General features: G+C 44.3%; 2 protein-coding genes across 2 annotated transcripts in view; both read right to left on the bottom strand.

Moving 5' to 3' along the window:
- The window catches only part of MAB21L3 (mab-21 like 3), a 20,356-nt gene extending 10,562 nt beyond the window's left edge, over positions 1 to 9,794 (bottom strand). Inside the window, exons 1-2 of the mRNA XM_036273216.1 lie at positions 9,621 to 9,794; positions 1,407 to 1,547 (exon numbers count right to left, since the gene is read on the bottom strand). Of these exons, the coding sequence (XP_036129109.1) occupies positions 1,407 to 1,547; positions 9,621 to 9,794 (315 nt within the window). The remainder of the gene's footprint in view (positions 1 to 1,406; positions 1,548 to 9,620) is intronic.
- Positions 9,795 to 45,859: 36,065 nt separating this feature from the next.
- On the bottom strand, positions 45,860 to 126,821 carry SLC22A15 (solute carrier family 22 member 15). Its single transcript, XM_036273412.1, has 12 exons — positions 126,716 to 126,821; positions 112,306 to 112,518; positions 89,783 to 89,915; positions 88,983 to 89,147; positions 80,895 to 81,024; positions 76,779 to 76,994; positions 72,114 to 72,254; positions 70,176 to 70,261; positions 53,489 to 53,609; positions 50,296 to 50,368; positions 48,156 to 48,344; positions 45,860 to 47,844 (listed from the first exon to the last, which is right to left on the bottom strand). The coding sequence occupies exons 1-12, from the start codon at positions 126,800 to 126,802 to the stop codon at positions 47,758 to 47,760; spliced, it is 1,641 nt and encodes a 546-aa protein (XP_036129305.1). The 5' UTR covers positions 126,803 to 126,821; the 3' UTR covers positions 45,860 to 47,757.
- Between the last annotated feature and the right edge of the window lie 17,358 nt (positions 126,822 to 144,179).

Raw genomic sequence — 144,179 nt, 5'->3', positions numbered from 1 at the left:
TGTTAAATAAGGGTGGCGAAAGTGGGCATCCCTGTCTTGTTCCTCTTCTTAATGGAAATGTTTTTAGCTTCTGACCATTGAGTATGATGTTGGCTGTAGGTCTTTCATATATAGCCTTTATTATGTCGAGATATGATCCCTCTATTCCCACATTGCTGAGCATTTTTATCAGAAATGGATGCTGGATTTTGTCGAATGCTTTTTCAGCATCTATTGATATGATTATGTGGTTTGTATTCTTCATTTTGTTTATGTGGTGTATCACATTTATTGATTTGCAAATATTGTACCAGCCTTGCATCTCTGAAATTAATCCCACTTGGTCATGGTGAATAATTTTTTTGATGTAGTGCTGGATCCGATTTGCTAGTATTTTGTTCAGGATTTTGGCGTCTATGTTCATCAGGGATATTGGCCTGTAGTTTTCTTTCTTTGTAGTGTCTTTTTCTGGCTTTGGAAATAGAATTATGCTGGTCTCATAGAACGTGTTTGGAAGTCTTCCTTCTTGAATTTTTTGAAATATTTTGTGAAGAATGGGTGTTAGTTCTTTTTTGAATGTTCGGTAAAACTCCCCCATCTAGGCCTGGGCTTTTGTTTGCTGGGAGAGTCTTGATTACCTCTTCAATTTCCTTCGTTGTTCTTGGTCTGTTCACGTTTTTTATCTCTTCCCGGTCCAGTTTTGGGAGACTGTGTGTTTTGAGAAATTTGTCCATTTCGCTTAGATTGTCGAATTTGTTGCCATATAGTTGTTCATAGTAGTTGTTAACGATGAAAGGGGTTCTTATGTCGTAAGAAAAATCGAGGTAAAGGTGCATGGGGATGCAGAATCCAGAGCCTCACTTCTCTCCTCCCTAAAAGGGAGAGAACATGAATGTCTGTCCTGCAGACTGTCTGCGGGTTTGAGTGGGATCATTTCTGCTGTGTGAGTGTGGGCCGTTACACGTTGGCCCTGGTGGCGTACAGCTCTGTGGGGTTCCTCAGCAGGGGTGGGGTCCAAGGCTGCTCCTGTAGTTTCTAAAGGCCACCGCTTCCACCTCCTTTCCTCCATGCCTCCTGGAAACCCACAGACCACCACGTTCCACTACTTTCTCAGCAATGCCCTCTGCCCGGCCCCGACCTGGAAGCAGTTGCTTGATAAGCGAAGGCGCCAGCTTTGGGATCAGGGCCCCGGGGTGTGTTCTGGCTTCAGTGCCCAATAGGACTGATCCAGTCATTTTATTTCCCTAAGTCTCAATTTTTATCATCTGGAAAGCAGGAATGCAAGTGTTCAAATGAGTCTGTAAATGGTAGATGCTAAGAGTACCCCTGGAAACAGGAAGCACTCTTAGTGTCTTAGTGGTGCCAGTCCCGCCCGCCCAGTTGCCAGGTTCTGTGGGGGGCACCCAGGGACAAGTAGTCTTGCTCACCTTAATGTTCCCATTGTACGTCGAGGAGTAAGGGATGGCTTGGAAGCGGATGTCCTGGTTGCTGATTTCCGTGGTCAGGTGGTAGATGACTTTCTGCACCTCCTCCACAGTCTGCGAGAGCTGCTGGCGCCTCAGGGTCACCTGGGCGGGCAGGAAGCAGCACAAGGTTATTTCCGGTGCTGGCGCCCAGGCACTGGCAGAAGGAAGTGACGGAATAGGACACGGTGACCAAAGCAGCGGGGCTCAGAAGTTCCCGCCTTCCCAGAACTCCAGGAGAAGGGACTCGGGTCTGATGGCGCTCCTCACGGCCTCAGCGTTCGCTTCTAGGACAGAAGCATTCATTGCCCTGGCAGGGTTGGCTCAGCGGTCAGAGTGTCGGCCCATGGACTGAGGGTCTCAGGTTCGACTCCAGGTCAAGGGCATGTACCTGGGTTGCAGGTTCGATCCCTGGCCTGGTCAAGGTGGTGCAGGAGACAACCAATCAATGTGTCTCTCTCACATCAATATTTCTCTCCCTGTCTCTCTTCCTTTCTTCCACTATCTAAAAATCAATAGAAAAATATTCTCAGGTGAGGATTAACAAACAAACAAACAAAAAAGCTTAAGAAAAAAAGGCCTTGCCAGTGTGGCTCAGTGGGTTGAGTGTCATCCCATAGACTGAGACGTCCTGGTTTGATTCCTGGTCAGGGCACATGCTGGGTTGTGGAGTTGATCTCCAGTAGGGGGCGTGCAGGAGGCAGCCGATCTGTTTCTCTCTTACATCCATGTTTCCATCTCTCTACTCCTTCCTCTCTAGAGAATCAATAAAAACATATTTAAAAAAATAAAGTAAAATAGGAGCATTCACTCAATTTTATCTAGTACCTGCCATGTGGTAGGTGCCCATCCACATGCTGAGGCAGAACAGTGAACAAGACAGAGAGACTTGCCTCTAGATGAAAATAAAGGGCCTAGGTATATATATACACACACCACACATACAGGGTGTGGCAAAAGTAGGTTTACAGTTGTTTGTCTGGGAAAATTATACAATAATTAATAAATCATAATGCAGGGATAAACTTTGTTCTGCATGCCCACAACTGTACACCTACTTTGCCTCACCCTGGATATGTGTTTACACACATCGTGTGTGCATAGTGTGATACCAGGTATGATAGTCCCACAAAGAAAAATACAATAGGATAAGGGATTAGAGGGTAAGAAGGCCAGGGGAGTCATCTCCAAGGAGGTGACACTTGAGTGAGCCCAGCTGACCGCAGGGAAAGCAGTGCCAAGGCCCCCGAAGCAGGAGCATGCTTGGCAAAGCTGGGGGCCAGCAAGGATGCAACTGGGCTGGAGCCTGGAACAGGAGGACAGGAGATGAGTTTGGAAAGGTTGGCTGGGCCAGACCATTATGCAGGGTTTGGGAGCTATGGTGAGCCTATAATGTAATGGGATGATGACGCCTGCGGTCCAGTATGAAACAGTTCAGTACGTGCGGACATGAGCAGTGCGGTACGTGCGGACATGAGCAGTGCGGTACGTGCGGACATGAGCAGTTCGGTAAGTGTGCATATGAGCAGTTCGGTACGTGTGGACATGAGCAGTTCGGTAAGTGTGCATATGAGCAGTTCGGTACGTGTGGACATGAGCAGTTCGGTACATGCGGACATGAGCAGTGCGGTACGTGCGGACATGAGCAGTTCGGTACGTGCGGATATGAGCAGTTCAGCACGTGCAGAAAAGAGCAGTTTAATGGTGGAAACGTGCAGCGACTGCTTCCCGCTTTGCCAGTAAAGGGTGGCCCCCTTCTCCTCGGGACGCACCCCCATGGACCTGGAAGAGAGGGCTGCAGGCGCTTCTTCTGACTCCTCACAGCAAGTCTCCGAAAACTGGGGGAACCCACAGAAAATTGAACACCAGAAATATATACCTTAAGAGTTAGGTAAGAAATCGATTTTTGTGGGAACTACAAAGGAACTTTTAGTCAACTCCAGGAGAGGCAGAACACTCCAGATGACGTTTGGATGGGAAGAGCCTGTAAGTGTTTCGAAGCAGGGGAGCTCTTCGCTGTGGGCTCGGAGGCCCCCGCAGCTGGTACCGTCACAACAGCCAGGAGCTGATTTGGAGCATCGAATGCAATATCTAAATACATCTCAATGTATCACAAAATTTTGCGTTTCTTCTGAGCTTTGTACAGTTGCTGTTTCTATACATTCTAGAGTAGTTTCAGACACCCACAAACTGGTCAAGAAAAACAGCGTCAAGGAGATTTGTGTTTTTCTAAACTAGGTCATCAATTTGTCCAGTCTCCTGAGACCTCACACCGCCCATCAACCAACAAGTCAACTCCGTACGGACACAGCACACAAATGTGGGTGTGCATTGATTTGCACACGTGCTGTATGCCACATGCAGAGTCAGTGCATTGATAAGCCTTTGTTTAGCTATGTGCCAGGCACTCTGTTACCCGCCAGGGCACAGCAGCACTGACCCAGACATGGCCGTGAACTTAAAGCGAGGCAGGGGGGCTGGGCAGACACAGCACAGACCTAAGGGAAGGGGAGGTGCCATCGGGTACGATGAGGCAGCTTGAACCCATTTTATACGTACATATCCCCACACACACAGGACTGCCTTAAAAAACTAATTACTAACACACTCCAGATTCCTAGACATGAAGTTGTCTTTTCAAAATTCATGTGTCTTGTCTGACCTTAAATATGACGATCACATCTATACTAGCTTTTCACAACATTTTTGCCATCAGTAGCCACCTCCCCCACCCCATATGTTCATCCCACTATATTCATTGTGAGAAAAGGGACCAAAGGAAACTTTCTTAAACATCTGTAATGATCAAGACTGTATCTTCCAGATCGTGCAAGTGGAAGAGAGCAGGTGGTCACAGAGGGCAAGGTCTCTGCCCCAGCCAAGGACAACGCCTTTAGAAGCCTGCGAGGAAGGGCCCTCTCCAGTGTAGGACTTCTGTGTGTGGGGATTCCACTCCATCTGGCCGATTTTTGTTGCATATCCACTTCACGCCAGGTTCTGGGCACACAGGTTGTTAAGAGGTTTACAGATGAGATGGCAAAACAAGACAAACTGGGGGCTAAAATCACAGCCATGCAGTGCCAGGTACATGTGGGCACAGGGTGCTCCGCGTACAGAAACGGAAACGCCACTGGTATGCAGACTGACGGGCCCTTCCTGGAGGCACTGTGTATCCGAGTTGTATCTTGAAAGATTAGTAGCTAGAAAGAGAAGGGCAGGAAGGTTCTAGGCAGAGAGCATGAGGAGCACAGGGGAGAACTGGAACTGTTCCCACATCGCTGGAGCAGAGATCGCCTTGGGGGGAGAGTAAACAGTGAGACGTCTTGAAAATAAAGGAAGAAGAACTTCGAGAACACAGTGGACAATGAATGGCTGAGGGAGACAAGCCTGGACAATGCCCACAGAGTTGGCAGCTAGGACAGGACAGGATCGAAGTGTCCGGGAAATGGCTGGGCATTCAGCCAGACTGCAGTGGACAGGTGCTGAGGGGACAGGAGACAAGCCAGTGAAGACAGGTGAGCAGCTCCTCCAGGAAGCTGGCGAGGGAGGAAAAACAAGCCAACCAGGACACCAATAAGTTTCCATCAAAATGACACAGGTTCAAACATGTTTAAAGGCTGATGGAAAAGAGCCAGTGGAGAAGGAGGGGACAGCAGGGGACAAAGCCACTGAGTAAGGATTTCCCAGCCAGGAAGAGCTATGCACATGCAGAAACCTGGAAAGAGTCCACCTCAGGTGCCAGGGAGACAAAAAGATGGGTGCAAATACAGAGAAAAGGGTAGGGGGTGGGGGGAATCGGAGAGAGTTCCTGTCTGATATCTACCTTACAGAGCAGGAGGTGAGGCGATGGGCTGAGGGCAAGGTCGAGAGGAGGAAGGGAGGGGACTTCAGGGTGACAGACTGGAAATAGCTCCTCTGAGGAATGGGGGGCTGTCTGGGCACATGTGTAAGATTGCCAGGCTGTGACCAAGACAGCTGTGGGTGCCCCCATGAAGTTGCGGGTACCAGTGGGCCCAGATGTAAGCAGTTCTGCAGCACCAAGGTAACAGCCGGGTGCTGAGACTGGAGTTCTCTGGTCAAGCTCTGGAGACAGTGACAGAGCAAGGCAGGCTGTCAGTGGCAGGTCATGTTCGGCCCCTGGGCAGAGAATGGACAAAGCCGGTTTAGTGGTAGATTAGGGGCCCGGAATAAGTTCGGGAACCGGAAGTCGGGTCGGGAATATCAGGGGAAAGAATGCTAAGGGCCAATGGACAGCACGTTGCAGTCAGAGGTTGGGAAATACTGTTCTCAAGTAGTAAAGTTCTCAGAGTGTTTTGAGGACTAAGGCTCACCCAAGCCTTCCCCTGCACTGGCTGTGGGTAAATTATGCTCCACGTGTTAGCAGGCAGATTCGGTTACTCTAACTAAGCAGAGATTATGCAAAAATAGTCAAGAGAGCACCCATTCAGTCGGGTGCCATCCATTTTGGTGGCCTCCCTCTCTCCAGGGCCCATGCACATGCACATGTCCCCGTCCTGGGCTACTCCCCCCGCCCCCCAAATCACAGCGTCAGGCCCACTGCTGTCCCACAGATCACTTGCTACTATTAATAGCTCGAGTTTGTGGACAATTTTTACTGTTGCAAATATAAATTATTGATATATCCAGGTTGCTCCCTACGACACTCTGACTCATTTTCATTACAACATGCTTCCTTGAGAAAGAGATGGAATGAAATAGCATTCCAGGAAAGAAATGTCACACAGGCCTGGTCACACCCCCAAGCATGTAGCCTGTGCAAATTTCATCCATGATGAACACCACTGGGGAAAACGGCTGAGAACTTCCTTCATGACAACAGGAAGTCAGACATTTAATTCTGGATTGCATTAAATCCAATAATCAGTTAAAAATAAAAGGGACAGATACCAGCTCTGTCTTCCAGGGGTTAACAATGGAAAGTCTAATTCAGTGATACATATAGAGGAGACGGGTTTCCACCATCCTATCCCCATCTTTCCCTCCATGGACTAAATGCTGGGGCCCCACGGGGCGCCTGCAGCTCCCGGCTGCAGCAGAAGCCTCAGCCACAGTGGCACTGAGGAGCTAAGCCTGGAGAGTCCTTGCGACGTGCAGGGCACTTTTAGGGGTTGGCTCCCTTGAGCCTCCCAGTAATCTTTGAAGGTGGATGCAATGGTTGTCCCTACTTTACAGATGAGGAAAGTGAAGTCCAGAAAGTGTAAGTCATTTGTCCAGGGTCCCAGAGTCAGTAAGTCACAGAACAGGGAGCCATACTCAGGCGGTATCATTCTGAAGCCCAGGTCAGAACCACTGCCCTGCTCTGCCTCCCGAGGACAAGGAGGCTGGGAGAGAAACCCACGCCCGCTGCCTGGCCGGCCTCTCCTGCGATCGTCCACTACTCGAATCCTGCGCATGCTCGAAGGCTTTGTCTCCACTCTGAGACACTTCTCGCGCGAGAGCCAACGCTCCCCTCCTCTCCTCCAGCGCCGGCTAAATCCTCTGCTGCCCTGTGGTCAGCCACGTATGGTCTTAGGCATTTGCCTGTCTGCACAGTTATTCCTTTTGCCTTTGGAGTTCTGGGCAAAATCTGTAGGTGGGATAGGGCCACTCCTCAAGACATCCAGAGCACAGAATTTCCCTCTCACCCAGCAGGCCCCTCCTGCACCTGTGTTTAGGGCACAGTGTCTCGTACAGAGCAGGAGCTCAGTATGTATTTGTGGAGATACGTACAGAGGGGTTTAGCAGAAGAAATACGGCTTTGGAGTAAAAAAAGTTGGCTAGTCTGGCCGGTGTGGCTCAGTGGTTGAGCGTCAATCCATGCACCAGGAGGTCACTGGTTCGATTCCCAGTCGGGGCACATGCCCAGGTTGTGGGCCACCCCCCAGTGGGGGGCGTGCAGGAGGCGGCCAGTTGATGTTCTCTCTCATCAATGTTTCTATCTCTCTCCCTTTCCCTTCCTCTCTCTCTAACATCAATAAAGGGAAAAAAATGATTTTTTTAAAAGGAGTAGGTTAAAACCTCATTATTTTCTCCACCTAGCTGTGTGACTTGGGACAAGCTATTTAATCCATATGAGCCTGTTCCTCTTCTGTGAACATGGAGGTGACACGCATGCGTCACATCAATGCTGGTCAGATTAAATGAGATACTGTGTGGGCCTCGATCTGTCAGCACCTTTTACACTATTCTTGCATTGTCCTCAGTGAACCCTGAAGATAATTCTGACCACATATGTGCAAAGACACTACATAAATTTCAAGGGGAATAAAGCTATCCAAGACTCTCTTCTTCTTTCTAGAAACTTAGCAACAATAAAACAATCTAATATTTCAGTTGCCACCCAAGATAATAACAGAAAAGGTGTCAGGAGTCAATATACAATTGATGATCAAATAACCAGTATCACTAATAATTACGAAGAAAGTTCACAGGAAGGTGAAACTGTTTTGTGCTGTGGTGTTGGGAAATTTGGTTGAGAAAGGGGACTCTCAGCTTAGTTTGATGGGTGACCATGAGCCAGAAAAGTGGGGAGGAGATGCTGTCTTCTCTGGTGGAGGAGTGGGGAGGGGAAGCTCAGGCCGGAGGCTGCAGAACACAGTCCTTGTGGGAGGCGTGGAGACGGGCAACACGCTGCAGGAGGGGTAGGGGCACACGTGGGCGGGGCAGGTGTCTGACTCAGGAGGGCTGCAGCCCCGAGGCCTAGCCAGCCTGGGTCCGTTGGATGGACACGTAGCTCCCGCCCACAGTTGCCAGATATCTTGATTTCTTTTTCCCAGAGAAGATGGAAATCTGGGTTTCTATTTAAAAATCTCACTATTTTGAAATACAGGGTGGGCAAACGTAGGTTTACAGTCACTCACATGGAAAATAATACAATAATTAATAAATAATAATACAAGAACAAACTGTTTCCCATATTCATGACTGTAAACCTACGTTTGCCCACCCTGTATTTGTAACAAATTTGCAAATTTAAGAAAATACTCCGATAGGTCAAGAGCACAGGCCACCGGCTGGACTGCCGTGCGAGCACGGCCTGAAGTTCTGGCGGAGACGTAGGCACTGGAGCGGAAGGATACACGCGTGACCAGAAGGCCAGGCTGAAACGTTTGGACTTTCAAGAAACAGGACCGACCCTGGGCATGGAAATGCCAGCCGACGCTCCTTCCGTCCGTAGCCCCCAGAGGAGAAGTGATGGAAGACCACTTGGGTTGCTAAAATTTTATCAGCGTAAGTTTTCCATATATCTCTCTCTAACGGTTTTGCCTAAGAAATCAACATATTGCTATGATAATGAACTCTGATCAATGTTGGTGGGGTGGGAAGGGGTAAAGGGGCGAGGAAGGGTAGAGGGGTGAGGAGGGGTGAGGGGTGAGGAGGGGTAGAGGGATGAGGAGGGGTGAGGAGGGGTGAGGGGTAGAGGGGTGAGAAGGGGTGAGGGGTGAGGGGTGAAGAGGGATGAGGAGGGGTAGAGGAATGAGGGGTGAGGAGGGGTGAGGAGGGGTAGAAGGGTGAGGAGGGGTGAGGGGTAGAGAGGTGAGAAGGGGTAGAGGGGTGAGGGGTGTGAAGAGGGATGAGGAGGGGTAGAGGAATGAGGGGTAAGGGATGAGGGGTGAGGAGGGGTGAGGAGGGGTGAGGAGGGGTGAGGGGTGAGGAGGGGTAGAAGGGTGAGAAGAGGTAGAGGGGTAGAAGGGTGAGGAGGGGTGAGGGGTGAGGAGGGGTAGAAGGGTGAGGAGGGGTGAGGAGGGGTAGAAGGGTGAGGAGGGGTGAGGAGGGGTAGAAGGGTGAGGAGGGGTGAGGGGTGAGGAGGGGTAGAAGGGTGAGGAGGGGTGAGGGGTGAGGAGGGATGAGGAGGGGGTAGAAGGGTGAGGAGGGGTGAGGGGTGAGGAGAGGTAGAGGGGTGAGGGGTGAGGAGGGGTAGAAGGGTGAGGAGGGGTAAGGGGTGAGAAGAGGTAGAGGGGTGAGGGGTGAGGATAGGTAGAGGGGTGAGGGGTGAGGAGGGGTAGAAGGGTGAGGAGGGGTGAGGGGTGAGAAGAGGTAGAGGGGTGAGGGGTGAGGAGAGGTAGAGGGGTGAGGGGTGAGGAGGGGTAGAAGGGTGAGGAGGGGTGAGGGATGAGGAGGGATGAGGGGTAGAGGGGTGAGGAGGGGTGTGTGGAAGAGACCAGGGTCTGTCCTCACCTTATCCAGCAGGCAGTCGTCTAAGGTTTCCATGATCAGGGGTGTCATGGCTTCCCGCTGGGTCCTGAGGAAGCAGCAGTGTCTGAGTGGCTTCTCTCGCAGGACAGCACTGTGGGGTGGCTCTCCCAAGAGAGTCAGTCTCCCTGTGCTGAATTTCTCTGGAGACGTGTCCATGGACCAGAGACTTGTCTTCTCAATTCTCCAATGAAGCTCTCATTTGCAAATTGTGAACATCCATCTGTTATCTTTGGGAGAATTAAAAAAATAATTTAAAAAGGAGAGTTGATGAAATGGAATTTGCGCCCAACCTAATTTTGTTCTATGTAGCTCCGGTGTCGTGGCCGAAGTGCAGTTTCCCAAGCTGTCTCCACTCACACAGTCGGGACAGAAGTGCCTACAGCGGCTTCTCCCCACCCTTTCAAGCTCCTGTCCTACAACTAGATGCGCCTTGAGCTCAGTGTCTTATATCCCCGGGTCCTCCTGTTGACAGTAAATATCTCTTGCCCTCTAACCCAGAAAATCCTGCTGATTAATTTTCCTTCTTTACAATAAACAGAATAGGAAACTGCCCGACAACTAGCCTGACACCCATCATTGTGCCTGCAAACAAGTGATCAGGTCTTGTCAACCAGATCAGGGCACAGCAATTCGTGTGCGGAAAAGTCACACGAGCACACGAATGCACACCCACACACATGCACGCACACAGAGGCACACCCACCAATGGCAAGACAGGGATCCCTCTGCTCACCTGCTGACCTTTAACTGTAGTGTCCCTCTTTCCACTTGAAAGCTGGCAGTGAAAATTAAGTCAGTGTAAACAGACCTCTTGAGAGTCGAGGAAACAAATCACGTCTGGTTTTGCCAGCAAAACCATGTTGGGAAACAGCTCATGCAGTAAATTCCCAGTCTGGCTGGCTGGAACTAGTTTCATTACAGGAAAAAAAAAAATCACAGTGGTCTGATCTGATCTCCCTGAAGCTGGTAAACATTCATCTGCTATCCGATGATCTACAGAAATGACAGCGCTCCGGGAGCCAGCGCGCTTCCGAGCAGTGATCCGAACCCACCGAGGGCTGAGCCAGCGCTGGCTGCCAGGGTTCCGCTTTCTGTGGCCTCAGAATTTGCATATCTCACCGAAGGGACAGGTGACAGGACAGCAACAGCTCCAGGCTGCTCAGCGCTCCACCTACCTCATTAATCCCAAGGTTCAGTCCAGCTCCTTCTCCAGAGCCCTTCTCTGTCTGAACCTGCATTCTGATAAGAACAGGGCAAGCCACCCACCCACCTCAATCCTGCCATTTTCTTCCATTTCTCGGTCTTTTTTTTTTTTTTTAATCTTTATTGGTGAATGTATTACAGATGTTCCTCATTTTTTCCCCATTGACCCCCACCTTCCCACTCCCAACCCCCTCCTGCCTTTTCCCACACTGTTGTCTGTGGCCATTGGTTATGCATATAAGTTCTTTGGTTTATTTCTTCCTACCCCCCAACCCCCTTCTCTTTGAAGTTTGTCAGTCTAGCAGCCAATTTGTTCTTCTTAATCCCTTCACCTCTTTCACCCATTCCCCCAAACCCCCTCCCATCTGGCAACCAACAAAATGTTCTCTGTATCTATGACAATGTTTCTGTTCTGCCTGTTCATTTTGTTTGTAGATTCCATTGTCGATAGATATGTATTCATTGCCATTTTGTTTGTTCATATATTTAATCTTTTTCTTCAAAAAGGCCCTTCAACATTTCATATAATAACGGTTTGGTAGTGATGAACTCCTTTAACTTTTTCTTGTCTGGGAAATGCTTATATGGCCATTGATTCTAAATGACAGCTTTGTAGGATAGAGTAATCTTGGTTGTAGGTTCTTGCTTTTCATCACTCTGAATATTTCTTGCCACCCCCTTCTGGCCTGCAAAGTTTCTTTTGAGAAATCAGCTGACAGTCTTATGGGAACTCCCTTGTAGGTAACTAACTGCTTTTCCCTTGCTGCTTTTAAGATTCTCTCTTTGACTTGAACCTTTTGCATTTTCATGATGATGTGTCTTGGTGTGGGCATCTTGGGGTTCATCTTGTTTGGGACTCTCTGTGCTTCCTGGACTTGTATGTCTGTTTCCTTCACCAAGTTAGGGAAGTTTTCTGCCATTATTGTTTCAAATAGGTTTTTGATTTCTTGTTCTCGCTCTTCTCCTTCTGGCAGCCCCAAGATGCGAATGTTGGCACGCTTGAAGTTGTCCCAGAGGCTCCTTACACTGTCCTCATTTTTGGATTCTTTTTTTTTTTGCTGTTCTGATTGGGTGTTCTTTTGCTTCCTTATATTCCAAATCGATGGTTTGCTTCTTGGCTTTACCTACTCTACTATTGAATCTCTGTAAATTATTCTTTATTTCAGTTAGTGCCTCCTTCATTTCTGACTGCTTCTTTTTTATGCTCTGAGGCCCTCACTAAGTTTGCTGAGGTTCTCACTAAGTTCATTGAGCATTTTATAAGCAGTATTTTGAACTCAGCATCTGTTAGGTTGCTTATCTCCCTTTTGCTTAGTTCTTTTCCTGGAGATTTTTTCTATTCTTTTATTTGGGACCTGTTTCTTTGTCTCCTCATTTTGGTTGCCTCCCTGTGTTTGTTTCAGTGTATTACTTAATGAGAGGTATGTGGCTAGCTGAGACCAGATGCTGCTTGTTTGAAAGGATTTAGGAAAACCTGAAGCAGGATCCAAGACAGGCCAATCCTATGGTAAAGCAACTGGCAACAGCTTGGGTGGGCCTGAAAGTTGGGTGGGGCGGGGCCTCAGGGGGTCACCAGGGCGGGGCCACCAGTGTGAGCCAGGTTGCTGGAGTCCCAGATATGGCGACTGTCTGTCGTCCCAGGGAAGGGCTCACCAAAGGAACAAAGGCCTCTTACAGCACGTCTGCCCCAGAGAAAACCCCCTCTCCAGCCCTCGCTCCAGTGCCAAACAGCTCAGTTCTTTCCTGTATGTCTCTGGTGCCCCTCGAGCTGCCTCCCCTCCAAGCTTAGAGGAAGAGAGTCTGACAACTTCATGCGCGGGCCTTTTAAGGAGCTGCCTGGGGCTCCAGCCACCTCAGCCTCCCTGAGCCTCAGTTCCTGTTGGTTTTTCCAGCCAGAAGTAATGGGGATTCTCTTCCTGGCACTGGAACCCTGAGCAGGGTGCCTGGTGTGGGATGGGGACCCCTCAGTCCTCAGGGAGGACCTTACCAGCTGAGGTGTCCTCCTGATTTTTATCCGCCACACGTGGGTGTGGGACCAGCCTGTCCACCTCCGCCCCTCCTAGCAGTCTGGATGTGGCTGCTGCTTTAATTCCGTAGTTGTAGGACTTCCATTCAACTTGATTTCAGCCGGTTCTGAATGATGGTTGTTCTGTAGTTTAGTTGTAACTTTGATGTGGTTGTGGGAGGACGCAATACCATGTTTACCTACGCTGCCACCTTGACCAGAAGTCCCATTCGTCATTCTAAGTGTCCTTTGCTATCCATTGCGCCTGAATATTTCTCAGTCTTCTTCCCTTGGCTTCTCTTACCCGGGGCCAGGTGTCCAAACAATCGGTTTTTCACAGAGGGGACAAGAGCCGTGCCCTCTGAGCTTCCTGCACTTCAGAATCCTGTCCCCACCTTGTTTGCAACTCAGCTGTTATTCCCACGTGCTTGTTTCGTCCTGGCTTCTGCTTCATCGTGATCCTTGACTGGGCGCCCCTTCCCCAGGCGGGGCCTTTCCTCCCATTCTGAGATTACCCCAGGTGCTCGTCGTCAGATGTGCAAACTTTCGTCACTGTGCCGGTGGCTCTCCCACCAGGACTGCTTCAGAACCGCAGCTGATCGAAATGGTGACACTGTAATCTTCACTGGAGCTGGGGCCTGTGGTGCCTGCCAGACGTGAGCAGAGACAACAACAAACAGGGCCAATGGAGGAGACAAAGAAGGAGGCAGGTGCTCTGGGAGGCTTACTAGAATCTACTTTTACCTGGATGTCAGACCCGGGAAACAGTGGTGTTGTATAAACACAACCCATTCCTTACTCCATGACATGGTTCCTTCCCGACAGAGGTTCCAACCGGTCTGCCGCTGGCAGGTTGGAAAAGACACACTTTCTTTGCAGATACAGATCTCCAGTTAATTGGATCTTGGGTCAGCAAATATGTATTGAGCAAGTCTGCCTAAGGCACTATGCTGGGCCACGGAGAGGGATTCAAAGTTAACTCAGATTCTTCTCCTTCTTCAGGAAATATGTCTCCTCGTTTCTCATGACTCACACCAATGCAAGTATGCACAGGCACACCAGCTGACTCAGCTTCTGTTGTGAGGACCAAGAAGTTATGTTTTAAGGCAATTTAACAAGGTATCCACAACCCTAACCCGTCAAAGTGAGCAGTCCTGGGAAGACGTCACCCTGGCCCACCAGCAGAAGTTTCTGTTACTGATTTACCTAGTGACCCAGATTTTCATTCCAAGAAGGTGAAGGGTTGGCTTGATCCAGATCAATCTTAAATATACACATTTGTTAAAGTTCTCCAAGGTTACAAACTCTGACTTATTCTTTCAAAGTCTGACTTTAATCCTGGGATGACTCAACTCTAACAGCTCAGGGGCCCAGACAGAGATGACTGTCCATGCTGTGAGGTAGCCCCCAGCGGGACCAGTGTAGCTGAGCGCCTAACACTTAACTGACCCTCAGTTAATAGTGGTGAGTATTTGATTGCAGTAAATATTAAGTGACATTCTTATAAATAAAATATTTGAAATGCATAAAATCACTTTATAAATTATCAATTTAATTTTATACATGAATATATTATTTCTTTAAATTACTATCATCTTTTATAGAAAGGCCTGATATAAAAAAACTTAGCATAGTATCTGGCATATGATAGGACCTCAAAAAATATTTGTCTTCATACTTCATTTTCTTCTTCGAGAAAAAAGACCCTTCTTTTAATGTGTTGACTAATTCTCCCGGTCTTATCTCATGGGTAAGATCTTTCATTGGGTTGGTCTTCACGGTTCCATCAAAAAGCTCGTCTCCTTTCCTCTCATACCAAAAACGGCCACTGAGATCGTGTGGACTTGGTCTTCTGTCTAGGTTCATAGGTGGAGGACCCCAAATTCAGATGCCTACATGGGCCAGGTAGGTAATAAGATAAACAGGATAGAGCAGAGCAATGAAAAGGGTTGGGGCCTGCAGTGGATTTGAGAATCTATTCCCTCTCTAGGAAATGCTAGGGTGTGTGTGTGTGTGTGTGTGTGTGTGTGTGTGTGTGTGTGTGTTAAAGCAATACCAGATGATACAAAACCCGCCCCTGTGGCGGTTTTCTCAAAAAGCCTTGACCCCTTCCTGGGGCTCTCAGGCCATGTTCTCTGCTGGGACACTTACCCTCCCCCCACAATCTCTGGGACTACTTCTGTTTGTCCTCCAAGATTCAGCTCAGCTGCCACCTGCTTCAGGGACCTTCCCTGATGCTCAAAGCTGAGTAGGAGACTCTTTGTGTGTTCCTAGACCACTTGCTGATTTTTTTGTTGTTGCTTTTCTTTTATTTATTTGAAATAAGTATCTCTTTTCTAGCAGTTCCTTTATCTCTTTAGATTTATCTTTATTTTTGAAAGTATTACAGATGTCCATTCTTTTTTCCCCCGTTGACACCCTCTTCCCCACTCCCCCCCAACCCCCGAGGTTAGTCAGTCTGTTCCCTACTTCCACATCTCTGGATCTACTTTGTTTATCAGCTTATTTTGTTCATTATGTTCCACAAATAACTGAGACAATGTAGTACTTGTCTTTCTCTGACTGGCTTATTTCATTTAGAAGAATACTCTCCAGATCCCTCCATGTCATCTCAAAGGATAAGAGATCTTTCTTTCTTACAGCTGCATAGTATTCCATTGTGTAAATAAATGTACCACAGCTTTTTGATACATTCATCTACTGATGGACACTTGGGCTGTTTCCAGATCTTAGCTATTGTAAATAGCGTTGGTATGAACATAGGGGTGCATATATTCTTTCGGATTGGTGTTTCAGGCTTCTCAGGATATATTCCTAGAAATGGGATCACTGGGTCAAATGGGCATTCCATTAAAAAAATTTTTTTCTTTATTAATTTTAGAGAAAGAGGAAGGGAGAGGGAGAGAAACAGAAACATCGATGAGAGAGAACATCGATTGGCCACCTCCTGCATGCCCCACACTGGGGATTTGGCCCACAACCTGGGCATGTACCCTGACCAGGAATCAAACCAGTGATCTCTTGGTGAATGGGTCAACACTCAACCACTGAGCCACACCAGCTGTGCTGGGCATTCCATTTTTAATTTTTTGAGGAAACACTATATTATTTTCCATAGTGGCTGCACCAGTCTGCAATCCCACCAGCGACCACTTGCTAATTTACTGGTATCCATCAAGGATATGTCAAGCATACACTCCTTAAATGCAAAGGTTTACCTTATTGATCACAGTACTTAACATAGAGTAGGTGCTCAATAAATATCTCTAGAATGAATGAATGAATGAATGAATGAACACATGAATACAGGAGAGTGACGCCTTTTCTCATTCTACAATCCAATCCCATTCTACCTGCAGGCGTCAGATACAGTGAGAGAAGTAAATGGTAGGTAATGAGTGAGTGCTCACTGCTTTACGTAGGAACGCAATCACAAGCTGGAAATGCTGACTTCAATGAACAGAGCACAGCAACAGGATACGATGTGCTTGCAGCCTAACACTGTCAGGACTGTTGGAAAACTGCCCAACAATTAGAACATGCCATGTGGATCCAAACACTCATGTGTCTTAGTAAAAGTCATGGCTCCATCTGGCCATTTCAATAAAAAGTACATCATTTCTCAGCAGCAATTATTACCCTAATACGTGCAGAAAAAGGGAATAGTCTTTCAACATCAGCCTGAAGGGAGAAAACATATGCTTACTTAACACTGATTCTACCATCGTATAGCCCTTGATCAAAAGAAATAATGGGAAGTAATTAGTGCTGTGTACTCCAGCCTTCTATGCAGCAAACATGACCTGTTTTAGTTGCAAAATAGTATATATGAGTCCAGTTTGTGCTGGGAAAAGAAAAGGAGACGACCTAGGTCTGCTTCCACCTGTCCCTGGGTCCGTCCATCTATCTATACTCCAAGCCATTCTGGATCTTTCTCATTCAAATGGCCCATGCTGAAAAGCAGCCCAGAGACCTATTTTTAACAGAGACTTGTTGATGTAATATAACTCCTGCTATGCACTTTATTTTCAAAAATTAAATTGTAACAGGTGCTTCCATGTTCGTATCTCCCTACCAGGTAAAAAGACTTGGATTTTTCATCTGAAACTTTTCTTTAAATCAGAAGGCAACACCCTTCCTTCTGCTCTGACTCATGTGAGGCTGGCAACTTTGCAGCTCACACCGCTGAGAGGAAAGGAGACTTTTAAGGAAGAAGACACTGGTTTTATTCATTTGTTATGCCATGAAGCGAACTGGTACTTTATTGAGCTAGTCACCCCAGTTTCTGTGATATCCGAGTTAGAAAATGTCGGGAACTCGGTGATGGGAAGAATGAACTGCTGCTAGTTCTAGGACACACAGGTGACTGCTCCTCCCCGCCCCACTGCTCATGACGCATGACAAATTTGTGTTTTGTTTTGTTTTGTTTTTTAGTTAAAAGAGACCCAGAGAGAAGATACAGACACAGAGATCAATGGAACAAAATGGAAAGTGCGGAAATGGGCTCACACAATTTGATCTTTGACAAAATGTAAACACAATTCAGTGGAGGAAAGATAATATTTTCAACTAATGGATATTGGAACAGTTGGTCATCCATAAGAAAAGAGGTAGACTTTGACATAAAGCTTAAACCTTACATAAAGATGAACTCAAAATGGATCCTGACCTAAATGCAAACACTAACCAGCTGGTGTGGCTCAGTGGTTGAGCGTCGACCATGCACCAAGAGGTCGCCAATTTGATTCCCGGTCAGGGCACATGCCCAGGCTGTGGGCCCAATCCCCAGTGGGGGTGTGCAGGAGACGGCCAGTTGATGTTCTCTCTCATGGATGTTTCTCTCTCTCTCTCAAATCAATAAAGAAAAATAAATGCAAACACGTTACAGCTTTTTAAACTAGAAAGTGTTTAGAAAAAAATAGGATAAATCCTTGTGACCCAGGATTAGGGTTGCAAAAGATGCATAAAAGAAAAGAAAATTAATAAATTGGGCTTCATCAGGTTTAAAAATTTTTAACTTTTGTTCTGCCAAAGATACTGTCATAAGAATGAAAAGACAATATATGGATTATAGGAGACTATATTTGAAAACTACATATCCAATAAAGGACTTGTATCCAGGATATGCAAAGAACTCTCAAACTCAGCAATAAGAAAACAAATAACACAATTAAAAAATGGTTACAGGACTTGAACAGACACTTCACCAAAGAGGATATGAGGATGACAAATAAGCACATGAGAAGATAGTCAATATCATTAGCCATTAGGGAAATGCAAATTAAAAACATGGTAAAATACAATTATTTGCATATTTATTTGAATGGCTAAAATAAAACATTTGAAAGTTGGAAAATATTAGTACAACTTTAAAGTGTGTGTGTGTGTGTTGTTTTCTTTATCAAGATGTATCATGCTGAGACAGGAAAGATACAAGCAGAAAAAGAAACAGAAGTATATGTAGGTCAGAGGCAGTAAGAGAACATTCATAAATCATTTTGTAGTATATCTTTTCAAGGTAGCTACACAATTTCAAGGGCAAGCATTTAACAGAAATATCTGAAAGTACACTGGGAAATTTTAAAAGACTCTTCAGACTATACAAGCAAACCCATTGCCCTCCTGCTTGATACAAGTCTTATGTTAGGTGCTCAAAAGGCAAAGATCCTATTGATTCCGTAGGTTCCTGTTAGGTCAATTTAGAGCCAAGGCCAAAGCACATTGACTGGTATCATCAGCCTGCACTGAGGGGGTCACCCCGCTGCTAGCCCGGACAGGCCACAATGGGAGGGAAGGCCAAGTTCTCACTGAGAAGGAGAGTACTAGAGGGGGAGGGGGAGCCCCCAAGCCAGGGATCACAGCTGGGCACAGGCACAGAGACCCAGCAGGGGCTGGGCAGAGCAGTCCACCCATAGCGGACAGGCTCCAGTTTCTTCTGTTCCCATTCAATGGGCTTGAGCGTGGGCGCTTACCCAAGGAAGCCTGGTTTTGTGTGTGGTTTTTCCCTTTGTTTTGTTTTGTTTTTATGAGTTACTAGTACTTATAAATGCCTGTCCTCGGGCTGTCTTAGAAAGAGGCTGTGAAGGATGTTGAATAACGGTTGGCAATGATATTCTTGTGGTGCAAAGGATGAGGAGTTCTCAACCCACGCTACACACAGATCATCTGGGGAGCTTTCAAACACAGAGGCTTGGGGGCCACCCCAAACCAATGAAATCAGTGTCTGGGGTCAGGTAGGGCACATGTCATCAAGTTACTCATCTGGCAGTTAACTTGGAGGGATGTCCATCACAAGTTACTAAAGATGCCAAGAAGGACACACACACTACAATGCCATTTTTATTTATTTATTTATTTTTAATCCTCACCAGAGGATATTTTTCCATTTTTTGTACAGATAGAGTGGGAGGGAGAGAGAGGAAGGGAGAGAGAGAGAGAAACATCGATGTGAAGGGACACATCGAGTGGCTGCCACCCGCACGACCAACCAGGGCCGGGGACAAACTGCAACCGAGGTACATGCCCTTAGCGGGAACCGAACCCGGGTCTCTCTGGACTGCAGGCCAACGCTCTAACCGCTGAGCCAAACTGGCCAGGGCTACAATGCCATTTTTAAAACAATGACACAGGAAAAAAAATCTGTGTGTATCTATATATTTATACTATATTTATATATAGTGTATAGATATACACAATATAGATATACTCTATATATGTGAAAATATATATAATATGGAAAAGCATAATATATATAGTAACATCAAAAAAGTACAAAGATACATAGACATGGTGGCTATTGCTTCAGAAATGGGGTGCAAATGCCTCATGAGTTGGGGACAGAGACAGAGGAGACAGAGGGAAATGGGAAGAAACAACAAAACAAAAAGACTTTAAGCTGCTGTTCACCATATAATTAGCAGATATTCTCATAGTAGTTACCTCAAGGAAGTGAGCTTTCAGGTAAATTTTTAATGTTTTTCTGTGTAAAAAACATTTTTTATAAGCATGCTTCATTTACATAACCAGAAAGATGTGCATCATCTATTTTTCAAGCTGCGTTTTGCTTACGGCTCTAGCACACCAGGTAATCCCTGCTGCAACCATGCCCTGCTTCTTGGCCCGCTGACTCTTCCTCATCGTTCCTCAGAGTCGAGATGGGTTTGCTCTCTGTCCCACTCAATCCTGTCCCACTGTCCTTTGCTTTCAGAGTACGCATCACAGTTTGAAAGTATTTGTGTGGCTGTTAGACCAAGGCCTGTGCCCTGTCTCTAGCATAGAAGCCGCCAGAGTTCAGGGACCAGGTTTCTTTGGCCCGCCGCTGAATCCCCAGTGCTGGACATGGAGAGGACTCCAAAACTCCTGGGCAACTTCTTGGACCATTTCTCTGTATTGAGTAACTGTCCGTGTGTTCCTCCCTGCGCTTGAGTGAGGTTCTTTGCCCGCCGGTGCCTGGGTGTATGCCTTACCCCCCAGTGCCAACAGCTCGCCGCTGGTTTAGTATGTGGATAACCTTGGTTTCCCCAGGACGCTAGCATTTTCCTTATAGTATTCCCTTCGCTGTCACCTCTCCTGCCGCCCTGGGAGAAAGACAAATTGGGATAAAGGTCTCAGTTGTCCCAAACGTTTTAGTTCTTTTGACTACCCTTCAGCCCTTCTGAGTACACTTAAATGGTCATGAGTGAACTGCAGGTCGTTTTTTGGTAGCCTCCCCCTAGTGGTGGAGTTGACTGTCCCCTCTTCCTAGGAACTGAACTATGTCATCACCACCCCAATTCACACATTACATTCCTAAACCCCAGCACTTCAGGGTGTCAGTGTATCTGGAGTCAGGATCTTGAAAGAGGCGATGAAGTTACAAGAATGCCATTCGAGTGGGGTCCTAATCCAACCTGACTGGTGTCCTGAGAAGAAGAGGAAGGGACACCAGGGATGTGTGGGCACAGAGCAAAGGCCACGTGAGGACACCATGAGCAAGTGACACCTGCAAGCCAAGGAGAGAAGCTTCAGGAGACACCAAACCTGATGCCCTGATGACACCTTGACCTTGGACTTCTAACCTCCAGAACTATGAGAAAATGAACTTCATTAAAAAAAAAATTTTGTTTTCATTATTGATTTATTGAAAGAGAGAGAAAGGGAGAGGTAGAGAGAGATATAGACATCGATGTGAGAGAGCGTCGACTGGCCGCCTCCTGCGTGCCCCACTGGGGATCGGGCCCACAGCCTGGGCATGTGCCCTGACTGGGAATCAAACCGGCGACCTCTTGGTGCATGGGTCGATGCTCAAGCACTGAGTCACACTGGCCGGGCACAGAATGAACTTCATTTTCCAAACCTCCCAGTCTGTGGTATTTTATCAGCTCACAGCAGACTACCACATCTCTGTGAAGGACTCACTTGGGATTCCCAGGGCTGGGCAGAGACATCAAGACAGCGAACTCGCAGGGACACCAGCTTTGTGGCACTGCCTGCTACCAGATGACCAGCTGCCCCAGGAAGGTGACAACTTCCAGCTGCTGTCTTCTGAAGGGTGAGTTTCTTGCTTTTCTGGGACACATTTCTGCTACTCTTCTCACCCGCGCCACAAGTTGGGCCAGCTTTCTCTTTCTCCCTTACTCAGGAGTTGCAATCCCAGAACCACAGAAAGCTCACTGTGGCCTCCGTCCCAGCTCCCCCTTCACCATTTTCTTCAGCAGGCCCAGCAGGTACTCTTCACATGAGTTCCCTGATGATCCGTCTTGACGACAAGGGTTCTTGATGTAGGCCTCTTCTGAGCTTTCCCTGAGGACTTCAGGAAACCAAGAAAGCCCACAGAGGCACACCGGGCACCACCCTGCCCTTCCTCGTACAGAGAAAACCTCTCCAACAGCTCGCATCGCCCAGGGAAACACCTAGACCCACTTCTCTCTTCACTGCTCGGAAACCACAGTATTTGTTCTTTTTTTTTTTTAGAGCGGGAGGGAGAGAGAGGAAGAGAGAGCGAGAGAAACATCGATGTGAAGGGACACATTGAGTGGCTGCCACCCACACGACCAACCAGGGCTGGGGACTAACTGCAACCGAGGTACGTGCCCTTAGCGGGAACCGAACCCGGGTCTCTCTGTACCGCAGGCCGACGCTCCAACCGCTGAGCCAAACTGGCCAGGGCACAGTATTTGTTCTTGAAACATGATTAAGGAACCCAAATGCCAGGGGAAATGTGGCTTTTTACCATAGGTTTATGGCAGTTTGCTATCTAGAATCAACGTTGAGAAAATGAAATTTGACCTTTTGGGCAGGAGCTCATTGAATAAAAGTGATCAAGGTCAAACCATCCAGACGAAACAATAACAACAATAAGAAAGAACAGGAAAGAAGTAAATAAAGTTTGATACCTAAACATCAATGAGTATTTTTATTATCAGCATTTCAATAAACACACACACACACACACACACACACACACACACCAAAACAAAACAAAAAACTACAACTACTTGGTGGGAAAAAGTGCCAAATCACTGGTACCAATTGAAATAACTCTTATACATTTGGCTTTAGTTCCTAAACTTATCACATGAACGCTAACATTTTTTTGCTACCAAGTCTTTGACTCAGTATCTAAATCTCTTTGGGGTCATGGGATAATGGAGCGTGGACAGAAACAAGTCAGACTTGCAGAATTCTAGGATATGTTTACTGTCTTCATTTTGCACTCTAGCACCAGGAAAGGCAACATGGTATTTCAAGCCCTAGTCAGAGGAAGGATGCAGCAAAGAATGTGTAGGTTAAGTCCCCATCTTTTACTCTGCAATCCCTGCAATGCCTAGCACAGCCACGCCCCAACTCATGCTCTCCCATCGCCATGACAACCAGTCACAAGCAGCCAGAACACTATTAACCAAGAAGTAAAGAGTAAGCCTTGATCCCCTGCTCATGGGGCTTTATTTCAAATAATAAAGTTGTTTCTTGGTAAATTCTTGCCTTATTACAACATTGAGTCATCGGTCATTAGCACTAGAGAGAGCTCAGGGCTCCTGAACTCTTGGAACCGAGGACTACTTGGATTCCAGCTTCCTCTTCAATATCCAATTAAGAGCAAGATTACATAAATCCTCAGCTACCCAGCTGAGTCTAACTATACCTCAGACTAAAATAATCTAAGATAAAAGACAATGTTGAATGATACTGGACAGCGAATTAATCATACAAAGGCCCCACAGAAAGGAAATGAAAGAAATGGCATTCAGACTAACCATGTTTGCAGTTCTATGTACCGCAACTTGGGTGCCCAAAACAGCTCAACATAACCCGTTTTAATTAACTACCTCTAGGAGTTTCCTAAACCAAAATATCTGTTATAAATATTTCAGGTTGAGATGACCCAGTTAAATAAGAAATAACAAACCACAGCTATAATTACTAGTGAATTATAATAGCTTTTCTCCACAAGCTCAGAACACAGTAATTACTCTTCACATAGTTTGTAACCCTGAATTGGGTAAAAGCCAACTACTTCCAGAAAGGCTGCTATGTAAGATAGACAGAAGAACACATAATTGACAAATTTTCTTCCATTCGGAGGTTTATCTATAACTTGGTTTTAGTCTCTTGATCAGTGGATTTTGCACATTCTACTTTAAACCTTAAGAAAAGTTTCCTGGGATAGCTGTGTGTATTTTAGTGAAGCTAAGACTTTTTTAGTTAAGAAAACATTTTTATTTACATTAAACACAGCACCACACCAGAGAATTGCAAACATGGAAGAGAAACTAAAAGGGTCCATTTTTAATATGAGAGAAACACAGACACTTAATTGCAATGCAGGGAGATAAATACAACAAGTGATCAGTGCAAGCAAGACCACTGATGGTGCCACGGCAAATAAAATCAACACTGCCCAATGAGTGAACCTCACTGAAGAAGGGATATTTACTTTGAGTCTTGAAAGGTAGAAAGAATTTGTGAAGGAGTTTAGAAAGGAAAGGGTGCTACAATAGTGTCGACAATAAAAATAAAATAAAATAACATAAAATAACATAAAATAAAATAAAATAAAAAAGAAAGAAAGGGAAGGGTGCTCCAGAAAAAGAAAATGGGTTCCAAAGCATGGAAACAAGTGATATCAGTGAAAATAAAAACCATCAAGGATTCTCTCCTCCATAAAAGTAATGAGAAACCTCAAAAATGGACAGACACAACTTTTTTCAGAAATCAAGAAATTAACCAAAGGCTTGCAACAATCAGGGAGCATTTACTCAAGAAAAACAGATTAACCTTGGTAAGAAGAGAGAGCTCTCACCTCCGTCTGACTTGAGACTCTGTACATGCAGGAAGTGAAGGCCAGGGCAGAGTTGTAACCTGCCTGACTATTGAAGGCATGCCCCAACACACAACAGAGTCCCTTGACAAAAGCTGTTTGCAGATAGTTAAAAACTATATATATTTGTCCAATCATTAGATTACTACTAGCTAAATCAGCAGAGACTTCAGCAATCACACACCACAAAAAACACAGACTACAGAATTGGTTCAGAAGAGTCACTAAACAAACAATAATTATAACAAAGAGAAACAACAATGACAATTCCTGAGGAGGAAAGAAATCTGATTCTCACAGTTGTAATGTTACATATTTAAGATATATAGTTTTCAACAAAAAAATTATGAGATATACAAAGAAATGAGAAATTATGGTGTGTGTGTGTGTGTGTGTGTGTGTGTGTGTGTGTGTATCAATAGAAACTCTCCCTGAAGAAGCCCTACACTTGGATTGGTTAGACAAAGATTTTAAGTTAGCTATTTTAAATATCTTCAAAGAACTAAGGGAAACCATGTCTATATAACTTAAGGAACATGTGAGAACAATGTTTCATCATATAGAGAATATTAATAAAGATGATTTATAAAAAGGAACCAAACAGAAATTCTGGAGTTTACATGTTACAATAACTAAAATGAAAAACTCACTAGAGGAAATCAATATCAGATCTGAGCAGGAAGAAGAATCAGCAAACTTACAGATAGGTCAATTGAGATTATTTAGTCTGATGAATGGAAAGAAAAAAATATATAAAAATTAACAGTGTCAGAGACATGTGGGACATAATCAAGTAAACCAACAAATGCATAATGGAAATCCAACAAGAAGAGAGAGAAAATGGGGAGAAAGAATATTTGAAAACTCCCCAAATTGGATGAAAAATATTATTCTACATAGTGAAGATACTCAATAAACTCCAAGTAGGAAAAACTCAAAGACAGTCATACCTAAACACATCATAATTATAGTGTTGAAAGATAAAGTGAGAATCTTGAAAGCCTTACTAAATACTGGATAAAGAAAATGTGGTACATATATAAATGGAATACTACTCAGCCACAAGAAAGGATTAAAGCAACTGCCATTTGCAACAACACAGATGGATCTTGAGAATATCATGCTAAGCAAAATAAATCAGATGGAAAAGGACAAGAACCATATTATTTCACTCATATGTAGGCTATAAGACAGAAAGCAACAAATGAACAAACTCATAGACACAGATAATAGTATAGTGGTTACCAGAGTGGTAGGGGGGTAGGGGAAGAATGAAGAGAGTAAAGGGAGTTAAATATATGGTGGCAGAAAGAGACCAGAATTTGGGTGGTGAGCACATGATGCAATATACAGATAATATATTTCAGAATGGTACACTTAAAATGTATATAATGTTATTAACCAATGTCACCCAATAAATTTAATAAAAATAGAATAAAATTAAAAAGATATATGATTCATTATGTACAAGGGATTCTCAATAAGATTAACTGTTGGTTTTTTCATAAAAAGCTATGGAGGCCATGGAGCAGTAGAATGGCATATATAAGGTGCTAAAGGGAAAAAAAAATCTGCCAAGAATTCTATGTTAAGCAATGCTATACTTCAAAGTAGAAAAATTAAAGATATTCACAGGTAATCAAAAGCTGAGAGAATTTATCACTAGCAGACTGGCCTATAAGAAATTCTAAAAGAGGTCAAACTAAACTGGAAGTACACTAGACAGTTGCTTGAATCCACACAGAAAACAAAATTATCAGTAAAAATAACTACACAGGTAAATATATAAGGTATAAATGTTTATTTTTTGTTTCTTACTCTTTTTTTCTTTTATATGATTTAGAAGACAACTTCATAAAGCAATAATTACAAATCTGTGTTGATGAGCCCACAAAGTATAAAAATATAACTTGTATGTCAACAACACAAAAGGGAAAGAAATAGAACTATGCAAAAGCAAAGTTTTTTATACTAGTCAAGTTAACTTATCATCAGTCTGAATTAGATTGCTCTGAGTTATGATAATAATTGTAATCCTTAGGGCAACCACAAAGAATTAGTAAAAGAATATATAACAAATGAAATGTAAATAGTATGCTAGAAAATATCTGCTAACTAAAAAAAGAAGGCAGTAGTGGAGGAGCTGAGGAACAAAAGGACAAAAGATAAATAGAAAACAAATAGCAATATGGTAAATCCTAACTTACCTGTAATTACATGAAGCATAAATGGATTAAGCACTCTAATTAAAAGGCAGAGGCTGACAAAACCAATTTTTTAAAAATCATGATCCAACTCCATGCTGTTTACAAGAGACACACTTTAGATTTAAAGACATAAATAGGTTGAAAGTTAAAGAATATAAAAAGGAACAGTAACTAAAAGAGAGCTGAAGTGGATATACCAATATCAGGCAAAATACACTTTAAGATTAAAACTGTTACTAAAGACAAAGAAAGACATTTTAAAATGATTAAAGGGTCAGTTCATTAAGAAGATATTGCAATAATAAACATACACATACCTAACAACAAAGATCCAATGAAATAATAACTTACAGAATTAAAAGAAAAAGACAATTCAACAATAATAGTTGAAAACTCCAATACCCTATTTTCAATAATGGATAGAAGAACTAGATAGAAGATTAATAAGAAAACAGAAGACTTGAACAACACTATAAATCACTATATCTAATAGTCGTCTATAGAACACTCAACTATAGAGACTATACTTCTCAAGTGCACATGGAAAATTCTTCAAAATAGACAATATGCATGTTTCAATAAATTTTAAAAAACAGAAATCATGCAAAGTATGCTTTCTAATCACAGCAGAATTAAATTAGAAATCTATGACATTAAGAAATTTGGGAAATTCACAAATATGTAAAAATTTAGCAACACACTCCTAAATAATACATGGGCCAAAATGAAACAGTTGGTTGTTTCTTAAAGCATCAACAAAATTGACAAACCCTTAGCTAGAATGATCAAGAAAAAAAGAGAGAATACTCAAATACAAAAATCAAGAATAAAAAAGAGGTACATCACCCATGATCTTAAAAAAATACAAAGGGAATGATAAGGAAACACTATGACTAATTGTTTACCAGAGAATTAGATAACCTAAATGGACAAACTTCTATAAAAGATATAAACTACCAAAACTGACTCCAGAAGAAATAAAACATTTGAATAGACCTATAATAGTTTGAATTAGTAATCAAAAAATTTTTCAGAAAAAAAAAAAAGCTCAGGGTCAGATGGCTTCACAGGTGACTTACACAAAACAATTAAAGAAGAACTAACACCAATCGCTTACAAACTCTTCTAAAAATAAAGACAAAGAAACACTTCCCAACTTATTTTATGAGATCAATATTAACCTAATAAAACCAGAAAAAGACATCACAAGCAAAGAAAACTATAGATTCTTATGAATATAGATTCAAAAGTCTTCAAAATTCTAGCAAACCAAATCCAGCAACATATAATAAGGACCATCCACATGACCAAATCAGAATTATCCCAGCAAGTTGTTTCAACATATGAAAATCAAATAATGTATCACACCATTCTAGTATAAAAAACAAAGTCCACATAATCTCAGTAGATGTAAAAAATATATATATTTGACAAAATCCAACACATTTTCATGATAAAAAAATTATCAACAGATTATAAATAGTTTGTTAGGCCATCGATGTATGATAAGGCCATCTATAAAAATCCCACAGCTAACATCATACTCGATGGTAAGAGACTGAATGCTTTCTCCCTAAGATTAGACCAAGCTAACGATGCTCACTCTTACCACTTCTACTCAGCATCGTTCTGGAGGTTCTAGCCAGGGTAATTAGGAAAGAAAGAAACAAAAAGGAGTGGGGAAAGACATTCAGATTGGAAAGGAAGAAGTAAAACAACCTCTCTTTGCAGAAACATGCCTGAAAAACCTCAGGGGAAAATGAACAAGACTGGCCACCAGGCACTTTTAAAAACTGCTAAATAAAGAGGGGAAAGAGTTCTGTTCACTCTCCCTTATCATCAAGAAACCATTTGTTACATATTTTTTTCCTTCCTGAAATTTAATTCCACAATATCTTATTCAATCCTCAACACATAAGTATTAAAAGCCTCCTGTGTGCCAGGCATTCTAGGCCTTAGGATACAATAAGAAATAAGGTAAAAAAGGTTTCAGCTCAATTTTGGAGGGGAAGGAGAAGACAGTAATAAGCAAGTTAACTAAGCAATAAACAAGACAAAGTCAGTTAGTGATGAAAAGAAAATAAAGCAGTATGACATGAAGGAATTGGTTGCTTGAATATCTGATAAAACCTCAGCTACTATACAAGAGAGATTTCAGACTATTTTATGCACCTTATCCCAAATGCCTACAGAAGCACTCAATAAATACTGAATGAATGGATGATGAATGAATAAATACCAAAAAATAGAAATACGTCCCTCTGCTGGCAGAAAGATGGTCGCTGAGTAGACACGTTAAGTTAGAAGATCACTGAACAACAGCGGACTTCCCGTCAAATGGCAAAATAAGCCAACGCTTCCCTACTCTCAACCCCAAGCAACAAAATAACAAATAAAAAACACATGGTTTTTAAAATTCACATTGAAACTAAAGGGTGATACTATAGATATGTCACCAACTGCAGATTGACACAAATTGGAAGGCATGAGAGCCAACTCCCTCTGTGTTTTATATCCTAGGGAGGTATGGGTTCTCCGGAAACCCATTAACATTCCCTAATGTGGAAAGATCCGGATAAGCGGCGCTGCACCCCTGTCACAGCTGTTATGTTGGAAGTCTCTAGATGAAAGGGAGCAAGTGATCCTCCTAGACCTGGGAGAACAGACTAGGAAGAAACCAGATATAGTCACATCGACCATCGGGGCTGGCAGTCAAATCAAATAGAAAATTAAATTCGGCAAATCAGACCTTGGTTCAGAGGCTCTGCCAGCCTGCAGAGACAGAGTCCCCTGCTGGGATGGCCGGCAGCCCAGCTCCACCCCCTGCCTTCCAGGGGCATTAAAGTAGTTAGGTAAACTGTATCAACCATCTTGCAAAGTTCAAATCCAGGGAGTAAAATTCTAATTTTAGGGAATCCAATTTGAACCCCCCAAATTTGCTGGCAAACATCAGGAGTGGATTTATCCTTTTGGTTACAGATCAGTGAATTATTAACATGGAATCATGAAAATATTATATAACCTAAAAACATAAAGGAAAAGAATCATCCAAGACATGGGGCGTGAGGACATTTATGAAAGGATTTACTGCAACAAAGACTGAGGCAGCTTCTGTTTGCATGGTGTAGATAAAACTCAAGAAAACATGGATTGATCGCATGAAAGGTAAATGATGCCATTCTAACGCAATAGGGTTCTGGCTGGACTGAGTAAAGGCAGAGTGTGAGAAATATAACAATAAAAATGAATTTATTTTTTATTTTTTACTTTTTTATCCTCACCGGAGGGCTTTTTATTTTTTATTTTTTGCATTTATGTTCAGATAGAGCAGGAGGGAGGGAGGGAGGGAGGGAGGGAGGGAGGGAGAGAGAGAGAGAGAGAGAGAGAGAAAACATTGATGTGAGAGAGACACATTGAGTGGTCACCACCCACATGACCCCAACCAGGCCAGGGACAAATTGCAACCAAGGTATGTGCCCTTAGCGGGAACCGAACCTGAGACTCTCTGGTCCACAGGGCGACGCTCTAACTGCTGAGCCAAACCGGCCAGGGCAGCAAAATGTATTTAAAACATAATTTTAATCAGTGGGCCAAAATGAACAAGTGAGCAAATGGTGGAAGGAAAATGCTCAGCTGTTCAGAAAAAATAAATAAAGCTGAGTCCTCCAAACACCGAAGCAAATTAAGGCATTAAATATAAAAACGAATCATAGAAGGAACCAGAAGAAAAAGGAAAGAAACATGTATCTATACTAGTATGTATGAGGAACATATGCTGAAAGTCCTGAAAACTTTAACTAAATAAAAATTCAGAACTTTCTAATTAGAAAATGTAATTTCATTAACATAGACTAAGTAGAGAATCTGAATAGGCAATCCACATAAGCAGAAATACAGAGTTAATAAACATAAAAACTCTTACATCTCTAGTTGCCAGAAACATGCAAATTAAACCCTAATCCCTGACACACACCAATTTGATAATTTGGCAAAAATCAGAAAAAGGTAATGGTGCTACAAGTCAGTGGGGAACCTGGCCCTTAAATATTAACAATGACAGTGTAAATTGATAGGACAATTTTCATCAAAAATTTTAAAATCATGCCCATGGACCCAATGGATCTATGTCTTAAAATTTATTTAAAGAAACATGTGAGGTATGCCCACTCTATAAGCCTCATTTATAATATAAATAGCTAACAGTTGGACACTGGCTAATAAATTATAATGCATCCATGCGATGAAAGACTGAACACATTACCCATACATGGAGAAAAGATCAGGAATGTTTTCCTCTGGGTGGTGAGATTGCCTCTAATCTTTCTTTTCCATGTTACTTTTCTTTTACTGTCTTGACTTAAAAAACAAACAAACAAAAAAAAAAACAATAAACATACCGCTATTTTCATAATCAGAAAAATGATATCACACACAAACGGTAACACTCACTATTCAGAGTAGAGGATGTTGGATTGCTTAGGAAGCATAAAAAGTAGAAAGGACAAAAGGCAAAGGATGGAACCCAGGTGAACAGCTACATATCATGAGTCTGGTAATTTATGTCTTTAAAACAATGAGACCCGTCCATCAGCCTTAAGGGTGGTGTACAGGATGTGCAATTGAATTGGCCTCCTGCTTATTTACCTAAGGCTCCTGGATTCCATGATTCCACAGATGACACTGGTCAGGTCCCTCTTCCTGAGCACAGCTGCAGCCAGGAAGCAGCCTCGGGAATCATCCTCTCCGTCAAGGTGCAGAGGATGGCACAGCCAGTCCCCGGCTTCCTCTCCCCACCTCCCCTGCGGAGCTCGAGATGGACACACACCCTCCTCAATCCCCTCTGGCCCACCCTTACCACTCCAAGCTGGCTCCAAAGAGAGAAAACTGTGTCCAGGGTTAGAGGAAGTGCTTCTTTATAATCCTGCCACTCCTCCTACCAGGAGGCCACTGCCCCCCCCCCCCCCCCCCGGATTTCTCAGAGCAGTGGAGGGGAAGGGGAGAGCCAGCTCCCAGGCATCATTCTACAGGAAATGACAAGTCTTCAAGGACAATACAGAGGTGAACATGGTCTCATGAAAGTCATATTTCTCCAGGTGCTTCTTCATTAGTTGGCAAATGAAGTGGATCGGGTGAAATATGTTTTCTTGAAACATTTCATACCAATTTTATGTTTGGAAAAAAACAAGGCATCATGACAATTCACTTTTTTATTTTATTTATTTATTTATTTCATCCTCACCTGAGGATATTTTTCCATTTATCTTCAGACAGAGAGGGAGGGAGGGAGGGAGGGAGAAACATTGATGTGAGAGAGACCCATCCACTCATTGCCTCCCACAGGACCTGGACCACGGCTGGGGAGACAATTCACTTTTTTTTTTTTTTTAATTGCTTTTAAACATAAGCGGATCAAATCCTTGTCCTAAAATCTTTAATGGTCCCTAAGTGGTTCCACTTATGGAAGCCGTCCCACACGGCAGCTGGAATTTTACATACATATGACTTAGTGATCAGCACAACAGCCTTATAATAAGAATAATGTTACCATTTCATGTTAAAGAGGAGAATGAGAATAAGAAATAAGTCTTCCTGATTCTAAAACTATAGTCATGAGATATTGTGAAGACTTCAGAGGATACTTCAAATGTCTTCTGAACTATTCCAAAGCTAAAAGTCATTAAGCATCAAACGAATTAGTTTGATGAGAATGATGGCAGTTGCTCTGGGCTTAAACATGTGGCTAATTGGATAAAGGGAGAGAGTGTTTGTAAGAGGAAATGTCTGTGTCACTTTGCTGATAGCAGCAAGCTCTCCCGCCCGGGTAACAGGGGTTAGCTGTTAACTCATTTTTTTTAAAAAAACAACTCATCTTTATTGTTGAATGTATTACAAATGTTTCTCCCTTTTTTCCCCAATGACCCCCTCCTCCCCATTCCCGCCCCCTCCTGCCTTCCCCACACTATTGTCAGCGTCCATTGGTTGTGCATACACGCAAAGAAGTTCTTTGGTTTATCTCATCCCACCCGCCCTCCCCCTTTTCCTTTGAGGTTCATCAGTCTAACAACCAATTTGTACTTCTTAATTCCTTCATCTTTTTCACCCATCCTCCCAGCCCCCACCCATCTGGCAAGCAACAAGAAGTTCTCTGTATCTATGAGTCTGTTTCTGTTCTGCTTGCTCATTTTGTTTGTGGTTTCAATTGTTGATAGATATGTATTAACTGCCATTTTATTGTTCATAATTTTGTTCTTCTTCACCTTCAAGAACACTCTTCAACATTTCATATAATACTGGTTTGGTGGTGATGAATTCCTTTGGCTTTTTCTTGTTTGGGAGACTCTTGATATGTCCATCAACTCTAAATGATAGCTTTGCAGGACAGAGTAATCTTGGTTGTAAGTCATTGATTTTTATCACCTTGAATATCTCTTGTCACTCCTTTCTGGCCTGCAAAGTATCTTTTGAGAAATCAGCTGACAGTCTTATGGCAGCTCCTTTGTAGGTAACAGACTGCTTTTCTCTTGCTGCTTTTAAGATTCTCTCTTTGTATTTAACCTTTGGCATTTTGATGATGATGTGTCTTGGTGTGGCCCTCTTTGGGTTCAACTTGTTTAGGATTCTCCGTGCTTCCTGAACTTGTATGTCTGTTTCCTTCACCAAGTTAGAGAAGTTTTCTGTCATTATTGTTTCAAATAGCTTTTCAATTTTCTGCTCTCTCTCTTCTCCTTCTGGCACCCCTATGATGCGAATGTTGGCATGCTTGAAGTTGTCCCAGAGGCTCCTTACACTATCCTCATTTTTTTAAATTCTTTTTTCTGTTCTAGTTGGGTGTTTTCTGCTTCCTTATATTCCAAATCGATGGTTTGTTTCTTGGCTTTACCTACTCTACTATTGATTCCCTGTAAATTATTCTTTATTTCAGTTAGTGCGTCCTTAATTTCTGACTGGTCCTTACTTATGTTGTTGATGTTCTCACTAAGTTCTTCAGAGGTCTCCTTAAGTTCCTTGAAGGTCTCACTAAGTCCCTTGGATGTCTCACCAAGTTCCCTGAACAACCTTATAACCTGTGTTCTGAACTCTGCATCTGTTAGGTTGCTTATCTCTATTTTGTTTAGTTATTTTCCTGGAGTTTTGTTCTTTTCTTTCATTTGGGACATATTTCTTTGTCTCCTTATTTTGGCTGATTCCCTGTGATTGTTCTAGGTATTAGGCAGAGCTGCTATGCCTCCTAGGCTTCATAGGGTGGCCTACTGTTGTAGGTGTACTGTAGGATCCAGTGGCACAGTCTCCCTGATCACCACAGCTGGGCCCTCATGGTGCACCCCTAGTGTGGACTGTACACCCTTCTCTTGTAATTGAATCGTGATTGCTGTTGGCACATCAGTAGGAGGGGTTTACTTAGGCTGATCGGCTGCAAGGACTGGCTGTGCCCACTAGCCACTACCTTGGAGGATCAGCTGTGTAGGGGCCTACCACATAGGGCAAGACTTACTTCAGCAGGGCTCTGGTACCCACTGAGTCCACTCATTGAGTGTGTCACTTGTGGAGGTGGTTGGGTGGTGGTGTTTCAATTTGGACTGAAGCTGTCCACCAGGTGTGCTGGCTCTGGGGCAAGGTCAGCCACTGCCTATGTTCTACCCAGGGCCACCAGGCATAAGCTACAAAGTGATCTGCAGATGGCTGTTTCTTGTGCTGGGCGTGGAGGTGTCCAGGAAAAGCCAAGTTGTGAACCAAGGCTGGCTGCTTCTAGTGCCAGGCCTGGGGCCACTTAACGAGAGGTATGGGCTCGCTGAGACTGGTTTCTCTCGAGTCCCGGCTTCGTACCGCTCTTGTGGGCCACTGGGTCGCACAGGGCCCTATGGAGCCCCCGGTCCCACCACTGGTGGCTGGGAAGTGCTGCTGCCCAGTGGGGCTTAGCTCCTGCTCAGCCTTTGCTGTAGGTTTTTTTATTTGGGGGTGGGGGGGAGGTAGTTCTCTGCTGCTGGTCTGTGCTTCTATTGCCTGGGGATGGATGTCTGCTCCCCAGCCTCTGTTGCTGGGGGTATATCTCGACTATAATCGGGCTGCTACTGCAGGGGATGGTGCTGGGCTCCTGGCTGCTTGCAGTTTCTGCAACTGGCATCTTGACAGCTCTATGACTGTGCACTGGTCTGTGCTGACACAGGGTGTCCACTGGCCCAATGGTGCCAGGTGCACTGGTGGGCTCAGGTACCAGATGCTGCTAGTTTGAGATATTTTAGGAAACTGACAGGATCCAAGAGAGGCCAATCCTATGGTGAAGCCTTTGGAAACAGCTTGGGTGGGCCCGAAATTTGAGTGGGGCCGGGCCTCAGGGAATGACCAGGGTGGGGCCAACAGTGTGAGCCAGGTTGCTGGAGTCCCTGGTGTGGCGCCTGTCTCCCTGCCCTGTGGGGGAAGAACTCACCAAAGGAACAATGGCCTCCACCAGCATGTCTGTCCAGGAGAAAGCTGACCCTCTAGCCCTTGTCCAGAGGCCAAAGAGGTCAGTTCTTCCCTGTTCTCTGGTGCCCTTCAAGCTGCCTCCCCTCGGAGCTCAGAGGGAGTGGGTCTGAGTAAGTCTGCGCGCGGGACCTTTAAGAGGAACTGCTGGGGCTTCCGCAGCCGCAGCCTCCCTGAGCCTCAGTTCCCGCTGGTTTTACAGCCAGAAGTTATGGGGACATTTCTCCCTGGCACTGGGACCCTGAGCGGGGTGCCAGGGGTGGGACGGGGACCCCTCAGTCCTCAGGTAGGGCCTTCCCAGCTGAGGTGTCCTCCTGATTTTTATCTGACACACTTGGGTGTGGGACCAGCCCGCCCGCCTCCGCCCCTCCTACCAGTGTCCATGTGGCTGCTGCTTTAATTCCGTAGTTGTAGGACTTCCATTCAGCTTGATTTCAGGCGGTTCTGAATGATGGCTGTGTTGTAGTTTTGTTATAATTTTGATGTGGTTGTGGGAGGACGCAATACTTGTTAGCTCATTTTAATTACAGTCAGCCCTCGTTTATTGTGGTTAATCAGTTCCAGACTCTACCGCGATAAGTGAATTTCCCAAGTAGGATTCTTTATTTATATGCAGCCGTCCCTCAACACTTCGCGCTTCGACTTTTGCGGCTTCTCTTTATCGCAGTTTTTTAAAATGTAGTACAGTATAGATTTGAAAAAACCATGATAGGGTGGAACCGTGAGAGTCGAAGTGCGAAGTGGCGAGGGACGACTGTGTCGACATAGTTAATTAAGAGCACAGAGTGAGGGTAACTCAGAGGCTGTGACGTAGACTCTCTTATCATTAGCAGAGGGCTCAGCCCGAGATCTCACGTCTTAAGAAATTCTTTGAAACAGAAATCCATTTCTGATACTAGCCAGTTTCCCCGAACTTTGATCCCAGAGGGTCTCCCTAACTTCCCCAAGCTCCCTTCTCTCCTTCACAGCTCTCCAACCTCCGCGTGTCCCTTGTAGATCCCAGACCGGAAGGCTCACAGCTCGAGGAGCCACCGCGCTCATCTCCAAGGACAACGGCTTCGCGCAGGAGGCTCTCAGTCAACTTTTCTTGAATGTATTTGATGGAATGGTAGACTAATAGTTGCCCTAAAGTGAATCATGACAGTAAACCCAAGGGCACCCCAGAGATAGAGAATTTTTTTCCATCTTCTCCATGAGATTATAACTGGATTTGGCCCATTAATGAGGAGTCTGAATTTTGACAAGCTTCTCAATTCTTGTTAGTGACTGTCAAATGTATTTCTCCACTGATTTAATTGTGAAGAAAAAAATCTCAGTGGTTCTAAAATACAGACAGGATCATTATCTTAGAACCCTTCTTTAAATGGTCTGCCTCCAGGAGCCTAATCAAAACATCTGAGCCTCGGCTTCACAAGGGTCTGGCAGTGTCTGTCCTTCTCAATCTACTGTCCTTGTCCTGAAAGCCAGGGAGAAGTTGGAACCATTTCTAACGGTCTTTGAAAGAGAAGTGTCGCTCTGACCAGTTTGGCTCAGCGGTTAGAGTGTCGGCTCACGGACCGGAGAGTCCTGGGTTCGGTTCCCGCTAAGGGCACATGCCTCGGTTGGTTTGTCCCCGGCCCTGGTTGGGGTCATGTGGGTGGCAACCGCTCAATGTCTCTCTCTCACGTCGATGTTTCTCTCTCTCCCTCCTGCTGTATCTGAAGATAAATGTAAAAAAAAATGTCTTCGGGTGAGGATAAAAGAAGAGAGAAGTGTCCGCTCTTCTCTTGAATGAACTCTCTTGCAGCAGGCAAGTCGGAAGGGATAATTAAGTGCATGGGCTTTGGCATTAGACAAAATGGGATCTAGACCTCACACTGCCACTTACTGGTGTGACTTTGAGAAAGTCATTTAATGCCCGTAAGCTTCACGGTTTTCACCAGCAGAGTAGAGATTATTAAACTAACAGAGAAGTGTATGACTTAACCATAGAATGAATTTAACATGATGCTTGATACTCAATGCATGGCAGTTACCATCATCATTAACATCGTTATCATCAAACAACCGACAGGAAAATAAGGCCTGGCTGAAAGTCAAGAACCCCTCAAGAATCAGCAGTATAGCACAGTCACTTAAGAAGTGACATCTGAAGTCAGACAATCCAGGCTCTGCCAATTATTAGTTGCTCGACTTGGAAAGTGACTTAATTAGGGCCTCAGTTTTCTCATCCACAAAATGGAATCAACGGTAAAGATTTCAGAGTTTTTTTCTGAGGCCTGGATGTGCCAAGGAGTACACACTGTTTGGAACAATGCTCAATTCGTGTTATCTCCTTTAGCCCAGCACCTAGAACTGAATGCAGCACAGAGCAGGTACTAAAAATATTTGATGAATAAATGTGATTTTTTTTCCTTCCCTGAAACAATCTTTTGACTATGAGAAACTACTTAAGGAAATCTTTGGATGTTTGTGCACATCTCCCTACAGTAAACTTGAAGCTATTTGGGGTGGTCTGAAATGCTTAAAAGGAAAGATGGACAAAGCCTAAGTGGCCACTTCTCACGAATGTCCTTTTATGACACCTATGTCAGCTAAACTTAGTAATGAGTCTGTCCCTCTGCTTAACTCAAATACTTTGTTGCACAAGAGAAAAATAGCACAAACTTTGCTTTTTGACAAAAAAAATTTCCCCCAATTCTGCTATTGCCCCAGGTCTTCACCTGTTCCAGTCATTGTTCTCCTACCAGCTGAGCCCTCACCAAGCCTCATCCCCCCCAGATGGCATGGCTGGGAAGATCATAAACTCTTCCAGAGAGAGATATGCCTGCTATGCTATGTTTCTGCTTGAAGGTGTTTGGGAACCTACTACTCATCAATGAATGAACAGCTTCTTCTGAGCTGCGACAGGACAGAGAAATAAATGCACTACCGTTAAGTGTCCAACCTTCTCCTTGGTGTTACCTTCAGTCATCTTCCGACAAAGCATTCCGCTGATAAATCAAAGGTGACCTACATTTTAGGAAAGCAAACTTCTCAGCTCCCTGGCAAACAAAAAAATCAAGACATTCATCTAATAGGTAATGAGGTTTTCGTTTTGTTTTCTTAATGTGTTGATTCCGCAAGTTCCTGGAGTCAAATTGACAGCATTTCCCAATCCTTTACAGATGACTGGTTTTAAGAGAACTGAATGTTATTTCATTGATGGTCTTGCTACAAATTCCTCTCAAGAATATCTTCATAGGACGGACTGCCTCTATGGGGGTATGGAGGGGTCTCAGTTTAAAAAAATCATCAAATTCATTTATTCTACAACTCAGTATGATGAATGGTACTTTAGTAATGTCTATAAGTACATTGATAAGATTATTATTTAATAATCAATCCTTCTTTGCTCACTTCCATTTTCAAGGTAGAAATCTGAGACCTTGTTGAAAGGGATCATTTCTCTCTTGAATGCATTCTAATCCTAACTCAAATTTTGCACAAAATGGTGAGATTAGGATATAAGAAGGTTAAGCTGGAATGAAGGTTTTTCTTATTATCTATAAGTAGCTTTCCTGGAGCTAAATAATCCATAGGCTCCTTCTCAAGTTGGTTTTGGGGAAGAGTGTCCCTTTTGAGTACATTACTTGATAGACCAGCTAAGCCAATCTTGACTGCCTTGGATCTGGGCATTCATTCTTTTAAAAAGTTAATAAATGCCTACAGTGTACAGATACTATGTTAGTTCTTAGAATTGCTAGGATGAATAAGATACAGTCTTTGTTTGCCTTTGAGTGTGAGATAGTAACAGAGCTCATATGGAGAAATGCTGAAGAATTTATGCATTCCTTCAAAAATATGTGGATGCCTATGACACACTGGGTCAGCACGCAGTAGGAAAAGAGAAAGGCATGTACCTGGTTTTCACAGAGCCTGACCTACCAGGGGGAACATCACGATGTATTAAATCACAACAAGCACTATAATGGAAACCTGAGGATGCTAAGAGCACATAGCAAAGGTAGAAATAATGACAGAACTGATTTTCATTAAAAAAAAACAAAAAACTGCTGGAGCCTGGCTGGTGTGGTTAAGTGGCTGAGAGATGAACCATGCACCAAGAGGTCACCAGTTCAATTCCTGGTCAGGGCACATGCCCACAATGTGGGCTGGGTCCCCAGTGGGGGGCGTGCAGGAGGCGGCCAATCAATGTTCTTTCTCATCAATGTTTCTATCTCTCTCGCTCTTTCCCTTCCTCTCTTTCTAAAATCAATAAAAAATAAAATTTTAAAATAATAACATAAATTGTTAAGATACAGAAAAAAAAACAACACTCAGTAATAAAGGCTTAGTAGGGTTAAAATTCATCCTTTCAAGCAGTAAGTGAGAGGCTTCGGGCTTAGCCTACTGGGTAACAAGATAAAAAATAAATGCAGATTTGAGGTTGTTCCCATGGTCTGGGTCTGGCTTCTCCTGACAATGAGTAGGTGCCTTTATAAAACTTATATACACTGATGACTCCAACAGGTGCCATCTAGTTAGGATCTCTTACTGGTACACCTACGACACCTGTGACAGGCTAAAAATGGCCCCCAAAGATATCTACATTCTAATCCCCATAACCTGGCAAAACTGTGTTTGAGGTAAGGATCGTCAAATGGAAAGACAGGCCTGAGTTATCCAGGTGGGCTGGCGGTAACCCCAAAGGTCCTTACAAGGGAGGCAGGAGACCAGAGTGAGTAGAAGGTTGAACAACCACAGCAGCAGAGACTGAAGCAAAGAGGCCAGGACCTAAGAATGCTGTAGCCTCCAGAAGCTGCAGAGGACAGGAAGGGATTTTTTCCCTGGAGAATTCAGAAGAAACCAGCTCTGCTGAATTATTCTTTTTTTTTTTTTTTTTTTATCCTCACCTCAAGGACATTTTTGCATTTATCTTCAGATAGAGCGGGAGGGAGAGAGGGGGAAGAGGGAGAGAGAAATATTGATGTGAGAGAGACACACCGAGTGGTTGCCACCCACACAACCCTAACTGGGGCCGGGGACAAACTGCAGTCGAGGTACATGCCTTTAGCGGGGACCAAACCCAAGTCTCTCTGGTCCACAGGCTGATGCTCCAACCGCTGAGCCAAACCGGCCAGGGCCTGACATATTCATTTTACCCTCTTCAGACTCATTTTGTGGTCTGGCCTCCAGAACAATAATAAAATAAGTTTGTGTGGTCTGAAGCCACTGCGTGTGTGAGTCTTTGTTACAGCTGGAATAGGAAACTAATATAATCCTCCATTACTTATGTAAACAAAGAAGGTCCTCCGGAGTCTATGGAAAAGTTAGTTTGATTGTCTCTTCCTAACCTCAGTTTTCTGCTGCCATTCTTCCTGTAAAAGAAAAATAGTCGTCATCCTCCTCTTCTTGGTTATAGTATCCATTCAGAGGAAACTATAATGGAAAAAATTATTGACAATAAATGGGAAGAATATTTGAAAGCGAACTGCTACTCTCTGCTTTTCTTCCCTATAAAGTTTAAAATTAAGTTTTCCAGTCTAACTACGTTGCAGTGGAAGCCAGCATCTGATAGACATAATTCATTGTAGGTCATTGTTTTTCTGTTTTGTATTATCAAGGAATAGAAGTGGAGAAGTGAGACTTTAAAATATTTGCTGATAGTCAAGCTTTTTTGTTTGTTTGTTTCCTCAAAGAGGATCATCGGTGTGTTGACATGCTGTTGTTGATGTTGTTTGTATTTACTCTGTACCACTGATCTTGAGAACCACACTAGGCAAAACAAGTCAGATGGAAAAAGTCAAGATTTCACACATATGTGGGATATAAAACAGACAGCAACAAGCAAACAAAGGCACAGACACAGACAACAGTACTGTGATTACCAGAGGAAAGGGCGGGGGGTCGTAAAGGGCAAAGGGGGTCTAATATATGGTGACAGAGGACACTTGACTTTGGGTGGTGAATACACAGTGCAATATACAGATGATGTATCATAGAACTGTACACTTGAAATCTATATAGTCTTATTAACCAATGTCACCCTAATACATTTAATAAAATTAAAAAAAAATAGTTATCAGAATAGTTAAAAAAAAAAAAAAAAGAACTAGAGTGGAGAAGGAAGGCTGTCAGATCACACTCCGGCTGGACTCTCTTCTTTTACATTCATACACATATAACTTGGTCCTGCTACACAATGAGGTGGATTCATGCCATCCGCAACAGCAAATCGGAAAGCAAACTCCTATATATGGTGAAATGCATCCATAATAATTAAAGTGGCTCTAGGAAGCAAATGAATCTGTTATGTTATCACCAGCAAGAATAGCTTAACAACATCACTAATCAGAGAGATGCAAATTAAAACCACAATGAGGTAGCGCCTCACACTTGTCAGAATGGCTATCATCAATAACTCAACAAACAAGCGTTGGCGAGGCTGTGGAGAAAAGGGACCACTTGTGCACTGTTAGTGGGAATGAAGACTGGTGCAGCCACTGTGGAAAACAGATTGGAGTTACCTCAAAAAATTAAAAATGAAACTGTCTTATGACTCATTCTGGGAATATATCTGAAGAAACCCAAAACACGAATCCAAAAGAATATATGCACCTCTACGTTCATAGCTGTGTTATTTACAACAGCCAAGATCTGGAAACAGCCCGAATGCCCATCAGTAGATGAGTGGATTAAAAAGCACTGGTACAGCCCTGGTCAATTTGCTCAGTGGTTGGAGCATCAATGTGCGGACCAGAGAGTCCTGGGTTCAGTTTCCGCTTGGGGCACGTACCAAAGAAAAAAAAAGCACTGGTACATTTATACAACAGAATACTACTCAGCCATAGAAAAAAAGAAATCTTACCTTTTGCAACCATATGGATGAACCTGGACAGTATTATGCTAAGTGAAATAAATCAGTCAGAGAAAGACAAATATTATATGAATTCACTTATATGTGGAATCTAATAAACTAACAAAATAGAAGTGGACTCAGAGATACATAAAACAGAGTGACCGCTGTCAGATGGGTGGGGGGTTGGGAGGTTGAGTGAAAAAGGTAAAGGGATTAAGGCAAAAAAAAGAAAAGAAAAGAAAAGAAACACAGACATAGACAACAATATGGTGATTGCCAGAGGGAACGGGTGGGGGAATTGGGGAGGGGGTGGAAGAGGGCAAAGGGGAGATAAATGGTGGCAGAGCGTTGACTTTGGGTGCTGAGTGTATGATGCAGCGTGCAGATGATGTTGTGCACTTGGAACCTGTATGGTTTTATTAACAAATGTCACCTCAATAAATTTAATTTTAAAAAAGAAAATTTTAAAAATCTGTTATTCTAATGTATAACATCAACCAATGTTCTAATATTAAATATTTTTTATTTTTATTTTTTAAATATGTTTTTATTGATTTTTTAGAGAGAAAGGAAGGGAGAAAGAGATAGAAATATCAATGTGAGAGAGAAACATCGATCAGCTGCCTCCTGCACACCTTCTACTGGAGATAGAGCCTGCAACCTGGGCATGTGCCCTGATTGAGAATCGAACCGAGACCTCTCAGTCCATGGGACAACATTCAATCTACTGAGCCACACTGGCCATATTATTAAATCTTTTTTTAAATTAACAGAAAAAAATTAAATTTGGCTTAAAAACAATAAACAAACAAACCCTAATTTTCTAATGTGATGGATGTTCACCAACTTTCAAGTGACTCTTGGTGCTGAGTATTTCCTGTTTACCTCTCTGGATCCACTCCCAACCCTGTGCTTGCCTCAGGGGGCTGATGTGTGGACTAGAGCAATGGGCTTCCTTCGGCATACTGCCTCTATTGTGGTTTCTGGAAGCTCTCCCCACATATTGGCAAATCATTCATTCATTAAACTCTCCTCCAAGTTGAGTGTACATTTTTTGTCCATTTAACACAATCACTTCATTCAATTTCCTGAAGTTATATTTTGAAGCAAAGCAATTCCACTAGAATTTATTCTATTTGAAATCAATTGCTCTGCAGTTGTAGTATTTATTTGGCTTCGTCTGCCTTTGACATTTCTTCAATAAATAATCCCTCCTAAATTGTATCCTACAGAGCTCTAGGGTCTCAGTTGAGAAGTTTTCTAAATGTTTCCATAGATGCAAAATTCTTTTTCAAGAGACATTTAGCCCTACAAAGAGGAGGGATAACTTCTTTTTGGGTGGGAACAACAGTGAGACTTCTGTATTTTTGCAAGACAATATCAATAGCCTTGACTGTAAAGTATGACATAAAAAGCATTTGAATCTCTTTAATTAGCAAGTACTCCAGGGGCTAGCTAAAGAATTTAACTTTGAATGACTTTGATCTGAAGGTATTTAATTTCATTGTTTTCTACAACTATAGTGGACATCTTTGTACACATCTCCTTGCACACATATGCACTAGGCAAGTAGTGAGGAAAACACTAAGGTACTATGTTTCATTTTTTTCACCTGCATGTTCTGATCTGCTTGTGAATTGTAAAATCACTTTCGTGTTCTCACCAGTATTCTTTTCATTTTAAAATAAAATAGAATAAAAAAGACATTGTAATGCATATAGTAAGGACATTATTTTACAAATTTTTGGATAAACACACACACACACACACACGGACATGTATGTAGGTTTGTGTACTGTGTTTTAATGTAAAACATTTTGTTTGTTAAGCCTCACCCTAGAGAGAGTGAAAGGGAGGGAGAGAGAGAGAGAGAGAGAAAGATCAATGTGAGAGAGACACAGCTATAGGTTACCTCTCACGTGACCCCAACCAGGGCCAGGGATTGAACCTGCAACCCAGGTACGTGCCCTTGACTGGGAATTGAACTCGTGACCCTTCGGTCCATGGGCTGATGCTCCAACCACTGAGCCACACTGGCCAGGACTAAAACATTTTTCTTACAATGGGTTACAGTCAAAATATCTAAAAACTGATCCATGACACATGGAAGCAGATTTTCTGTATCACAGAATATGCACATTTTCAACTGACTGCTATTGATAGTTTGTTGAACATATTTATGCTTCTATCAGGAACACATTCTGTTCTTTCTACCCACAAATTTTGATTTTATGATTTCCCACCCAATCTTATGGATTTTAAATCTTTGTTTCAATGCACATTTCTCTGATCCTCTGGCAAGGCTGACATTTTCATCTGTGAATTGCCTAACAATATTTTTTTGTAAATTTTCCTATTACTTTTCTTTCTGATTTGTACTGATTCTTGATATATTCTAGATATTAATCCTTGTCTCTTACAGAAGTTGCAAATACTTTTTCCTAATCTATTACTTTTATTTTAACTTTGTGGTGTGGTTAGTCATACAGAGGAACTTTTAAATCTAGATATAGTCAATCTATCAATCTTTTTTAAAAAATGATTTGTGATTTTTACTTCTTGTCTGAGAAATCCATCTATCCACAAGGCCATAAAAATATTCTCCTGTATCACTTTTAAATGGTTTTAAACTTTTGCATTTTTTCATTTAGGCCTTCAACTCATTTGGCATTTATTTTTGTTATGGTGAGAAGAACTTAATTTTATATTCTATGATATGGAAACCCAATTGTTCCACATCAATAATTGAATCGTTAGCTTTTTCCCACTGATCTGTCATACCATCTTTAATGGTTTTAAAGCTTAATCTTGTTCTGGGGTCTCTATTATGTTCTATTGATGACTCGTCTATTGGTGCACCAATACTATAGCTTCAGAAGTTTTAACATATGGGAATTCAAATCCCTTTAGCTTATTCTTATTTTCAGAATTTTCTTTACTCTTTTCTTATTTTTATATTTCCATATGAACACTAGAATTATTTTGTTAGGTTCTATGTTGAAATCTCATTCTAGTGATGTTCTATCTTGTTCTTTGTCTACCTAACTCTTGTTAAGGTTTTGATCCATATTGCCCCCGACTGTCAATATCTCTGCTGAAACTGCCTCACAAAGCCGAATGCCCCCACCCCTGCGGACCCCAGCAGACGGAAGCCCACACCTCACACGGACGGCCCCACCTCACTCCCACCTCCCAGGTTCCGTCCGCATCTCGTGGAAACGAAACTGCACCCAGAAGCCTAGTTGCAAAGGACTTTGAAAAACGTGCACTTTAGCTTTAAACCTCTGCAGTACAGAGTAGTGAAGAGTGGATTTCAAACCACGGGCTACATCCTATCAGTGGGTCATAAAATCAATTTAGTGGGTCACAAATGACATTTTAAAAAATGAAATAGAACAGAATATAAAATGTCAGTATGCCTAGCAAAAATAAGAATTTTTCATGAAAGTTTTATAAATACACACACACACGTAAATATATTTTAACATACAACCATGTACCACATAACTGTGTTTCAATCAACGACAGTGATCCCATAAGAGTATAATGGAGCTGAAACATTTCTGTCACCAAGTGACATCATAGCTGTCATTAATAGAGAGGAATGTTCAGTGGGCATTCTTTGCTTACAAGCAAATCTATAATGAAAAACAGAAACAAACCAAGCAAAGCACCATGGACGTATTTCTGGGAAGGACGACACCTGCTCACGAAGAGCCTCAGACGGGCCTTTCAGGAGGTGTTCCCAAGGAAGGCGTTGTTGTCACAGGAGAGCCAGGTCAGGTCTGTCCCCACCCCGAAGACCTTCCAGCGGGACAAGATGTGGCGGTGGAAGACAGTGATGTTGGTGCTCCCGACCCTGGGTAGGCCTAGGCTAACTATGCCACCTATACATTAAAAGCCTTCTAATAATTTACTGAACACAAATAGGCACGTTCTCCACAATCCACTATTCTTTAACAGTTAATATCAAAAGAAAAATCTGTTTTTATAAAAAGCAGTGGAATGAAAAAACAGCCAAGACCATCTAGAAACAAACAAGATATAGTGACATTGTGACGTGAGCAGCCGACAGTCAGCCTCCCCTTGTTAAGCAACATGCATCCTAACTGTGTATCCCTCCCGCCCTCCCTCCACCCCATAGCTGGGAAAAGAGATACCCAGGGGCAGAACTAATGGAGCCCTCCTTCATGTGCCAGGGGCAGAGGGACCTCAGTGCCGCACCGGAGTAGATTCCTACTTGGTCTTCGAGTGGAAGAAAGCCACAGCCCTGGTTGTCTCTGGGTGTTGGGTTTATGCACGATAAATATTTTAAATTCTAGTTTCCAAATTTTCTACAATGGGATGTATTACTCTTACAATGCAAAAAAGGGAGCTCCAAACAACCCCAAATCACATTTTAGTTTATTGTCTTATTTTTAATGCCCCAACCATCGGAGAGCTTCTACGCATCCTTGTAAGTTCTTCCTCCTTTCCTGGTGGTGGACACGGTCTTCATTTCCAGAGAAACACAGGCAGGATCCGAGTTTGGGGTTTGTGTCAGATCTGCTGGGCTTTACAAGAGACACTGGGAGGAGTTCCACAGCTCCCTGGTGGCTAGAAGCAGTGATTCCGACTCGCCCTGTGTTCTGGGCAGAGCAGGGAGCTATGACAAGTAGTGGAGACGGCCCGTACTTACGAAGAGCACAATACATCATCAAGGGCATAAAGAACATAAAAATGCTTTAGCAGATACAAATGCACAGACTGATACAGTGCAAACTAAGAGGTCAACGTGGAAGAAGACAGGAGAGTAGCAGAGCAGTGGGGGCTTTGCCTCCAGGTAGCCACGATGACACTGCCTCTTCACCTCTCATGCGGTTTCTTTTTCTCTAGGAGACTGGGAGAAATGGAAATTCTGAAAGCACACTTTCCTGGTTGGAAAAGGACACACAGCAATGCTGTCCAAGCCTGACTCCAGGTTAATGTTCCGGTTTGAGGTAACATTCCAGTTTCACGGGAAACAGATCTTTCCAGCACACGATTGTAGGAAACTCAGTATGATTTTGATTTACTTGAAAGTTGGTAGTACTTAAGGAAAAACCAACATTGCCTATGAAATCACTATGCCTTCCATTTGACTGAACAGGTAGGGACGGACCTCGGACTAGAAGGGTTCATGTTTTAAATGTTGCCCAAGTCCCTCATTGCACAACTCTAGACAAGGTAAATTTAAAAATTATGGAAGATCATTTTTTCTTTCTTACTAAAAATGACACCTTCTCTCCCACAAGTCCAACATCCAAGTGCTCAACATGTCACTTTTCAGCTGCCCTCCACCTTTGTGAAACCTCATCATTCACTGGGTGTGACTTTAAAGTTACTTCTGGTACCAGCATCTGGGATGGAATTTTCCTAGAGATGCACGCAAGTGGGAACGGAACACATTTCACAATGTGAGTGCCGAAGGGGGCTGACGAGTCGCAGGCACACCTCTGGCTGGGAAAGTGGCTCTGGGACAGCTGGCTTCCCGGGAGAGGTCTGTGGGACCAAAGGCACGCGGAGCTCAGGCCAACAGGAGGCTGCGCACGGGATCGCATCCGGGTGGAGCGGGAGGGCTGAGGCCACACAAATGCAGCGCTTTTCCTCGCTCAGCCCGGCACACCGCGTGGCGCCTGGTGGGGGGACGCGGACAAGGGGAGAGGCCAAATATGATAGAAGGGTGAGTCTGAAGGACCTAACCATTCGATCTTGAGGAAATTTATCTTATCCCACCAAAATGGTGAGAAAAAATGTTTACATATCTACCTTTAGGTCCTGATGAAGGAAAAGCAACCAGATGAAACTTCGAGAAAGAAATCTGCTTGTTACTCCGGCATGTGGATTCGCGCTGTCTCGCCAGAGGTCGTGATGCTGCACTAAATCGGATTTCTGGACAAAGTAACATGGATTTCCTTAATGCAGCGATGGCCTCGCTCATGAAACCTCTTCTCCAGCTCTGTGCCTGACAAGTCCGCCCAGAAGCTGAGCTCCTTCTCCGATGGTCAAGCCCTTCTTCCCGCAGCTCTGTGATCCCCTGGCAGAGCCGGCCTTAGCCAGAGGCACCGAAGGTCACCTTCTGCTTCAGAGGAGGAAGCTGGGGCTCCTCACTTGATCATCTGAGTCTCTTCATCCGCATCATAAAATTCTTCCTCTTCGCTCCCACTCCCTAAAGCACTCTCCTTGTCCACCGACTGAAACAGGAAAGGAGAAACGGGCTGAGAGTGTGTCAGGACATTTCTGGACTGAAAATCACTATCTAGGTTCTAACTAACACATGTATGTCTATGACACCAATTCCCCTAAGAACTAGCCTCTGAGGTATTCTACGAAAGCGAATCCATCAGTCATCTTTGTTTCTCTGAAAACCAGCTGCTACTAGACTCCGCCTTTGTTTTCCGGCAGTTCTGCTCAGATCTGTTCAATCTAACCAGACACACTTTTCCCCTTTAAAACTCCCATCATCCGAGAGGTAATTCTGAAGGATTAAGACAAACAGCCATACCTGTGGAATGTCCAAGGTCTGTAAGGACAGAGCTTCCTCCCCCAGCCTCCGGTATGAATACACCTGGAGGTCAGAAACCGTCTCTAGCAAAGGGGTGTTAAGGGTTTCTGGCAGTAATAAACTCAGAAGGCCCGAGGCCAGGCCCGTGGCTCCGAACACAATGAAAGGTAAAGACCACTGCACATATTTCTGTGGGGGCACAGAGTGGAATGAAAACAAAAACACAGTGTTAGTGTCCTTGGAGATGACATCAGCAGTCAGGACACAGGCCCGCCCCGTTCACGTTCCCGGCCCAGTCATGCCTGCCTGCTAGAACGCACTATAAACCAGTTTCCCCGGAGACAATGGCCAGGGCCTCGGTGCCCCTCGGGCACACAGACGCGGGAGCGGGCAAACACACAGCGGTGGGGTCAGAGCAGCACTGTGCTCTGCCAGCGGAGCCTACTATGGGAGGGGCAGGCCAGCCCCACGCGCAGCGTTCCCGAGGGCCCTGGTGCCCAGCTGCCAGTCCAGGTGGACAGCTTAGGACACAGTGATCTCCATGTACTCTTCGCTTGGGAGACACCCCAAATATTTGCTGATGACAAACTTTAATGTTCTCAACCCTGGAATCAGCCAAACAATGCCATCAACACTCGCGGATTCACTCAGCACCGTAACTGAGGGGCACAGGGCTGGAGGTGTCCACAGCCGGAGAGGAGAGGAGAGGCGGGAGCACCCTGTGGTACACGCCGTGGACACTGCCCGAACTGAACACGGGGGAGGGTCAGAGATATGCTCGGGAGAGTTTCGTGTCTTCACACACAAACCACACGGGAAACAGTCCCGTGGGATGCTGCCCGGGGCCTCTCTGGGCTGGTCCCCGTCTTTCACTCCTGCCCGGGAGCTGCTCAGCTCCGTCTCTGGTTTGGGCTTCCACATTCTGAGGGTAGGTCCACTGCCGGTGAAGATGGCCCTCGGGTTAGAGTTTGCTAACTTTGCAAAAATAAAGAGGCGGTGGAGAAGGAGGAGGAGGAGAGGGGCATGGAGGGATGGAGAGGGCCGGGGACAGGAGCAGGGAGCAGGGGAATCTCTGACCCCTGGACCCCATGGGCGGTGAACGCAGACCCAGCACCACAGGTGTGCTGCTGAATCAAAGGGAGCACAGCACGCTCACCTCTTCTCAGCTCAGCAGGAGTCAGCAGAGACACAGGCTGAGTTTTGCCTGCTTTGGGGTAGGCAGCCAAAGGGGGTATCTTTAACAATAAACCCCAAATGTCAGACACAGAATGGAACTAATATGACTCCTTCGAAAGAAGGATCTTGTAACCGAAAATTAGGCATGAGGCATGGAGAGAGATACTCAGAACAAAGAAGTCTATCAAAACCCAAAAAAAGGAGAAGCTACCGCGGCCTTTCAGAGACACCTGTCCTAGGAAGTAGTGAGTAATGAACAGCGGAGTACAAACAGGTTTGCAGGCACCATGCCAAATCTGCCCCCGCCCGCCCCGCCCCACCGTGAGTCCTGGCTGGGAAAGTGGCAGGCACAGGGCTCCATGCGCTCTGCCACCACACCTGAGCATGTCCTGGCAGGAAGGACTTTCGGGCTGTCATTTAAGTCTAACCCCTTTGTTTGGACTATAAAATTTAGAAAATGGCAAAAGGTATTAATAAGCATATTGCTAGGCATATTTCTCTTCTGACTTTCTTTCCCAAGTGGTGTGCCTTTGGGGAAGGTATTTAACCTCCTTCTGCTGCATCCCCATCTTTGGTACAGCGTCACAACAATGCCCACCACAATGGTCACCTTGGAGACTGCATGAGGTGACACACGTAGAGAGCTTAGCACAGAGCCCAGCACACAGCCAACGCTCAGTAAACATTCACTAGTTGACTAACCTGTGAATGGGGTCAAGAAGGGCCAAGCTGGCATTAGCTGATGTCCAAAGAACACAGATGAACAGAGAAATGAGCCTGGGGGTTGCAAACCTCCTTGGTAGGAGTCATCCTCCCTGACAGATCCTTAATGTAAAAGGCACATGTCTACACGTGTGTCACCTGATCTTAAATGGCAGCTGTCCATCACCTCTTTCTACTCAAAAGCACAAGCATTCCCAAAGCAGAGGATCAAGAAAAACCAAGCGAGGAGGAACAAACCAACCAGTGAGGGGATGAAGGGAGCAATAATCCCACCAACTCGGGAGAACATGGAACACGTTCCAAGCCCAACATTCCTGAAAGACAAGAAAAAGCTTTTTTAAAATCAGTAAGTCCTAGGGGCACAATGTAAAGACCCTGGGGGGCAGCAGGCCCAGAGTAACACATCCCACAGTACGAGCAAAGGATCCCACAGAGCAGTGCTGCCCACTGAACCCTGTGATACTGCCCATGTCCTGTCCATGCACCGTCCAGCGCGGGAGCCACCAGACACATGCCGCTACTGAGCGCTCAGATGGGACTAAGGATGAGGAACTGAAAGTTTAACTTATTTCATTTAAATTAATTTAAGTGTCAAAAGCCACCCGAGGCGGCTAACCACCACACTGGGCAGTGCAGCTCTGGAGGCTGCTGCAGAAACGAGCATGTGACCATTCCTTGTCCAACATTCTCACGGGTGTGGGGTCTTAGGTCTCCTATCAGGTAATACAGCCATAGAGAGCCAGAGCTTTATGATATAAAAAGTCTGCCCACTTAGTTCAACTCAACTAATTAACTATTAAAGCGGCAGGCACACAAATAGGAGCTGATGAGCACGTGTTTCTCCGGACCGCAGGCCGACGCTCTAACCGCTGAGCCAAACTGGCCAGGGCGATGAGCACGTGTTCTCAGGAAACCAGGACATTACCTCCCGGAGGAGCATGCGTGTGGAGGCGGCGGGAGGAAGGAGAATGTTGATCATGGTCATAGGTAGGTGACCATACATCGCCCTGTAATTCCAGACTAATTGTTAACAACATTCCTCTCACATGTGTCCCAGTTGGGAAGGAATGGTCATCCTACTTTATAGCCAGTAGCCAGAGAAAGTAAGGTCAATGAGGAAATGACTAGCCACAGACAATCTGATCTCTTAATCCAAAAGGGCAGCCAAAAACAGGCTCCCTGCATGGATAAGGGAAACAGGAGGATCGCTTTGGAATGAGCCACACAAAATGGGAACGTGCTGATGGAAAAGTTCTGGCCCAGCTCACAGAGGCAGTTCTGTGAAGACTGAGCTACATCCCAGCCCTTCAAATCTGCTCATTTTTTTGTTTTCAGACCTATTTTATGAGGGGAAACAGGGACCTCTCAGTCCATGGGACAATGATCAATCCCCTGAGCCAAACTGGCTGGGCTAGAATATGTTTTTATTAAAAATAAGCATGTCCTACTCATTAAATCTACCTTTAACAGCTAATATGTAAATCTATAATTTATTTACTACTCTATGGAATTATCGTCTTTGAAATGTGTATATTTTATGTTATTAACCAATGTTACCCCAATATATTTAATTTTAAAAATATGCATATTTTGTGCTCAAATGCAGGCTCTGTGAGAACAGGGTCTTTGTCCCCTTGTCAGTCACGTGCCTGACACAGGATGGGTGACTATTAATAGATGAAGTCCACCAGAACAAGATGACATCTTGGCACTACTACTCAGTGACAGGACTTGTTTACAGCAGGTCCCTCTCTCATGATTCACATGAGGGAATTCAGCTCAAGATGAAGCTATGATTCCTTAGCTGAGGAGCAAAGACGGTCCACACAGACAGTCTCTGAGCTCACCGCTGCTTGCTGAACTGCTGCTGGCCCACACTACCTCTGCTGGCCTGCACTACCTCTGCTGGCCCGCACTACCTCTGCTGGCCCACACTACCTCTGCTCACCCGCACTACCTCTGCTGGCCCGCACTACCTCTGCTGGCCGGCACTACCTCTGCTGGCCAACACTACCTCTGCTCGCCCGCACTACCTTTGCTCTCCCGCACTACCCCTGCTCGCCCGCACTACCCCTGCTCGCCCGCACTACCCCTGCTCGCCCGCACTACCTCTGCTCGCCCGCACTACCTCTGCTGGCCGACACTACCTCTGTTCGCCCACCTACCTCTGCTGGCCCGCACTACCTCTGCTGGCCGGCACTACCTCTGCTGGCCGGCACTACCTCTGCTGGCCAACACTACCTTTGCTCGCCGCACTACCCCTGCTCGCCCGCACTACCCCTGCTCGCCCGCACTACCCCTGTTGGCCCGCACTACCCCTGCTCGCCCGCACTACCTCTGCTCGCCCGCACTACCTCTGCTGGCCGACACTACCTCTGCTCGCCCACCTACCTCTGCTGGCCCGCACTACCTCTGCTCGCCCGCACAACCTCTGCTGGCCTGCAATACCTCTGCTGGCCCGCACTACCTCTGCTGTCCCGCACTACCCCTGCTTGCCCGCACTACCCCTGCTCGCCCACACTACCCCTGCTGGCCCGCACTACCCCTGCTCGCCCGCACTACCTCTGCTGGCCGACACTACCTCTGTTCGCCCACCTACCTCTGCTGGCCCGCACTACCTCTGCTGGCCGGCACTACCTCTGCTGGCCAACACTACCTTTGCTCGCCCGCACTACCTTTGCTCTCCCACACTACCCCTGCTCACCCGCACTACCCCTGCTGGCCCGCACTACCCCTGCTCGCCCACACTACCTCTGCTCACCCGCACTACCTCTGCTGGCCGGCACTACCTCTGTTCGCCCACCTACCTCTGCTGGCCCGCACTACCTCTGCTGGCCCGCACTACCTCTGCTGGCCGGCACTACCTCTGCTGGCCAACACTACCTTTGCTCGCCCGCACTACCTTTGCTCTCCCACACTACCCCTGCTCACCCGCACTACCCCTGCTGGCCCGCACTACCCCTGCTCGCCCGCACTACCCCTGCTCGCCCGCACTACCTCTGCTGGCCGGCACTACCTCTGTTCGCCCACCTACCTCTGCTGGCCCGCACTACCTCTGCTGGCCCGCACTACCTCTGCTGGCCGGCACTACCTCTGCTGGCCAACACTACCTTTGCTCGCCCGCACTACCTTTGCTCTCCCACACTACCCCTGCTCACCCGCACTACCCCTGCTGGCCCGCACTACCCCTGCTGGCCCGCACTACCTCTGCTCGCCCGCACTACCTCTGCTGGCCCGCACTACCTCTGCTCGCCCGCACTACCTCTGCTGGCCCGCACTACCTCTGCTCACCGCACTACCTCTGCTCGCCTGCACTACCTCTGCTGGTCTGCACTACCTCTGCTCCGGCACAGTGAGCACCGACTTCTGGGATGCGAGCCTCTTCGCCACAAGGCAGGATGTGTGAGGAGAAGGTGATGGTGTGGGAGGCATACCTGATGACCGTAGGGTACAGCTCAGAGGTGTAGATATACACAATGTTAAAGGCAGCACTGATGGCCAGCTTCCCCAGCAGAGACAAGGAACGGCTGTTCACCACTGCAAACACACCTGTATCTGCGGAGCACAAGGGAACATCCGTGAGGCCCTTGGTGGAACAAAGCTTTTGTAAGTGACACTTTTAGCTCTGAAGGAGTGAGAGGCATTAGTGCTGGTCTCAGACAGCAAGGAGGGAATGTACCACTCGGAGGTCCAATGATCACTCAACACTTATGCACACATTTCCTTAGCTTGGCTATTCCCAGGATATCGCACATGGGGGAGGTCATTCCGTGTGACCAAAGCTGCACTCCCTCCTGGATGACAGAGCTCCCTGAAAACTAACGTACTGTAGTAGAGTCAGCCTCAGGGGAATTCCAAGTTTCATGAACCACAGGGGTTAACTGCGACTCCTGTCTTGCCAGCCTTGGTCAACAATCAACCGTGTAAAGTGGTGGCCAGCATGACAAGCCCTGGCCCGTGCCAGGAGTTCATATGAAAGACAAGAGAGGCAGAGGTGAGGGCCAGAAAAACTCCTGTATTCCATTTGCTATCCTTGGTGTTCCGTTGCAAATATAAGGGATAATCCCATTAAATTACTACCAGAAGACATGAAACATCAATGCTCATGAAAGAACGAGACTTCAATATGGAACCACTTTCAATCCTTGCTTCTCCCCAACTCATTTCAATGACTAATCAATGATATTGGAGTTTCTGAACACAACGCCTTTACATAACACACAAAACTGCATTTTATGTGAGTTCGCGTCCCTATCGAAAATATAATTAATGATCCTGTGGTTCTTTCCTTTATTAACATTACCCCCTCAGGGATCTTACATCTTAATTGTTCCTTTTCAAACATATTTACCCTCTCCCCTTCAATCACCCACCAGCTTCTACCTTCAAAATAACAATTTTCTCCCGAGGAAAGTAAAGTCTCATGGACTCTGTTGTACTTCCCTCCTATCAAGCATCTCCAGTGAGTGACCAGCCCTCCGTTTCCTCAGATGCAGCTGCCCCGTCCCTCCCCACAATCTGGCTCCCAATGCCGTCCTCTCCTGAAACTCCTACTCTTGAAGGTCAACAGCGATGTCGTAATCGCCCAAGTAACTGCCTCACATGCTCCTTGACATTTCCACCAAATAGACTGCGCCATCCCCTTCCTTGGGACTGCAAGCCTGGCTCATAAAAACCACTCTTCCCGTAAATAATTCAAATATGCAATATCCTCTCCTTCCTTTGGCCTTCACTGCCCCTATTCACCCATCCACTCAACTGGCTGCAGACGCTCTCGGGGATGCCTGCTTTCCACCGCCTGCCCCAGCGTTCCGAGCCAGCTCAGGCGGAGGCAGGCGTCTCGCCTGCACCGGGCCCCGCAGCCTCCCCCACAGTGAGACGCACAGTGGTGCTCACTAAATATTTGTTGAACAAAGCTTTATTTTTATTTTTATTTTATTTTTTATCCTCACCCGAGGACATTTTTGCATTTATCTTCAGATAGAATGAGAGGAAGAGAGGGAGGACGAAAGAGAGAAACATCAATGTGAGAGAGACACATCGAGTGGCTGCCACCCACGTGACCCCAACCAGGGCTGGGAACAAACTGCAACCGAGGTACGTGCCCTTAGTGGGAACCGAACCCCGGTCTCTCTGGTCCATGGGCCGACACTCTAACTGCTGAGCCAAACCGGCCAGGGCTATAAAGATTTGATATTTTATTTTATTTTATTTTATTTTATTTTAGTTTCTTTTATTTTATTTTATTTTATTTGATTTTCTTTTATTTTATTTTATTTTATTTTATTTATTTTATGTTATTTATTTTATTTTATTTATTTATTTATTTTATTTATTTTTATTTATTTTATTTTATTTTATTTTATTTTATTTATTTTATTTATTTCTATTTATTTTATTTTATTTTATTTTATTTATTTTATTTTATTTTATTTTTATTTTATTTTATTTATTTTATTTATTTTATTGTTATTTTATTTTATTTATTTTATTTTATTTTATTTTATTTTATTTTTATTTATTTTATTTTATTTATTTTATTTTATTTTATTTATTTTATTTTATTTTATTTTATTTTATTTTATTTTATTTTATTTTATTTTTTATCCTCACCCGAGGACATTTTTCCATTTTTTGTTCAGGTAGAGTAGGAGGGGGAGAGAGGAACAGAGAGAGAGAGAAACATCGACGTGAAGGGACACATCGAGTGGCTGCCACCCGCACGACTGACCAGAGCCGGGGACAAACTGCAACCGAGGTACATGCCCTTAGCGGGAACCGAACCCGGGTCTCTCGGGACCGCAGGCAGACGCTCTAACTGCTGAGCCAAACCGGCCAGGGCTATAAAGCTTTATTTTAAATAAACCTTATACTGCAGAGGTTATTTCTTCTCTTGTAAATGTTTCCTTTAGTGGCCCTTAAAAGGAAGTTCCCTTTGTAGCTCAGTATTTAACAGAATGTAGCAGATACTTTTAGCTGGCACATGAAAGAAAATGTACATCTTACTGCAGAGAAAATCTCTCATGCTCCAAAATTTATAATTTTTTATTTAAATTTTTAAAGAAATATATTTTATATATTGTTTAAATAGCATTTGCTGACAATTGAGTGCAGTTCTTAAAAACATTACTTTTCGTGTCCTATTTAACCCTTATGACAGGATGAATTCAGGGAATAGAACCTGTTCGTGCCCCCTCAGCTTCTGAGGAGGAGGCATGTACTACACTCCATCCCACAATATGTTTCCGCCTCGCTGCTTGACAACGAAATAAATCTTCATCTGCTTGAAAGATGGCGTCCTGAGCACACTGGCCCAGGCACTGCCAAACTCGACCATCTGGGGCCTCTCCTCTCCTGCCAGGCTATTTGGAAGAAGATGTTTGCAATTTTAAGTACCTAATATATTACTTTAAGCCACGAAGTGCTTCTGGAAAAAGATTCCTGCCTTGTAGCATTTACCCCAAGATATGTATCTGGACTCCTAATATCTGACAACTTCAATTAAACCAATGATGAGGGCAAATTAAATCCATTAATTATCTTCAGAAAACTGAGTAAGGAAAAGGTATTGTGTGGCATTAAAGCAAAACAGAAATGTGCACATTTGCTTGATTGCAAATGACCTCTGGGTCTGTTTTAACCTATAAAAGATGGCATCTTTCAGAACTGTATGGAGACACTACATCTTTAACAACAGGTTAGGCGGCTGACATACTGAAAATTGAATTCAAATGGCGCGTCACAGAAAGTTTATAATCTGAACACCCAGGAGATCCAAGTCTGGAAGAAGTCCCCCACGTGAGGCTCCGGACACCCAGCTGTGGCCCATCTGGGGAGCCTGGCTCAGCCACATGCCCACCTCACCTGAGGCTTGAAAACTTCTTTCTGTTTTCCTGCCAATGGAGTCTGCAGTTGCCACTTCAACCTGGGGGAATGCACTTTGTCCCAAGGTAGCCCATGCTAATTTCAGACATCTCTGTTTATTAGAAAAGTATTTCTTATTCCTTTTGGGGCTCCTGCCTGTGGCACTGCTGGGTTCCCTGGATTCCTGACCTTGGTTCTTTATCTAAAAATGAAATCAAAGCCTGGCCGGTGTGATTCAGTGGTTGAGCATAGACCCGTGCAACAAGAGGTCGCCAGTTCGATTCCTGGTCAGGACACATGCCCAGGTTGTGGGGTATGCAGGAGGCGCCAATCGATGTTCTCTCTCATCGATGTTTCGATGTTTCCATCTCTCCCTACTTCTCTTCCCTTCCTCTCTCTCTAAAATCAATAAAGAAAAAAATTTTTTAAATGAAATCAGATATTATTGGCTATTACCAACAATTGAACAACAAGATTGTTTAGAAACAAGAGTGATTTAAAAGGGGAAAGTTAATTATCTCAGAAAAAAAGCAGGGAAGAAGATTCTCAAAATACTTGTCTCCTTCAAAGCACTGAACTCGAGGTTCAACTTTCTTCCAATGATGCAGCTACATTTTCAGAACCAGTTATCTGAAAGTTTCCTCAGAGCCTATTTGGAGTCACCAGAACAAAATGTGTCAGTATGTTATAGTCACATTTCACTGACCCAAAATAGTAAATATTCAACTTATCATCCACTTCACTCACTGGGTGATTATAGCAAATGTGTTGCTGTTTGTGCATACGTATAACACCTCTCAGACCGCTGTAGGCCTCTGCTCTGGTACACAGGTTGGGCACTGAACCACAGCTCGTTCTGTTTCCCTTTGGCTTTTATATTTTAAGAAAAATACCAAAAAAGCACAAGAGTCTGTCACTAGAGTTTTGCCATTTCTAGAATATCATCTGAATGAAATAATTGTGTATAGACTTTCGTCTGGCTTCTTTTAATTAGCATAATGCTCCTGAAATTTATCCCTTGTTGTATATATCAGGTTGTAGTTGATTCCTTTTTTTTTTTTCAATGTGTAATATTTCATTGTATGGATATACCACAATTTGTTAATCTAATTCTTTAGGGGATGGACATTTGGGTTCCTTTCTGTTTGGGGTTATTATTATTATTTTTATTATTATTATTTTAATCCTCATCCAAGGATATGTCTTTTTTTATATATTGACTTTAGAGAGAGAGGAAAGGTAGAGGAAAGAGAGAAAGAAACATCGATGAGAGAGACTGGCCTCCCTGACCAGGGATCAAACTCACAACCTAGTTATGTGCCCTGACCAGGAATTAAAACTGCAACATTCTCAATGTATGAGATGACGCTCCACTCACTGAGTCACCTGGCCAGCCAGGGCAAGGAGCTATTATTAATAAAGCTACTAAGAACATTTATTTCAAAGTCTGTGTGGATCTACGTTTCTGCTTCTCTTGGGAAAAGTTGACTCATATGGTGTGTGTTTCACTTCAAAATAAGTTGCTGACATAGAGCGTCAGTACCATTCTGCATTTCTATCAGCAGTTTACAAGAGTTCCAGTTCCTCCTGTCCTCATTGCCAACATTTGGTATGGTCAGTCTTTTTTCTTTTAGCCATTCTAATAAGTGTGTAGTGGTATATCCATGTGGTTTTAATTTCCAATTTTCTTACGTCTAATGCTATTGAGCATCTTTTCCCATGCTTATTTTCCATTTTTATATCCTTTTGGAGAAATGTCTATTCAAAGCCCATTTTTTTCTCATCTGAATTGTAAGAGTCCATTCTATATTCTGGATATAAATCCTTTGTCAGGTACATGTTTTGCAAATATTCTTTCCAGTCTGTACCTTGCTTTTCATTTCCCTAATAATGTCTTTTAAAAAGCAAAAGTTTTTGCCCTGGCCAACTTGGTTCAGCGGTTGAAGCATCAGCTCTCGAACCGAAGGATCTCAGGTTCAATTCCCAGTCAAGGGCACGTACCCGGACCCGATCGCCAGCCCCAGTTGGAGATCTCTGGGAGGCAATCAGTTAATGTGTCTTTCCCACATCAATGTTTCTGTCTCTCCTGTCCGATGGCCTGGGGACTGGCGCCAGGCAAAGTGCTCGACCACTGTCTCGCTTGCTCAGCCTTGCCTCCCACCCTGAACGGCCTGCCTCGAGCTTGTAGATTAACTCCCATCTTGCTCTTATCGATCCACATTCCAGAGGCTCCATGCATAGCCCCCGCAGGGCCAAACCCTAAGGGACAAATTCCAGCTGCAACAGGCAGATATAAAAGACACAAGCCCCTACATTGAGTGCGGCTTCTAGGACTCAACCCCCGGAGTCTGTGAACCCGCCCGGAGTGCACCCAATAAAGCCTGATCCCTGTTTATTCGGCTGATTGGCTCTCCAGTCTCTTTTCTGTTTTATTCGGCGGCGCCCCCGATTCCTTACAATCAGTTAATGTGTCTTTCCCACATCAATGTTTCTGTCTCTCCCTCCCCTTCCCTTCCACTCTATCTAAAAATCAAAAGAAAAAAAAAAAAAGATATGCTTGGGTGAGGATTAACAAAAATGAATAAATAAAAAGCAAAAGTTTTTAATTTTGATGATTCCTCAAGTTTTGAATTTTTTCCTTTTTGTGTCCTATTTAGGACATCTTCGCCTAACGTAAAATCACTAGGATTGTCTCCAGTGTTCTCTTTTAGAGGTTGTATAGTTTTAGCCTTTACATTTAGGTCTAGCATCCATCTCAAGTTAATTACTGCATGTGACATGACATGCAGGCTGAAGTTAAATTATTTTGCATGTGAACATACAATTGTTCCAGCACCGTTGTTAATAAGCTTATCTTTTTCTCACTGAATTGACTTCTTTGTTAAAAATCAATTGACCAAGTGCATTTTCTCTGCTATAACTAAAGAAAACATTTTTAAAAGGTAAATAAAATCTCAGCCTCCTCCTCAAAAAAAATAAATAAAAATCAAAATAAATTGACCATATATGTGATCTATTTCATACTCAATCCTGTTCCATTATCTATACAACTGTCCCTATGCCAATATACTGTCTTGATTAATGTAACTAGTAGTCGTTTTTTAAATCGAGCAGGGTAAACCCTTCAACTTTGTTATTCTTGCTAAAAATTATTTTGGATATTCTAGATCCTTTGCACTTTCATAATATTTTAGGTATTAACCTGTCACTATCTATCAATAAAAAGAAGCCTTTATTTTATTATGGAAATTTTATTGCGGTTGTGTTGAAGATGGATTGGTTTGGGGAGAATGGACATCTTAAACAGTATTTTCTGATTCTTGAGCATGGTAACCTCTTCATTTATTTTATTATTAGTATCACCAATTCACTTATTTAGTCTTTAATATCTCTTCAGTGTTTTACATTTTATTGTTTTCTATAGGTCTTATACATATTTTATAAAATTTACCCCTAAATATTGTGTATATTTTATTTTATTATAAATGGCATTGTTTAGTTTCAATTAAAAAAATTTTTTTTTCTTTATTGATTTTCAGAGAGAGGAGGGAGAGACAGAAACATCGATGAGAGAGGACATGAACTGGCCACCTCCTGCATGCCCCACACTGGGGATCGGGCCCACAACCTGGGCACGTGCCCTGACCAGGAATCGAACCAGTGACCTTTTGGTGCACGGACTGACACTCAACCACTGAGCCACAGCAGCTGGGCTTGTTTCCATTTTAAATTGTTTGTTGTTAATACATAGAAATAACATTATGTCACATGACTTTGCTATGCTTATTTATTAATTGTAGATTTTTTTGTATATTCCTTAGGATTTTTCCGTGGAGGCAATCATGTGCTCTTGTGAATTAAGAGTTTTGCTTCTTTCCTATTTGAATCCCATTAGTTCCTTTTAATCACCTTATTGAATTCGCTAGTAATTTCAGTACAATGCTCCACAGAAGCGGTAAAATGGACGTCCTTGCCTTTTCCCCTGCTCTTAGGGAGAAAGTCCTTAGTGTTTTTTTTTATCCTCACCCGAGGACATTTTTCCATTTTTTTGTACAGATAGAGTGGGAGGGAGAGAGAGGAAGAGAGAGAGAGGGAAAGAAGGGACACATCGAGTGGCTGCTACCGGCACGACCAACCAGGGCCGGGGACAAACTGCAACCGAGGTACATGCCCTTAGCGGAAACCGAACCCGGGTCTCTCCGGACCGCAGGCGGACACTCTAACCGCTGAGCCAAACCGGTCAGGGCGAAAGTCCTTAGTTTTTCACCATTAAATGTGGTGTTGGCTGTAGGTTTTGCCTTGATGCCCTTTCTCAGGTTAAGGAAACTTCTAGTTGCTGATAGTTTTTGAAATGAATGGGTGTGGAATTATGACAAGTGCTTTTCTATTTATATTGAAAGGATCATGATTTTTTTTTTCCTTTCTGGTTTTTAACATGGTGAATAACACTGACTAGCTTTTGAATGTTAAATCAACCTTGCATTTGAGAGATAAACCCTGCTTAGTCATGAGTATTGCCCCCTTCTATGCATTGCTGGATTAAATTTGCTAATATTCAGTTAAGGGTTTTTGCATCTATATTAATGAGGGATATCGGTCTATGGTTTCCTTGTAATGTCTCTGGTTTTAGAAATGGAGTAATTGCTGGCCTCACAGACTAGGTTGGGAAAGTATTCCCTCCCATTCTGGAAGAAATGTAAAATTGGTGTTCTTATGTGTTTCTTAGAATTACCAGTGAAGCCATCTGGGCCTGTAATTATTTCTGTGGGAATGTTTTTAACTCTAAATTCAATTTCTTTAATAGGTATACTTTGGTAGTTTGTATCTTTCAAAGAATTTATCCATTTTGCCTGTTAAAATTATCGGCATAAACTACTCGTAATGTTCCCTATAACTGTCTACAGGTTGTATAATGATGTCCTTCCTTTCATTCATCTTTCATTCCTATTATTGGTAATTTGTGTCTCCTATCTCTTTCTTTTATTAGCTTGGCTAGAAATCTATTGAGTTTATTGATTTCAAACAATCAGCTTTTGGTTTCATTGATTTTCTCTATTTTCCCATTTAGTTGTTTTTTAAGTATGTTTTTATTGATTTTTTTTTTTTTTTTTTTTTTAGAGAGGAAGGGAAAGAGAGATAGAAACATTGACGTGAGAGAGAAATATCAATTGGCTGCCTTCTGCACACCCTCTACTGGGGATCAATCCTGCAACCTGGGTATGTTCCCTGACCAGGAATTGAACCAGGACCTCTCAGTCCCTGGGACAACACTCAACCCACTGAGCCACACCAGCCAGGCTATTTTCCTCTTTTTATTTCATTGATTTTGCTCTTATAATTATTTCCTTCCCCTGCTTGTTTTAATGTGTTTAATTTGTCTTTTTTTTTTTTATTTTATTTGCCTTCTATTTTCTTAAAGGAGCTTAGGTCACTGATTTGAAAAACTCCCTTTATTTCTGATATATTATAAATTTTATAAATTTCCCTGTCTTACATCCACAAACATTGATATAATGTAATTCTTGCTTAATTAAAAATATTTTCTAGTTTTTTTGTGTGTGTGTTTGATTTCCTCTTTGACCCATGTGTTATTAGAACAGTGTTTTTAAAAATCTAAATATTTGAGGATTTCCTAGATATCTTTCCATTATTGATTTCTATTTTAATTCCATTCTGGTCAAAGAACTTATTTTTGTAAGATTTTAATCCTTTTAACTTTATAGGAACTTATTTTATGGTCCAGAATATGGTCTGTCTGGGCAAATGTTCTGTGTACACACATTCCTGTTTGGGTGGAGTATTTGACAACTGGCAGGAGGTCATGCTGGCTAGTGGCCATATCCTCAATTCTTTGCTGTCTACTTGTTTTGTTGATCACTGAGAGAAGGACACTGAAATACCCCACTACAGTTTTGGGTTTGCCTCTTTCTCCTTTCAGTTGTATCCATTTTTGCTTCACGTACTTTGAAGCTGTTATCAGATGAACGCACACGTAGGATTGTTATGTCTTCTCGATGAACTGACCACTTTCTCATTATGTGTTTATAGATCTCATCAACTTTGGAAAGTACCTGACCACCACTTCTGCAAACACCTTTTCCGTATTCCTTCGTAGGCTCCACTCGCACGTGGTCGGGGTGGTGCTGTCCCCCAGCTTTCCCGTGTCCTTCTGGGGTTCCTGTTCCGGCTTTCTCACTGGTCTCCCGCGGTTAATCTCGCCACTGCATTGTTTCATATAATGCATGTTTCATCTCTAGATGTGACATATGTCTTTTCTGTATCTTCCTTTACTCTGCTCATTATGATCACGCTTTCCTCAACCTTCTTTTTTAAATCCTCACCTGAGGATCTCTTTCCATTGTTTTTTAGAGAGCGTGGAAGGGGGGGGAGAGAGAGACAGACAGACAGACAGACAGACAGACATCGATGTGAGAGAGACACATCGACTGGTTGCTTGCCTCCCACAGGGCCTCAACCTGGGCCAGGGACCGAACCTGCAACCCTGGTCCATGTCCTTGACCAGAACCAAACCCTCGACCCTTTGGTCTCCTGAGCCAAACCAGCCAGGGCTTCCTCAACCTCCTGAAACACAAGGAGTATATTGAGAATAGCTGTATTATTATCATTATTCTCCTCATTCTATCATCTGTGTCATTCTGGGTTTTGTGTTTAATTGATATTTTTCCTGGTTGTGGGAGGTGTTTTCTTGCTTATTTGTACATCTGTTAATATTGACAGATGTACATCTGTACATCTGTTAATATTGACTAGATGCCATATGTTGTGAATGTTACATTGTTAGGGGCTGCAGTAATAACAACAATAATATACCTTTATATATTGTTGCTTTTTTTCTGAGATGCTGTTAAGTTACTTGGAATCACTTGATCATTTTGAGTATTTTTTAAGCACTGTGGGGCAAGCAGAGAACAACAGCCTTTCGTGTGGGGCACTTTAACCCAGGGGGTCTCTACCCACTGCTCCACGTTTGGTTGAAGGGAACACACACTGGGCATGGCCCTAGGTTCCAAGAATCGCTGCCCCGCTCCTTTCTGGTGGTCCTCTCCTGACCTCGGGAGTGTCCGCGAAGGCAGGCACAGACCAGGAAGCAGCCAGACGCGAGGCCCCTCTGCAGGTCTCTGGAATTGTGTATCTTCCAGCGCTCCAGTGTGCTGCCCAGCCGATTCTAGCCATCTCGGCCTTCCTGAGCTTCAATACCTGTCTCCTCACTTCAGTAGGAGCAGCAGGAGAGGCTGGGGGCCTGGCCTGCACTGCGGCCTGGACAGCTGAGCCAGGGCACTGTGAGCGTGCGCTTTGTCTGTCCCCTTCTCTCAGGGACCACATCTGTCCTGTGCAGCCTGTTGTTCGATGTCTGAACAGCAGCATTTCTTACATTTTGTCTGGTGTTTCAGTTGTTTAGAGCTGGAGGATAGCTGGTCACAATTACCATCACGGCCTGAAGTTCAAGTTCTCACTGCGTATTTTGTTGTCAGTTCTCATATGGTAGCACCTGTCTCCCTCTTCGAAGCCAGGAAGTAGGTCTGGTTGAAGAACAGGACCCTGCATGCAGCAGGCACTAGAGAAGGCAATGAGTAAAGAATGGGCAGACCGAGACCAGTATGAGAAATGAGACATAAAGGCTCCACTAGAGCTGAGTCTCAGACACTCCCTTCAACGAGAAACTTATTTATCTAGTCATATGCCGTGACTTCCTAGTACTCAGATTCTCTGGCAGGACCACAACTGCCAGAAACCTCCTTGCCCACCTCCTTGCCGTGTGCTATCCCGACAGCCCAGGTTCTTGAACCCTGGCCAATTTCCATCAGGCATACATACCCACTGAAGAATTAAGAACTGGCCCTTGAGACTTCCGGTCAGGAGGGCGGGTAGGTAAACGCGGTATCGCGTCCTCCCACAACCACATCAAAGTTACAATTAAACTACAGAACAACCGTCATTCAAAACCGCCTGAAATCCAGCTGAGTGGAAGTCGTACAACTATGGAATTAAAGCAGCAGCCACATCCAGACTGGTAGGAGGGGCCGAGGCGGATGTGCTGGTCCCACACCCACGTGTGGCAGATAAAAATCAGGAGGACACCTCGGCTGGGAAGGTCCTTCCTGAGGACTGAGGGGTCCCCATCCCACACCAGGTGCCCCGCTCAGGGTTCCAGTGCCAGGAAGAGAAGTCCCATCACTTCTGGCTAGAAAAACCAGCGGGAACTGAGGCTCAGGGAGGCTGAAGCGGCTGGAGCCCCAGGCAGCTCCCTAAAGGGCCCGCGCACGGACTTATCAGACTTTCCCTCTAAGCTTGGAGGCGAGGCAGCTCGAGGGGCGCCAGGGACATACAGGGAAGAACTGAGTTGTTTGGCACTGGAGCAAGGGCTGAAGAGGGGGCTTTCTCGGGGAGAAACGTGCTGTCAGAGGCCTTTGTTCCTTTGGTGAGCCCTTCCCGGGGGCGGCAGACAGTCTCCATATCTGGGACTCCAGCAACCTGGCTCACACTGGTAGCCCCGCCCTGGTGACTCCCTGAGGCCTCACCCTGCCCCCACCCAACTTTCAGGCCCACCCAAGCTGTTGCCACTTGCTTAACCATAGGATTGGCCTGTCTTGGATCCTGCTTCAGGTTTTTCCTAAATTCTTTCAAACGAGCAGCATCTGGTCTCAGCCCCACACCTCTTGTTAAGTAATGCACTGAAACAAACACAGGGAGGCAGCCAAAATGAGGAGACAAAGAAACAGGTCCCAAATGAAAGAACAGAACAAAACCCCAAGAAAAGAACTAAGCGAAATGGAGATAAGCAACCTAACAGATACTGAGTTCAAAATACTGCTTAGAAGGATGCTCAATGAACTTAGTGAGAACCTCAGTGAACTTAGGGAGGGCCTCAAGAGCATAAAAAAGGACCAGTTAGAAATCATGGATACACAGTTAGAATTGAAGGAGGCATTAACTGAAATAAAGAATAATTTACACAGCTTCAATAATAGAGTACGCAAATCCAAGGAGCAAACCATCGATTTGGAATAAAAGAAAGCAAAAAATGCCCAATCAGAACAGCAAAAAGAAAAAAGAATCCAAAGAAATGAGGATAGTGTAAGGAGCCTCTGGGACAACTTCAAGCGTGCCAACATTCGCATCTTGGGGGTGCCAGAAGGAGAAGAGCGAGAACAAGAAATCGAAAACCTGTTTGAAACAATAATGGCAGAAAACTTCCCTAACTTGGTGAAGGAAACAGACATACAAGTCCAGGAAGCACAGAGAGTCCCAAACAAGATGAACTCCAAGAGGCCCACACCAAGACACATCATCATCAAAATGCAAAAGGTTCAAGACAAAGAGAGAATCTTAAAAGCAGCAAGAGAAAGGCAGCTAGTTACCTACAAGGGAGTTCCCATTAGGCTGTCAGCTGATTTCTCAAAAGAAACTTTACAGGCCAGAAGGGGGTGGCAAGAAATATTCAGAGTGATGAAAAGCAAGAACCTACAACCAAAATTACTCTATCCTGCAAAGCTGTCATTTAGAATCGATGGACATATAAAAACTTTCCCAGACAAGAAAAAGTTAAAGGAGTTCATCACTACCAAACCGTTATTATATGAAATGATGAAGGGTCTTTTTGAAGAAAAAGATAAAATGTATGAACAAACAAAATGGCAATGAATACATATCTATCGACAATGGAATCTAAAACAAAATAAACGGGTAGAACAGAAACATTTTCATAGATACAGAGAACATTTTGTTGGTTGCCAGTTGGGAGGGGGCTTGGGGGAATGGGTGAAAAAGGTGAAGGGATTAAGAAGCACAAATTCATTGTTAGACTGACAAACCTCAAAGGGAAAGGGGTTGGGGGGGGGGAAATAAACCAAAGAACTTATATGCATAACCAATGGACACAGACAATAGTGTGGGAAAAGGTGGGAGGGGGGCGGGAGTGAGGAGGAGGGGGTCAATGGGGGAAAAAATGTGGAACATCTGTAATACATTTTACATCCAACAATAAAGATTTAAAAAAAAAGAACTGGCCCTTATTCAGGCCGTGTTAAGCCTCTAAGGCAACAGGTTCACCATTTGCAATAAATACTGAAATCTGAATCCTGCCTGTGCTGTGTGACCTTAGACAAGTTGACTGACCACTCTGAACTTTAGTTTCCTTATAAAATGGGGATATGTAATACCTTCTGCATTCAGAGAGGACCCAACACATAGTTCTCTTGTCTTTATTACGACACCTAATAAATGATAGCCAGTACTGTAAGCTGAGTTAGGATCCTTCAAGCAAGGATAGAGATCAGGTAAAATGTATGAAGACAAATCTGTGGGGAAATTAGTGGTTCCTGTAACACTACCCTCAGGGTGCAACTATGAACTGCAAAAGGCACTCAGTTTAAAAATGATAAACTACAGGCTAAGAAATAGCAAATAATCTATTTTCTAGCTATCTGGTTGTCTCATATACAGTTACACCTCCATGTCTGTGCCGCAGACACACAGATGCTTAAAAAATAGTTGGTAGGTGGAGGTAGGTGGAGGGCACCTGAGTTGGCAGAAAGAAGAGAATGAATGCATGTTTGGTGAGGAAAAGTGAGCATAAATAGCCGTGAGAAAGTGAGCGGGGCCGGCCAGTGTGGTTCAGTGGATTGAGCATCATCCCATGGACTGAGTGGTCCGGGTTCAATTCCCAGTCAGGGCACATGCCCAGGTTGCAGGCTTGATCCCCAGTGGGGGACATGTAGGAGGCAGCCAATCGATATTTCTCTCTCACATCAATGTTTCTCTCTTTCTCTCACTTCCTTTCCCTAAAAAATCAATTAAAAAAAACATATTTAAAAACAAAAAGAAAGAAAGTGAGTGGTCTCCAAGCTCACACAAGATGCTAATAGAAATTTTCAAACTACTAGATTTCTTTCTTAATATGCACTTATCAAAACTTTCATAACTTGTAGGTCAAAGCAAAGAACTTTGAAAAAATCGGGATTTCAAAGAAAACCATCAAAATATTTTAATGAGTAAATATGAGATTCAAAGACTATTTAAAGAACAAGTATTTTTGAGCTCAAAGAAGAGAAGATTCAGAAATACCTAGATAACTGTCTGCAAATAAAGAATGGAGTATGCGGGGGTGGGGTTTATGACCATCTGTTCTCTTGTCTCCAGGGATGAATAAAATGAAAGGAAATGGACTCAGCTGTAGTGGAAAAGGATCATTCTAACATTCTAATGTTTATCAAAGATAGAAACAATTTGCTAAAGGACATCATACAATTTCTTTCCTTGGAAATCTTCAAAACAGACTAGATGTCCTTTTCCAAGGCTAGCAGAGGCCTGTGCTGAGGCAAGGCCGTGGAGTGTGTGAGACACCGCGATGCTTCTTACACTCTGAGATGCTGTGTGTCCACCAAGCACAGCCAACAAAGGGTGCATGCCGCTCTCTGGACACAGACAGGAAGTGAGCAGACTGAGGACAGTCCAGATGGGCTTCGCTTTGGGTTTTTATATGAAGGGCTGTGTCCCGCCCTGGCTGGTTTGGCTCAGCGGTTAGAGCGTTGGCCTGTGGTCCAGAGAGACCCGGGTTCGGTTCCCGCTAAGGGCATGTACCTCAGTTGCAGTTTGTCCCTGGCCCTGGTTGGGTAGTGCGGGTGGCAGCCACTCGATGTGTCCCTTTCACGTCGATGTTTCTCTCTCTCTCTCTTTTTCTCTCTTCCTCGCTCTCCCTCTAGCTCTATCTGAACAAAAAATGAAAAAAATGTTCTCGGGTGAGGATAAAAAAAAAAACAAAGGGCTGTGTGCAGAGCCCTACGGTGTGGCTTGCCGGGAGGGCACAGACACGTGGGAGGGAGGCGACACTGACTGGCCTAGCTTACAGGGGAGTGACAAGTTACAGGTATGCTTAGAGTAGCAATGAAAAGGTTTTCCCTGCAAGATGACAAAGAAAACTGGACTACTACAGGTGGAAAACATACACAATTCGAATTGCCAAGCTGTCTCTAAAAAACAAAATCTTCCAAACTGAAAGCTACAACGATGTGAAGCCGGTTACTGTGTCCTGGACAGAAAGAATGGGGCACCAGCAGAGGCACCAATTTACTTTGAGAATAAGAAACAGCCAAACATACTGAATTTTCTTATTTCCACGATTTCCTGAAAATCACTACGAGGTTGTCCTATTGGATAAAATCCTGACTCGTCAACAGACTGCGATCTGGATTCACGACACAGAACTTCCGGCCACAAGGGACAGTGCGGCAGGTGTACTGCAGGGTTACAGAACTAGAACCCAGGCCCTGGCGCCATCGGCGAGACACGGGCATGATTGGACCTCAAGAAGCAGTGATGTGCCCTCCTGGGAAGTGAGTTCTTCCAGGACCTACTCAAACTCGATGTTCCACCATCTCACAGTGACCCCCACATGACGTACAAGCTCCATGATGGCGCGCTTATCAAAATTGAAAAGCCCCCAAAACAGGCCTTTCGTTGAACCGTGCACCCCAGAGCAGAGGTCTGTTCTGGTCACTCCTTGTTGCTGAAGCCCCTGCCAAAGCCACAGTCCCCGACGCATCGCCAGCTAGCACGACTCACGTGTGCGCATCCAAAACACAGGTGAGGACCAGCACTGTCCACAGAATTTCTACATGGAGTCACATAAGGTGAAATAAAGATGCCTAACAGGATCTGTTTGAAGCTGTTTGCTCGGCAAAGCTACAAGTATATAAAAATACCAAAGTTTCCTGAAAATATGTCACTCATACTTTCTATGAGACTTGAGATAATGTCCACTGCCACTAACAGTGAATAGTCTCCTTTTCGTTGTGGTTATTATTATTGGGAGTATTGAGGGAGATGCTGAGAGATGCCAAAGCCACTTCTGACAATCAGTGACTCTGATGTCCCCTCTCGGGATTGGCTGGAATGACAGTGTAAAATGGAGCCCTGGACGGAGCTCCTCTGTGCAGAACTAAATGGTCCTCCTCTTCATCAAATTAGCAACTCTAACAGCACAGCACTGCAGCCCAGACACCCCAGATGGTAGCTTAATCGCCTGGAAGACTTAATAGTGCACCTCGAAGCACATTATTCACCCAGAGAACAGTTCAGGCACTGGGAAGAATCTGGCCCATTATACCCCACACAATTGCTAAATAATATGCAATCACAGAAATGAAGCCTGGCATATGGTAATCTCTCTACTATATTGAGATGCACTGTAATAAAAGCGCTGTTCTAAACCCTTCAGCGGGCATTCAGAAGGCATACCTTTCTTTTCGGGAAGAAACATGACAATGAGACAAGCCAGTCCTCCCAGGCACAGAAACGCCGCTAACGTCCGCTTCCGACCAAACCTAAATAATAGAAAGAAATGATATGTTCCTTTGAGGACCTAGCAGATTCATGTGCTGCTTCCCCCAGCCTTCCTTTTTCGTGTCCTCGGTTTCACTGTACATGTTCATCTTTTCTTAAGGAGCGGGCAGCAGATGTGACCACCCAGGGCACAAAATAAAGAACCATCATAATAAGACAAAGCAGTGCTGCTGGACAGCAGGACTAAGTAACGTGTACAGGGGGAAGCATTCGACCTGTGTCTGTACGTCCTATGTTCCAGGCGCTGTTTTGCATGCTTTCTATCGATGATCTTACTTAATCCTAATAATAAAGCATACAGCATGTACTGTGTGCTACAGTCCTCATCTCCCAGAGAACAGAACAAAAACATGGAAAATGGAGTTTTGTAGCTCATTTCAATTTCTGGTCACTTGAATCTTAAGCAGTTAAAATTTTAAACGCTGCCCTTGCTCTTAAAAGTACAAACAGAACATTTGTCTTGTTAGTAGGTCAGAAATGTACTGCACACTTTATGGGGAGAAGTAATTTTTTAATAAGAGCTCTAGACTTGGAGGAAAGATGGAAACATTAATAAGCCTCCCTTTTCTAGGGGCCTGGACTTGCTAGGTCCTCTGTTAGGAGCTTCATTGTTACTTGTCATTTATATGACGATGTTCTGGGGGATTTTATAACCCTAGTTTACGATGAGGACAGGGAGGCTCAGGGAGGTCCCTTGTCAAAGGCTGACCCACTGCGGAGGCAGGACGTGCACTCAGGTGGCTGACCCCGGAGCAGCGTTCCTCCTGTCGTATCGGATTTAACTCTGACGCGTGGTAGTAGCTAGGAGACGGGAAAGGACTTGAGTCTCCAGGTCATTTTGCCTAATTTAACAGTCAGTATAATCAAATGCCTTTTGAGTGACAGGTCCCATGCTAGGCAGGCACTAGGGATGCAAAGACATATCGGATACCTTCATGGCCAGTGTCCTTGTAACACTCTAAGTGGTCCTGGAGGTGTGCACAGAAAGCTGTAACAGCACAAAGGGGGTGTTTGGCACAATGGGGATGCTGGGGATAGATTTTGGAATATGCTGCCTAACCAGCTCTTAGACCACGATGAGAATAAGCTTCATCACTAACAGCGGGGTCAGCAGAGGACCACCTCCCAGAGTAAAAAGCCTTCAATTGACAGAATCCAAACCTACCGTTCAAAATGTGCTAAGGTCCCTATCCATGACAACAGTATCGAGTGTAATGCTAAAGAAATGCTGTTTTGGGTTAAAATGATGATTTCTGGAGAATGAGAAATGGCACAGTCCCACTGACTCCCTCACACAAATGGGATTTTTAGTTGCCCTGCTCAGGGGCTCAGTAATGGAGGGATCTGGGAAAACGCAGGAACGGGTGCTCATAAAGGAACTTGTAAAAAGTATTTCAAAACTGTGTCCACAAAACAGGATATATTCTTCCCCTCCACAGAGTCACATGGGTCTTAAGAGGTAAGGAACACATTCTAGTTCTTCCAGTTCTTTGTCCTGAACTTCTAAATGACACTGTGTCAATGGGGTTCTGTTTCTCTCTACACAGAGCCAATAATCCCACCTGCTGGGACTAACAAATTATGCACAGATGACTCAAAACCTTCAGGTAGTAATGCCTTTTAACATTGGGTTGTAGACCTACATAAAAAACTGTAAACATGGAACCCTAGAAAAACTATACTAAAAATGAATTCTAACTGTGCTGGTCTGAAAAGAATAATAATAACTATGGAGTAATTAGCAGATACTATATATGGACAAAGACAGTAATCTTTAGGTATTTACACGTGTGTGTGTGTGTGTGGTGCATGACAATATTCCTCGACACTCACCATCTGTGGTTAATCAAGTAGATGCAGAGAGGGTAAGATGGAATCTCGACGAGGCCAGACAGGGCCAGGTTGGCATAGATGTTTCCACCTAGGTCACCTGCACTCAGAGTTAGGCCATAATACACCAAGCTGCACACAAACCTGCAAGAGGGGGTAAAGGACCAAAGAAAGAGCACGTGAGAATTTGCCGGAGAAGATTCAAATGCCGTTCAATATAACGCGATCCGTCTCAAGCAATAGGTTTGACTCTCCCACGAACATTTCTATCTAAATTTCTAAACTAGGAAAAAACAAAAAATAGAGGGGCCTCTGAAAGTATTCGTCTAGATGCTAGATGAAGCCAACGAGTGAGTGGCCTGCTGCTGAAAGAGAAAAGACATCGTTCGTGTTTTCATCAAGTGTTTCTGCATTTAATGGAAGACAGTGACTCCATTCTTACTTTATTTAATACAATTTATAGAACACTTGCCTTAGGCAATTGTTGTGAGATTATCAAAATGACTCTAGGAAGGACTCCCAGGGAGAAAGCCAACAGAGGATGGGCTTGAGAATGTGGGCCGAGACATGGCTGGATGGCCAGTGGGTCACCTGCCGGCCAGAAATGACTGCCACTCCGACCCCAGCAGGCTCTCACCCTCATCGGGCATCCCGCAGGTGCTCATGTTGCAGACACCCAGAACAGGAAAAAAAGACAAGGGTGATGGTGGAGGCAGGATTCTCTGGGATAATCCACTGGGGAAAAGCTCTTTGAAAGCCATGCATTTATTTACGTACGCCACTGCTGAAACACCTCTGGGTGGCGGGCATCGTCCCTGGCACCGAGCCTACCTCCCCTCCCCGGAACTCGGGAGCCCAGAGCGAAGCCAAAGTGCCATCCTGAAGCAGCAAGCGGGGCTCCCTCTAACGTAGCGAAGGGAGCACTAGAAACTTGTGTGTCTAGGAAACTGTATTATTAAAACAAAACAAAATAGAACAGAACAAACAAAAATGACCCCCTGAAACTAGGCTGTATTAGTTTCTCCACAAGCAGTGAAGCACTTAGGCTTCGGAAGTTCGCCAGTTTTTAGGTTTTCACAATTCACTTCGACAAGTGTTTATTACGGGGAAGTCCTCATTTGCTTCCTTCTGGTTTTCCTTAGAAAAAGCCTAATGAGCTGTGGCTACGATGGGATCAAAGGGACAGGGAAAGCTTTCTTTCCGTCTCTGCCAACTCAGCGAGTGGCCAGCCCACGTGCCCTGGGCTACAGTAACCAAGGAGGGGGCGGGGGAGGGAGAGGGACCCCTGCAGCTGGACTGCTTGGTGCGCATGCGTCTCTGGCCACGGAGCCAGGGTTTCTTACTGGGAGAGCTGTCACTCCTGTACTAAGGACAATGAGCTGTGTGGTAGCCAGGACATCAAGGTAAGGATGCAAGGTGCCACCGAGTTGTGTTTTCCTTGTCCCCTAGCGCCTGGCCTAAACAAAAGACACACGCTGGGAGGCATGCAGAAGAAGGGAAGCTTTAAAAGCCAAACCTGAGACCCCGTTCAGTTCCTGCTAAGGGTGCGCCTCGGTTGCAGTTTGTCCCCGGCCCTGGTTGGTCATGCGGGTGGCAGCCACTCAATGTGTCCCTTTCACGTCGATGTTTCTCTCTCTCTCTCTCTTCCTCTCCCTCCCTCCCACTCTATCTGAACAAAGAATGGAAAAATGTCCTCGGGGAAGGGAAAAAAAAAAAAAGCCAAACCTGGCACACAGCACGGGAACTATTAATTTGAGATCCTACCTATCATAAACAAATTTAGACCCATGCAGTTGTCTAAAATATTTTTTAAATCCTTTCTACCTGCAGTAGAGACCTGCTCTTACATAATGCTACTCTTAACGTGTTGTGTTAGGGGGTGTCTGCTCTGTACATAAAACAGAAATCCCAGGGAAGGAATCCCACGCCTATTCACACCAGGTTGTGATGGTAGCAACTGGGGCATGAATTAAGCAAAGCCAGCTCAGGACGCTGGAGGAATTAGTTACCAGCTGGTGGCGACAGACAAAGGGACTTCACTCGCATGTTTCCCTGATGACAGAACTGGTCACTGGGATGAGTGGCTACAGTGACGGAAATCATTTCAATCTTCTTTATGGCCCCAAACAAAATTTAAAATGCTTGCACCATCTTTAACAGTATATTTAGGGCGCCAAACAACCATTTAAAAAGGCACTTCTGTGGGAAATAAGCCCAGGAACAGATGTTAAACACAGAGGTATAGTCACACTCCCAGTCAAGGCTTTCTTCAGAGCCACAGAAAAGGTTCTGTGACTTTACAGCATCTCCCGAGAGAACGGCAGCATGAGAAATGCATCCCTTCTGTTGCGCATTTTAAAGTCCGGAGCCCAGGGGGGAGGCATTTCATTTGAGAACAGTTCCTTTGGTTGTGTAATACAGAATATAGGAGGGACCTTCTCCTTGGCTTTGTTCACTTGTTAACCTTTTTTTTTTTTTTTGTAATCCCCTGAAGGCCAGAACCCAAAACTTAATAGGCCTCAAAACAGTAAAAAACTTAAAAAGAAGTAAATACTCCCCAAGAAGTAGGGACTTCCTTCAAGGTAGAGGGTTGGTCTATCAGACATACAAATGTAGGGTTTTGTGTTATTTTTCAATATGTTTTTATTGATTTTTTGAGAGAGAGGAAGGGAGAGATAGAAACATTGATGTGAGAAAGAAACATCAATCGGCTGCCTCCTGCAGGCCCCCCACTGGGGACTGAGCCCATAATCTGGGCATGTGCCCTGACCGGGAATCGGACCGGGAATCGAACCGGGATCTCTCAGTCCATGGGACGATGCTCAGTTCACTGAACCATGCTAGCTAGGCCCAAATGTGGGGTTTTTTGAAGACCAAAGTATATGAACATACTTCGTGGGTATTTACTTCACAATAGGTAGGATCTCAAATTAGCTCCTATGCCATGTTGTCAGGTTATGCTTGTAGAGGTTCTCTCCATCTCCACGCCTCCATGCCCTTCGTTCACTTATCAGGCATCTGTAATGCTCCAGCACTGGGCTGCTGTGACCTGGCCCTGACCACCCGGTGGTGGCCAGTGCTTGGTTGCGTCGGCAAAGAGAATGATATAGAAAAATGTATCTAACGCTTCTTATTCTCAATCTACTATTTTATTTAACTTTGTACATAAGATCAATTTCAAATAAAATCACTCTCCTTTATCACATGAAAATGTAGGTTTTCACTGCAGTCTTCATGGTAAATACATACAAACCACAGCACACAGTCCTTCAGGCCAGTCAATCTGATGTTCACTGGAACAGATAACATCTATGTCCCCCAGGGAACGTCTATGGCCCCCAGGGAACGTCTATGGCCCCAGGGAACGTCTATGGCCCCCAGGGAACGTCTATGGCCCCAGGTAATGTCTATGGCCCCAGGGAACGTCTATAGCCCCCAGGGAACGTCTATGGCCCCAGGTAATGTCTATGGCCCCCAGGGAACGTCTATGGCCCCAGGTAATGTCTATGGCCCCAGGGACCATCTATGGCCCCCGGGGAACGTCTATGGCCCCAGGGAACGTCTATGGCCCCAGGGAACGTCTATGGCCCCCAGGTAGAATAGATAATATTAAAACGCATATGTTTCCTTGTTTCACTGGAACCCTCCTGATTTACATTAATCCATGCATTTACATTAATGCCAAGAGCACTTTGAGAGGCAGGTTGGGATTAACTAAACTTGAAAGCCAGACTCAGAGAGCGCTAATCCACTCATTCCCTGATCTGCATAGGTGGTGTTGAATCCCAGGGTCCACTGGCCCAGGGGATAATGACAAGCACCCCAGTGAATGAGTGGAGAAGCCACAAAGTGTGCAGCCCAACTAAGATGTGCTGTCCCACCACTCGATGCCAAACCAAACATGGGCGTTTGTCACCCCTGTTTAAAAACTCTCCTGTTGCTGCTATGCTTGCTCGCTTTCCTTTTTTAAAGACTGATTTCAGAGAGAGAAAGGGAGAGCTGAGAAAGAAAACACCGATCGGCCACCTCCTGCGCGCACCTGACCGGAATCGAGCCACAACCTGGATACGTGCCCTGACCAGAAATCACACCGCCACCTTTTGGTGTTCAGGACGGCACTCCAGCCACACTGACCAGGGCCCCCTTTTTTTTGGTAGGGTGACTTAAATACTTACATCAAATATCTCATGAGCAAAGGTGGGGTTTTTTTGTTGTTTTTTTATCCTCACCCAAGGACATTTTTTCATTTTTTGTTCAGATAGAGTGGGAGGGAGAGAGAGGAAGAGAGAAACATCAACATGAAAGGGACACATCGAGTGGCCACCCCCTGCACGACCCAACCAGGACTGGGGACAAACTGCAACTGAGGTACGCGCCCTTAGTGGGAACCGAACCCGGGTCTCTCTGGACCGCAGGCAGATGCTCTAACCGCTGAGCAAACCAGCCAGGGAGCAAAGGTGGGTTTTTGACATCAAGTCTGGGAACCCTGTTTCAGGCACCATCATTTCCTCCTGGAGAGGGAGGGTGTGACCATGAAGGCCAATACGAGGCACTCGGGGAGGGGGCCTTGTTTCAGTGACAATAACGTCACGCTGACAAAGAGGTAGGAGTTCCTGTCACCCCGAGGAAGGAACAGATCACCAGCAGACAGCCCGCAGCCATAGTTACCAGATGAACATCAGGGTCAGAGTGTGCCCCAGGAGGACCCGGGACCGGAAGAGGTCCAGGACGCTGCCGGCGCCCCTGCTGCTCCGGTCGGCCCCTCGGGCCAGCGAGAAGGTGCACTTGAGCCTGCGGTTCCTCCGGGCGATGAGGTAGAGGGCCGCTTCCGCCTCGCCCAGGCGGCCCTGGGAGTACAGCCAGCGAGGTGACTCGGGAATGAACCTGGAACAGACAAGGCTGTGTGTTCACACGGCACACGGCACAGCCAGGAGACAGCCCGATGCCCTCCTCCAGCGCTACAGGGGGCCTGCCTTGTGAACGGGCCCGAGGCCAGCTTCCCGACAGCAGGGGAACCGGCGAACAGTGTGCATTTCCTGCTAAGAAAAATGTAATAAATGAATGGCAAGGTTAAGACTACAGCACTAGACAACACACACGCTTCAGAAAGCAGGGCCCAGAGTTATGACCAAATCACAGCCAGGCGTTAGACAATACCGTGGAGACAGCAGGTGTTCTGAGTTCTGGAAAAGCCACAAAAGGAAGATAAAAATCTTTATTTTCTCATCTGAAAAAATAAATCTGTACAAAGTGTTTTTAACATACTGATATGTGATTAAGAACGTAGAGATTATTTTAAGGCCACACATTAACATTAAACAGGGTTTACCACAAATTATTTACTTTTGATTTACTGCTTCAAAATACTCGAATCAGCTGAGACCGGCTTTAGCATGTCATGAGGATATTTCCTGAATCCCCCAAGATCTTAGAAAATAAAAGTTACTTTCTGGTTAACTTCCAGTTACAAAATAGTAGTTACTTTCTACTACAGCTACAAAGTATTGAACATTTATATTGCCACTGATATCTTCCAACAGTTTCAAGACTTAGACATAACATATATCTTTCCTCTTCTCTTCCCAGTTCTGCACGTACCGTACTGTAGAGGACTTTTCACAGACAAAACTATGGCAGGAGCGTGCAAGACTTGTATACTAAATACAATATCGGGTACCTTTTGATCTAATTTGACATAATTGGCCTAAAATGAAACTTGTGTAATAACACTGGCTCTTTACAGTGCCTTTCAGTAAGGACAGTGAATGGGCAACAAACGCCACAGAATTTGGAACTTCCTGGACAACAGTCCATCAACCACACGTACTGAGCACTTTCATTTTGTGTCCAGTGGAGTAGGTGCAGAGGCAAGACTGGGGAAACAGAGAGGCAGGAACTTCCCCAGGAGTTCTGCTACTGGGGAGAGACATTCATGTACAACATTTAACTGCCAACAAAAGCAGGAACTGAGGCCTTCTCCAACGTGCTGAAAAACCCCTTTATTCACTTCCTAGTAAAAAATCAAGAAAAATACTGTTTTGTTGGACGTTATGCTGATCATCCACGGATCAGCTGGCCCTACCCATAGGTGAAGTACTGTGTAAACCACCCGATTAAGTCCAACTACACATAAAAAGAATAAAAGAAGACTACTGAGATGAATATAGATGGTATACTTAGAACAGAAAATAAGTGAAATACTGGAAAATACATGATAATAACATTTAAAACTGAGGAGGCCTGGGGGGAGTGAGGAAGAACATCAATAAGGAAATAGCCTAAAAACTAGGTCATTATCTTTGGATAATTTAAGTCATTTTCCCCTCCCCTTTAACTTCTCTGTGTTTTCAGAATTGTTCATAAGCAATAAAAACTACTTTCAAAACTTGATCAATCATTTTTTTAAATGTTTTTTTCCTTTATTGATTTTAGAGAGATAGGAAGTGAGAGGGGGCGTGAGATGGAAACATCGATGAGAGAGAACATCAATGGGCCGCCTCCTGCATGTGGGGATCGGGCCCACAACCCGGGCATGTGTCCTGACCGGGAATCGAACCAGCAACCTCTTGGTGCATGGGTCAATGCTCAACCATTGAGCCACACCAGCTGGACAATCAGTCATTTTTAAAGACAGTAGTTGAGAGATATTCAGGCTTTGGAAATTTGACTCTGTTAATAAAATTATTTTTACTTGGGGAAGGGTTGATCTTAATTATGAAAACGTAGGATCTGATATTTCTCCACATTTTGAGAAGCCCGTAAGCTTCTCCATAGCACAGGCTCACTGATTTGCCAATGGCCAGATTTGGGAACAGGAGGTTCCAACACACACAGACTATGCAGCCCCCAGGAAGGCCGAATTGCAAAGAGAAAGCAGGCCTTGGACACGCTGCCCTCTGCCACAGAAGCCACAGTGCTGGTTAACGCGTCGCCTCTGCTCTGTCTGCGGAGTTCTTACCAAGTGGAAAAACCTTTGCAAGTGAAGGGGACACTAACGTATAAAGGAAAACTCTTCAAATTCAAGTATTGTGAAAATGAGGAACACTCAAGCTAAGTAATATGGTTTTAATAAAACCAACAAACAAGGTAAGGCTCTGAAATACTGCGACTCTTTCTCACGTTGCTGATGGCTAATTCCGAATGTTTCTGTGCCACATAATGGAACTTAGCAAAGAGCCTGCGGTGGTCAGAGCCCCTGGGTAGAGAGATGGGGCTCCACCAGGCAGAAATGACAGGGCCACGTGAAGGGTACGGGCCAAGTGCTGCAGGACTCAGAAAAGAAAGCGAATGACTTGTTGCTTAAGATAGGATCAGGAAAAGCTCAGCCTGGGCAGCATTTGAACAAACCAGGAAAGCTATTAACAAATAAGAGGAGATGGGGAGAAGGACGGACGGAGCAGGCACAGCACCGAGCGGGAGGCACGGGAGCAGACAAGCACAGGGTACGACTGGGAACAACAAGCAGCTCAGTGGGCCGGGCAGAGTCCGGGAAACAGTCAAGAGGAAACAGGAAAGATAAATTAGAGGCCGACTGTGGGAAGCCTCACATTCCAGGCCTCATAGGATAAATGTGTATTTTAATTTGCATGCTCTCTTCTCTCTGCTTCCTACTTTTCACGACACGAATGCATTTCCCTGTGAGCAGATGTCCCCTCTTAGCACTAAGCAGCAGCAAACTCGGACCGCACACCACACAGAGAAGGCAGAATGGCTCGTCATCCGTCACAGTCACGCTGCTGCTAAAGGGGAGATGAGGGCCAGAGTAGATGGAGAAATATGAGATTTGTTAAATATTTAAAAATAAAATTCCTTTACCTACCAATATCTGCATGAATGCTTATTAATTCAAGGTCTATACTGGGCATTCATTTATTCCAGAATTTACAATGCACAAGCCAATAAAATATTGTTAGTTTCCATTTCTAATAAAATTACCTCACTCCAAATCATATAACTGTATTTAATAAATTTGCCATTTAAAAATATAGGTCTACTATATTCATTTCTGTACTTACTTTTGAACCTGACTAAAGAGCTACTAACTCAAGATCTACCTGAGTGATCTCATCTTCTGGCACAGAAGAAAGCTGATACCACTGCTTGAAAGTTGTATCTACCCCAAAGATTTTCATGATTAAAATGAGAGGTCTGACACCTCAGAAGCAAACCTTTCCCAGGCACATGAAAACTTCTGGTGAAACAGTCCAAGGCAGGTGTCTGGCCAGTTTGAGCACACACGGTGAACACTTTGGATAATCACTGTACACCCTGCCCCAACCAGGAACTCGGCCTTTTACCGTGTTGAGCCCGCACACCTTAGCTAAGGATTTCCCCCACAGCCGAGAATCTTCCTGCATCCACATTTAAAGGCCCTGAAAGATACTCAACTGTCTGATGAACAGTTGCCACTACATATTACTATGAATAGACTGCTCTATAAAATCATAGCTCTGTTGCACACCCAACCCATGACGTGATCCAGCCCAAAGATCTTTCCGTTTGAGACATCAGGTTAAAAAGAAACTGGTCCCTGATGCCACAATTTGACGGATAAAATGCAGTTTACTGAGAGGTTACTTTAAACGAGGGATACCTCGTTTCGAATTAATTAAGCATCTCTCTTCCCAGAAGCTGCCAGGCATGAGCGCGCTCGCGGAATTTAGTTCTTCACCAAAGTTAGTTCAGGCAAATTCCTGCAAGGGAATAACGCCGCTCATTGACCCGCATCCTTTAACACATTCCTTCTGCTTATTGAACTTAAACTCTACAAGAAACTCTACTTACAAAGATAAGAGAAAGACCACTGTTCCCTGCAGGTTAACCAGCACGGCTAGGGTCCTCCAGGAGCGGATGAAGTACCCCAACAGGGCACACTGGGCGATGCCAACTGCGAAGAAGAGGCCGCCGATTGACCCTGATTCAGGGAAAAGAGACCGGTTACTGGAGAGGTACCATCTGCAGAACGTTCCAACCCCAGTCCCAGAGCCATCCCTTCCTTGTGAGATGTCAGCAGGAAAGAAAAACCTGCACAAGTATTGAGCATCAGAGGATAAACTAGAAGAGAGGCCGGCAAGTGAACAGAAAGGAGGAAGGACAGGTGAGAAATACAAACTACAGGTGGTCAAGACGAATCCATAGGCTGCGGCGGAGAGCCTTCTGCAGTGCACACTGTACTGACATCTGCCTGGTCCATGGCCAAGGCTTGGAAATACTTTTTGCTACATGACCATGAGGTTTTTAGGTCATGAGATTATTGCAATACAGTTTGTCACAGAAGCTGTCCCTGAAATCCTTATTTTAAATCACAATCCACTTCCCAATTCTCCCTATTGCCCTCCCTACTTTATCACCATCTGATATGACACTTTATATTTATTTTTCTCTTGTCTGTATCTCCCAAGTAGGATATAAGTCCCATGTAGCATGGATTTTTGTCAGCACTGATAGGGAAAAAATCAACCATGGATTGTTAAGAATTGTTTTGCTTTGTTTTTTAAATAAATGCTGAGACAGGTATTAAACCCACTGGCTTGCCCAATCCACTTACAAATTCTATCCCTCTGTCACACTTTCCATTTCTGCTACTATCACTAATAGTACCAGAAATAGCTACTATTTATATAATAGCTACTTTTTATTGAGCATTAAGCCTTTTACATACATTATCCTAGAATGCAGGGACATTAGCCATCTACGAGTGAGGACCTAGCTCAGAGAGGTTAGGTACTGCTTGCTGTCTGAGGGAGCTGTGTATGGCAGGGCCAGGACTCGAACCCTGGTCGGTCTGACTGGAGAGACTGCATTCTGTACATTCCTCTCTCATATCACCCTTCTATGGAAAGGTGGGCATCTCATAACAGTGGACTTTGTTGATATTGTTACAAAAATTTTTTACAAAAATCCTGTAAAACAAATGTTTTCGTTTATTCCTGTTCTTAGATTGCCAAGCTATAAATAAAAATAATGACATGTATATTGTGTGCCCTAGTGAGGCAAAAGGGGAACCAAAAGGGAGAGCTGCTGAGACATCACGCTCGGTGTCAGAACATGTGGCCCGGCAAGGAGGAGAAGGGGGAGTGCGACTCCCTGGAAATCTAAGATAATCAACAGCCATTACAGGTTCATTACAGCGCATCAGATAGCACCTGGTTTCCACAAATGAGGCCGCTGTCATCCTCAGAACAGTTGGGAGTACTCAGCATCCATGGACAACAATGTAGACAAAAAGAAGAGAGTCCACAGGATGAGACTTTTCAGAGGGACCAAGTTCCAACCCTAGTTCTGCCATCTGCTGCTGTGTGACTCTGGGCAAATGACTAAATGTCTCTGAGCCTCAGTTTCCTCATCAGTGAAATAAAAATAATAATAACTACTTTGAAGGGGAGTTGTTAGTTTCAGATGAAATAATGCATGCTATACAAATTTAACTTGTCCTCCTATAGTATAGATATAGCCCCTTATATCTAGTAACCCCCCACCCCGGGGAAGTCACCTAAAAGCCTCCTGGGATATCTATTATAAAATATTGTCTACCTACCACTCCTTTCTAATTCCAAGTACACCCTTTCCCTCTTCTGGAGAGCTGACCCCCCCCCCTTACTTCATCCCTGCACTTCAAGTGGGGGCTGCCAATCAGAGCTCCCCTAGCTGCAGGGGTGACCCCAGCTGGGCAGGTCAGGGCTTTTACCCAGGATCATAAGTACTGGACGTGGTGGGGAAACCTGAGAGCTGCTGGGCCCACCCCTGCCTGAGCAGAGGAAGCTTCTCAGAGAGGATGGGGGACAGGGCTGAGAAGCATCTGACTTCCTGGTCCCAGGCACCTCCAAGGCCTGGCTCTTCTGTGGTTTGGTCACATTAACCAAAAGATTCCCCTTTATCACAGGGTCATCAGAGCTGACCCTGTCACAGTCAGTAACACTTGGTATTAATTGCATTTGATGGACAAGAGAAAATGATTTTATTTTTTAAGGAAGAGAATTACAAAGTTTATTTGAAAATCCATAATTATTATAGGACATTCTAATATATCTTCTCAGGAAATAAAAAACATAGTATTTGTTAGCATACAAGAGCTTAGAAAACAGTTAATAAAATACTTTTATGAAACAACTACAGAAGTGTTTGTTTGACCAGAAAATACATGTACTTTTAATCACATACAATCAAACATGATTGAAAACAAATGGAAGGATTTACATGCACATACAAGTACCAGGCAACATCCAGTCTTCCTGACAGGTATTATTCTTTTTGACAGCACCATTGTAGATGTCATGGTGAATAAAAAATATATGGCACTGTTAATTGCAGAAGATGTTTCCTATGCAAATTAGATCTCATATCCATGTAATCTAAAGAGGGGAATCAGACATAAGCATGAAAGTCTGATAAGTTTCCAGGGGACACAAGAGGGCCTACAGCAAAATGCAAGCTCTGATGGATCTTGGATGTGGATCTTGTGAAGACACCAGTGGAAACCTACGCTCCTCAGAAAATGGTATCAGACAGTTGGTGGTGGTTTTGAGGACAGTCTTGATTGGAAGGTCAAAGAATCCAGATAACAGGCTGGAAGATTTTGACCTTGAAGTGCCTATGTCTGTCTGTCTGTGTGAACGCTGGCTCTAAAGTCTGACTAATGCCTTCTTCGTTTTTACCTTCCAAATCTCATGCAAGTGAGGCTACTAAGGAATTCTAACATGGACCATAAAGGAGATGGATTCTGGAAAATCAAGGTCCTAACATTACCCAGTGGTAATGTGGGAGGGAAAATTAGCTCGATTCTGTTGCCCTATCACAGGTCCCTGTTCCTAATTCAAAGTCTACTCACCAAACATCAGTCTGAAGGAAGAACAAAAAGCAAAGGTCCAAATATGGAAAGAACAATATTCTTTCCTAAATTTGCCACACATAAAACTTATTCCAACTATTTATTAGCATATAAGTATTCCAACTACTTATCACCCCCAAAAAAGGAGCTTTATCAGGGGGAAAGGAAGAATATGTAAAATGGGCTAGGGATATGAGGAACTACCACAGGCGACTAGGAAAACCCAAATACTAAACTGTCCTTTTCCAAAGGGTCCTTACCACAGGACAAATTAAACATTATTAAAAGATATTTAACCTAACTGCATATAAAAAAACAGATTTCAATTCACCTATGTATCTAACAGGCTTCAAGATAGAGAGAAAATATTATTAAATGTGTTAAGAAAAAAGCACTACCTATCCATTTTAGTGTTGTCTCTCATTATTATCTCATGTGAATATTCATTTCTGAAAGTAATTAGTAGAAATCCACAGCCCAGAGATGAAGTATAGGGAGGGGTCAACAGACACAATATACTTACACATGAACGAGGTCTCTGTCACGCTGTAAACTTTCTGGCACATTATACATGGATTAATTCCTATGAATTTACTCATGTTACTGAGATTTTAATTTATTTTTTGGAGGGAATTTTCACTTGTAAGACTGTGGACCAAATCTTTCCAAAATTTTACATTCAAGAGTTTTTGTCCAGTGACTCCTTTTATGCTGTTAGGTTTTTGTTTAATTTTTTTTTCTTTATCGGTTTTTAGAGAGAGGAAGGGAGAGGGAGAGAGAGATAGAAACATCGATGAGAGAACATCGACTGGCTGCCTCCTGCATGCCCCCCACTGGGCATGTGCCCTGATCGGGAATTGAACCAGTGACCTCTTGGTGCATGGGTTGACCCTCAACCACTGAGCCACACCGGCTCGGCTCCTTTTATGGTTTTGAAAGAAACTGCGATAACTGAGGCCTTGCCCAATTTCTGCACATTCACGTGGTTTTCTCTCCAGTGCGCATCTTCACGTTTGGAAAGGTTGTGTGGTAAACGAAGACGTTTCCAAATTGCTTGTATAGATAGTGTTCTCTCCAGTGTGGGTTCTTCATGTTTCCGAAGATAGTGGACACAAGCAAATGCTTTACTACATTTTTTATATGGTTTCTCTCCAGTGTGAGTTCTCTCATGTGTTTGGAAACTTGGATAACATCAGAAGGCTTTCCCACATTCCTGACATTCCAGTATGAGTTTGTTAGGAACTGGGATCTCCGAAGTTTTACCACATTCCAGTGTGGTTCCTTTCATGTTTCTGAATCACTGGGGTACCTAAACGCTTTACCACATTTTCTACATTCATAGGGTTTCTCTCCAGTGGGATTTCTTTCATGTTTCCGAAGACAGCAAAACGATTTACCACACTGCTTGCATACACATGGTTTCTCTTCTCTGATTTCTTTCATGTCCTCGAAAACGCTGACGACATATGAAGGCTTTTCCACATTCTGTACATTCACAGGGCTTCTCTCCGGTAAACTGACTTTCCTGTTGTCGATGATTTTTATAGTATCTGAAGGTTTTTCCACACTCCTTACATTCATAGGGTTTCTCTCCAGTGTGAACTTTTCCACGACATCGAGGAGCACGAAGACAACTGAATGCTTTCGCACGTTGTTTACATTTACAAGGTTTTTCTCCGGAGTGGGGTCTTTCATGCATGTGAAGTGAGGTTGAAGTAAAGTTCTCCCCACATTCCTGACATCGACGGGCTCTTTCTCCACTGTGATTTCTCCCACGTTGGCCCAAACACTGAAGCTAACCGAGGGCGCTCCCGCAGACATCGCAACTACACAGCTTGTCTCCACGACGTTGATACTCACGTGGCTTGTCGCCAGTGTGACATCTGACGTGCATGTTATGGGATGACTGCACATGAACACTTTTCCCCACACACTGTATTCCCATGGTTACTCCAGGAAGAGTTTTCTTCTTCAGACTGAGGTTTGGAATAAGGCTGAAGTTTCCCCCACACTGACCGCCCTTTTCGCCTTCACAGAGCACCTGGAACATGGGATTTCTTCCGTTTCTCCTCTGGTTTTCATACCGGGCTTCAATGTCAGGATCTCCCCACTGCTGTCCTCTGCGGGCCAGGTTCCCGAAGGGCTCCCGCATCACAGCTCTGTGCACTTTCTTCTGGGGAGAATCCAGGAAAGACCACTCCTCCAGACTGAAGTCCACAGCCGCATGCTCAGGGCAACTGAGTCCATTGCCAGGTTTCCTGCGTCGCCCTGGGCCCTTGCTACGGACTCCCAAGAGCAGGGCAGATTACAGCCGACAGTCACTGCAGGAGACCCACTCAGGACCGTGAGGGCTGGCAACGCTGGATCCTAAACCTAATTTGATGACTTTAAAAACTGTCATGACATCCCTGGCTGGTTTGCCTCAGCGGTTAGAGTGTCGACCCGCGGACCTGAGAGACCCAGGTTCGGTTCCCACTAAGGACACGCACCTCAGTTGCAGTTTATCCCCGGCCCTGGTTGGGGTCATGTGGGTGGCGGCCAGTCGATGTGTCTCCCTCTCTCCCTCCCGCTCTATCTGAAGATACATGCAAAAATGTCCTCAGGTGAGGATAAAAATAAACAAACAAAAAAAAACTGTCATGACATTACCATGGACTGAGGTCCCAGAAGATGATGGAGACTTTTTAGGTGAAAGAAAGCAGTCCCTTTTATTAAGGGATACATTCATATCTGATGTCTAGCAAGAGGTTGCCCATGAATGTCTGGAAGTGACAATATGGATAAGGTGAAGAGATGTACATGTGGTAAGGCTCTGGGTTACTTGGTTTAAAATTTTAATAAAAAATGAACATTTTGAGTCACCACTTCTGCATGCTGTAATTCCGGAGTACCATGTGGTCATGTGACTGTTTCTGGGTCTTTAGATATTTATGCCTATTTTTCAGATTACTTTTCTGCTTGTTTTAAATTAATTTCAGGTCTTCTATTCCTGCTCAGTTTGCACGAGTAAATGCCAACCTTTGCAGGTTAGAAAACAGTGTAGTGGTGACGTCATTTTGTAAATGGCACCAATGATCCATTCAGTTTTGAAACATAAGCCATGAAGTTTCCTTGATTTTCCTTTCTCTTCCCTCACTGCTGATTTTTCAGCAAGTCATGTTCCCACCCAAATCCGGGTCAAATACACGCCTTTTCCTCATCCTCCCCTTCCCACCTACAGGTTTCACAACCACAACAGGTTTCACAACCACAACAGGCTACAGAAGGACCCCTCCATGTCTACACTCGCTCCTTCACACACCTACTGGAAATGGTCTTTCTGTAAGCTCCTCCCTTCAGCTCACACGCTGGCTTCCCGCTGCACTTGGAGTAAAAAGCAAATCCCCCATTTAGCCTGTCGTGGGCCCTGCAGCATCTAGGCCTTCAACGTGATGGCTCCCAGTCCCCCTGCCTCTCCACACTAGAGCCAGGGGCATCTTTCCAGGTCCTCAAAGAAGTCATCCCCGCCTCAGGGCTTGGCCCTTCCCATTTCATCTTCCGAGACTGTTCTCTCAGAATTTCACACGCCTAGGTCGTCCGCGTCATTCACGTCTTAGATGAAACCCCTGCATCAAGGTTTTCTCCAACTCTCCATTTCATGCAACTGTCCTCCGCAATTACTGCCTAGTCATTCCCGTTTGATTTTCTTCACTGTACTTACCCTCTTGCCTCTCCTGATTAAAACAAGCTCCATGAGAGCAAGAACTTTCCCTCACCCCCGTCTTGTCCACCCTTTTCTCCCATGTGCCTAAAGAAGCAGAGTCTGGTCCGTGGCAGCGTCTGGGGAGTGAATGGGTCCTGTGGAACAGACACGCAAAGGGGGAGCTCTAAGGGTGCAGAGCAATGTGTTGACCGCACTGGCCTCCCGGAGGGGAGGGCTATGCGTATTCTCTATGCTTGTATTTCTTTATTTTACTTTACCAGGACATCAGTTTTTTTCATTGTAAGATATTTCTATCAGGGAAAATAAATAATATATTAATATAAAAATTTTCATAGCTTTAGTATTTTATTTTGCAATTCTCAGTCATTTTCCATTATCCTCATTCTTCTTGTTAAAGCAGGATACTGCAAATTGATCAAAAATGGATGTTTTAGGTTTATACTTATGCTTTTTTTGTGAATACTTAGTGTTTTATACATACTACGAAAATTATTTTGTAATTAAGCATAATTTTTCAAGTTTTTTTTTTACTGTGAACAATTAGGCTACTTTCTACTAATCTCTCATTGCTGAACAGTGAGGTTTCCCCAACATCCTGCAGTTCATTAGCATATCTGAAGTCACAGCAGTGAGTACGGCTGTGCTGGGAACGAGCTTGGAAAGAAAGGCGAGGAGGACCCTGGGGAAGCCCGGATCGCGGGGCAGAGAGGCCCAGGTGCCATAGGAACCCTCCTGTCCTGGGTGGGCAGCGACGGGAGGCTGTCAGGGGACTCTCTCACATTTGCTCCAATTTCACCGTCAATTTGGTGACCACCTGGTTCCACTACTGCAGGTTTTCCCTTTTCTTCCTTTTTTTACTTTGCTACAGAAATTTTACTAGCCTCTCCTTCACCCAGCTTCGAGGACAAGATGGTAAGTGAAAGTTCTTTAACAGGAATCTCTTCGCTGCTCTGGGCAACTGGCAAGGGTACAAGAGACCAGGAGGTCTTCCTTTTTGACCAAAACGTGCAACTGGAAAGGAGTAACCCAGGTGACCTGGCAGGGTGGGTGCAGTTGATGCCTTCTGAGAAATCGACACTCCCCCAATAATCTGCAGGCAACCTTTCAGGATGGGGGCAAGCTCACCATCTGTGAGCAGACCCCAGGGGAGACTTTCTACAGAGGAACACAAATGACTAGTTCACGGTCAGACAGAACAAACTTTCCTGAGAAAGCAAATCTAATAGCTGGACAGAGCACTTGAAGTCCAAGAGCATTTTTAGATGCTAGGGTTAAACTGGTTCCCCACGGAGTTTTCAGGAGCAGTGCACCTCCTCCATATCTGCATGGATTTAAGCAGTACCTGCAAGTGCCCAGTAGGCGGTGCCCACACACTCGTTTAGCAGGACAAAGGCCACCAGCGACATCCCTCCGTTCATCATGCCCACCAGGAAGCGAGTTATTGCAAAGAACTCATACGAGGGGGAAAACCCATTTGCAATAGCAAATACGATGTCAAGAGCAAAACCTAGAAAGAGAGTAACAGTATTCAATAATCCAGAAGCAAGACATTTGGTAGAATACATTATATTCATTAGCCTAGAAACTTAAATGTAAACTTAAATTTTCTGAAGGTTTGTTTTTAAAAGGTTTCTCATAAAAACTGAGGTTTTCTGTCTCTGTTACAAGCTGATTTCTGTTAATCATGCATAGTTTTCAATTATTCACTGAAATGCTGGACATTTAAAAAACTCTTAGTTTCATACTAAGCGTGTCAAGAGAGAACTAGGCCGAGTCCTGTACAGCTCCTTCAAAATGGATCAACAACACAAGCTAGAAGGAAATGGATCTAGTAGACTGTCTTCATCTTTGCTCTCCTTAGAAACATGGCATAAATTAGAATTTGGAGATGCAGAAAGCACCATCCTCTCTGAAAAGTTTATAATGCAAACCCCTGGCCTCCGCCAACTATGCCGGTCACTTGACATTTGGCCAGAATCAGCGCTGGCTGCAGTTCGGCCTCTGGCCCGTGTACTAAAACCACTTCTGTGTCCACGTGGCACTTCCCCGAGAACCTCAAGGAAATAGCCCCCTTACTCTAATTCCCTGGAAACCTTAGGGAAATCGTGCTCTTATTGGTTCATGGACATGCTGAAGGGTTACCTGTGAGGTAGACCTTTTTCCTCCCGAAGCGATCCGAAAGCTGACCAAACGAGATCACTCCCACAAACACGCCGCTGAAGAAAAAAGAGCTTGCTGCGCTGACTTTGTAAGATCTGCTGGCAATTAAAAACCACTGGAGGAAGGAAAAACAAGAGAGCGACATTCAGGTCACTGGAAAGATGGATGGATTGAGTTTGCTATTAAAAAAACACACGTATGACAAAACTTGTACACCCGAACATCGCTCCTGCATCAGCCACAATTAACCAGAGTTCAGGAGAGCATCCGTCTTGGACGACACCCGAGGACATCCTGTCTGCAGAAACACCGGAAGTCGCTATTACAATGTGCTCCGCTGGGCTCTATACACATCTCATTACCGCACTGAGCACGGTACAGAGCAGCTCAGCACCGACACCTCTGCTGGCTCTGTCCTTCGCAGTAGGCCCCTGCATTGCTAGAGCCCCTGCGTTCCATTTCTGACACCCAACATACTACACGACACATCAGAGGTAACAAATAAATGTCTCTTTTCTCCAATAGATTAGTGGACTTAAAATCTCTTGAATTCTTTTCTCAAAAATAATTAAACATACAATTACCATATGACCCAATCATTTTATTTCTTGGGTATACATACAAAAGTACTGAAAGCAGGGATTCAAACAGATATTTGTATACTAATGTTCATAGCAACATTATTCACAATAGGCGAAAGGTGAAGCCACCTAAATGTCTATTGACAGATGAGCAAAATGGGGTGTATTCATACAATGGAATATTATACGGCCTTAAAAAGGAATAAAATTCTAATAGGTTAATAAAAATTGCAAAAAAAGGAATTAAAATAGAAAAAAAGGAATAAAATTCTGACAAGCTACTCTACATGGATGAACCTTGAGGACATCATGCTAAGTAAAATAAGACTGTCAAACAAACTCAAAAAGAGTCTGGAGGCCTTGCTAGACATAAATGGTAAAGGTTTATTCACACAGCTGTGCATAGGTCCAGAAGTGTCCCAAAGAAGAAAGAATAGTTAAAAGTTCCTCTAGTAAAAAGTGCATTCTGGAGAATTATGAGTCCTGCATTCTTAGCCCTAGGATTGCCCAGGATGGTTGTCGGACAGATGGTTGTCAGGCAGTCAGGATGACAGACGCCAGGGGGCTAATCAGATGGTCTGGATACGGGGTCCTTCAGAGGGTCAGCAAGTGGTTATCTGGAGGTCCAGATGTATGTCCAGGCATAGACACAAGACTGGAAAGTTCAAAAATGTTTAAGTTCCCAGGTTAGTTAGAACAAGAATAGTCTTTCCTCATGCCTTAACCTTCATAATGATAATTTTAGCAGCTTGTAAAGAACTCCATTTTATATATTCCCTATTTTCACTCTTTCCTCATACATAAAGGGATGTTGTATGATTCCATTCATGAGAATGCAAAAATATCAACGTAGCCACTTCACAATCAAGTTGGAGCTGCTATCCCAGAGGAACTGTCTTGTCTTTCTCCTCAAACCTTTGCAGTCTGAGGCAAAATAACCTGTGAACCGGTCCTAAATCAGCACTGTATCCCAAACAACTGCGATGACAACCAGACTGAAAATGAAAGACATTCTTTAGAATTGGCATCACTATGTTAGCTTATCTGTACCCACAGAAATGCTTTCCTTAGCTTATTAACACTCATAAGAATTCCTTCAGTATATTCATGAAGTTTTCCCCTTTCCTTTGTCATAAATACTCCATGCCTTCGCCTCCTAACCAGAACACTATTTGGGTTTCTGCCTGAATTAGTGCTTTGAGAATAGCTATTATTTTGGATCTCAAATAATATTTGTTGCCTCTTATTTAAGGCCTTTTAATTTTAGTTTAAAAAATATGATGTGATTTACAACAAGAAAGGTATATTTGGTCTTCATCCACTGTCCCTGGCATACAGCTCCTGAAGCCCTGTAATTTCCTCTACAAGAGCCACTGGGGTAACTTTTGTTACAATAGTTCTATTCCCTGTTCCTGAAAAAGCTTCAGAGCAATAAAGGTGATGAGAGGGTCTTGTTATTTACAACAAACCCCTTTCAACCACACCTGAGCATGTTAATGAGGTGACTTTTGGAAAGCCACTTAGATGGGGGCTGGTTGCCAGGGGAAACAACCCGCGTGATTAGAGTTGGAACTTTTGGGACTACCCCTAGGCTTCCAGGGAGGGGAGAGGGGCTTGAGGTTGACTCAATCACCAATGGCCAGTGTTTTAATCAACCACACCTACATAATGAAGCCTCCATAAAAACCCAAAAGGACGGGTAACGAGAGCTTCCAGGTGGTGACACGTGAGGTGCAGGGAGGGTGGCTGCCCAGAGGCAGCAAGGACGCCCCTTCCCCATTCCCCATCCCTCGCCCTGCGCATCTCCTCCATCTGGCTGTTCTGAGTCATATCCATCTATAAACACCAGTGATGTAGTACGTAACCCGTCTTCCTGAGTTCTACTGACCTGGCCCTGAGGCTACGGCGACCAGATTCCATTCTTACGTAGGCCTCTTGGCTAAGGCGACTGAATGACTCCATTTTTATCATCAATGGACCTTCCTTGATATTTTACCAATAACAGGTTAATTACCCCTAGAAGTAAAGAAATGTTGCCTAAGATTATAGTTGCCCCACGTGTTGGGAGGCATCTGCAGGCACTCTGAGCCCGGTGAATAATGCTAATTTTGACTTCTGTAATCGCTGTCACCCCCCCTATTGTACTGGTCCTCTGGGGGGGGGCGCAAAAGGAGGATGGGGCTTCTGTCTTTAAAATCAGATGAGCAAGAAGAATCATGACTGCTGATCTGAGGGGAGACTGTGCCCTCCGCAGCCTGCTGGTGAGAATAAAGCGCTCCTTTACAGTTTGGCTGTGCGTCTCTGTTATCTCGCTGACACATAACACTATGAGGTGCTCTCGCAAATGAATCCAACCCGAGGAGGAAATCGTAGGACTCTCTGATATATAGTCAGTTGGTCACCAGTACAGGTAACAACCAGGACTTGTGACTGGTGTCTGAAAGAGGTGGCGGGAGCAATCTTGTGGGACTGAACCCTCAACCTGTGGGATCTTATGTCAACTCCAGGTAGACAGTATCAAATCAAAATTGAATTGAACTGTAGGACACCATATTGGGGTGGCAGAATTGCCTGATGTGGACTCCCCTGCCCCCACCCCTGTGCCCACACACACACACACACACACACACTTGGTGGTGTCGACATAAGAAATATTCAAACCTGTAGAGAACTTTTATGCATTTATTTCAGCCAAACTGATGGTAATTGCCAGGAAACAAAATCTCAATGGAATAAATAAATGCTCCAGAAAACGTCAGTTTTATCACCTATTTTATACATCAGAATCAAAGGAGAAGTAAGGGGTCAGTCACATGCAATCCACTGGTGACAGATTAGGGAGGTGGGAGAAAGCGAAGTGGGGAACCTCTGGGACTAGATAAAAAGCAAAATGAATAGACACACACTTCTTTTACATTTGTGGACAAAGGACAATTAACGGCTAACCATTAAGATGCTAACAGTAACAGTAAGGGGTCCTGTGGTCTCCTGCTCTGGTGTAGTGAGTGGTTCTGGGGTCCCCTGCTCCGGTGCAGTGAGGGAGGGGTTGGGAGAAAGGAAATGACTCTGATGGCCCAAAGCAATGTTATCATTGGGGGGGCGGGGCGGGAGGGCAGGATAGGGAGTAGGCTGTCTGGGGTGGAAAGGAGAAACATCTATAACATAAATTAATTAATAATAATTTAAAAAAGACAACAGACAGGCTCAGTTAATGTAAAATTTGACCTTTGTCAAGGAAGATGCCAGCCTAGGATGTGACTACCCACCATGACTCACTTGTCGTTAGGAAGTCTTCATTTCAGACCACCCTCTGTGGCTCCTTTCAGACTCTGAGCTTGGAGGGCCACCACACAGGCCTCCCGAGCTTGTCAGGACTAGGAGGTGGGCCCTTTCCGTCCACACTGGCCAGAAGTGTCAGAAGTGAAGTCACTGACAGTGGAGGAGACACTGCAGAGTGTTTCTCCTTTACCTGGAGTAGTTGATCCATAGACACAGAGAATGGAACAGTGGCCTCCGGGGGCTGGGAGGATGGGGGGTAACCGTTTAACGAGTACCAGCTTCAGCGGGATGAGGAACACATCGTGGAGATGGACCGAGGTGATGGTTGCACAATGTGAATGGACTTAATGCCACTGGACTGTGTGGATGAAAAGGGGCCCGGGGAGGCCTGCATGGCGGCCCTGCAGACTCAGTCTGAGAGCACCACACAGGATGGCCTGCACACAAGTTCCCCACTAAAGGCGAGTTGTGGTGGGCAGTCACATCCCAGGCCTGGAGCTTCTGTAACGAAGGTCACTCTTTGCCGTGAGTGAGCCTGCCTGCTATCTTTCTGCATCTAAGATGACATAATCCATTTTCCAGACCCCTCGGGGCACAATCTCCCACCAGAGCACCAGACCACAGAACCCCTCATATACCTTGTTTCCAGCTACCATCCCCAGGTGCGGTAAATGTTAACGTTAACTACCCTGTGCCCACCAACGTAAAAGTGTGCGTCTCTCCACTTCACTCTTTATCCAGTCTCGGAGATGTCCCCGCTTTGCTTTCTCCCTCCTCCCTAATCACCACAATGAATTTCAGGTAACCCTCCTTTATGTCTCCCACTTCAGTTCTAATGTATAAAGTAAGCTGCAAAACTGCCATTTTCCAGAGCATTTTCTCAATCCGTTGGGATTTTGCTTCTCAGCAGCTGCTGTCAGTTGGACTCAGATAAACTCAACAATTCTCCACAGGTTTGGGTGTTTCTTACATTGACAACTGCATACTGCAAAATGGTGAAAATGATACATTTTATGTTATGGATATTTTACCACAATGAAAACATCCCTTGAGTACTAGTCTCTTCTATTTTAGGGAAACTTATATGTTTACAGGGAAAGTGATCATCTTCTGCCTCAACTGCCACCATCTACAGCCCTGTCTAGTGATGGGTAAGGTGACCTTTAGTATAAAGATAAAATTCAGCCTGTGTCGGAGAGGTAGCCTCAGAGAACTAGGAGAAAGCTCATCTTTCCTCCTGGCAGCCCCTTTGCTGGAGTCAGCAGAGACAGGGCCAGGAAGAGCCCCTTCTCACACACCTGCAAGGGGGCACCCCACCTCCCCCCTTTCAGGCCACCCCTGTCCTGTGACTGGTGCACCGGGACTCCTCTCCTTCTCCTGCGCTTCCTGTGAGTCTGCGTCGGTGAGGGTCTGGATGAGACAGCATCTACACCTCTGCGCTCTGTGCAACAGCAGCCACAGGCGTCCAGCACGGAGACAAACGGCCCAGGCCCCTCCCACATGCTGCGCTTTTCTTCCAAATTCCCCTGTTCTTCGCGTGGTTGTTTAACAAGGTTACTGAACTGGTTTTCCTCACCTTCCGTGGATTAGAGATAGTAAACTAGGGTGTTACTGCCCTTAGATAGAGTGATCAGGAAGTTGCTCCTTTTGGTGGCAGTCATAACTTCAATAAGAAGCACTGTGTTCTTAAAACAACAAAAACGAACTGTTCCAGACACTTTTTTTCATTTGGGTATTCAATAAATATTTGATTAACTTCTACTAGGGGTTAATAACTATTCTAAACACTGGGAATACAGATGCGAATGAGCTAGACACGGTCCCTGCTCTCATGGAGAGTAAGTGCCAGTGGAATAAGACAGACTTTAAACATGTGAGCACAGTGGGAGAGACCGGAAGGAAACCTCTTTCAACAGGTGGTCAGGGAAGGCTTCTCTGGGGAGTGACATCTGTCACCTGAATGACAGGGGAAGTGACCAACCCTGGAAGGCTGTTCAGGGAACATGAGAATAAGTGTCACGGCCCTAAGGAGAAGACACATCCGTGGGCCTCCAGCGGGGTGGTGAGAAGCAGGCCCCAGAGGGGGCAGGCATCAGACCACGCAGGGCCCTGAGCCAGGGTCAGCAGCGGGGACTTGAGGCCAGTGCACGGGGAAGACGCTCCACTGCGGATTCAGTGTCTGGAGCTCACTCCGGCGCGCAGAGACTGCCTGCCAACAGGAGCGGGGGGCCGGGCGACTGCCGCAACAGCTGGGGGCCGTGCAGGCTGCCGGGGTGACATTTTCCCAGGTCAGCAATGAATCAAACAATAAATATGTAGGAAAAGGGTGGTGTCACAAACAGTTCCAGAGGAAATCTGATTCAGGGACGAAGGTCTGGTCAAGTATGTCGAATGCTGCTTAGAGGTCAAGTACGATGAGAACAGAGACGGGCAGTGACGCCTGCAAACAAAATGGACATGAACACACACCTCAGAGGAGGGCGAACAGAAGCCAGACTGGAGAAGGGGACTGAGGCCTGCTCGTCTCTGCCCTCCTGGCGAGCTGTCTATGACGGTCCCTTCACCCAGGGTCCTGGGCCCTGTCCCGAGCCTGCTTCCCTGCAGGTTCACAAGCCCTCATGCCCCTCCTGGAGCTCGACACTCACATCCAGATGCTCACGCGGCATCTCCTCCGGGAGCCCTCGGCCTCCAGCCTTCTCCAGCCCGTCACCACCAGCCACCGAGTGGCTCAAGTTAAACTCTCCTTTCACTCCCCTTCCACATCCCTTCATCAGCAAGTTCTGCCTTCAAAACACTCCCAAGTCCGTGTCACTCTCTCCATCACTGTTGCTATGAGGCCGCTTTTCCTGAGACCTGAGATGAGAGTAGGTAACCGAACTTCAAAATCAGCAGCTCGTTCGAAGTTCACATGATCAGACTGGAATCCACTGCCCTTCTGTGACAGAGAATCTAGCTTGTTTTGAAATAGCCACTTTTCCGTAGTAACAGACTGTGTAGCCAGGCGCAGCCCCCCAGAAAGAAGAATGCCCCAATCGCCCTCACCGCTGGTATGGCCTTGTTACCCAGCTCTGCACAGTGAACGCAGGCAGAAGCATCATGTGGCAGCTTCCAGGAATGTCTCTGAAGAGACAGCTGGTTTACTCTTTGCCCCCTTTTTTTTGTTTCTACTCTCCTAGTGCTTAGGATGTCCACTTGAAAGCTGGAGCTCTATCTGGAGCCATGATAAAGAGGGAAACATACTAGGGATGGTCAAGTCAAAAGCTGGAAGGGGTCTGGGTCCCTGGGGACACACGGGTGGGGCCCAGGCTTTGGTATATTTTTTAAGTTCTCCAGATGATTCTCATAGGCAATCGAGTTAAGAATCCCTGTCATCCTCAATAACTGCATAACCTCTAAATTCTTGGTTTTGATTATAATAGTCTCAGACCCCTAAACCCTAGTCTTCCAACTCTTCCTCTAGTACCCACACCGCTCCAAACATTCTTCAACCTCTTCAAGACCTCCAACCCCCAAACTCTACAGTAAGCATGGCCTGAGTCATCAAAAGAGATTAGATCATGTTAAGAAGCCCTGAATAGCCCAGCTGGTGTGGTTCAGAGGCTGAGCATTGACCCATGCACCAAGAGGTCATCGGTTTGATTCTCGATCAGGGCACATGCCCAGCTTGTGGGCCCAATCCCCAGTGGGGGGCATGCAGGAGGCAGCCAATCGATATTCTCTCACATCGATGTTTCTGTCTCTCTCCCTCTCCCTTCCTCTAAAAATCATAAAGAAGAAAAATTAAAGAAATAAAAAAAAAGAAGCCCTGACTTAAGGATCTGTAAAGAAAAAGGCAAAATACATTTTAAAGTTTCACACAAAAGAGATTCTTAAAGTCCTGGAATTTGAAGAAACAAATTTATTTTAGCTATATGGATAGTTCTATGGTAGAATTTTCAACTCATGAGGTGCCTAGGGTGACATTTTTCCAGGTCAACAATGAATCAAATAATAACTATCAGGTTGGCCTAGAAAAGAGAGGGTCATATTTGTCATGGGGATAACCCTTCTGTTACGACAGCAGATAAACAAGGCCTCTACGACTCGTTTTTAATACCTGGGAGCTCAAACACCTGCTTTTATGATTTCATGTTCTTAGGGTTTGTTTTGGTATTTTCATGCCTTTGAAATCTGGCCTGCAGCTTCAGCCTCGATGATCCCACACCGCAATTTCTGCTGGTCTGATAATATGGCCACGATGTCTGGTCTGGGCTCACACTGCTCTGTTTTGTTATTAATCAATAAAAAGTGGTTAATGCGGCTGCTCCATAACGGACCGTTCTGCTGACCACATCTGCAGAACTTCTCCAACCCATCAAAAAGGCCATAATACCAGCCTTCCACAACTGGATAGCTATCAGCCCGTTTGGCAGAGTCAGGAAGAAGTGGCCCAAGGGATGTCTGATCAGCAAATTCCAAATTCTGATTCTCAGGCTGCCAGTTCCAGTGTCAAAGTAATTTCCCCTCAGGTCATGCTGGCTGGGCTGATGCATTCCCGTGCCCCTCCTGGAAGGCATCGGGAAGTGAGGGGAGGTTGGGAGGCACTGCCAGGCTTTACGAAAGCACATTGGAGCGTGCGAAGCTGGACCCAGAACGGGCGCTGGACTCAGGCCTAGGGCAGAGTGCTCACCACCAGCTTTCTAGATCCCCTCCCCTCACATGTCAGCTTTGGGCTTAAATGTTTTGTTTTGTTTTCAGTTTTTAAAACTTTTCAAATATAATTTACATACTTATCACATATCTATTATGTGAACTAAAGAGTTTTATTTGTCAAAGCTCAGACAAGATATGCCGGGACAGTGATCCCTATAGTACTGAGAAAATGTACTGGTATAACCTGACTTCAAAGTTTGGGAAAGACATTACCCACCAGACTAGACTCAACTGTTAGCTTATTTCTTTGCCCTTTTGGTTAAATATTTAGCATCAAGGTAAAACCTAAACCAGCATATCACCAGGACATCAGAAATTAAACTATAATTAACCCAAAAAATGATGTTCTTGAAAAATGTGTTTTTTATGAGGCTTTAAATTTTAAAAATCATAAATGTATAACCCATTCAACCCTTAATTGGCTAGAGATTGTTAAAGTGATGCTTCTCCTATAAATGACAAGCCAAATTCTAGAGCTACAGAACTAATTTTCTTTTTTACACTAATTCATTTCAAATTGAAAAATCACTTGCAAATTTAAAAAGTGGGAAATCTTTTCTTCTCTCATAACAAAAGGAAAGACAATAAAGACAAAATATTTTCAGTCTCTCAGGATGACCTAGCTACATCTACTTTTGTTTTATAACCAACATCTGCATTTTTGCTCATATGCTCACCACCAAGACTAGAGAATCCACACATCCACTTACACTGTACCTTCCAAAGGATCTGCGGGCCTCCCAGGACAAGCCAGGGACAGTCATTCCTTCATCTCCAGGAAGCAGACCCGAGAGGAAATCGGGCACAACTGGAGACAGGCACCAACAGCAGGTGCCTCGAAAAGAAAAGATGAAAGGAACATAATACGGCAAATACCGTGCGAGCCCAGAGCCAGGTGCCGGGCGGCCTCCCAGCTTGCAGAGGGAGGAAAAGGCAGGCAAGCAGATGTGCAGGGGGTCGAGGCAGTTACCACCGACTGGGTATTAATCAGGCATCTGGGAGGAGTTTCGTTTATATCTGAATTCTTACTGCTTAGAGGCTGAGGAGAACAGCCGTCTCCCAAAAAGGGATAAAGTACTGGTGGATGTCAAGACACGCTGATGAAGCCGCAATACAGAGAACGGACAGGGGCCAGCATGGGTGTGGGAAGACCTGTCAGAGGTCACGACAGTGATCCAGGTCCGCCTGGACAGGGCGGGGCCTCAGAGAAGAGCCGGCTTCAAGCTAGTTACAGAGACCTGGGCTGAGTCCTCCATGAATAGGTGTTATCTGAGGCCACTAGCATGGATTAGATCAACGATGACAGAGTGAAGCTTGAAGTTTTAAAGGGAGTAACAAAATGTCTTAAAATCATCACAACTTAGGCTTTGTGAAAACATCACAAATCAAATCAATCATTTTTCTGATGTGGCAGCAATCTGATAATCTGAAAAAGTACATTATTGCTTTAAAATAGACTGCATGCTTATATGATCCTAAAACAAATTAATATCTGAGTAATGAAAAATGTATATCAAAGATATGTCAAATAAGAAGGCTGTAATACCCTTATAACCAGACAATTAATAACCAACCAACTTCTGCATAATATTCTCCTCTAATACCAACAACCGCCTTTTAGAATAGGCACGTTGTTGTTATTATTCCCTATTTATAGCTGATACAACTGCAGCCCAGACACGATCACACAGGAATAAGCAGGTGCCTGGACCTGATGCCAAGACATGTCTCAAGATCTCCTTCTCTGCGTACTAACTGCTTGAATTAGTCAGTAGAATTCCGGAGCTAACGAGTGACAGAACATTGTATTTGAGGGTGTTAGACCAAAAGCACAGAAATCACAGTAACCCTTAGCATGAGTTCCAACTAGGAAGCTCTGAAAAAAATCACCTGAATACGAGAAGGAACTAGAAACAAGTGGGTCCTGTGGCCTAGGGGAACATAACTGGGGGTGGCAGGGAGGGAGAAGGGAAGAAGGACGGTTCCATGTCGAATAGGAAGTTAAGGTTCCCTGGCCTGTGGGCTTGGCAAACAGAAGCCTGGGGCTGGGGGTGAGAAAGAGAGAGTAATGTATTTTAAAATCACCTGCCAGCCCTGGCCGGTTTGGCTCAGCAGTTGGAGTGTCGGCCTACAGACCAGAGAGACCCGGGTTCGGTTCCTGCTAAGGACACGTACCTTGGTTGCAGTTTTTCCCGGCCCTGGCTGGGGTCGTGTAAGTGGCAGCCACTCAATGTGAGACACATCGATGTTTCTCTCTCTCTCTCTCTCTCTTTTCCTTCCTCTCTCATAAATGCAAAAAAAGTCGAGTAAGGATAAAAATTTAAAAAATAAAATAAAATCACCTTCCAAAGTATTGCGGTTTTTTAAAAAAGAGATTTATCTCTTCTGCAGTACATGCTTTAAATAAAAATACTTAATAAAACTTCTATTTTTTAATTGCACTTTTATCATTTACGTACTTCCGTGTGATGTTCTGGGTACCCCACGATACAAATGAACCCCCCAGGTTGCTATGTTTTCTTTTCCTCTCAATAGCACCTTCCTGCCCGCTGTACAGGAGCCCGGATTAAAAGCGCTGTTTCTGTGTTGGCCATGAATATCAGGAAGGCCCAGAGCAGGGACACAGGATGACAACACACCCAGCCCTGCTCTGAGCGCCTTCCCCCTGGCTCTGTCCATGTCACAAAAGTGTTTGTCTCTGCTTCAGTTTTCTCCTGCGACTTGAACTCCTCCCTGCCTCCCTGCCTCACACACATACACACGCGCGCACACGCACGCATGCGAGCACACACTCTGTGTGGTGACATTTCAAGGTACAAGAGTTGAGAAATGGGCTATCAGCACAGACCCTTCTCCTGGAAGAGGCAGTGGGTGGGTCAGAAAGACCCTGTACCCTAAGCTTTTACAAGTGTGGTTTGGTCGCTTCCCTCCCCACGCAGGCTCTGCCCCTCCGGTCCTTGCTTTGCCCTGCAGCGGTTGAATGTGGCACTACCCAAGGCGTTACCCACGCAAGAATGATGTAGTTCCACTGCAGCCACCAGGGGAGGGCACGGCCCCCCAAGGGAAAACACACATTCCTCATTCCACTTTTGCCAGAAGGCTGGCATTTCCAGGAACTGATCACTTTTACACACTGTGCCTTTGGCCTGCCACCCAGCCTCCCCTCCACCCCAGGTGAGCCCCATTCATCCGGGGCACACTGTAAGCAGCTCCCGGAGTCCTGCCTGACTCCCGGGAGAAGGGTGACCACGTTCTCCTTTCTGCCACATTCCTCTTCATGTTTGCTTCCAATATGACGTGTGGTGAATTATTTGTTTACTCGTCTCTCCCCTACGATGCTGTGAGCTTCTTAAGCGTATATATGTACCCCCAGTGCTTAGCTGCCAGTACCCGCCAGCACTAATTAAATACTTGCTGAATGATTTATGGGGTGAGAGTAAATGCTAGTCTTACAGGCATCTTCACAGACAACATCTCAACATCACCATGTCCAGCATCAAGCTATGAGTTTAGGGACAGGCAGGGACTACTTAACAAGTCACCTTTTCCTTGGAGTCCCTGAGTGGCATTCCCACCGCAGGGAGGGCGAGGGAGACTTGGAATTCGAAAGGTTTCCCTTCTTCCTATAGCCAATCGGACATCCATGTTTTTATCATTAGCTTCTACATCCATGAGAAAGAAAACTCAGGAGGAAAAAACTGGCATTTTTTTTTAAAACACAGCTGGAAAGCTGTTAAAGCAAAATGTGTGCCCCTGAAACACGCGTTCCCAAAGCTGAGTGGCTGCAGCAGGGCCCGCTGAGGGCAGCATGGAGGACCAGGCGGGGGTAAGGACCGCGCCGCGGATGACACACAGACTGTCAGTGACTCCGAAAGCCAGGCAGGGCCCTGGCAGGCCCGGGCTGGCACCTAAACGGTAGACTTGTTCACCAGCCTGGTGTAGACCATGCGTCCCACGCATCCTTCCCTGCACGGATGTCCAGGGCATGGCCTACCTGGTCATAAAGAACAAGGAAGACCAAGGCCGTGTCCCTGGCTGTCCAGGTGGGCCAACCAAAACGGGCAAACAAGACTGGGCACGTGCTTCCTGATGGAGCATCTTGTCACTTGAAGTCCTGCTGCGATGAAAGCTAAGCCATTTGACAAGTGCCCCAGCCGCTCCCAGACCCCAGCTTGTCAGCATCTCAAGCCCGGGGAGCAGGAGCAAACAGCAGCGTCTCCCCACCTGCAGCACGGCCGCAGCGCTCTGCACCCCGCCGACTGTCCTGAGACGTTCCGAGCTATTCTGATAACAGTTCCAGCTCCACTCCATCCCCCACTGTCCTGTATTTCGTGCAACATATTTACAGTTTTAGACATGAAAAATCTCACTTCAGGAGAAAATCGGGTGATCAGAGGCCTTCTGTGATTAGGAAGAACTCGGACAGCGTGTTTCAGGAACAATTTCATGGTGATTAACTAACTTGCTTCATTTCAATGTAGTTGTCACTCTGAATTACCACTTAATGGGTGAAGTGTGCAGTCTAGAATAGTCAGTGGTACAGGCATAGGAAGCAAGACATTTAAAAAAATTAGCCCCCAAAGCAATTATTGCAGTGAATTTTTCAAACAGTTTTAATACGCTGTCTTTTGACCCCAGGGTATGGCTTCGGGAAAATATATTAATCTCAAGGTAATAATCAGTCAATTTCAGTTGTTGTACCTACAATGTTATTAAAGATTCCAACCTTACTCTTTTTGCTGCAAACATTAATTAAGCATGATAATTGTGTGTCTCTGTGATATTTGGTCCCTTCTGAATGAGTCAGAGCTCAGGGAATAATTTGAATACGGCAGACAGCAATTTGCTACATAAATTCACCCCAATGGCTATTAGCTCATTTAAAAATAGTCAAGACTCCTACATTAGAGGAGTTTTTTTCTTGCATTAATACCAAGTTAATCATGTCTACATAACCTTTTATTCACCCTTCCCAAAAACCTCCATGAGTAACTTCTGCAAGGCCTGACCTGGACATAATAAGGAGCTGGTGAGAGTTTTAAATAAGCTGACAAACAAAATACAGCCAGAGGCATGAACACACGGAACAGCCTGATGAATGTCGGGGGTGTGGGAGTGTGGGGGGTATGGACAAAAGAAGGTGAAAAGATTAGGCAAAGAACATACATGCACAGCCCGGGACAGTGTGGTGAAGGCCGGGGGAGGGCTGGAGGAGGGGAAGGGAGGGTGGGAGTGGGGTACATCTGTAATAGTGTCATCAATAAAAAATAAGAAATAAAATAATAAAAGATGTATTTTTAATACTATCTCCTTAAACTATAGAGTTCTCCAGATTCTATCTTGATATTTACTTTCAAATTTTTATGAGAGGTCAAAAAGACTTTATACTTGCTTTTTTAACTCTCATTTTATACCAAATAATTTCAGTAAGAAGTATATATTATCTATATACCCCAGATTGTATGTATATTAAAGATATTTACCAACCTAATGAAAGTTTTGGGTATCAGTTTCAATATTAGCACTTTGGAGATTTTGGAGAGCAACTAAAACATTAAGAGGCCATCAGAACTGAATGAACACTAACAAATACAGTGGAGGCTTTGGCTTGGGACTGCACCGCGCTGCAATGAAGGTGAACTCAAGGGGCATCTCCCGGAGGACACTGGCTGCAGAGAGAGCGGCTGGTGCCTCCCTTCTGGTAAACCGACTTCGGGAAAATGAGATTCTGCACTGCCTGAACATATCCAGAGGAGAGGAGGCGACACTGCTAACACTGGGGCGGCAGCTGCTGGGATCTGACCGTGCAGGCGGCGCGAGCGGCACGGAGTCGTTGTTCATCTTCCGTAATGCTCCGTTCGCTTTTGCTACCTCAGGAAACCTGTAAGTTTATTTGGGCTTGACAAGTTTTTTTCCAAGTCATACTTTTACTTTCTTTTTATTCAAGGATAGTTGACATAAAATATTACATTAGTTCCAGGCGTACAACACAGTGATTCGACATTATGTACCTTACGATGGAAGTCTATAACCACCTCTCACCGTAGTTATTACGGTATTGACTCTCAGCGTACAGTTATTACGGTCTCACTGACTACATTCCCTGTGCTGCACTACACGTCCCCGTGACTTATTTACTTCATAAAGGGAAGCCTGTACCTCTTATTCTCTTTCACCTTTAACCCATCTTCTCATCCCCCTCCTCTCTGGCCACCATCAGTATGTTCTCTGTATCTATGAGTCTGCTTCTGTTTTATTCATTTATTTTATTCTTCGGATTTCAAATATAGTGAAATCATACAGTATTTTTCTTCCTCTGTCTGACTTATTTCACATAGCATAATACTCTTTAGGTCCATCTATGTTGTCACAAATGGCAAGGTTTTGTTATTTTTTAATGACTAAGTAATATTCCTGTGTGTGTGTGTGTGTGTGTGTGTGTGTGTGTGTATCACATCTTCTCTATTCATTCATCCGCCAATGAATGTCTTGACTATTGTAAATAGTGTTGCAGTGAACACAGGGGTTCATATATTGTTTTGAACTAGTGTTTTCATTTTCTTCGGAGAAACACTCAGAAGTGAAATTGTGAATAGTGTGGCAGTTCTATTTCTAATTTTTTGAGAAAACTGCATACTGTTTTCCATAGTGACTGCACCAGTTACAAGCTTAACTAAATCACCACTACCTGTGTAGTATCTGTGTAATCTTTTTTTATTTTTCTTTATTGATTTTAGAGAGAGAGGAAGGGAGAGGGAGAGAGAGAGATAGAAACATAGATGATAGAGAACACGGATCGGCTGTCTCCGGCACGCTCCCCACTGGGGATCAGCCTGCAACCTGGGCATGTGCCCTGACCGGGAATTGAACCAGCAACCTCTTGGTGCATGGGTTGATTCTCAACCACTGAGCCACCCCGGCTGGGCTCTGTGTGAGTTTTTCCTGTGAGATTGCTAGCCAGAATCCTCCTGAGTCAGGTACGGATACCCTGAGAGTGGCATCCTCCTAGGGAAGGCAAACTTGAGACAGATTCATAGGTGGTTGCCTCCGTGCCCCCCTCCCTGCTTCTGCCACATGCCGCAGTGGAAAGGCCATGTAATCAGTGGCCATGCGCCTCCATTTACTAACTGCAGGACACTGTGTGAGTCACCAGCTACTCTGGGCCCAAGCTTTCTTGTACTTGTAATTTGCAAGCCACGATACAAACATGATAGTTTGCTCTTGCCCCTCAGAACTCACTGTCAGAGGCAATTCAAGCAGGTGACCCTCAGCCCAGGTAGGTGAGTATTCACTTTGCTTCCCTTTCAACCCAACGTGTGTGGCCATGTGCCATCACTTTGCTAACCTTCACTCTTCCGTCTGCTCTCCCCAGGCAGTGAGCTCCGCCCCTGCTCTCCCCGGAAGTGCCTCTGGGCTGCCCAGGACGGCTGGCAGTGGCAGGGTGTTGAGGCCAGGACCCCGCACCCTTTTCATGACAGCAGCACACTTGGAATACACTGAAATACCGACTACCATAGAGAGGGAAAGGGGAAATCACAGGTGCAGGGGGAAGAATGTGGGCTCGTCAAATCCCACACCAGCAGCTTACCAAGTCTGTGACTTAGGAACAATTCTTTGAATTCTCTACAGGCCAGCTGTTTAACCTGCAGGGCAGGGCTGTCGGCAGGACTAAGTCAGCAGCACGCATGGAAGGCCCCTGGGAAAGAGCCTCCCACCAGACCGCAGTAAAAGCGACTCATGAGCATCTCCTCCTCACTCTCGTTTACCTACTAACCCTGTAAAACTCACCTTCTCACCCACAGACTCTGCAAAGTATTAGGACGGTTTGTCACAGTGGAGGATCCTGTGGGGACGGTGGACTCCTGTCCCACTGTGTGGCCAATGATGCCTCCTGTACTCCTCCATCAACAGGGTGCACGGGCCACAGCCCCCACTGCCGAGCATCACGAACCCACTCAGGCTGGAAGCAGCCGGCTCAGAACCTGGATTGCGCCATAGATAACACATTCTAAACCATGGCCACAGAGCCCCTCGGTGTGTCCCCTGCAGAGCCCATGGGATGACAGTGCACTGCCGCCACCCAGCTGGGCAGCTGGGCAATCCCACCCCACCCATAGGTCTGGACACACTTGGAGCACCTGCTGGAGACAGGATCACGATCTGCACAGGGAATATCTGCGCCTTGAGCACACCTCTGAAGTAGATGACTGTCTGACCTTCTGGTGGGATGAGAATATAATGTGTGCCTCCATACCATGGGAGGAAAGTCCCGTAGTTACAGATCTATATGTACAATCAAGATGGATAACAGCACGTGTGTATCTCTGTGGACCTACATGGGGGGAATGAGGAGAAGGACACATGCATGATAGAGGGTGGGGAAGAAAGGTCAAGAGACAAAGAGAAAGATACACAGAGACAGAGACACACATGTCAGAGAAAGACAGAGAGAAAGGCAAGACAGACAGTCTAGTGAGACAGACACAGAGAAAGGCAGAGAGAGAGAAATGGAAGGTAAACACAGAGAGACAAATGAGAGAGGTGGGAACAGAGAGAAATAGACACAAAGACAAAATGAGAGAGGCAGAGAGAAATAAGGAGAGAGAAAAGATGGAAGGACGAAGGAGGGAGGAAGGAGGGGACACACAGAGCTACAGTCTGACAAAGACAGAGGTGAGAGAGACAGACTCACAGATCTACCTCAGTGGTAATAAGAGGGCCATGAGGTTCCTCTCCGACAGGTAAGGGCCATCTTAGCCCTTTATCTTTTTCTTCTCAGAGCTGCCTTAGAGCTCTTCAGCGCTTGCCAGAGAAGCTATTTAATTCCATTTTTCCTGTATCTACCGGCTCTTTTTCCGGGGAGCGTGGCTCTCTGGGCTCCTTCCCTCCACGTCCAGTCCAGCTCTGTTCGCGGTGCGCATCCCAGGCGCCAGTGCAGACAGGCACTGTGACAGGGCGCCTCTGTCCTGCAGCCTCGGATACAACAGTCTCCCTCCTTGTATCAAGGCCTTCTCTAGCATCAGGCAAGTAGTAGCTGCTCAATAAACATTTGCTAATAATGGTGTCCCTCTGGTGATACCTAAAAGGGCTCCTCAGTATAGATTTCATTAGTATTATTTTAATTTAACTCCACTGAAGTGTGCTGAAGCCTGTTGTGCTGAAGCTTGGTGTTGCTGGTTATTTCATTTAAAGTATTAAGCACATACTGTGGGAAGTTCTGCATAAATGTTCCTTAGGCCGGACTTTCACCCCAGTCCCATGAGCATTCTGATCGAGCTGCGAAGTGGGCAGCTGGCCTTCCCTTCAGAAAGCCTCTTCTCCAGACGAACCTCCACAAGGGCTTCTCAGTCAGCGTCCCTATCAACAACGGTGCATCGCTTGTTCTTGATCAAAATACTGGCCTGTTGACGAGCAATGATGAATTTTAAAAATGGGCCATCCCTGGTGAAGTTCAAGGCATTCACAATACATGGATTGGCCTGATATATTTTAGACACGCACTACCCTTCCATGAATTTATGAGACAATCCAGTGTGGTCTGCACTCTTTATCCACAGAGGGGATTTCCTAGGCTAAACTCCTCCTGGGCCCTTACCAGTATGACCTGTGGAAGATCCTGTGTGCTTCATGCTGGAGGGGTACGTCAGCACACTGACTATAGCAAACAAGTTTGTCTCCAGGGACCTGTCATGCAAGCAGGTGGGGACACTGATGAAACCTAGGTAGGACCTCTCAAGCCAGCAAGACAGTTTATTTTGTGCTTCATCAGGGACAACCCATTTTTAAAATGCATCACTGCTAGTCAACAGGTCACTATTTTAATCAAAGACAGAAAGAATTTAGTGAAGAAGTGCTTATATGTGTGGGTTTATATGCATGGCAGACTTTGTGTGAAATTTGCTATCATTGGGTGGTAATGAGATTGTTGGTGAGCAGACTTATTGCTCTCAACCATTTCAAAACCCTGGTGGGGCAATCAACAGAACCAGGGCTCCTTGGAGAAATGACTTTCCACAGCTGGGCCGGGAAAGTGCAAGATGGACCTGGGATATCGTGTTATGCCAAGAAATTCTGATGTGCTCAAAAAAATGATGGGCATGTCAAAAGGACACAAGAAGACTTTCACCTCCAGGAAGAGTGTTTCCTATTAGCCCACCATGCACCACGAAAACCCTGGACATTATATATAAAACAAATGAAGGACAATTCTGGAAGGTGGGGGGACGAACAAGTAGGGACCCTGGACCCAAGGAATAACACAGTGATGAGCTCCCGGGGTTTCTCTTTGCCTTACACACCCAGGCTAGGGGCCAGGAAAGCCAGTGACGTGGAAATGCTAAGAGAACAATAAAAGAAGCCCCAACAGAGCCTGCTTGCTCCACCCACAGGTCCAGGGGGCGCTTTTTTTTTTTTTTTTTTTTAATCCTCACCTGAGGACACTTTTCCATTTTTTGCACAGACAGAGTGGGAGGGAGAGAGAGAAAGGAAGAGAGAGAGAGAAACATCGACGTGAAGGGACACATCGAGTGGCTGCCACCCGCACGACCAACCAGGGCCGGGGACAAACTGCAACCGAAGTACGTGCCCTTAGCGGGAACCGAACCCGGGTCTCTCGGGACCGCAGGCCGACGCTCTAACCGCTGAGCCAAACTGGCCAGGGCTGGGGGGCGCTTTTTAATGTACTGTAACACTCTGCAAAGTGATCTAAAAGTAGGTAGGAAAGCTTCCAGGTAACTATACTGTAAACGGGAGGACAAAGGAATGTAAAGTGAGGGAGTTTCTGGTCACTCGAACTAGTGATTTGACAATATCAGTAGACTGTGATAAATTACATATGTATGTGTGTCTATGTAATATAATATATAATGCCAAGAACAATCACTAAAAAGACTATACAAAGAGGTATAGTAAAAACAACTATACATAAGTCAAAACGAAATTCTAAAAAACATCCAAGTAACCTATAGTAAGTCAGGAAAAACAAGAGAGAAAAAGAAAAAATAGAACAAACAGAAGGCAAAAAATATCCCTAGCCAGGTAGCTCGGTTGGTTAGGGCATCATCCCAATATGCCAAGGTTGTGGGTTCGATCCCCATCAAGGTACATACAAGGATAAGAATCAACCAAGGAATGCATAAAAAGTGGAACAACAAATCGATGTCTCTCTCTCTCTCTCTCCCCCCCTTCCTCTCTCTAAAATCAATAAATAAAAGATTAAAATAAATAAGTAAATAAATAAAATGGAAGAGGTATGCCCTAAAATATAATCACAGTAAGTGTAGATTATCTAAATACATAAGTAAAGACAAAGACTGGTGGTGTAGTTTTAAAAACCTGACCCAATTATGTGCTGTCTATAACAAACAAATTTTACACTTAATGATATAAGCAAGTTGAAAGTAAAAAAAAAGAAAATTCTATCTCATGCTAACACTAATTAAAGAAAAGAAGTGGCTATATTAGTATCAGATAAAGCATATCTTTGAACAAATAAAATTACTAGGGACAGAGAGGGACATTATAAAATGATAGAAAGGGCAATCCATCAAAAAGACATAGCAATTATTAATATGTATACACCAAACAACAGAGCCGTAAACTATGTGAAACAAGAACTAAAAATATTAAAAAGAGAAATCAATAAATTTACTATTATAATTAAAGATACAACACTCCTCTCTCAACAATCTATAGAACAATTAGGGAGACAGTCAGCAAGGATACAGAAGAACTCAATAACACCATCAACCAACAGGATCTAAATAATATTTATAAAACACTTCAGTCAACAGCAGAAAAACACACATTTGGTTCAAGTGCCAATGGGACACATACCAAGAGACACCAAATCCCGGGCCATAAGAATTGAAATCACATGGAGTGTATCCTCTGACCACAATAAAATCAAACTAGAAATCAAAAGAGAAAGTGCCCTGGCTGGTATAGCTCAGTTGGTTGGAGCATCGTTCCATACATTGAAAGACCATGGGTTCAATTCCCAGTCAGGATACATACTTAGATTGCAGGTTTGATCCCCAGTTGGAGCATGTAGTGAGGCAACTGATCTATGTCTCTCTCTCTCTCTCTTCCCCTCGCTCTATAAATCAATGAACATGTTCATGGGTAAGGATTTAAAAAAGAGAGAGCGAGAAAGCTAATAGGAAAATCTACAAATACTAGGAAACTAAACAACCTATAATCCATGGGTCAAAGAGGACATCTCGAAGAGAAAAAAAATACATTAAGCTAAATAAAAATAAAATTACAACATATCAAAACTTGTGGCACACAGCTAAAGCCAACCTGAGAGGGAAATTTATAGCACTAAATGCTTATTTTGTAATGAGAAAGACTCTTCACCCATAATCTAAACTACTACCTTTCAATCCTTAAAAAGAAAAAATAAATAAACCCAAAGCAAGGAGAAGGAAGAAAATAATAAAGGGCAGAGTAGAAATCAATAAAATTGAAAACAGAACAACAAGAGAGAAAAACCAATGAAACAAAATGCTGGTTCTTTAAAAACATCAATAAAATTGACAAGCCTCTATCATGGCAGACAAGTAATTAAATAACAGAGAAGATACAAGTTACCAATATCAGTTAATAAGAGGGAATATCATTTCAGACTCTGAAGGCATCAAAAGGACAATACGGTCATACTATGAACAACTCTACACATATAAATTTGACAACTTAGATGAAATGGGCCAATTCCTTGCAAAGCCCAACTGCCAAACTCACAATACAAAATAGAGCATTTAAATAGCCCTATGATCATTAATAAAATGGAAGTCATAATTTTAAATCTCCCCAAGAAGAAATCTACAGGTCAGGGTGATTTCAATGGAGAATTCTACCAAATGTATAAAGAACTAATGTCAATTCTACAGTCTCCTCAAGAAAACAGAAACCCTTTGTAATTCAAAGCTAGTATTTCCCTGATAAGAAAACCAGACAAAGACAGTACAAGAAAACTTCATGAATATAGAAGCCAAAATCTTTAGCAAATATTAGCAAATAGAATTCAGCAATATATACAAATAATTATATGCCATCCAGAGATGCAAGGCTGATTCATATTTAAAAATCAGTTAGTATAATCTACCATGTTAGAAGGTAATAAAGAAAAATCACATAATCATTGCAATTCATGTAGAAAATGGCAAATTGATGTATATGATTGAATTCAATACAAATTCATGATAAAAACTCAAAAAATGTTGAATTGTGGGGGGTCTTCCAGGATGGCAGTGAGCAAATGGATAGCTTGTGGGGAGCGGGCAAAGGACATAGAATATTTTAACATGTTAACAGCCAGCACAGGTGCTTTCCAGCCGAGCATGAACCCTGCCCCTTCATCCTGGGATCTCTCTTCATCAAACTGTCTACCCTCAGCTTATTTACCTCTGGCTGGCTCAGAAGGTACTGTTCTTGTAAAAACCTTCTTGGCCAGCAAAGCCCCACTTGAAAGTAAGGCTCCTGCCCACCCGAGGTGGTGCGTTTGTATTTGAGGTTGTGTAGTCAAGGTTCCCCACGTGGTCTACACATGGGACTGAACTTAAACATGAACCATGGATGTTACAGATGGGTTATTCCATTTCTCTTTTTACTTTGTTAATTTTTGTGTCTGCATAAGGAAACCTGGAAGTTTTGATTCACTTTTTAAGGAGACACTATCCTGAACTACAGCTCTTTTAGAGTTGATCTCTTAGTCATCTAACTAGTTTGGTAGGACTCATACTTCTCCCATTTGCAGTAGGAAAGAAAAAGAAATGTGTTTTCATGGAATAGTTTCCTTTAACTCTCAAATTTACTAGAAAGTTATTTGAAGATGTGGCTGACATTTAAATCAACAAGACAAAAAAGTGGTTCCATTTGGACAAGGAGACACGTTCACTAAGTGGTCACAACGGCCCATTTCGTTCGGCCCTTCACCGGTTCCGGGCTCACCTCGGAGGCGATGGAGGTGAAGCTGCTGCTGAAGTGCACGTGCTTATGGATCTCGCTGCCGTTGGCCCTCAGGAGCCAGTCCCCGAGGGCGTGGTCTTCACCGGCCCGCTGGCTGCTGTGGCTCTGATTGGGCAGGAGCTCTGCCAGGTCCCAGTGGTAGGATGGCGTGGCCCCCACCAGTGCGATGAGGATGGCCTCCGTGGCCACGTAGAGCTGGAGGAGCAAACACACAAAACCATCTGTGCTGGGAACACAATCCGTAAGCTCACAAACCTTGAGAGATCAGTTTCTTGCTTTGTGTTTTTATGAGCCACAGAAATCAGACAGATCAGAAACAAAGGAGAAACATGTTCAAAGGGAGCTTCGTATTTTCTCCAAGGGTTTCCTCTACGTGCTGAGGACACTACACATAGATGGCTTGACACTGGGTGGGTGGAAGGGAAAATACTGCTGGGTCTTATTTAGAAAACTAACATTCCAACATTCTCCTCCACACTATATCCTGAGTTCAGGTAAGCAGTCACCACAGTCCAGGAGTATCTTGGCCTTGAATTCACCACTAAAACAAGAAGACTTTTTGTGGCATAGTTAAATGTCCCAGAAAACAATACACACACACACACACACATATGAAGCATATATATGAGAAGGAGCACACAAGTGAGAGTGCTTTATTAAAGCAAGTAAGCATACTATGTACTTGACTAGGTAAAAATTTCAAATATAGTATAAAACTTATAGTACAATTTAAAGAAATTCAAACTTCCAACAATAGATATTCACTTTACAACTTTTGGCTGTACTTAACCATTGTTTAATCTACACAAAGTTGTCTCCCCAAAGACAAAATATTTCACTCATTCATTAAAGAAATATTTATTGAGCACACATGCCATTTGTCTCTGACTGTTCTGGGCTCCTTAGCTATTCACAATTGGGCTTACAAGCAGGTGAGCTCAATGCAGCCTTTTTGATTTCCTTTTATATCTGCTCTCATTGTTAGATGATTGATTCAAGCTGAAAATGTATGAAGAAAAGAGGTAAATCTCCACAGCGAGACTATCTTATTTTGAGAAATTATCCCTATTATCTTTAATTGGGATGTCTTAAAATACCTTTAAACATAACAAGTATCTAAAACATGTAAAGCATGTGATTTCTCTGCAGCATATAGTAACACCCCCACTGGACGGATGCATTGACTGAGGCACAAAAAGGTGGCAGACTTGCCAACAGCTTTATCTCCGTTCCTGGGGGACCTCCCAGAGCCTTCCACACCATTCCGTAGAGGCATATTCAGCTGTTAAGTGGATAAGCTAATGCTCCAAAGGCAGGATGATTTATCACAAGCAGATGATGGAATTACTGTCAGGGAAAGAGTAAAGAAGTCATGACATTGTGTGTCATAACAGAAAGCTAATGTAAAACCCAAGATGTGATTTTTTCCCCTCTTGGTAAGGCTACGGGATATAAGGTGGCCCCAATCTATTTTGAGCGGAATGACTGTGGGCCTCTCGAGATGCACAAAGCTGCTACAGGTCAGCCTGTGTGGGAGATTTATTGTAAAATGCAAAGGAAAACACGTTCTAGATTTATATTGCTTCCTGGCCTCTATTTGCATACTATTAGGGACGTTTTAGAACAGGAGGCGATCAGCTTATAAGAATAGAAATCTTAATAATTACAAGAACAGACTGATGATACATTCAGCAGCAGCTATAATTACAAAGCCACTTGAACTGGTTTTAGTAACTGCCCCTCACGATTATAATCTGCTGAAATTTAATTGATAGGTAAAAGAAACAAAAAAAATGGGGCAAGGAAACTCAGGAGATGACGCAAAACTGTTCTGGTAAATGCACAGCCTTCAATCCAGCAAGGCAAGCTAGCTATTTTCTCTCCAGATGTGTAAGGTCTTTTCTGCTCCAGCTCCCACCAGTCACTTGCCTAGAAAGCACTTCCTCCTGCTGTAAATGTCCGAGCGTTTCCCATCCCCCAGGATGCAACTCAGATGCACCCCCTCACCATCCTGCCTTCCTCTCCAGCTTCTCCAGTAGCCCCCTCCTGCTTCTGCTCATCCCCCAATAGCTCCATCTAGACCTTTCTTAGAGCCTGTATCATTTTCTTCACTGAATTATATTTATATATTTGCTTGCCTATTTTTTCCTACTGGAATATCCTCTCCCTAATGGTGAGATCTCAATCTAATTCACCCTTGGGCTATCAAAGCAAATAACTCAGGGCCCAGATACATGACATCATACACTCACCAAGTGAATGAATGAATGAATGAATGACCAGGATCGAACACTAATAATAACAGTGAACACTCCTCTCATGCTAAATATGGGCCAGGCATTGTTCTAACTGCTGTTGAAAACATTAACCCATTGTATTTGTATCTGGATGGCTCTAGAATAAGCAGTGTCCTAGGTGAGAGAGGAAATGCTCCAAAGGGTCCCTAATCTGAGGCATGTTTTTATGTTTTTTGGGGCGGGGGGGGGGGTCAGGAGGACTATCCTCAGCAGGATCAGCCTCGATATGCTTTATTACATGCCTTTTATACCTTACAGCCAAAGTTGAGTCACGTTTCACTGTGCAGGTGCCATTCTGGGCAGAAACCACGATGCCTAGAAAGCAGTCGAAAACCAAAGAGGTGGTAGTGCCATATGCTGATTCATGCTGTGGGGAGCAGGGAGACCTAGTGAGTCGGTACCATCTGTATTAATCAGCTGGATTCTAACAAGCTGAAGGTTGAATAGGCACTTTCCACCTCTCATCTTTTCTAGCCTCCCTTTGCACGGTTTCTGCTGCCCGCCCTGTGCACGCACCTCAACAGAACACGCGGGGCCGCGGCTTCATGTTACAAGGATCAGAAACATGCAGCTCTTCTATGTAGTGCGGTCTCCCTAAGACGGCACCAGCCTCTCTGTCTTCTCTGACACGCTGGGTCCTGCTTGGTTTTGCTACAGGTAAGGGAGACGGAGGAGGCAGGCAGCTCTGCTACTGCGTAATAAACACTATGGAAGGGGCACCGTGAGGTGAAAGGTGAAAGGTAAAAGGTGATGCTTAAACTCAGCATAGAGATTACTATGAGGTCCTCTACCCCAGAGCCACAGACATGGGCCATGTGGTCATCAGAGTCCAAGGTTTGGCACCCACCCAGTCATGGGGATGCTCCACCTACACTGGGGAGACAGGGGCGGTTTTCCTCCTCGACTGTGACTGTCACAGCTCATCCTGCTTCTTTCCCCAGAGCACAGGCTTCTCATCCTCTCTGCTGTTACTCTACAACCGCCGGGCACACAGGCGCCCACGTATTCTTGTCTAATGAATCGCACCCATCAGCAGATGGGCCTGCAAGGCACAATGAGAAACCACCCTCCACTCTCCTGCGGTGGGACGAACAACACCTCAAATACATCATTATCTCCTCCAGCGCTATCTCCAGGGAAGGCGGACAAGAGCCACAGATGGCTGGGGCTTTCTCTCTCTCTCAACGTAATTATAATGAGGAAAGTGACCAAAATGCACTAGGAGATTAAAATTTTTGAAGTTTCAAAAAGTGAAGGTTTTAAAAGTGATTTTGTACTTAACAGCATTATAAGCTTTCATAATACTCAGGAAACCAAAAATGTCTCCCATAATGATCTCATCACAATATCTCATCTATGAAGTCATGGTAAATAGGATGTTTATGTTATAAGCAGGACAAATGAGCTACAGAGCGATTAGTGAATCATTCAAGGTTCCCCATAACACTAATAGCAAAAGCAGGATGAGACGGGGAGCCACCTAACTTTGGGGCCAAAGCTTTCTTCAGAGAAAAAAAGAAACAGGAAAAATCAAAGATGATTTTATTCTTGTCATTATTGTCAGTCTTTCGGGCACTTGGTACTCAGTTATCTAAGTGATTCAACCAAAAGCATTACATGAGCAAGACCAAATCATGAAGGCCAAACCAAATGCCTGATGCCCAGCACAAAGAGAGTATGCCATAAATATTTTGGGGGTGACTTACTGATACTACGTATTTTTAAATTAAAAAAAAAAATTTAGCTTTTGTGTTCTGAATAACTGGTATCTCTAAGTTTTGTTTCTTCCCAGCTCAAATCCTCTGCCTGATTGGTCTCCCCGAGACTCTTCTCGTGAAACTCTTCGGGTCAATTCCTATGAATGGGCAAATGAAAGTAGCCTAGCTTTCTACCTCCCACCACATGGCCCAGTTGCTGCCTAGTCTACACTCAAGCTTTATGCTGCCCATTCAGTTCCCCAGATATGACTTCTTATTGTGTGGTGTGAAAAGTACATGGAATCTATAAACCTGAGTCTGGCCCTCAGCTCTAGTAAACTTTCAGCGAATCAGAACCTCAATAAACTTCATGTATTCTTGTAAGAATGGACACTAGTCGTATATCCCTACCTAATCCATTCATATCTAACTAACCCACTTCGAGGGTGAAATGGCCTGTTTCTTCAGCCAGCAGTCATAGCACCACGCAGGCAGGTGGTGTGGGCACCTCCCAGACTCCACCGCGCAGTTGGAATCCCTCGGCTGGGGAGGGACCGAGTCTGCATTTCCAACAAGCTCTGCTGAGGTCAAAGAGGCTGGTCTGGCCACACTTTGTGTAGCAAGGGTACAGGTTACTCCCTCTTCCACACTTTTTCCAATTTTATGTCTTCCCACCTGAAATGATCTTCCCATTTTTCTCTAAACCCAGGCTTCAAAGTTCAGCTGCAGCTCAGCCAGCCCTCTTGCACAAGTCTAGACCTCACTAATGTCACCTTAATTCCCAAACGTGCAATGCCTGCATTATTTACTGGGAATATTATTTTGTATCATTATTTAATGGTGTACATATAACTAAATCCTAATTTCCTAAAGCTTTGTCATTTCCTGAAGGAAAGAAACCCTAACTTATATGTCTATGTCCTTTCAAGAAACCTAATGCGCAGCACTGTGTACATAAGAGCCTATGATACATTTAAACTAACTCCTTGCAGAAAGGTGTACGGAGAAGAAAAAAGGATAATGGGTTAGAAACCAGTAATTCTGGAACTTAACCTTGGTTCCAAACACTAATTAAGACTTTGGACACATTATTGACCCTGCACCTGTTTCTTTCTCCCAAATAAAACGGAAACACCATCAACTGATCACCTTCCTTCTGTTATTTAATTTTTAAAAATACTTTAGTGAACACCAACACTTTACAACACATTGTATTATGAGCCTCGGGTGATAACAAGGATGGATAAGAAAGAGTTGTTTCTTTCTGGCCACACACATCTAAGTCAGGGCAACAAACAGATCCAGAGCTACAGATCCAGGCAGACTTTGACCAAGTCTCTAGGAAGCTCTGGAAGAAACGAAGCTGCGGAGGGAGGGCACAGAAAGCAGACGTGAATTCCAGCTAGGGGAACATGGAAGTGTTCCCAGTATGACCCCTGAGGCAGGTCGTCAAAGACTGCTGGGGGGCTCATCAAAACAAAATTCAGGAGAAGGAATATTAAGGCCCCCAAAATAGCCCAATCAGAGTCAGGAAAGTAAAGAACATATTTTTAGTGACTTTTATAGAAATATTACAGGGCCAGCTAACTCAGTTTTTCCCAAACTTTAGTCATCTGAGTACCCCCACCCCCGGAAGTTTTACATGTGCAATTTGGGTTTTCTATTATGTACTTAGTAGTCTTCTTTTAAATTCATTCAAATGTTTTAACTGGAGTAAATGTACAGAGAAATACAATGTTTCATCACTAGAGACAGGACCAGACAGATGGGACTATAAAAATAAACACCAAGTGACAATGCCAAGTGTAGACTAGCATGCTTTTATTTAAAGTGGGCCACAACTATTTTCAGGCAAGATTTGGGGGGAGGGGTGAAAGCAAAGGAGCAACCATTTTGTTTTTATGCTCAGAAGGTTGGGGCCACTGTTTTTGTGCCCCCCATACACTGTCACGTCTTCGCTGGCTCACCTGGCCAGTGCAACACAGCAGCTTGACCTGCAATTGACTGCCTTCCCTGGACCCTCCTTCAGCTTCTCTGACTCCTGGGCCAGGTGTGTGTTTAATTCTGTGATAAAAAAAAAAAAAGAAAGGCATTTCATCACAGTTGCAGGCAGTGAGAAGGAAGGACTGCAGTCTGTTCTGATGGGATCCAGACGTATCGTCCCTTCCGGACTGCCTGCCCTGCAGGCTCAGGTCCAACACCAGACACAAAGACGACAGCCCAAGGGACTGCTGAACCAGCTTCCACAACTGTATATGGTCAAGTTATTCACTGATGACATATATAATCATGTACCTATACATACACATATACGATACATACACACGTACATGTATCTCCATTCTGCGAGCTCTGCTTCCTGCTTCCTGGGTGAACTTGGATGGACACAACCTTAAACAAGTATGGCCAAGTATCAGCATGTATTAAATCTAGAATTAAATGTATTAAAACATGTGTGTTTGTAATATTATTCTCTGCATTTCTTTCATAATGTTTCATAATTTCAAAAGAAGTTTTAAAACTAGGTAGTATTTTCTGCCAAAGTCTGAACATTCTTTAATTCTTCAATTCTAGTTCACTCCCTTTGTTAAAAGAGAAATTATCTGCAAACGTTTTGAGAAGGGCCAGCACCAAATGAGACTTCCTTCTTTGATCAATGGAAGGATGAAAGAATTGAAGAGAGAATATTCTTCTCACTTTATGAGTCAATGCTAGTTAATACTATTTCAATACACCATCTAAACCTACTGTGCAGGCCATTCTTTGGACGTCAGAAGATGCAGAGAGAACATTAGAAATAACTGATGGGGTAACATACAACCACCACAAAGAAGGTAGCGAAGGTAGAGAGCTGTCTTCCTCTTGGACACCATGGAGAAACATGGTGACAAGTGAGGATAAAAATGAATTCTGAAGTAATAGGATGTTTAGGAAATTTACACCTAGTCACCTCTATTTCCTCATCAAGTTGGAACAAAGAACATCTGGGGAGAATGAGAAGGAGGGGTCAGGAGGAGTTCTGGCTTGAGAAGAGTGGTAAGCACTCAGCGGGAAGAAGTGAAGGTCAGAGCCAAAGAAGGACGCACTGGCATGGGCTGGGTGGGGTTCAGAACTGCACAAAAGAGGAAACCAACCTATATTTTCAACAACAGAGAACTGAATGAGCTAATGACAGCATAGTCAGACCTGGAACACTATGCTGCAGCCATTAAAGAAGACATATTTGCTCATTTATGAGCACAGCAAGGCATTCACAATGTTGTTGAGACAAAGAAAATGAGGTTTAAACACCAATTTTTGCAAAAAAAAAAAAAAAGATAAACATACATATTTGTGCAATAGAAAGTCTGGCAGGTCATACATCAAAAGGTGAACATGTTTTAGTTCACGATGATAGTGTGTTAGTAATTTTTGTATATGTTTACATATATTTTGTCTTTTTTGGTACAATAATACACTATTTGTTGAATAACATACGATCCCCATGAATACAGATGTCAGCTTCTGTCTGAGGGTTGGGTCAAGGAAGCGAGAGAGAAGATTCCTGAGCTGTGTGTGCCTTTGATTGATGGCTCTTCCTTGGAAGGCAGTGTCTAACTGGTGATGAAGCAAGCTAGTCTTCTGAAAGCCTCCAGGTCAACACTGACACAGTGCGCAACTGCTGGGTACTGGCCAACTTTAAGAAACCCTGCACTTGCAAAACAAATGAATTAAACTTGTATGATCCTGCCACTTCCAGGAGCATGGTGAAGACAAGGGATCATCTGTGACATTCGCTTGGCCATCTTGCAGCAGATGTCAGAGCATTTGAGCCTAGTGTTTCTTCTGCCATATTCACATCGCCCGTCTTCATACATATTTCAGTGACTTTTCTGTGCTGTCTTGGAAGGTAATACCTTCTCTGTCAGAGCACATGTCAAGCAGCTGTGGGTGGCTCTGGCCAGACATGCTTATGGAGCTCTGGGTGCTGGAGAGGTGTTGGGCTGGTTGCTTTCCAAGGCACATCCCAATTTTTGAAATGCTCCAAGCTCAAAGGAGCTCCCTTAAACCTCCAGAAGCCTCCTGTGTCTCCATCACCCTGGTGATGGAAATCCCAGGGTCTGATAGATGTGCAGCTTCATCCACTTTACACCAGGGGGCAGTGTCTGTCTATAGACAACAGCAGCTTCCTGAGGCTATACAGGGGGCAAGTGCAGCTAGGTGTCTTTGACCTACAGTGTCTCACTCACCTAAACTAACAGAAGGCATGTCCAGCACATGAGCCCCAGATTATCGTCCAAGCTCCAAGCCACTGTCTGAGGGCAGACAGAACTGAATTAGAGGGTAGGGGCGGCATAAAACCTGCTCAGACTGTCAGAGAACACGTGTCGATGGTCACGTTTTGGAGTCATGATAGTGAAGCTCCTGCTGAAGCTTCTCATCATGGCCGAACCCCCGGTGGTGTGAGAGTCCCATAGGGCATGAGAGCTGGTCTTAATGACAGTAATACAATAAGGATCTTCACTGATGTATGTGGTATGAACTTCACCTGCTTATGGTGGCGAGGTTAGAACCACCAGCTATTCACCTCAGTGACACCTATTGAAAGGCAGCCCTCCTTGAATTTCCTGGGGAGAGTGGGACATGGTGACAAATACAAGCAGGTAGGCAATATTAGCTGTGACAGCACTGTCTACAAAGTTTAATAAACCACCTAAACAAAACTCACTCTACCTCTCCCTCCCAAGTGTTCAATACCACAATTCACAGCCATCACTGGTTAAGGGAATATCAATAAAAGCGTGAACTGCTATTCTTATACAGTGAACTGTAGCATTCTCTCCTAAGTATACAGATCTTTGCTTTACCATTTTTTATTAAAAAAAAACAACAATAAAACACAAAAGCAAAATGAATAAAATACGATTCATGAACCCATCACCACAATTAACAAGTAACATTTTAACATACTTGCTTCAGGTGTTAAAAATATGATATTACAAATACAGAGGAAATCTCCTTTTCACCCCTCCCCTTCCCCTCCCCTCCTGCCCAAGAGGCAACCAATCTCATGAACTGGGTTGGATCCTTCTCCTCCACGTGCTCATATTTCCACATTGCTCATATACATTCACAAACCAAAAATTCATAATAAGAGTATGTGTCACACTGTATGTATTATGCTGGATTTTTTGTTTCTTTTTCATTTAACTTTGTGTTTGAGAGATTCATCCTTGTAGCTATGTACAGATCTGGTTCATTCATTTTAACTGTTATGTTCTATCAAATTCATACCACACTTTAATTATCCAGTCCCTTTTTGAGAGTCATTTAGGTGGCTTCTAATTTTTAGTGTAACAAACAGCACTGCAATAAACATCCTATACATATCTCCTTATGCACGTGTTTAAAAGATGCTGTAGGACGCAGACCCAGGAGTCCAACACTGGGCTTTAATTTTACTAGACAGGGCCAAATCGTTCTCTAAATGGCGTAGCTTCTACTTCTCATTGTCATCACACTTGTACTGTGAGACTATTTAATGTTTGCTAATCTAATAAGTGTGAAATGATAGTTCATAGTTCTTTTACTATGCTTGCCCTCATATAACCACTGAAGGTAAACATCTTAACATGTGTTGACTATTATAGTCTCTTCTTCTGTAAAATACCTGTTCAGTCATTCGACTTTCTAAAACGCCATGAAAAGATATCGACTGCGTGGATGATGCAAACGCACGTGCGGTTCCAGGAGCCGAGAACCAGGTCAGGGTGATTAGGGTTGACTAGAACCATGCATCCCCGAACTCCCGAGCACTGCACCTCAAGCTGAGCTCGACAGCAGCACCCGGTTTTCCTGGTGAAACAAATGCTTGTTACAGATTACCTTTTCCTGTTGGCTAATGGATGCTGTAAATCCTGTACAAATTATGCTACAACCTATGACTCATGATCCTGAGGAAAATGAAGAAGCCGGAGTCCCTGGCTTAGAACAAAGAAGTAGAATATATTTTCACTTATGTCTAAAGAGATCAAAAAACAAAACGTTGTTCCCCAGCCCTCCTCCTCCAGACAGCCTGGCAAACAAGCACACACAAACACAAAATAGTGATGACCAACGGAATCACCCATCAGAAAACAGAAACAGTAATTAACAGAATTATTCATATTAAAATATCACAAAAAAGCTCTAACCCAAGGGACGGCATGTATATTTGGGGGAGGGGTAAAAATTTTTCTAACTGTGTATCTTACTGCTTGTTCTTAAGAGAAACATTTTTTACATAAAGCAGTATTTTCCCTTTTCAGGGGTGGAGAACGTCCGGCCCACAGGCAGCATAAGGCCCGTGAAATCAGTATCAGCTAACATCACACACCTCACCAAATCAGCCTGACCAAATACAGTAGGCTAATTTTTAAGTTGATAATTTTGTATGCCCACGAATGATGTTATAAATAGCCAAATGGCCCTGGGCAGAAAGAAGGTTTCCCACCTTGCACTTGAAAACCACGTATCACTATCACAGGGCATTTTCATCTGATCATGCCCCAGGGAAATCTATAAAATCTGCATATATTCTTTTTGTTATTATTGTTAATCCTCATCTGAGGATATTTTTTCCATTGCTCTTTAGGAGAGAGAGTGTTCGTGTGTGCCTGTGTGTGAAAGAGAGAGAAGAAAGACATCACTGTGAGAGAGACACATGATCTGTTGCCTCCTGCACACGCTCTAACCTGGGTCAGGGATCGAACCTGCAACCCAGGCATGTGACTTGACTGGGAATCGAACCCAAGACCCTTCAGTGCATGAGCCGACGCTTTAACCACTTAGCCACACCGGCCAGGGATGCATGTCTTTTTTTTTTTTTTTTTTATTCTCACCCGAGGACATTTTTTCATTTTTTGTTCAGAGAGAGCGGGAGGGAGAGAGAAAGAGAGAGAGAGAAACATCGACCTAAAAGGTACACATCGAGTGGCTGCCACCCGCATGACCCAACCAGGGCCAGGGACAAACTGCAACCGAGGTACATGCCCTTAGCGGGAACCCAACCCGGGTCTCTCTGGACTGCAGGCCAACGTTCTAACTGCTGAGCCAAACCCGCCAGGGCCATATCTTTTTATTTTTATTTTTATTTTCTTTATTGATTTTAGAGAGGAAGGGAGAGGTAGAGAGAAATGGAAACATCGATGAGAGAGAACATTGATTGGCCACCCCCTGCATGCCCTCCACTGGGGATCGGGTCCACAACCTGGGCATGTGCCCCGACTGGGAATTGAACCAGCGACCTCTTGGTGCATAGATGGGTCAACGCTCAATCACTGAGCCACACCGGCCAGGCGCATATACTTCATATATGTGAAAGTCGACCACTGTGGAGATGCCAAAGTTTGTGTTTGCAGGAGGTATGAAAGACGGTTTCCTAGTGAAAGGTATCTGGGCATTGAGGTCACTTTTGAAGAGCTGTATGGAGGTACCAGTAATCCAAGAAAACAGTTAACCTAAAGACCTTTACAGCTGGCTTTGTAATGTGGTTTTGTCCTCTTATTTGAACTTGGGTATGTTTGAAGGAAAGGGAGTTAAAACCATTTTCAAAATAATAATAGTTCCAGAAGGAAGAACACACCAAAGGATCTGTCAAGTTTGCATCTCTGTCCCCTGGTTTTGTGCTTCTCAGCTGAGGCTGGTCATCACCAAATCTCAGATGCAGAGAAGGCTCCTGCTGAGCAGGGGCTCCCTCCCACTGGCAGTCCGTGTGCCTGGCAGTCCCTGTCCCTGGCAGTCTGTGTGCCTGGCAGTCCCTGTCCCTGGCAGTCTGTGTCTCTGGCAGTCCATGTCTCTGGCAGTACCATGCACAATGTGCAGCACAATGTGCAGGGCTCTCTGGCAGGGTCCCCCTGTCCCTCCCCCTCCCCCGGCAGTACTGCTAGCAGTTGCTCTGTATCTTCCTTGGGCAACAGAAGACAAGTGCTTTGGCTTTAAAAGCAGACAGCATCAACCTCCTTCCTTGTAACTCTGAAAAGGGCTTCTGACTTTTCCCTCTGTTGGAGGAAGCAACCCCCACAAGAATGATGACAGCATCTGTTACAACTGTGCATGGGACTCCCCAGTACTGCCACTCTGCAGGCCAGCTCCCCTAGCCCAAACCTCTGCAACAATAGACTTGATAGAGAGGTCTTTGGGGAGCTCCACTCTCATATCCAGGAAAACCTGGGGCAATCCCAGGACCACTTGGCTCCATATCTCAAAGGGGGGTTGGAGTCTTCATAAACATGACAACTGTGAAGAATTCACTTTTGCCTATACTGGGGCCTCTCCTCTGTTGACATAGGCACACCTCCCCAGCCCACCACTACAAAACAGTCAGCCACTTCATTCCCAAAACTCTAAGACCTGGTTTTTCTATGGCCAATACTGATCACATATCAGGCAGAGATCAATGATCAGCCATCATGGGCTTAGACGAGTTTGGTACCAAACTCGAACCACCTGAGTCCACCATAAAGAAAAGTAAGTAGGGGAAACTTAACAGGTCCTGAACCCTGAACAGTGGCCTTTTTAGTGCCACATTCCACTCAATACAAATTTACTCCAGGTTGTTGGATACCTGGCTAGGCAGCTAAGAAGATAATGACACCATGGTGGAGTGCAGAGATAGTGAAGTGGGGAGGTGAGATTTCTCAGTAAGGGACTTATGTCCCTGGAAGTCTTGGTTAGAACAGGAAAAAAATTTTCTCAAAGAAAAAGTATTACAAAAAAATCAGGCATCATGGTTACAATTCTATTCTCTCTGTTTTAAATACTCTTTTATAATTTAGCACAAATACTTTTTCCTCATAGGGAAAATACACTTACAGCTAAAACAAACTTAAAGAAACCAGAATACTGCATATCTGTGAACTGAGAACTTGTTTTGCTAGAGAAAGGACTGATGTCATCTATCAGTCCATCATTTGAACAGTTCTGGCTGGTGATGAAACCAACTGAACCTGCAAACATTTTCATGGAAAAGAGAATCTGTAAGTCAACCCTTACCTACCCCACCCCCGCCTTCCTGTTGAGGAGTTGCCTTATGCAAGATTTAAGCAACTGATGAACCGGCTATCGGTAGGACTAGTTACACTTAGGACTACCCTATACTTCTCTCCGAATCGCTGTCATTACATATTCACTGTCATTACTGAACTGTCTGCCTGCCTCACCCATCCCACTAGAACACAAGTTTCAAAGAAAGGGGTGTTCATTTGTCCACCACTGTAGCCCCTGCTAACTACACAGTGGACACTCAGATATATCTGCTGAATGAAGGAATCAGTAAAACGGATGACTCACAAAATACTAATAAAAGGATTGTGAATAAAATGTCTTGAAGAATATTGGGAGAAGTAACTGATGTCAAATGGACCCTTTGAGCTGACAAAGGAGGAGTAACTCTTGCCTGGAAAAATGTATTTGCAGTGACCTTGTGCATAGAGAATCCACATTTTTAGGTGAGCAAGTATTCTCTGAGAATTCTGTACAATGAAGAAGTGGGTCCGTGTTATAACTACACATTGTGATGTTTTTGTTGTTGTTAATCCTCACCCAAGGATGTTTTTTCCATTGACATTTAGAGAGAGTGGAAGAGAGGAAGGGGGAGAGGGAAAAGGAGAGAGTGGAAGAGAGAAGGGGGGAGCGAGAGGAAGAGAGAGACTACATCAGTGTGTGAGAGGGAGACACATCCATTGGTTGCCTCCAGCACGCACGGGGCTGGGGAGGAACCGGCAACACAGGTACAGGACCCGATGCTGTAACCACTGAGCACACTGACCATTGCAGATGGCACTATTGGACTTATAAGAATCTCCAACAAAGGTGGCCTCTGCGCAGAATGATCCAGCAGAACTTACACCAGAGAGAAATAAAGCTATGCACCCACAACCTCAGGAAGAGGAAGCCCCCGCAAATCCAGTTAAAGGTGGTGGGCAGATACCCGGAACTGAAGGAGGTCGCTCCAGCGGGGACCTTTCGTCAGCGGGTCACCAGGTCTCTGGCCGCGTTCTGGGTTCCAAGGTGACAGTGCCACAGGTTTAGGGCAACAATTCGCGGTCGCGTGCACCGCGGACCACAGGGATTTTCCATTCCTTGCCAATGGGCCGCGGCTGAAGCGCCCGCCCCGCCCCGGCGCGCACACTCCCTCCCCCACTCGAGGGAGGGGCGGGTGGGCCGGGGCCCCGGCCGGAGGGGCCGGAGGGGCCGGAGGGGGAGGGCCGAGGCTGACGGGCCGGCGGCGTCCTGGGCGTTCGGGCCGGCCCCGCCCTCGCGCGGGGAGAGGGGGGCTCCCCACGCCTCGGTGTCCGCTCGCGGGGTGAGGGGGACGCCTCGGCCGGGCCGACGCCGTGAGCAGGGGACGCGGGGCGCTGTGGGGCGGCGGGGACTCACCTGCAGCAGGACGGCCAGCAGGAAGCACAAGTACATCTGGTAGAGCCCCATCTCCCCCGCCGCCTGGAACGCCTCCTCCACCTCCATGGCGGGCGGCGCCCTCCCCCCTCCCCCCGGCGCGGGCACCCGCGAGGCCTCGCGGGGGCGCGCCGGGCGGGGGCGCGCCGGGCGGGGGGGGGCGCGCCGGGCGGGGGCGCGCCGGGCGGGGGCGCGCCGGCGACGTGCGGCGGGGCCGGCGCCCGGTACCCCGGTCTCCGCGCCTCCCGTGACCGTGCCTTCGGAGCGGGGCCGGTGCCCGCGCCGCGGGACAGAGGAAGAGGAAGTGCGCGGCGAGAGGCGCCCTTTCCGACGGAGAAGCGGGGGGCCGCGCGCAGCCCGCCCCGGCTCCGGGCGCGGAGGCGTGGTAAACGTTGGGCGACCCGGTGGCGGCTCAGCTTTATTTGTGCTTTTGTATGAATCAGTTTAATAGGAAGGTTCTAGAGCCTTCGGAGGAGAGTGCTGGTCAACATTTCTGTCCAGCCCTATAAGCCTTGCGCAGCTGTGGGATAGATCTGCCTATGGAAACAGGCGCAGGGGCAGAGGAAAGATGGATCTGTGGGCCGGGAGGCCACGGCTGCCAAGGTGTGGGAAGGATCGACAGCAGTGTGCGGGTTGCAGAGGTGGAAGGATGTGACAGGCCCACGGTCGCCGGGCTCCCACCTTGCTCCCCTCTTCCCTCCACCTCCAAGGCTGGTTTTAATAGCTGCGTAGTATTCCAGTGTCCAGGCCATGGCCCCACCACAGTGTTGGACGGAAGAGGCGACCAGCTATGTTTTTTTTTTTTTTTTTTAAATCCTCACCCGAGGATATATTTCCATTTTTTGTACAGATAGAGTGGGAGGGAGAGAGAGGAAGGGAGAGAGAGAGAAACATCGACGTGAAGGGACACATCAAGTGGCTGCCACCCGCACGACCAACCAGGGCTGGGGACAAACTGCAACCGAAGTACGTGCCCTTAGCGGGAACCGAACCCGGGTCTCTCCGGACCGCAGGCCGACGCTCTAACCGCTGAGCCAAACTGGCCAGGGCTAGCTGAGCCAAACTGGCCAGGGCTATGTTTTAGCTACGATTTTACATCTAAGAGTGAGATAGGCCGACAGCTGTCTTCCCTTCCTACTGACCTTGTCTGGATTTGGCGGTGGGATTAGTGTCGTTTAGTAAAATGAGTTGGAAGTGTTGGGAAAACCCTCCTTGAAACCATCTGGACTTGGCTTGTTTTTTAGGGAGAGCCTCTTTATTACAGAGATAGGTAGGGAGGTAGATAGCACATATCTTTATGGCTTGTGTTCTTGAATTACTTTTAGTTATTTTTTTTCTGGAAACGTTTCTATTTTAGCTAGTCTTTTTTAAATTGTTTTTTGAAGAAACGTGTTTGTCTTGTTCGGTTAGGTTTTTTTTTAAATCGTGCTCTAGCTGTATTTATGCCCCATTTTCCAATTTATTTCTCATTTTTATTGTTCCATTCTTATCAGTCTTGCCAGGGGTTTGTCTGCTTTATTATTTTTTAAAGAACCAGTTTTTATTTTGTGTTTTTTCTACTTCTATATTTTTGTTTTCTATTCTATGGGTTCTATCAGTTCTTTTCTTTCTTTCCTTCTTTTGTTACTTTGTAATTTTATTTTTCTTACTAGCTACATGACTCAAAAGTTTATAGATTACTTTCAATTGTCTTTTTTTAAGAATAATTATACTTAAAGCTATGCACTTGTCTCTGGGCACTACTTTGCTGTGTCCCACAGGTATTGTCATGTGGTACTTTCACTGTCTTTAGTTTTTTGGTGATTTTTTTAAATTTTATTTTTATTTTTTAAAGAGAGAGAGAGAGAAACATCGATGTGAGAGTGAAACATTGATTGGTTGCCTCCTGAACTTGTCCTGACCAATGATCAAACCCATGACCTGGGTATATGCTCTGACGGAATTGAACCCCAAGACATTTCGATGTACTGAACGATGCTCCAACCAACTGAGCCTCACCAGCCAGGACCATTGTCCTTATCTTTAGTTTTAAATGTTCCATTAAGTTTCCCATTAAAGGTTGTTGCTACTTTTAAACTATCTTTTTATTGTCAATTACTTACTAATTTAAGTACTTTGTGAACAGAGATGATATTAAATCTTGGATATTGTTTGCATTTTCTTGTGACATAGTATCTGGTCTTTTTTTTTTAATTGATTTACATATATATGGAGAGAGAAACATCGATTTGTTGTTCCACTTATTTATGCATTCATTGGTTGATTTATGTATGTGTTCGAAACCTTGGTGTATGGGGTCAGCACTATAACCAACTAAGCTATCCTGCCAGGTCTCTGTGTGGTCATTTTAGAAAAATATTCTGAATGTATTAAAACTATTCTCCATTTGTTTCTATGTATGGTTCTTTATATGTTAGGTCAAGCTTGTTAATTTTATTCAAGTAGTCTGTATTAGTTCTGGATTTTTTTCTGCTAGATATATTTATTTTAATAAAAACATCAGTTTTTGTATTATATATGTTTTTAATAAATGATTGTCATTTTTGAGTCTTTATCAAGTTCTTTTTATTTCTGAAGGTACATAAAAGTAGTAATTTAATCATTCCTTTTATCATGATAAAATAGCTCTTTTTCTTTAATGCTTTTTGTCTTAATTCTGTCTAATGTTAATATTGCTACATCAGGTTTTCTTGTTATTTATTTATTTATTTATTTATTGTAATTTTATTTTCATCCTTTTGGTTTCATTATGTTCTAGGCATGTTTCTGGAAGGAGGGATTTTTTTTAGTACATTCAATTTGATAGTCTCTGTCTTTCTTTTAAACATTACATATATGTCAAATCTTTTTAAAAAAATCCTCATCCTAGGATATGTTTTTATTGATTTTAGAAAGAGAGGAAGGGAGAGGGAGAAACATCAGTGTGAGAAATAAACATGGATCGGTTGCCTCCTGCACACACCCTGACCAAGGATCAAACCCTCAACCTCAGTGTGTGCCCTGACTGGGAGTCGAACCCAAAATGTTTTGGTGTACTGGATGACATTCTGACCAACTGAACCATCTGGCCGGGGCTAGTCTTTGTCTTTTAATAGGTGAGTTAAATCTATTTCTATTTATCGTGGGTAGTATATCTGAAATAATTTCTACCATTTCATTTCATTTTTCTGTTTACCATCTTTCTTTTTCCTTCCTGGCCATCCGTTGGCGTCTTAAAGCCGTTTATATACTTCCCTTCTCTCTTTTTGCTACTTCGGAGAGCTACCGATTGCATTATTATTATTATTATTATTGTTGTTGTTGTTGTTGTTAATTTGGTGGTTACTCCTATATGTTTTAAAAATCTTACCTGAGGATATGTTTTTATTGGTTTTAGAGAAGGAGGAAGGAGAGAGAGAGAAACATTGATGTGAGAGAGAAATGTTGATTGGTTGCCTCCCCCACATGCCCCCAACCAGAATTGAACCCACAACCTTTTGGTGTACAGGACAATGCCCCAACCAACTGTGCCACCTGGCCAGGGCATTACTCCTACATTGTAAACATCCATATAACCACACACTGTCTCACAATGTTTATAGTTATTTAATATATCTATTTCCTTTTCAAACTCATAAAAACCTACACAAGATCCCAGGGATGCTTTATTGGAAAAAACTTGGGAGGACATAAAGATGCTATGTTCTGGAAAACTTTGCTAAGTGACTCAAGAAGTGATTATTGTAGCACCAAAACACTGATAGAAGAGATTTGTATGAAGCGTTTTAACAAAAAACTTCTATTGTTAAGAAAAATGATCCTGCACTTGGAAGTAGTAAGAAAGCAGGAAGAGTGCTGTAGTGTGTACTTCACTGTGGTAGGGGAGCATTTTTTTTTAATCCTCACCCGAGGACATTTTTTGATATTTTGTTCAGATAGAGTGGGAGGGAGAGAGAGAGAGAAACATCGACATGAAAGGGACACATCGAGTGGTCGCCACCCACACGACCCAACCAGGGCTGGGGACAAACTGCAACCGAGGTATGTGCCCTTAGCGGGAACTGAACCCGGGTCTCTCCAGACCACAGGCCGACGCTCTAACTGCTGAGCCAAACTGGCCAGGGCTGGGAGCATTTTTTTTTCCTTTATTGATTTTTAGAGAGAGAGGAAGGAAGAAGGAGAGAGATCGAAACATTGATGAGAGAGAACATCGATTGGCCGCCTCCTGCATGCCCCCCCTGGGGATCAGGCCCACAACCTGGGCATGTGACCTGACCAGGTGCATGGGTCGATGCTCAACCACTGAGCCACACCGGCCAGGCAAGGGAAGCATTTTTAACAGGCCCACCCTGGGATTACTTAATTCTGTAGGAGAATTTACCTGTTTGACTTTGCTATTTACTGTGAATTAAAGTCCAGGTACTGTGCAGTTATGTGTAAATTTGTAGATTTTTGTTTGGTAGAGATATAAATGATTATGTTCAACAGAAAAGATAACCCATTATTTCATTACCCTGTAAAACATTAACTTATTTTGTGTCTAATCTAGCAATCTTGGTTTAACATTCTGGATTGTTTTTTCCCCCCCTAGAAATAACTCATTCCTCAAATGTTCTTAGAATCAGTTTTACCATCCTACTAGTTCCTTCATTAATTAAAATAAAAGATGTGACGTGGGTTCATTCTATATTGGTAAGAGTCATATTTTTAACTTTTGAAAATTTTTCTCTGACATTATAATGTGTAAGAGTGAAAATATTATAAATTAATATTTTATATGATATATAGCTAAATACAGTAATTGTTAGTAGAAATTGCATTATTTCATCTTATTCCCTAAAAGTTTTATATATTTTTTTTAATCCTCATCCAAGGATATTTTTTTGCATTGATTTATTTATTTATTTTTTTTAAGATAGAATGGGAGGGAGGAAGGAAGAGAGACAGAAAAAGAGAAACATCATTGCGAGAGACACATCAATTGGTTTCCTCCCTCATAACCCCAACCGGGGCCAGGGATCGAACCTGCAACCCAGGTATGTGCCCTTGATCGGGAACCAAATACAAGACTCTTCAGTCTGAAGGCTGATGCTCTAACCACTGAGCAAGACCAGCCAGGACTAAAAGTGTATATATTTTAAGTATGCCAGAAACCCTCCCTTTTAGCATATATGTCCCAGTATAAAGGAGTTGGTTATTGTGATAACAGAACGTGCAACCCAGAGTGTCAGAAATGAGGTCTGATGGGTTGCTGGAGGCCAGGTATGCAGTGCTAAGGAGTTTGAACTTTTTCCTACAGGTGATGGGGAACCACTGACGTGTCTTAAGCTGGAGGAGTGTGATTTTGAAAGCCGATTTGACGGCACGTGGGAAATACATATACAACACCAGTTGCAACACTGCTGTAATGGCCAAGGCAGGCCTCAGACCAGTGAGGGCGTGAGAGCTTAAACCAGAACAGTGATAATGGGAATGGAGAAATGAAGTCAAATTTAAGTGCAAAAATGGATAGTGATTGCATTTTGCTGAGGCAAAAAGAGTAATCAGAATGACTCCTATGTTTCTGGCTTCAATGACTGGGAAAATGGAAGTGCTTGAACTGAGGCGGGGAACAGAAGGTGGAGTAGGTTGGTGGTGGTAGGTCGGAGGGCCTATGACTGGGATGGTGGGGCTGAAAGGTGTTGCTCTTTTAAATGGTTGCTACCCCTTTAAGATCCTGCCCTTCCCCCTTAACCCACCCAGGCCCAGTTAGATTTCCTCGCCCTAATTTACAGTCATTGCCAGAGCTTCTGAGCATGTGCTAAAGGAAGAGCCGGACTAATTAAAGCTCTCCTGAGGCTCAAGGTAGTGCATTGTGGCTCTCAGCAAAGTTCCATTCTGAGAGCATCTTTTCCCCATCTAACCATTCTTTTCTCATTTTTCTTTCTCTTTAGTCCTTTTCTACCATAATTTTATAGTACCTGGGTTTTTCTTTTATAATTCAGGAGTAATGAACATCTGGGTTTTCTTAAATAATAAAAGAAATAATGTTTAGAATAGGGTATATCTTCAATATATACTTTTTGAGCTATGAGAGGAAACAGTCAGTTTTATCTGGTGAGTTACATAAAGCTTTGAAGCAAATATACTCAGTCATTACCAATTTGTCATAAAACCTGCACACCTAAGCACTATGTCATGTCTTTTGCTTCATGGGTAATTTGGTGTCCCAGAAGTCTACTGAAATTTGGTGTGCGAATTAATAGACTTCATGTAAGTTACGTGCTGTATCAGATCCTGATACAACAGTGTTGTATACCAGCCTAAATGTAATCAGAGTCACTGTCTTTTTTAAAAATCTGAAGGAGCCCTGGCCAGTTTGGCTCAGCGGTTAGAGCATCCACCTGCAGTCCGGAGAGACTCGGGTTCAGTTCCCGCTAAGGGCATGTACCTCGGTTGCAGTTTGTCCCCGGCCCTGGTTGGTCGTGTGGGTGGCAGCCACTCAATGTGTCCCTTTCACATCGATGTTTCCCTCTCTCACTCTCTTCCTCTCTCTCCCTCCCACTCTATCTGTGCGAAAAATGGAAAAATATCCTCGGGTGAGGATAAAATAAAAAAATAAATAAAAATCTGAAGGATACTTTTTGTTCTGCATGAACCCGCATGCTGAGATAACCCTTGATCATTAGTGTGTCACAGCAACGTGCCTTAAAGAGAGCCAGTGTGCAGATAACTCTTGTCAACATTAAGTTGATACAAACACAGCAAATACGAAGGGAATAACCAGATCGCAAGGAAGGAGCAAGAAGACAAAGGGAGGAGAAGCAAAAGGATAATGGAATTAGCCATGAGATGGACATGTCTCTGTCACCTGGCTGCTTAAACCAACACCCATCATTCAAAACCCATCCTTAAGTGGGCAAAAAACATATACGAAAACAGATCTATTTAATGCAGAGAAATAGGCTGTTTCTATGTCTCAAAGCTTAGCAATAAAACAAAAGAGTATGAATAGAAGTAGGTCTAAAATTCAGGAGTTACAGGAGGAGAATATGAAATATGAGGGAAATTAGCCATTAATTATGTTTGAATTTAGATTGTAGAGTGTTTTGCTTGCTAAGAAACCAATTTTACATATTGTCCCAAGAGGCACTAAGCTTAGATAATGGGCCATTCATTTAATTCAACAAATTCATTCCTGAGGCCCAACTTTAATGAAAATGTCAGTGTTATTGTTGCTGTTACTACTGCTGTTTCTTACATGGGAGAGTTATACAACTAGGGAATACAGGCTGAAATGATGAATTTGCTATCTTCATGGGGTCAATAAATTGAGGCTGTGATTCAGTAGGGTGGATGAAAATGTGCCCTATAGAAGGACAAATGCCTCAAAGTTCCCCAGGATTAAAATCTGGATGCTTCTGGAACTGCCTGAATCACTTTAATTGGTTGAGAATTGCACAACGATGATGATAACCTGCATATCAAGAGTTTTATCCCCAAATGGGCTTTATAAGTTAAAACCAGCAATATACATTGCTTTCAGAAAATAGGAAGCCAAAGTCGATTTCAGCGTCAAGCTTTATACACTTGACCTACTCCATCTCAGAAAGAGAGGTCACCAATCCCAAACCATTCTGAATCTCCTAAGTATTAAAATTCATTCAACAAATGCTTGCTGAGCAACTAGCTATACCGGGCATTGTTCTAGGTGTGAGGAATACAGCATTACACCAGCAAAGCCTTTCCCTCTTCCTGGCGGTGCTTGAATTCCAGAGAAGACATTCTTCTTGGCTGCAGTACTGGATGGCATGGGTGGGGAGAGAGCCAGAAGGAAGAGGAGTTGTTGACCATGGAAATTGACCAGCACACTTGCTGCTCTGTTATCTGATCAACCCCAAATCAAAACATAACAGCGTGAACCACGAAGATTATAAAGGAGTCTTTATAACCCATTAAGTCTTCCGTCAGGGCTCTTGTTCCTGTGTTTATCAGCTATAAGAAGAATGTAGCCAAATCTTATCTCCCAACAGTGAAAGTCACTTAGTAAAAAGTTACATTAATGCACAAATTCACAAAGAGAATTTGCATGACTTTCAGGACCAAATTAATCCCTAATTTACTGCATACAGCTATTTGAGCCAAAAGATCGTATTGCATTTTAAACATATAAACTCATCTTCTTCATCAATCTTCATTTGCATGAGAAAACGTGTCTTATTCTCAGCCAAACAGAGCAAATCAAATCCTCCTGTCAATTTTCTGTTCCAGCACAAGATTGTGGATATTCTCAGTTCTATTTTCTTCTCCTACCAGGGCTGAGATTCTTCCTTCAACCTTTTTTTAGTCACAGGATGTGTTACAAATCTAACTAAGGCGAATGGTTATCTCAGGAAGACGAGGGTCCTGGAGCAGGTGCACTCATATCCACACATCTGTAATACCATCTTTAAAAATCGCTGAGTCCACCCCTTGTTATAAAAATGATAGATTAATGCTATGGGAGGTTAGATAACATATTTACTGAAAGTCACACAGTTGGCAAAGCAGTGCATAAAACCAAGTTCTCAAAAGTTTATGTGTTTTTGTTTGTGTTACCAACTGAGACCACTCTCAGGTATAGACCTTATCTCTGAACCATTTTTTCCTCATTTGGAAATACTAAGATAAAGCAACATTATCTTGGTAGCACATCTGCCCTCTGGATCCTTTGTAAACAGAGTAAATAGGTCCCCAGAACTACAATTTTAAGATTGGAGCTGTAGCTGAGTAGGGCCTTCCTTCCCTGTCTCCCAAGCCAGGAACTGTAGTTGGGATCTATAATAACTCAGCAATGTGACCACAATCACAGACACATGAGGAAAGAGTTCTCATCTGTGGTGTGTGAAGCCAAAGAATGGGATAATGCCGTGGCTTCCCTTTGTGGATTATTCCTTACTCAACAGCCGTTCTGCCTTTGACCTGAAAACCGGCCACGGAGCTCCTGCGCCGTCAGGCGTGTTCCTTACTGGGCTGTGAAAGTGTAGCATATGGCTAATTACAACGTACACCTTCTGAAGTGCTCTAAGTATACACTGAAGGCTGTTGGGTCTCTTTGGTTTCCTGTTCTAGCACTTTTTGCAGACAAAGCACTGAACAGTTTTTTTGGAGTTACCTTTTAATTTCATATGATGATGAGAGAGGATGATCTGTCTGGGCTGTTAATGTATTCTCAGCCCGGTCTGTTAAAGACTGTGCTCCTGTGATGCACCATTGCCATGACGGTGTCCTGGCGACCAGCTCTTCCATCGTCCTCCCATGAAGGGACACGTTTATGGAGGATGAACTGAAGAACTAAGGTAAGGGAAAGAAGATGAGATTTTAGGAGCGAATGTCTGGCATAAAATACATTCATACAAATGAGGATGAAGATATTTGAGTTGTTTTGTGTTTACGTTTTTATTTTTATCATTGCTTTTTTCAGCTGTGTGTGGTTTTGTGAGAAAAAAAAAAAGTGCTTTGTTAAAGGACATGGGTGTCTCTTGAAACAACACATAATGGAAAGATATGTTCTCAAAGTTAATTTAGTTTTTAATGTGTTGGATAGTAAGATCCAGCTGATAACGAGACATCACTTAAGCAGAGAAGTTTCCTCTTTAGTGAAGTGGCTGCACAGGGAGTGGATGTTCTGACCGAGATGTTCTGTTTGAAGCTGGACGGGGCTCGCGTCTGTCCCTGCCAACAGTGACCAGCTGGCACCAGATATGAGCATGACAGCTTGGTGCACTCGGCTGAGACCCACGATTCTATTTTCCCTCATCCAGGGGGTAGGTAAAAACAGGATCTCCAGTTCCCTACTGGCATGGGGCAGTGCAGAAATAAATGAGTTTGCAGTTAACAGTTCTAAATAGAATGTCGTCATTTCAAATTTTAACATTTAACCTTGGTAATAGTGTTTTAGGAACTAAAGTGATGTATGAACTTAAATAATGTGAGCCCCATGAGTTCTGCACCATGTGAACAAACTTAAAAAGCTAGTAATATGGGAGATTTCAATTTTGAACATTCTGTTTTGAGACCAGTGTGTGTAGGATGAACATAAGGGAAACCTATGCCTCCTTGAGGGGACACACAGCTCGGTGAGAAGGTCCAGGCCTTCTCGTTCACCCTAAACTTCTCGCTTTGACTGAGACTCAGTGTAGCTGTGATAAAGACTTTCACAAATATTTCAAGTGAGCGCCTGAATTTTAATGTTTTCCTTTTAATTAATATTTCTTTTATAGCCTTAAGGGTACCTTAAAAAGTGCCCTTAAAGAATGGTGAAAAGGGCCCTGGCCGGTTTGGCTCAGCGGTTAGAGCGTCGGCCTGCGGTCCAAAGAGACCCAGGTTCGGTTCCCGCTAAGGGCATGTACCTCGGTTGCAGTTTGTCCCCGGCCCTGGTCGGTTGTGTGGGTGGCAGCCACTCGATGTGTCCCTTTCATGTGGATGTTTCTCTCTTTCTCCCTCCCACTCTATCTGTACAAAAATTGGAAAAATGTCCTCGGGTGAGGAAAAAAAAAAAAAAGAATGGTGAAAAAGGAGGAGAAAGATAATATAGCCAGCAATTAGGAGAGTTCTGTCATAGTAAGGCTCAGGACTGTTAGACCTTAGATTCAGGTGGGCCAACAGGCAGGTGGACCTGGGACACCAACCTGTTCTGGAGAACATGCAGCCTGCTCGTCCCTTCAGCGCTAGCCTGCTGCTCTGTCCTCGGAGACCTGGAGGTCCTGTACCTTCCACAGACAATGTCAATATAGGGCAGAACTCTGTCCTGGAATCCGGTCACAGTCACACCTTCCTCCCTACTGTCCCCAACACCTGTCAAGATCACTTGAAACTTTCTTTGGGGTTATATGTAATATATAATGTTTCCAAGACAATTTAAAAATATTCCACATGGGGAAACAAAAGTACTTAGTTGTAATGAAACAATCTTTTACAGAAAAGAGGCTGCAGGGCTGGTTATAGCTTTCTGGGGGTTGGTGGGCCTTACTGAGAAAGAACTTCCAAGACGACTGCTTATACAGTTGTCCCTCGCCACTTCGCGTTTCGCGGCTTCTCTGTATTATGGTTGTTTCAAATATATTCATTAAAAAGTTGATCAAGACAGTGAACACGATACAGCGCATGCTCAGTTGAGTCAATTATACACCCCTATATTACAATTAAAATTAAAATTACTGTACGTATGGACTGTAGGCAGAAGTATTCGAGCACCCCAGGAATCCTTCAACACCAGGTGCAACCACTAGAGTCTGGAATGGATTAACTGTGATAAACGAGGGATAACTGTAGTTTCTTTTTTTTTAATCTCCCACTTATATTCATTTTTTCCTTTAAATATATGAGCATATTTATAATAACTTTTGAAGTCCTTGTCTGCTAATCTGCTAATTCTGTTATCTCTTCATTTCTGGGTTTATTTCTGTTGACTGATTTTTCTCTTAGTTATAGATACCAATTTCCTGCTTCTCATATATAATGATTTCTTATTGAATGCTAGAAATTGTGAATTTTTATTATGAGCACCAGATTTTGTTGTTTTAGTGAAAGGGTGTTAGACTTTGTTCTAGCAGGCAGTTAACTTATGGGTGCATCTACTTGACCTTCGAAGCTTGTTCTTAAGCTTTGTTGAAGTGGGTTTGGTGTAGTCTTTACTTGAAGACTAATTTAGCCTTCCTCCAAAGGCATGGCTCCAGGTGTTCATTGTAAGCTTGTTACACTTGCCTTTTCTGTATCCTGCAATTGCTCTTTCTGAGATCACCAATGACTTATAAGTCCAGAGATACTTTTCAGTTTTCATCTTACTTGATCTGTTGGTGGTGGCATTTAACATTGGTAACCACCTCCACCTTCTTGAAACACTCTCTTCTGGAGACTTCCATCTCATGACATTCTCCTTATCTTCCTCTTACCTCCATAGCTATTTGGTTGGTTCTCCTTCTACCCTTTCAATGTTCCTTGAGCTTTGTTTTCAGCCCTCTTTTCATTTTGCTCTACATTCTTTCTCCTTCTCCAGGGATCTCATGCTGTCCCACGGCTTCCCCACCATGTATTTGACACTGAAGAAACCGTGTGTGTGCACATACACTCAGGCTCAGACCTCTTCCAAGCTTCAGACTCCCCCATTACCAATTGCTTCTTCAATGGCTCTTCCCGGAAACTTTGAACACATCATGTTCTAAAGAGATCTCACGCATGATTCCAGCCCACTGCCTACACCTACCTACGCCTCCCCCAAGCTTCCTGTCTCATTGAAAGGCCCAATGCAGTTTCTCATGCAAAAAAAATCTAGGAGTCATTCTTTAAGTCTTACTCCCAATGACTATGAACCATCCCATACATTCCTTCCAAATGTCTCTTGAATGTGTCTCCAAGATCCAACAAGAAACTGTGGGTCCTGCACACCAAGCACGGTTCTAGAGCAGAAGAGAGAGAACGTGACATACTAATGTAGCGGAGCTGAGGCAGCCTCAGAGTGTTATCTATAGTCAGAATGTGGACATTTTCTATATCCTTGGAGAACAGTTTAGACAGGAATCAGTGAACTGGGGAGGTGTCAAGGTGGGGTAGGGCCTGCCGCAGAAACCTGGGTGAACCACTGAGCATAGGTCAGATGGACCACGAATGTGTTAGTGGATTCTGGGATAGATCAAGGAGACCATATTGATCACCCTCCATTTACCTTGCACAAGATCTCAACATACTTTTCTCCCCAAATTTATTTATTTATGGGTTTTTTTTTTCCTTTATTGATTTTGGAGAGAGAGGAAGGGACAGAGAGAGAAAGATAGAAATATCGATGAGAGAGAATATCCATTGGCCACCTCCTACATGCCCCCCACTGGGGATTTGACCCACAATCTGGATATATGCCCTGACCGGGAATCAAACCAGCAACCTCTTGGTACATGGGCTGATGCTCAACCACTGAGCCACACCGGCCGGGCCTTCCTCCCCAAATTTAGATCAATACCAAGAAATGTGTGGAGATACCCCCAAAATGACTGAAATCAAATTTCCAACGTTCAGAAGAATGGGGACTTGAAACTGAAATTCACTTATATAAAAAAGAATATTCTGCTTTATCTCAGAGGAATAAAAATCATACTCAATATATGAACGTCGTTGATAAAAACTTGATATTTAACCTAAATTATAAACAATTAAATGCAAAATTTAATTAGTTTCTGCAATTAGGAAATCTCGGTTGCCACCAACCTCACCCAAGCTGTGATCATGACTTGCCTGACCGCTAGTAAATCACCCCTAAACGTTCTCACTCTGACCTCCAGCCCACTCTCCACACCAAAACATGAGTGATCCTTTTGAAATGCAAACTTTACTCTATCGCTCCTCTGCTTATAATCCATTAACATCTTCTCTATCATACCGCCTCTTTTTAAAAAAAAAAATTGATTTGTTTGGTTTTGGTTTGTTGTGTTTTGGGCACCCTGACAGTTGTTTATATTTTTTTTTTTCTTAAGAGCTCTAGCAGTTTTCAGTGCATCAAACTTCAGCTCTAAGTGTAGTGCCCTCATTTCTCACAGACCCCGAACTTTGCTTTCACAAGAAAAGGAAAGTGTGTCACAAACCAACAAAACAATTTCACTTTTGTTTCACATCTGGCATCTTTTTTGAAAGGCCCTCCTGTGAAACTCAAGTTAATATTTATCCAATTAAAATGTTCTTAGAGATGTCAAAAAGTAAAACTTGTAGAGACGTCTGGTAGGCAAAATGCTGAGCAACATGTTTTAATAAGCTTCTGACCTTAACAAATCTAGTCCTGTGTAGCAGACGAAGCAGAAAACCACTGCAGGGAACTTGATGCTTTTCTGCTTTGACACAACGGAACTGGTGCTTGAAAATCAGCTTAGATGCGATTTGCCTTTAGGCCTCTATGTACTGAAAACCTGTTAGATTACATATCCCCAGGGGGAAGTGAAGGTGCTCTTGAGGAAAGAACGTCAATGACCACTCCCTGAAGGCACAGAATTTGAGAGCCTGAGTCCAGGGCCTGGAGCTGCTCTTTGAAGAAGACCTTGGGTTCCGGAAAGACCCCAGCCTTCTCAGCTCCGCTGCCGTGGACATGACGTTCTGCCCAGTGCTGTGCAAACATTACGTTTAAATATGCAATTTAAATATTTTTACTACCCACATTAAAAACAGAAAGAACACTGAAATTAATTTAAATGATATAGTCTATTGAATTCAATATATCCAAAATATCATTACAACACAAGTAAATAATTATTGAGAGATTTTTTACATGCTTTCAATTTTTTTTCACATGAAGTCTTGACCTGGGGTCTGACACCTCGAGCACACCTCAGTCTGGGCAGCCGCATCTGAGTGCTGGGCAGCCACTTGTCGGGCAGCTGCTGTGTTGGTTACAACCTGTTTGGGTGACTAACAAAACTTTACTTGGTCCATAATGAGTCTTCACCATCACAGATGCACTCTGTTATTCCTTTATATGCTTTCTAGTTACTGTACTTTGCTTATGAGATTTCTTCGCTGTAAATATTTGTTTTTATTTTCTTCAATGGGAAACCAAGATGGCATAGAAGTGAGAGAGGTTGAAGAACTTGCCAAACTACCAAAACAAACAATAAAATCAAGAGAGAAAAAAGCAAACAAAAATATTGAGAGAAAAACTACAAACATAAGAAAAGGCCTTAATAATAATTTAAGAGCCCTGCCGGTGTGGCTCAGTGGATTGAGCGTTGTCCCATGGACTGAGAGGTCCCGGTTTGATCCCCCATCAGGGCACATGCCCCGGTTTCTGGCTCGATCCCCAGTAGGGGGCGTGCAGGAGGCAGCTGATCAATGTTTCTCTCTCACATTGATGTTTCTATCTCTCTCTCCTTTCCCCCCTCTAAAAAAAAAAAAAAATCAATAAAAACATATTTTAAAATAATAATTTAAGAAAATAATCAAAGAATAAAAATAGAATGTGTAACTTCTCTTCAGTATGGTTTCTGTCTCTGTTGAAATTCCCTCACGCTTCTTGTCCTCCTTATCCATTACATCCTTTAGCATATTAATTGTAGTTATTTAAAGTCCCTGTCTGATAGTTTGAACATCTGGATCTTCTCTGAATCAGGCTCTCTGATTGTTTTATGTCTTGACCATGTTTTTCCCCCTTGATATTTGTTTCTTATAGTTTTTCACTGCATGCTGGTCATTGTGTGTAAAAGCACAGTTGAGACTGAGATAAATAGCATTTATGTCCAGTGATAGGAATGTTTGTTTTTCTGACAGGCCACAGAGATGCAGGGTTAAGTCAATATACTTAGGAGCTGAACCGAATTTGGTATCACTGGATTTCTGTTCAATAAAGAAAAATCTAAACAAAGCGATCCATTGGGAGAAGATATTTCCAATACATAACACTGGCAAATGCTACATATCTAAAATACAAAAGAAACAACTTCATATCAATAACAACACAGAAGCCCAATAGAAAACTGGACAAAATGTAGGTACACGCAATTCAGAAGAGGACATCAAAAGAGCTAACAAGTATATGAAGATATAATCTTACTCTCCACAGAAATGAAAATTAGCATTTTTTAACCAATCAAATGGGCAAAATTAAAAAGTGTGATGACACGGGATGTTGGCAAAGTTTGGGGAAACAAAAGTCCTCCTGCGTGGACCGCACACAGGTAAACTTGTGAGCAGGTGACCACCACTCAGGGAAATTAGGTAAACACCCCATTCTTAGGCATGTGCCTCTGGGAAAGTCTTGCATAGGACCAAAACAGAGACATTTCCAAGCACACGGTAGGCACTCAGTGAATGCAGACTGAGTGAAAGTGTGAAGGTGTCCATCACAGCACTGTGTTTTGGTAAGTGGAGTTGAGGCAACCCAATCATCCATTACTGGAACTACAGACAAGTCAATGCATGTGAGGGACGCGTTTGACAGTAGGTAACATCAGTCAAATTACTGCAGTGTGCCAGGATGTCTTTTAAGTGCCTCGTGTGCATTAACACAATTGCCCTCACAACACTGCTGTGAGGTATTTCTTTGATGTAGAAGAGATTAAGGCAGATTAAGGCAGAGGTTGTCCACACAACGAGGAGGCAGAGCTGGGTTTGAACCAGGCATCTGGCTGCAGCAGCCAAGCACTACACCCCCTGTGACAAGGGGCCGCCGCCTTCTGTACTATGTCTCTTCTGGGGACCTACTCTGCGGTCTGACCATCCTCACCTTCCCAGCCAGTCCTTCCTGTGATGGGCCCTCTTTTCCTCTTCAAGGGGAGACAGTTTCTTGTACGACAAACAGAAGCACACCCTAACTAGGCTCTGAATGATTCTTCACTCACTTAGTGAAAGGGTACCCTCCCAGGCCTTTCGAGTCTTTAAGGTCCTGCAGTCAGGAGCTGGGACCTCAGGCAGCCTCTTTCCTAGTTCTCTTGAGGTTCATTTTCAAATAACCTGAGACAGTCTGGAAAGTCCCTCCTGCAGGTCCCTTTTCCCTGCGGTGCAGACACGTGCAGTCCCGACAGGACTTTCAGAGACACTCGTGGTGCATGGGTCTGCCAGCCGGCTTCCGACCACGTGAGTGTCGGTCACTGCGCCGGGCTGAGGGACTCGGGTCTGACCTGAACTGAAAGGCCCCAACTACTAAACTCTGGAATTATTTTTCTTACTTTTATAAAATTTTCTGTCTTCTCCTAATTTATATATTTAGTGTATCTTTCAGCCTTGCCTCTCCCACCCCTTGTCGGCATGTTTCCCCTTCGTAACATCCTTGAACTGCCTGCCACAGATCAGGTGACCCATGTGGGTAGAACTGTGCCTGAGAAAGTCACTAGGTTCAGAGCCAGACACTGAAGGGTTGCACAAGCTCTGTGCAAACTATTTTCAAATTTAAATTCAAATGTTTGTGGAGTCATCAAGTGCCATGCACTCTGGCCAGCACTGTGCTGTGTTTCTTCCCTCATCCTCAGGGCCACCCTGCAAGCCGGTAAAAGTGTCCCCATTATGCAAACACAAGGCCAGTGAGGGCTTTGCCAAAGGTCAAACAATCAAAAGGATGCAGAGTTGGGATCAAGCCCAGGCCCCTGGCACAACTTCCACCAAGTCCCCCATTCTTTCCATTGTTGCTGATCTGCATGCTCTAAATTGCCAGTTAATTAACCTCTATTTCGATGGTATTTGATTTCCTTTACCTCTACTTAAATGGCGTTTGATTTCCTTTTTTCTAAAAACAAGTTACCTACCATTTGAAACACTTTCTGACTTCAGAATATTCAGTGAGAGATTAATCAGCAAATGAAAATTTCCGACAAGGAAAAAAATAATCACTTTCTAACAAACAGTCACGATTCGGTTCTTTTCCAGCAAAGCTGTTTCCACGTCTGGCAGTTCTGTCTGGGAGGAGCGGCCTTGCCTCGGAGCAGGTGTGTTTACTGAGCTGGCAAACGCATGGTGCACCGTGTCCCAGCACCATCCTGGC

Source organism: Molossus molossus, unplaced genomic scaffold, assembly GCF_014108415.1.
Source record: "Molossus molossus isolate mMolMol1 unplaced genomic scaffold, mMolMol1.p scaffold_m16_p_20, whole genome shotgun sequence".
NCBI classification, from domain to species: Eukaryota; Metazoa; Chordata; class Mammalia; order Chiroptera; family Molossidae; genus Molossus; species Molossus molossus.
The sequence above is the reverse complement of the archived record's forward strand: the minus strand, read 5'-3'. Positions and strand labels throughout refer to the sequence as shown.

Bases quoted from the DNA above. Each gene is read 5' to 3' on its own strand.
- SLC22A15 (XM_036273412.1), bottom strand. From the start codon at position 126,802: ATGGAGGTGGAGGAGGCGTTCCAGGCGGCGGGGGAGATGGGGCTCTAC. The intron at 89,916-112,305 runs GTGAGCCCGGAA...TCCTTCCTCCAG, and splicing joins TCACCTCCATCGCCTCCGAG to TGGTTTTTAATTGCCAGCAG. The intron at 70,262-72,113 runs GTGAGTGTCGAG...TCTATTATTTAG, and splicing joins TACTTGATTAACCACAGATG to GTTTGGTCGGAAGCGGACGT.